Source organism: Nuphar pumila, chromosome 2, assembly GCF_984573655.1.
Source record: "Nuphar pumila chromosome 2, dmNupPumi1.hap1.1, whole genome shotgun sequence".
Classification (NCBI taxonomy): domain Eukaryota; kingdom Viridiplantae; phylum Streptophyta; class Magnoliopsida; order Nymphaeales; family Nymphaeaceae; genus Nuphar; species Nuphar pumila.
The window spans coordinates 66,644,745-66,778,792 of record NC_143250.1 but is presented as its reverse complement, the minus strand read 5'-3'; the positions used below and the strand labels follow the sequence as shown (position 1 = coordinate 66,778,792).

The following is a 134,048-nucleotide window of genomic DNA, read 5'->3' as shown; positions in this document are numbered from 1 at the left end:
GTAATAAAGTCTTTGAACTTCTTCATGCAGATGTATGGGGTCCTAGTAAGATTCCTACTAGGACTCAGTGTCGATACTATCTAGTTATTGTTGATGATTTCTCTAAGTTATCATGGGTTTTTTTAATAAAGGAACGATCTGATGTTCCAAATATTATCAAATCTTTAATTCTTGAAATAAAAACTCAGTTTGAATAGAGTGTCAAGATTGTTCGCACTGATAATGCTCTCGAGTTTAAATCAAAAAGTCTGTTACAATTTTACCATGATAGTGGCATCCAACCCCAAACTTTCTGTGCCTATTCATCTCAACAAAATGGGGTGGCTGAGCGAAAACATCGTCACCTACTTGATATTGCCAGGACCATTATGATCCAATCAAATGTTCCTGCGTTATACTGGGGAGATGCAATTACAACAGCTTGCTATCTGATCAACCACATGCCTTCCTCTTCTGTGGGTGATCAAATTCCAATTCATATCCTAAAACCAAATACCCCTCTATTCTCCCTCTCGCCCAAAGTGTTTGGATGTGTTTGTTTTGTACACAAACTTGGCCCTGACCGTGATAAATTAGCTGCTCAAGCTACAAAGTGCATATTTATAGGTTATCCCAAAAATCAAAAAGGATATCGATGTTATGATCCTACTTCTCGCCGAGAGTATGTCAGTGCAGATGTGTCTTTCTTGGAATCCACTCCATATTACTCTAATACTGGTTCCCCGCTACAGGCTGATCCAGCTGAGTCTTGTCCATTACCTATACCTCCTTTTCCCTTGGAATCCGTGCCCTCATTCCCGAACCACACTTCATCCTCTTCCAGATTTCATAATCCTCCATTGGTATATGTGCGTAGAGATCCACCTCCGCAAGTGCCTCCATCTTCTTCTTCCCCTGAGGTAAGTTCTACTGACAATAATGATCTTCATGATGATGATAACAGGCCGATTGCTCTACGAAAGGGGACACGACAATGTACTTTATATCTCATGTCTCGTTTTGTCTCCGAAGCCAGAATTGGAAATCAGATGAAATCTTTTATTTCAGCTTTATCTGCTGAAGTTATTTCTCTGAACTATCAGTAGGCCGAGCTTCATACTCGCTGGAAGAGGGCTATGCAAGAAGAAATGAATGCCTTAATATCTCAGCATACTTGGGATCTAGTTGATTCCCCTGCAGATGCTGACATTGTTGGATGCAAATGGGTATATACGATAAAGTACAAATCTGATGGTTCAATTGAACGGTACAAGGCCAGATTAGTAGCAAAAGGGTATACTCAGACATATGGTATTGATTTCTTTGAAACTTTTTCTCCTGTTGCACGAATGGGTACCATTCGTCTTGTTCTCTCACTAGTTGTGCAGCATGGTTGGAGCCTGTCCCAATTAGATGTGAAAAATGCATTTCTATATGGGGACCTATCTGAAACTGTTTACATGCAACAACCTCCAGGATTCGAGGTTGAGGGGGAGTGTCAGAAGGTGTGTAGATTGAAAAAGGCAATTTATGGCTTGAAACAAAGTCCTCGTGCATGGTTTCAGAAGTTGTTTGAAGTAATGTCAGTTTTTGGCTTTAATAGGTCAGCAGCAGATCATACACTATTCATAAAGAAAACTAGCTCTGGCATAGTTGTTATGGTGGTATATGTGGATGACATCATTCTTACAGGTGATGATGTGAAAGCTATTGAAGCCACAAAGGCTCATCTTCAAAAACACTTTGTTACAAAAGACCTTGGTTCACTCAGGTATTTTCTGGGTATAGAAGTTGCCAGGAGCCGTGAAGGGATGGTTTTGTCTCAACGGAAGTATGTTCTTGACTTATTAAAGGAAACAGGAATGTTGGGAGCTAAACCAGCAAATATTCCCATGGACCATAAAGTTCAGTTGTTTGAAGATGGGTCAAAACTGGTTGATAGCAAAAGCTATCGCTCCCTAGTTGGGAAACTACTGTATGTAACTGTGACCAGGCCGGATATTGCTTTAGCAGTGAGTAAAGTCAGTCAGTTTATGGACAAACCAACTGAGGTACACTGGAATGCAGCTATTATGATTCTCAGATATCTAAAATCTTCTCCTGGAAAGGGGTTATTGTTCAAGAAAGGTGAAACTCTGGATATAGTGGCCTATTCTGATGCTGACTATGCAGGATCTGTAGTAGATAGAAAATCTACCACAGGATTTTGTGTGTTCTTGGGAGACAACTTGATCTCTTGGAGAAGTAAGAAGCAAAATGTGGTTTCTAGGTCGAGTGCAGAATCAGAATATCGGGCTATGGCCCAAACAGCTGCTGAATTGATGTGGGTTCGTACTGTTCTTCTTGATCTCCAGGTGAAGGTTTCCTCTCCCATGACCATGATGTGCGATAACAAAGCTGCAACATATATAGCGAACAATCCTGTATTTCATGAGAGAACAAAGCACATTGAGGTTGATTGCCACTATGTAAGGGATATGGTTCAAGCGGGTCATATCACTACCCAATATCTAAAGTCGGAAGACCAAGTTGCAGATATGTTCACAAAACCTCTTGCCAGACCAAATTTTTCAAAATGTTGTGACAAGCTGAGCATGATCGATATCTATGCTCCAGCTTGAGGGGGAGTGTTGAGAATAGGTGGTTTTAAGTAGAGTTATTTTACATTAAGATGCTTTTTGTAATTTAGTTCTTTATAATAGGGCTGTATTGTAATTAGGTCTTTAAGCCTCTCTCTATTTAACATACAGAGAGGCCCTAATATCGATGAAGGTTCTGAGGTTTTTCTTTGCAGCCGTCTCTCTCTCTCTCTTCTCTCTCTCTAGGGCCCAGTTCACCGGTTCATCTTCTACAGAGTTCATCTAACTCTAAGCCTGCAATATTAATATGAGCAACATTCAACTGACTGAAATGACCATAAAAGCAATTGGTATTCTCAAAATTAGACATGCTTTTTGTGATAAAAAAAATCACATTCACTTTGCAATTCGAATTATTATACACCTTGTTGCTTTTAAAAAATTTTGTTTCTCTCCAAAACCAAAGATTCAATCTACCCCAAAAAGTAATTATGTATTTTAAAAAATGCTATTCATTTTAAGGGTATTTTGGTTCTTTCCTGCACACACACACATATGGTCATTGGTTCCCAACTTCCTTCTTTCACCTTATGGTGTGGACGAAGAATGGATGGTCTTAGTTTTCAGTCTTACAGACGAGAAATGCCACTTGTGGGTCAGCTCATAAAGGACTCTTTCTAACCTGTAAAATAGGCTCAGCAAGCTGAACATGAACAATAAGTGTTCGACGCAGCTCTTATAGGCTCATTAAGTAGTAACTGATATGTTTTGAATATATTTTACATCACAGTGTAGTGTGGAATAAATGGTTGAAGTATTTAGCTTGTATAGGCTCACTAAGTAGTAACTGATATGTTTTAAATATATTTTATATCACAAAGTGTAGTGTGGAATAAATGGTTGAAGTATTTAGCTTGCAAGCAATATGTTTAGAGATAAAATCTTATTGCTTCCAAGTTTGGAACAGTGCATTTTTTTGGTAATGAGCCAGCTCGAGCTCAGGTTGATAGATCTACAGTTTAAATCCTGTTGCTTCCTGCTTTGAAACAATGCATGCTTTTTTTGGAAATAAGTCAGCTTGAGCTCTTCTTGTTTAGCTTGAGCTTGTTATAAGCTCGAGTTTGGCTTGGTTTGCCACAAGAGCAAGCCAAGCTTGAGCACCTCTGTCTCGGGTCCTTCGTCTAGTTTAGCAGCCCTAGTTGCAGGTTGGTTTTTCTTGATCTGAATCTCCAGATGTGTTTATCATTGCTTGTTTAACATAAAACAAGGCTTGGATAAGATTATTTCAATTAGAAAATGCAAGCTTTTTTTATTATAAAATTTAGATGTGATAGGATCCGTTGACACACAGAAAACAAGGCTTTGATAAGTTCAAATATTTTTAATATTTTCCTGACACGTCATGTGCTGGTCAAAAACTGACTGATTCAGCTTGATTTGGTTCAGAAGTGGAATCCGCTGATGCCTAAATCGATTCAGGGTCTAACAAGATTATGACAACATTGATTTTTAGCCTGATTTCAATGTGTCTGTGAAGTGGGAAAGATTTTATAAAAGTGATACAAAATGAGAAATCCATACAATTTGTTCAACCCTTTCAAAAGAGATAATTTCTCTCCCAGAGAGTTTTTCTAAACAGTACACTTTTTGATAGGAAATATTCCTCTACAGTAGATGAATGTTTCTTACAAAAAGAAAATGGTGAGGTGGACTCTCCACCACCCATCTCACCACCACCACCCATAACCATCACCACCATTTATCTTATCACCATCACCCTCCTCTCGAAAAACCTGCCCACCCCACGATGATTATCTACTATCCATCACCACCATCCATCTCACCACTATCACCCACTGTCACCCACCTCTCAAAAAATGGTGTCGGAGAAGCTCCACCTTTACCACCCCCTATGATGATTTTTCATCATCACCATCATCCATCTCACCACCACCCACCATCACCAACCTCTTGGAAAACCACCATTCCCACCATCAATCACTACCACCCACATCCCAAAAAATTGCTACTCCCACCACCCATCATCCACATTTCGAAAAGCGATGCTGGAGAAGCTCCTCCTCCACCACATCGTGGTGAATTTTCACCACCACCTTCCATCTCACCATTACCCACCTCTCGAAAAGTCATGTTGGAAAAGCTCCACCATCACCCCCTCCTCATCTTTCACATTTTTTAAAGATTTTTCTTTTTGTTTTTCTCATGCTATCCAAACAAGTGAAAAATTTTCATTTTAGAAAAAAAATATCATATCAAAACTTTTTATAGGCAAAATTTTCTTTTCTTGTGAGAGTTTTTCTTGCTTCCAAACGTGCTTATTGTGAGATTCACATGAAAATGAAAGGAATTGATTGAGGAAAAAATGTTTTTCAAAAGTATGCATCTACAGGATTTTTGGAGAAAAATGTTGAAGGGTTTGGTATTCCTTCTCTAGTGCTTTTCTAAAGTATGCATTAAGAGGAATTTTTGTAGGGTCCTAGCTAGGGAGTTTTTCCCGTGGGGGGTCCATTTATGATCTACCTACGAAAAAATGACCATATTGTATGATCAAAATGACACGTTGCTTGATAAGCCTTAAAAAATTTCAAATTTGTCTGTTGTCCAAAATCGTAAATACTATTATTTTTATGACTTTTTTAGCCTTCACACCTATTGTTGTGTGTGAAGTAACTCGGGTATTTGCGCAGTTTGTCGGCTCGAGTTTGAAAAAAAAAATACATATTTTTATGTGCTTTTTTGAAATTTTTGATGTGACGTAACTCAAGTATTTGTGAGGTTTTAAAGTTTGAGTTTAAAAGAAAATTTTTAGTTTTTTTATGCGATGTTATTACATGTTTTCTGCAAAGTAACTTAGGTATTTGTGCAATTTGTTGGTTTGAATTAAAAAAAAATTGTTAATTTTTATGTGAATTTAGAAATTTTTTGTGCCATGTAACTTAGGTATTTGTGATGTTTGGATGTCCAAGTTTAAAAGTTTTAAAGTTCATCAAACAAATTTGGATTAAATATTTTTATAGGAATTTTCAATGCCCTAGGTGGACGTGCACAAGGATAAAAGGTCGATCGGTCGACCTTCTCTCTTTAATGCCCTAATCAAAATTAGGGTTGAACCTCTTGGGACTTTGTAATTTCATTTACAAAATATTTTGTAATTTGCGAAGCTTTTATGGAGCCTCCCTTGGCCTATAAAAAGAGGCTTTCTATTGTTAGCATGAGATAAGAAATCAAAACAATTTTAATGCTCGTTGCTCTCTCTCTCTCTCTCTATAGTTGGATGTTACCTGTATGTAAGTTTGTAAGGAGGATGACACAGGAGGCTACCATGTGTTTAAGTAAAGGGTGGTAGTCAAACACTGGGAGTGATGCCCTTGTGAGGTGTTATTGTCACCTTTGAACTTGCATCAACAAGTTTAGGAGAAGTTAAGTGTGTGTTGTCCTATGACTCTTTTCATACATAGGTTGATTTTCACAACGCGTTAGAGCGAATACTCCTTCAATTTTCATAGCGAGTTGGTTTGAACTGTGTAAACAGTTTGCGATGAAATAAAAAAAAGAAAAAAGTTAACAAAAGTATCAACACATTGCAGGCAAAGGGTTGGTTTGATCTGTTAGCTTCATTACAACTATTCTCAAACCAGGCCTTTGTCTGGAATGTGTTGGTGCTTTTTGGTTAACCTTTTTCTTTCATCGCAAACCGTTTACACAGTTAAAGCAACTCACTTTGAAAATTGGAGTATTTGATGCTAAAACACTATAGAACTCAGACTTTGTATGAGAAGAGTTACACGACATTGCAGGCTTAGCTTCCCCTAAACTTGTCGATGCAAGTTCAAAGAAGGCAACATCACCTCACTGGGTCATTGGAATGAATGATTGTTTGAGCATGTTCATTTGCTAATGAATAAAATCAATTTGATTAATTGTAAATTTGATTCATTGACAAATTAATGTAATGAATGATTGTATGAGCAGGTTCATTTATTAATGAATGGAATCAATTTGATTCATTGTAAATTTGATTCACTATGAATTTTTTGATTCATTGTAAATTTGATTCATTGTTAATTCAATCCATTTGTAAATTGGATTCACTGTCATTTTTTTATTCGCATAAACTATTAAAAGGTAAAAATTGCAAACCTATGAAGTTTGTGTAAACTTCGCGAATACGCGATTTACTTCATGAATAAAATTTGCATAAAAAATGTGCAAACTTGCATAAAAACATAGTGAACTTTCTTTTAAACTCGAACTTCAAAACTTTACAAATACTTGAGTTAGTTCGCATAAACAATTTGTGAATATTTTTTTAAACCCAAACCTTGAAACATCTTAAATACCTAAGTTACTTTGCATAAAAAATTGCTAAATTCACATAATAAATATGTGAATTTTCTTTTAAACTTGAACCGACAAACTGCCCAAATACCTGAGTTACTTTGCATAAAAAATATAACATCATATAAAAAATTTGTGAAATGTCTTTGAAACTTGAACCTTCAAACTACCCGAATACATGTGTTACTTTGCATAAAAAATTCAGAAATGTTCTTAAAAAAACTATTAAATTTCTTTTAAACTCGAACCTCTAAACCTCACAAATAGTTGAGTTACCTCGCATAAAAAATATATGCAATTCGCATAAAAGGTATTTGAATTGCCTTTTAAACTCGAATCGACTCTTGGGCTCCTCTGTGATATATAAATAGTAGTGGTCAAGACATTGCATATTCTAGGGCTCACATTCTAGCGCTATTCTCGCATAATCTAGGGTTTTCATTGTGGTCCTTACCAAAATAATTCAGTAGCAATTTTTGGCTTTTCGGTGACTTTTTTTTTACACTATAGTGACTAAGAACCCTATGTTTGTGCGTGAAGTATGTGAACGTCTTGAACCTTAGAGAGAAGGGGCCACACCCCACTCTTTTTGCTTCAATAGTGGTCGAAACAAAGGTTTTTAGATGTTTGCTACAGAAAATGCACGTTGAAATTTTTGTCACTCCGTAAAAAGCAATCGCAAACACCAGTCGAAAAAATGGATGATGGGGTAGCTGTCACAATGATGTCTCCTATTCCTAAAGCATCTAAGGAGAGGGGATGTAGAGGGGAACTCAGCCATAAAGCTTTTGTTTGAGTCATGCACTTACTAGAAGGTTGTTGGAGATATACTTGAGCTACTTTCTCTCATTGTTGCAAATGTGGATGATAGAAGAATAGATGATGAACCTCATCAAGGGGATGATCGAGTTGCACAATGGTTGAATGCTTCTCAGCCAGAGTTGGAGGCAGCCAAAGTTGGAGGCAATTGTGCAACAAGACACTTCTCAATAAGGGGAGAAAGCAACTTATCAAGGGGAGGATCGAGTTGCACAAAGGTCGGATGCTTCTCAGCTAGGGTTGGAGGCAGTTGTGCAACAGGAGGACGCTTCTCAAAAAAGAGAGAAGGCAACTCAACAAGGGCCCGGGGCTAATGCCGAGAAGAAAGTGCAAGCTTTGAGGATTTCCTCGAAGAGTGGAAGAAGGTTCAATGCTCCTAAATAGAAGCCACAAGCCGATCGCTTACACCACTTTTATTGGTTCTAAGTACGATAATAGTTCCAAACTTATTTAGCGGTTATGAAGGAAATGTCTGATGATATGCATTTATGAAGTTTCTTCGAGATCTCACCATGGAAGATCAGTCTCCTCCTCTTAGAGGCTGTGGTGAAGTTTTGGGATCCAAAAACCAATATCTTTTTTATGCTAAGTAACTCAAGTATTTGTGAAGTTTCTATGTTCAAGTTTGAAAGAAAGTTAGCACATTTTTTTATGCAAATTTCATACTTTTTTTATGCGAAGTAACTCAACTATTTGCGATGTTTTTAGGTTCGAGTTTAAAAGAAACTTCGCAGTTTTTTTTTGTGCTAAGTTATTACATTTTTTATGTGGAGTAATTCAAGTATTTGTGAGGTTTTAGTCTAAAAGAAATTTCACAGTTTTTTTTTTGTGAAGTTATTATATTTTTTATGCGAAGTAACTCAAGTATTTGCGGAGTTTTGAGGTTTGAGGTTGAAGAAAGTTCACACATTTTTTATGTAAATTTTACTATTTTTTTAATGCAAAGTAACTCAAATATTTGCGAGGTTTTGAGGTTCGAGTCTAAAAGATTTTTTTTCAGATTTATCATAAAATCTGTCAAATTTAAATTTAAAACATCATCCATAAATTAAATAACATTCATGCATTCATCTCAATATCTTCATTTGAAAATATTATCAAATTCGCCCCACAATTTGTCATTATCTTGTTCAGTTGTTAGCTTTTTTTCTCAAATTAATGTTGTCGCATTCTTTTGTGTGAATGCTATTATCAGAGTATCGATTTGTACTTCATTTTCCTTTGCCGACCGCGGAGCTTTCACTCGCATTGCCTTTGTCACCAGCGAAGTGTGTTCTTTTAGCGATGTCAATAGTCCTTCCTTTATCGTAGGTTGCACTATTATGGTTTTATGTATTACATTAGTGTTTGATCCCACTGGTTGCGCTATTGTGGTTCCTGCTGCCTTTTCTGATTCGGCTACCTTTGCCAACTCAAATTTCCTAACTTGCTTGTAGTAAGCGATTATTTGTTTTCTGTCGTTCATGATATCAGCCTAACAAAAGAGTTTATGTTCATTATAAAAACAACTACAAGTCGATACTCATCACAAACAAAAACACTTAAACACTTTTTTGGGTGAAATTCTCCCATGCTCCTTGCCCCAAGAGTGATATGTAGGCAATCATAAAAAGACTACAGGTTTTTCCTGTAACAATCATAATACAAGTCAACATGTAAAAAAAAACAATTGAACAAACATATAAGCAAAATACTTGTTATATTGCCGAGGGATATCATCTGCAAGTATAACTGTCCAATCAGTGAAACAGTCGTAGCCCATATATCCTGGAAAAAAAACATCATGCGATAAAACATTAAACATACTGAGTACGAGAAAGCAATCTTATTATTGTTAACTAGGTAACAATAACTTATTATGATGATAACATTATCAATTGCGCAAGTTGTGGTGTGAAGTGAATTGTACAACGTAAAGTCCTTCGCCTTCAGGTCCATTTGCCAAAGAATTCATTGATTATTGTTCCAGTTGGTAGGAAATAAGAGCTGCAAAATAAATCGAGATTAAAAACCAACTTGAGCACCCAAAATTTCAGTTTGGAGATAACTTGTCAGCTTCAAGCCAAATGTAAGGCAATGATTCATCGTCCAAGCATGTAACTGCCCTCTCTTCATGCCTGGGAGTTGTGAGCAATTGTTGTGACCAGTCAACGTATACAAGTTAGTTTTTTTATTTTCAGTAGTAATACAACAAAAACAAAAGGTTGTGCTTACTTACAAAGAAACAAGGCTTTAGGTAAATTGTATTTGACATATTTTCTCCCTTTCTCATGAGGCGATTGTATTTTACTTAAAGTCTTTTTAGGAGGATCTCATGAGACGATTGTATTTTACTTGAAGTCTTTTTATGAATCCTCTTAAATGCTACATATGTAGTAGATGCATGTTATATTCGAATGAGTACACATACAAAAGAACAAACAAAAGAATATACCAACTTCACACTTACATCACTTGCCATCCAAGTTTTTTCATCAAAATCAAATTCTTTTTTCTTCCTGCTAATCTCCTGCACATCCTTTACCTCAGACACAACTAGCATTGGGGATGGAGATTTGTAGGGTTGACGTCTGCCATGTCTCTTTTTCCCTTTTATTGTCATTGTACTTATTGTAAACTACCTAAGATATACATACAACACATAAGACACTAGAATTGGGGTGCCCAAGTGGTTCAACATCATCTCTAGTGATTCTTTGTTGACGTACAACCTCAATTGTTTGTGGAAGTTCTTCGTTGTCTGCAGATCCAACATCTATATTCTTAATAGGTTCGGGTAATCACATGTTCTTCACTTGTACAACATTACTATCATTTATTATTTGGGAGAGTTACATGTTTTGTTCGTCAACATCATTCACTGCTTGGGATAGTTTGATGTTCGACCACACACTGACCTCGATAGATTGTTCTACATCCCTTTCAACTGCTTCTTGTTGCACTATGTGAAACATTAAGTAAACGTTGTCACTAAATAACATCTCTTCTACGTCATCGTTGTAAAAAATATCTACTTAGTCTGGTTCATCACGTATGGATAACAAATATGTATATTGGAGGTTGATCAACTATTCACTCAGTCATGTTTTTCGAGACAACCTAGCCACTAATTCATTAAAGTGAATGTTTTTTGGGACCACTAAAGATCTTCAACTGTGATCATCAGTGACACAGTAGTGCGCTTTAGCAGATACTGAAGTCATCTTAACTACTTACATCAACCACATGAAATATACATTTATTGAGAATAAAATACATACAACAACCAATCTACAAAACCAACTACTCACATTAACACCTTGTGCATGGTCAACCCAAGCCTCATTACACATGCATAGAAAATAAAAAATCATATAATAATGGACAAGCATCTTCAAAGAAACAAAAACATTATTTTTTTATGCGATAAAACATCTTAAAAGCCAACATAGATCTTCAAAAAAAACATATTATATTCTTTAAAAAAAATTTGTAAACTATATGTGCGAAGGGGATTTTGAGGTCCATGGAAAGAGAAGTCGATGGAAAGAATGTTTCAGCCTCGTCGAAACCACCCAAAAAGTTGTCGGAGAAAAATTCAAAAATTATGCGGAGAGAATTTTGGGGATTGCAGGTTGGGGACCACGAAGAACCTTAGAGTTTTGTTCTTAAAAAGAAGCAAAAATTTTGAGATGTTGGAATCGAGTAAAAAATAGCCCTGATCCAGACCCAGTACTAATATCTCAAACACAGAAAAAAGGCGCGCTTTTTAAAATTTAAAAGATATTTGCAGTTTTTTTACGCGACATTATTTCATTTTTTATGCAAAGTAACTCAGGTATTTGCGTAGTTTCTTAGTTTGAATTAAAAAAAAATCACAGATTTTTTATGAAATTTAAGATTTTTTTGTGAGAAGTAACTCAAGTATTTGTGATGTTGGAGGTTCGAGTTTAAAAGAAAGTTCGTTCACACATATTTTATGCAATGTTATTATATCTCTTATGTGAAGTAACTAAAGTATTTGCGATGTCTGATGGTTCGAGTTAAAAAAAGTTTTTTTATGTAACGTTTGTTATACTTTTTATGTGAGGTAACTCAATTATTTTTTATGTTTGTCGGTTAGAGTTAAAAAGAATTATATATTTTTTTTGCGATATTATATTTTTTATGCGAAGTAAATCAAGTATTTGTGATGTTTTTCGATTAAAGTGAAAAAAGAATTACAGTTTTTTGTGACATTATTATTATTTTTATACGAGATAGCTCAAGTATTTGCTATGTTTGTTTGTTTGAGTTAAAAAAAATTACAAATTTTTTATGTGAGGTAACTAAAGTATTTATGATATTTGTCGGTTCGAGTTAAAAAAAATATGTAGATTTTTATGCGAATTTAGAAATTTTTTATGCGAAGTAACTCAAGTATTTGTTTGTCACTCACATTTATTTTATGTGAATTTGGTAAATTTTTAATGTCCAATAACTTAGATATTTGTGTTGTTGGAGTTTTTGGTGGAGACGGAGGAAATTTGCGTATGAAGAAAATTTGCATCGAAAATGATAGGTGTGATGGCTAAAAAGGTCATAAAAATAACAATATTTGTGATTTTGTTCCGTAGACGGATTTGAATTTTTTTAAGGCTTTTCAAGAAACATGTCCTTTTTATCATACATTACTATCATTTTTCGATCCACCTATTCTCAGGCCTTGGGTCTCTCTGTGTAACTAAATAAAAATAAGGCATTTTTGGAGAAAAACATTCACTATGAAAGATTTGGACTTCTTTTCTCTAAAAAAAAGTTAATGTTTTTGGAAAAAATCATCCACCAAGCATTTCCCATGTTTTCCAAGACTTGTTGAAAGTTGTAGGTTCCGTGTGCTTGGAAAAACCTTTTGCCATTTCAATCGATGTGCCTCTAAAGTAAATGAAAAGTATGCCTCTTTTCTTAAAAGTGAGTCGTGCCTTTTAAATTTTGTACATGGCAACCATTGGCTTTTTCAATCAAAACAAATAGACGTTGAGGTATTTTACAGGTTTTATTGTTTTAGGACTCTCTCTCTCTCCACACACACACACACATGTGTGTGTGTGTGTGTGTGTGGATGAAAAATATTAACAATCATCGCAGCTAATGTATTCTTTGGTACAAACTGCTCATTCCTTGCATTTTCTTGGCTTTCTTTGTGTAAATCAAGCCCTATAGATATCACGAAAAAACCTGTACATGGGTCACACTCCAGCAATCCAAAAGCCACCAGCAAAAACATATACATCACATCTACATAGAATGTGGTAAAAAAAATGTGGGGTTTGATAAGTGATTGTATTTACAATTGGCTGTGGAAAACATGAACAGCTTTACTGTCACTTGTACAGTATTTGGAACTACCGGAAAATTTGAAAAATATATAAGAGTGAGAAGCATGAATAAATTTATAGGCAGAATAGAAAAACTGCAAAGGCTGGTGGTTAATGGGGACCTGGGTTTTTTACACCAAGTTGGCCAAATCAACATTAGAGTAGTACAGAATGGAGAACACAACAATAGGGATGTAAGCAGTTCGGGTTCAAGTGGGATGTGGCCGATACTAGATCCAACTAATCGGATATTGGCTAAACAGTTTGTATTCAAATTCAGAAAGATCATACTAAATCAGATTTTTGACATGTAATCCGATTCAGATATCTGTCAGATTCAGTGACAAAAAAGTAGAATGTCTGCATCCGATTACAATTGGATACGGTTTTGGCTTGCCAACTCTAACTAAACAGAGACAGATTTTATTTGATCCATTGACATCCCTGCATGGCAAAAGAAATTCACAGTGCAGGGTTTACATCATTGTTATATAAGAATCGTTGCAAATCTGCCTGGTAATCAGCTCAAAATCAATTTTACAGAGGGAAAATTTCAGTTTAATATTTTTAAGGTGGTTTAAATAATTTTTTAATATTTATTGGTTTTTATTTTTTAATGGCTTGTGTCATCTGATGGTAAAAAATTGACCGGTTCTGATCAGTTTTTATTTGATTCTGAAAGTGACCTGGGATGCAATTAGGGTTGCAAACAGTTCAAATTCAGGATGGGGTTTTGCAAATTTTAGCTGTTCTGGATTTGGATCCAACTCAATGTATTTTTTTATCTTAAATTTGAACCCTTTGCATCCCAAGATGCAATTGCTTATTAGTTGGATTTTAGTTACGTCTTTCTGTTTTACTTTAGCCCTACATCACAAATATGGCTGATATTTTGCATGAATGCCCCAAAAAATGCGATATTTGCAAAATATCTCTTATTTTGAGAAAAAACTTAAATTTTTTCATACTAACATGATAGACTTTTTTGTGTCATTTGCATTTTTATATATTTGCTTTCTTATATATGCTAGTATTTTTTCAAGGTTTTCTCTAAGAAAATTTATTTTTTTGTTAATATTGTGAGATTTTGCCTCAGATATTTTCTTAAGAATGATATTTATGACATTGCTCCAGATGTCCTTTTAGTAAGGTACAATCATAAACATTTTATGTCATTTTTGTTAAACGTCATTGGCTCATCCCACTTATCGTGGATATTGTTGGACTCATTCCACGATAATTGGATATTGTTGGGCTTGTTCGATTCATCCCACTTATCGTGGAGATTATTGGAATCATTCCACGATAAGTGGATATTGTTATCCTCATATCATGATCGTGTTCTATATTGTATGGGTAGTTGTTACATTTGTGTTGTAGCAACTGCCATTGTGATGATTATTGAGATTTTAGGATTTGTCTTGTAACTTTTCCTTTTTTATAGGAGATAGTCTAACTTTGTAACATGTGTATAAGGAACACATGAATGTACAATGAATGAAAACAATCAATTCTCTCTCATGTGTTCTCATGTGTTCTCACGCTTCTCTTAATATCAGAGCAAGGTTTATAACCATTTTTTATGACCTTTTCATCATGGTGGATGGAGGTGCTCGATCAATTCAGAGTAGTGGATTTGGTGGGCATAAACCATAATCATCTATCTGTGAGTTGAATGATAATCCATATTTTTTACATCATTCGGATAATTCGCGATAAATATTGGTTACCAGCCCTCTCACAGGTGATAACTATGTGTCATGGAGTCGAGCCATGACTGTAGCCCTGTTTGCCAAAAATAAATTGTGTTTCGTTGATGGCTCTGTTGTGAAACCGAACATATCTTCACCCACATTTATCTAATGGACTAGATGCAACAACATGGTTCTCTCATGGGTATTGAATTTGTTATCAAGGAATTTGTCAGAGAGTGTGATTTATGGAGAAACAACAGCTGAGATATGGAAAGAACTTCATGAACGTTTTTTCTCAAACCAATGAATCATGAATTTTTCAGATTTGTCGCTCCATTGTGACCCTTCATCAAGAAAATCTATCTATATCTAATTATTATACAAAGATGAAAACTCTACGGGACAAGTTGTCAACACAACTGGCTATCCCTACATGTGTTTGCAGAGCTTTCAAATCTCTCTCGAACTTACTTCAACAAGAGAGAATTACAATTTTTTTAATAGGTCTCAATGAATTTTATGTTCTCATAAGGAGTCAAATTTTAATCATGGATCCATTGCCAAATGTTAATAAAGCCTACAACTTGTTATTACAAGAAGAAAAACAACAATAACTTAGAATAATGCCAATAGTCGAGAATAAATTTCTACCAAATAACCTCTGCTCCAAGAGTAAAGGGTAAAGAGAACGATCAAAATGTGATCATTGTGAAAAGTTGGGGCACACTAAGGATTGTTGCTATCACATTCATGGGTTTTCAATAAAACCTGCCAGCTTCAATAATCAACGTGTTGGGACCTCAAATGCAGAAAGTCGCCACTCTCAAACCTTTGCAGTGCAAGTTCAATCCGAACTACTCAACCAATAGCCTTGCCCCTCAACTCACCATGAATCAATACAACAAATTCGTATCTCTCATATCAGAAGGTAAAGAACCAATGGTGAACACAACAGGTAATGACTTTACCAACTTAACTTATTCCTTTTCTAGTGTGCGGATTCTTGATTCTAGAGTAAGCCATCATATGTGTTGCTCACTAAACACATTGTCTTTTGTCCTCCCATTGTTCATAACCCGTTAGACTTTCAAATAGTACACTTTCTTATGTGACCCATATTGGAAAAGCTATCATTTCTCAAGACATTGTATTAGATTTTGTCCTTCACGTACCATCTTTTAAATTCAATTTAATATCTGTTAGTAAGCTTATTGAATCCTTAAATTGTGAGGTTTATTTCTTTTCTACTCATTGTGAAATCCATGACCATCAATCAAAGGGGATGGTTGGTATGGGTAAAGTGCATGTAGGACTATACTACCTAGAGATGGAGCTTTGTCATACTGTTGCAACCTCCACTGACCAGATAGAATCCTTTGACCTGTGGCATTGGCGATTAGGTCATCCATCATCTTAACGCCAGAGGCATTTATCTCAACACAATGAATTGATTCCCTCTAACAATTGCTAATGCAATATATACATGTTAGCAAAACAAACTCGTTTACCTTTCTCTGAAAGTGACTCACGTTCTTCTTTGTTTGGTTTGATTTAATTCACGTTGATATTTAGGGAGGATACCATATTCCTTCAATTACTAGTGCACATTATTTTCTCACTATTGTGGATGATTTTTTATGTGTCACTTGGCTATTTTTGATGTGTTTTAAATCTCAAACTAAGGAATTACTTCAGACATTTATTAGTATGATTACAATGCAGTTTAACTTATAAGTTAAATGCATTAGGTCTGATAATGGTTTTGAGTTTTTTTTTCTCATGATATACGTGATTTTCTTTACACCAATGGCATTTTGCAACAATATTTTTGTGTTTCAACACCCCAACAAAATGGAGTAGTTGAACGCAAACATAGACACCTATGGGAAGTTGCAAGAGCTTTAAGATTTCAAGCAAACTTACCTATCAAATTTTGGAGTGAATGTATTCTTACGATAACTTATTTAATAAACAAATTACCCACTTCAGGATTGGATAAAGAGTTTTGTAAAACGTTGTATGAGATGTTATACAAATCTAAACCAAAATATTAACATTTAAAAGTTTTTTGGTTATTTGTGTATTGCACACAATACCAATTATAAACACAAATTTGATGCATGCGCGCACAAGTGTATTTTTGTTGGATATCCTCATTGGTAAAAGGGATACAAAGTTTTCAATCTTAATAAAAAAAAAAAGAAACCTTGTGAGTCATGATGTCATCTTTCATGAGGAAGTATTTCTCTTTCATTCACACATTGAGAAAACCCTTAGTAATCACGTCTTACCCTTTCCTATTTTAGATGACCAACATGAAGATCCAAAAACCATCTTGTCTAATACAATTGATCCTGCACACTTACCTGAAACCGTCCCCCTCACAGTACCTATTGACCCACCGGATCAATGCAGGAGATCTACCAGACCCAAAAGTAGACTTGTGTAAAGAAGTTATATTTTCTACTTTCACACTAGTCTTTTTTCAGTTTTCTAAATAACATGTAGCTTTCTTGGTTTCTATATCTTGTCATGATGAATTAAAAAATTACCATGCTTCCATGAAAGATAAGAAATAGTGTGAGACCATGAGAATTGAGGTCAAGGCGTTGGAAGAAAACAATACTTTTTTCCCTTACTACCTTGCCCCCAGGAAAGAAGACGATTGAAAATAAGTGGACTTTCAAGATCAAGTATAATTTTAATGGCTCCATTGAAAGGTACACGGCATATTTGGTAGCAAAGGGGTACACAAGAAGGTCTGGACTACCATGATACCTTCGCCCCAATTGCCAAACTTGTCACAATGAGGTGCTTATTATGAGTCGCAGTTATTTCACATTGGCTCTTATACCAACTAAACGTCAAAATGTCTTTTTACATGGAGACTTGAAGGAAGAAATATACATGAAGTTGTCATCCATATATACCACAAAGGGGGAAAAACTGGTTTGTCGTCTCAATAAGTGTCTTTATGGACTTAAACAGGCATACCGTCAATGGTTCGCTAAATTTTCTCAAGCTCTCAAGCACGCAGGTTTCAAGTAATTTTTGGCTGATTATTCCTTATTTTCTTCAATAATGGGAACCAAAATGATATTTGTTCTTGTCTATGTGGATGATGTCATCATTATTAGGAATGATGATTTTCTCATTTTTAAAGTGAAGGCCTTACTTTATAAGCAATTTCACATTAAAAGACTTAGAAAAAATAAAATATTTTCTCGGCATTTAGGTTGCTCGCTCCCAACATGGGATTTTTTTGAACCAACGAAAATATGTTTTGGACCTATTGAAAGATGGGTATCTTGGATCCAAACCCAGTGGCATTCTGATGGATCAACACTTAAAGTTGGATCATAGTTAAAAAATACTTAAAGATCCAACTACATACCGATGACTTGTGGGAAGGCTCATATATTTAACTATTACAGGGCCTGACATCACATATTATGTTCATATTCTTAGCCATTTTATACATGAACCTTGCCAACCTCATTGGGATGCAGTCATGAAACTGCTTAGATATTTGAAGAAAAACTCTGACAAAGGAATTCTATTACGTGCTAAAAGCCATGTGCTATATAGATTCAGATTGGGCTGGTTGTCCTATTACAAGGTGTTCAACCAACAGATATTGTACTTTCTTGGGTGACAATCCTATCTCTTGAAAAACCAGGAAACAAAACACCTTGTCTCGTTCATCTGTTGAGGCCAAATACAGATCCATGGCCATGGCCATTAGTGAAATCATTTGGTTAAGATGTTTACTTCTTGGTTTTCCCCGTGATGCCTCTACTATTGTATAATGCGACAATTACACATTGCGGCAAATCCAATTTTTCATGAGCATACCAAGTACATTAAGCTCAATTGTTATTTTATCAGAGAAAAACTTCAGCAATGCATCACCATGCTGACATTTTCACCAAGGCACTTGGCCGAGATCAACTTCGTTATTTACTTGGCAAGTTGGGCGTGATTGACCCTCATGCGCCAACTCGAGGGAGAGTGTTAAACTTCATTGGCTCATCCCACTCACTGTGGATATTGTTGGACTCATTCCACGATAAGTGGATCTTGTTGGGCTCGTTGGATTCATCGCACTTATCTTGGAGATTGTTGGAATCCTTCTACGATAAGTGGATATTGTTATCCTCTTATCGTGATCGTGCTCTATATTGTATGGGCAGTTGCTTTTGTTGTAGCAGCTGCCATTGTGATGATTATTGATATTTCAGGATTGTGTTCATCTCTTTGGCAAAGATATCGCAGAGTATGTTTTACTGTTGTAACTTTTCCTTTTTCATAGGAGATAGTCTAACTTTGTAATATGTATATAAGGAACACATGAATATACAATTGCATGAATGAAAATATCAATTCGCTCACGCTTCTCTTAATAATTTTCATGAGTGAGGAGTCGTTTAATTACTTTGAGAAAATTGTTAAAACGAAAACATTGTTCAAAAGCGCCTTAGACCTGTTTTTTTTTTCAGATCCTAACATAGATAAATTTATTTATGTAATAAAGTGTTTTTTTTTTGTCAAGGCCAAGGAAAACCCTATCACTTGTGAAGCATATTTTCTAACACCCCCAGCTTCAACCTTGCGGCAAGGGATGCTTCTTGTAGATTTTGAACATGCGGTGTTCACAAGTAGGGCTGATAAACAAGCCGAGCTTAGCATGTTCAGGCTCTAGACGAGTCGAGATATATATATGTATATATATATAATAGGTTGGTGCTAAACCGCATGCTAAATAGGTTTTTTTGGGCTTTTTCATTTTATTTTTAAATTCTGACTGTATAGATGTGATCCATGTACTTGATTTTATAGGGCTCAGCTCTTGAAGTGTTTGATTCCAATACATGGGTGGGTTTTTATAAAGTTTGAAAAATCAATGGTCCAAAATCTTGTAAATTTTCAAGGCTTCAAACATCATTTTTTTTTATCGAAGACACATGATTTAGGTGTGGATTCTTAGTAAATCGATCATACCTAACACATTTATAGGACCAGAACAGTATAAAAAGCACCGAAGATGCTGAAAAACCCATTTAGCACACAGTTTAGCACGAACCCATTACACTATATACATATATATATATATATGTGTGTGTTTATTGCGACATTGAAAATTGAACCTCTCTCTTACACATCATATAATCTAACCAATTGAGCAAAGCCACTTTTTATGCTAAATATTGCACTTAATTTCTATTTATGAGCTTACACGAGTCAAAACTAAGCCGAGCACCTCTTGTTCGTGCTTGGCTCGTCTGCTATATGAACCGAGCACTAACTAGTTCAACCATGTGCTGGTCGTCTCGTTTCACTGCCCTATTCACAAGTTGCTCCTCACAGATGAGCCGTGCCCTTATGGATTTTCTCTAGTAAAGAAGTCATTTTAAACTTTTTTTTTCTTTTTTTGAGAAAAGGTGATCCCATCTAGAAGGCAAAAAAAAACTCTCTCTATGAGTGTGTGTTTTTAAACGAAAAATCAACATTATCCAAAAATAATGTTAAACCACCACCAGGCTTCCTAACTAATTAATTCTCCAATAGAGGCCGATAATAGACAATGTATGTCAAGGTGAGTCAGCATAATCAGGTCATAATACCTGATGACATAAATAAAAACTTTCTATCCAAAAAATATGTCCAAGAGATGAACTAACTCGTGGATAAAACAAAAAATGATTGTACTGTTCTATATAAAAATATGGTGTATTTTTTCAAAACCCATAAATATATTGAAATCCTCGCATGTTCAAAATCAGTTATTGTAGACTTTTTAAGGCCATTTTACCCTTTGCAACAAATATTTGTGTTGACCTACAAATATGTTGAGATTCAAAATATATTTGTGCGGATTTCTTGACGTTTACGCAAACATGCTCGTTAATATGGTTAAAATCATAAAAAGGATTCATAATAAGTTTGCAGGAACTTTCTTACATTCACACAAATATGTTGCAGCAAACCTTTGAATATAATTAAAATTATTAAAAAGGTTCATAATGTATTTGTGTGAACGTTTGCACAAATTTGTTATGGTTAAAATTGCCGATGAAATTTGCAATGTATTTGTATACACTTTCTCACGTTCACTCAAAAAAAGTTGTGAACCTCTTAATATAGTAGTTAAAATCACTGAGAAGATTCACCTTCTCACATTCACATAAATATGTCAAGAGAAGTGAAAATTTAAAATCATAGATATTCACATGACTCTTTTTTGGGCTCCCTCAAAAGCATTTCTGTGAGAGTGCTCACATCAAAATATCACTGGAAGATGGTGCCATTTCACGTGTTTGATGTAACTTTATCACTGTGTGCCACAGTATTGGAAGGAGGGGATTGTACTGAGAGTACATAATTGTGCAGGAATATCCAATATTCCTTTACTGTGGTTTTTCAATGCAGTAGTATTTTGAGCTGGTCCTGGTATTCTCAAAATATCATGGGATTTGAATTTATCGTATAATAATATCGTGGTGTTTACATTCTTAAGGCTTAGAAAAAAAGTTAATTTTCTTATTTTCTCATACTTCTCTTTTTTTTGTCCTAAATTTTGATGAGGTTTTCCAATGAGAAGGTTTGGGAATTGCGGTGTCAAACGATTTGGTCGTTACTTTTCCACTGATTTGGAGAAAAGTGGGGAATGCAGTTAGGTGACACACTGATCGGATATTAACCAGTTCATACCAGATCCATATCTAAGTCCGAAATGCAAATAGTAGGTCAGAATCAGATCTGATGAGGTAGAGTTTAATCACAATTCAAAATATATGTAACCATGCTGGATCATAAAAATAAAGGATTAAAAACAAGCTCTTGCATGTGCAAAATTCAATAGGATCGGATTTTGATCCAATTCCAAACTAGATCCAACTTAAAACACCATTCTAAATCCGAAAACAATTCTATTTAACAAACCTGAATGCCTTCCGAATGCACATTTTTATCTGACTTTAGGGACCCGAATACAGAGATAATGTTGAAATTGGGTTGGATAATCCAACCACATCCGATCTGTTTGTACCTCTATTTTCTAGTGTTGCTGATTTTGCCCATATCCAAGCAGACTAAAAGGGGTAGTCATGAACATGGTAGGTGTTTGTTTGTCAATGCATGGGACAATGGTTTGGTAACATTAATCCCATGTTTACAGCATTGTTCTCATGCTTCATAGTCATTTTTTTTACTCCGTGAAACCACCCCAGGATCATAGACATAGTCGCTTTGGCTCTCCCTGCTGTTCCAATTGCTGTCCTGACAGGATCATTAGCTTCAACCACCACTTAAGAAAATAAAAATGCCAATAAAGAATGGCCTATGTACAAACCCATGCAAACTTAGATGAAGACAAAAAACTGTAAAAAGTATGCTTTTTTCAAGGCAATTTTCACTGCAGCAAATATTCAAGTGAAGCAGAAATAAAAATAAAAACTACCAAAATATTGGAACATACAAAAGAAAATTAGATTATACCATGACTTAAAAGAATCTTGGCTTAAATAAAAATAAGAAATGCACAGAATTAAGAACACTAGCCCTCTGGCCACGACAAACCCACAAAATGAAAGGAAAATTAAAAAACAAAACAATAAAGATAATAGCAAAAAATAAAAAACAATTTCCTTCTATAAAAATGGGTGATAAAATATCAATAAATTGAAGAATCATGAACTCTCCCAAATGAATACCTTAAAAATAGGTTTCTTTCTAACTCCACATCATTTTGGAAGACAAAATTTGAAAGAAAAACAAAAGAAAAGAAAATATCATGGTACCTATTTTTTTGGCCGTTTTATGAGAAATTTATAGGTTCTAAAGCAAATGGTGATATCGCTATAAGTAGCCTATATTGTTACCATGATAAGGACCCCCCTAGTTGAAACTCATGGGGATATTGTTTTAACCAAATCTTAACTCATGGACATGTTCAAAATGGTCAAAATAACAAAAATCAACCCTTGGATGCAGAGCCGGACCTGTCAAGAGGCCAATGAGACTTGGGCCTCAGGGCCCCTGGGCCAAAAAAAAATTTAGGGGCCCATTTTTAATAGGGATTCCATTTTTAATGGAGACTAAAAACAAAAAAAAAAAAATTTAGGGGCCCCAAAAAAATTGGAGGTGCCTCGAACTCCTACTATTAATAAGGGGCTCAAAAAATTCTGAGGCGCTGCCCCCAAACTCCTACTATTAATAGGGGGGCTATTTTTAAGAAGCCCATTTTTAATAGGGGCTCAAAAAATTTCGAGGCTCTGCCCCAGAACTCTTGTTATTAATAAGGGGCCCATTTTTTCCCTCCGCCTCAGGCCCCATAAAACACGGTACGACCCTGCTTGGATGATAGTTTTTTTACATAAAATTTTGTTTTTTTTAGCATGTTGATTTCTTAACCCTCATGAAATCTGACATACACATTAGAAAAACATGATCCAAATATCAGTTTGTACTGAACTTAATATATATATATATATATATATATATATATATATATATATATATATATATATATATATATATATATATATATATATATATATATATATATATATATATATATATATATATATATATATATATATATATATATATATCACATCAGACAGATGTGAAAAAATAAAACTGAAAAAAATAAAAATATTATAATTTTTCACTAAAGGAGATTTTTTTACCTATGAGGGTAGCAAACATTATCCTATATATATATATATATATATATATATATATAATTGTATGCTGGGATAAATCATAAATGGAATAGCTGGCTGATAGGACCAATGCATCTTTTGCCAAAGGATCTTGACATGAAGCATATACTTCGACAACCAAGAAAAAAAACTTAAGCTTTAGTATCTGTTTAAAAAAAATATATAGGACACTCATTTCAAGCATCGATCGTCCTTCTACATGAGATGGTAGAGTAGGGGTAGGTTTTTCGATCTTTGAAGCTCAAAGCTGACCGTCAAAATAGTTCAGTCACGAAATAAGATATGCAATAAAAACCAAATGTGTATTAACACTTACGAAACAAATTAAATGTAAAAAATAAAAGAGATGAATAAAAAATCAGATCAATCAGAAAATCACCTTTTTCAGACATTGAATTTCTCTTATCCTTTATGCTACAACCAACTTTTTTCGTTTGCAACACCTCCACGTAGGGTAAGGCGATTCGAGAGATAGAGGGGCAAAGGGTAAGACTTGTTCTCTCTAAGACTAGCACTTAGGGAATTTCTTGATCCTCAAGACACTAAGGGTCAACCCTTATTTATAGGAATATAGAACGAGCATGAGTTTTTAAGATATGAATCCAATCCAAATCCAAATCCAAATCCAAATCCAAATGGATTCATGTTTATCCCAATGAAAAATAAGGCTGATCCTTGCAGGGAGAGGTTTGAGTTTGACTGAAACACATGTAAATGGTTAGGAGGATATAATCCCTCAATTCGGGGTACTGGATGGCAGAGTGATTTATCGTCCCGTGAACAGGCAACAAAGACACATTACCGTCCCAATTTATGAAAGAGGAACATAGGATGGGACGTCAAACATAGTTTGTCATCCCATATCGGATAGCAAACCAGGTTTGTCATCCTCACATTGGACAACAAGGTTTGTCATCCCAACCATGGATCGCAAACTTGGTTTGTTGTCCCAAACTTGAAGGCTGAGGTTGGACAGCAAACCTGACAAATCGTCGATTTTGGATTTTATTTTATTTTGGGTGTTTTTTTGATATTTTGATGGTATTTTTCCTAAAATTTTATGGATAACACCTAACTTTTTAGCATCCACGCCATCAGCACTAGACTCTCACACACAAACTCGTTGAAAAGAATGTGCACATCTGCCACCACATAAGGGACAAGCCAACAAAAGGGGACCATGATTATAAAAAAAAAAAAGTGGTAAAATACCAAGTTCGAGAACAACCTAGCATGAAAGCAACCAAAATTGATATAATTAAGTTTAGTAGTTGTCGCATTCTTCACCTCTTTCATTCACAAGATTCACGTGATCTGCTTGATGTTTACTTGCTGCCCCCACCCAGCCAAGGAGATAACCCCTCTCAAACCACCCTAGGTGGTATGCCATCTGGTAAGCGGGCTCCTGTGTCAAGCTTAAGGCTCAGGATCGAATCCCTCTGCCACATGGGCCGGCTGTTGTTCTGTTAGGGGTCCACCTAACCCCAACTTGCCTTTCAAAAAACAAAAACAAAAAACAAAAGCAAAAGCAAAAGCAAACCCTTTCAACGGGTCTCGGAGGTAGGGATGGCAGTGGAGCGGGGGAAAACGGAGCCCCGCTCCACCTCGCCCCATTTGGACCGGAGATGAAGGACATGAAATGGGATGGAGGTTAAAATCAAAACCCATGTGGGGATGGACTTACGCTTTTCCCTGCCCCGCCCCATCCCCATCTTCGTCTTCAATCTCTGTCTTGCCCCGTCCCCATCTTTGTCTTCAATCTCTGTCTTGCCCCGTCCCCCAATCCTTCTTTAGTGATGGCAGTAGATCCAAGAGAAATGGGCCCCTACCCCGCCTCACCCCGTTTGGACAGAGGATGAATTAGGACATGAAACGGGGATGGAGGTTAAAATCAAAACCTGTGCGAGAATGGAGGCAGGGATGGATGACAGGATTTTGAGATGGGTGAAGACCTTGTCCCTGCTCTAGTCCACTGCCATCCTTGTTTGGAGGCAAGGCAAATTCAAAAACGTGGAGACTCCTTCCACATGCAAAGCTTAATTAATCAATTTCTTTATGTGGAAGTAACCCACTGCATTGGCATTGGCATTGGCATTGAGATTAGGGATCAAACGTATTAGTACTGCAACAGCGGAGACTGGAAGTACTATTGGGGGTACGGTGGACCTCAGGGCTTTGGTTGGTGGAGGCCTGCACTAGACCCAGCTGGGTTCACACTCTTCCTAGCAGCAGCGGCTAGGGATTTAAACAGTTTGGATTTGGATTCAGATTTGGATGGTGAAAACTCATACCAAATCTGATTCTTTGCATGAAATAATCAGTTTTGTGTATTCGTCAAATCCAGATATCGCCCGGGTTCATTAGTAAAATATCAAAAACCATATCAGCATCGGATTATAATGGGATATAGTTTTCACTAAACAAACTCGGCTAAGCGAAGTCGGATTTGGTTGGATATCGAATAGAATCCGATCCATTGACATTCCTAGTTTCTTTTGATTAGAACCGGGTTTTCCTTGGCTTAGCCAACAAAGAAACAAAGATAAAATTATATTAACTATTAAATAAATCAAAATATCTGCATCAATTGGTGCACTTTCACACACTTCTTTCAGTTATGTGCCTCTCAATTCCGGGTCAAAATCAACATGGACCCTCCATGCAGATCCGTGAGAAGTGTGACCGGCCCCACAAGCATCTTCATATGGAGAGAAGTGATCTTGTGGTTGCCAACTTATGGAGGGTAACCTGCTGGTGCAGAGGTTTAGATTAGAAGGTCATTTTCAGAAAATAATGACTTGGATTAGTGCAGGTGGACTGCTACACCTACAAAAGAAAAAGATGAGCTTGGCTTCTTTGTAGCACATGAGACTTTTGCATTCGTACCAATATCATAAGCATTTGGAGACTATATGGATGATATTACAATTTTGACATAGTCCAACATCAAAGAAAAATTTGGTGTTAGGAGATTCTCACATAAATGGAGAGAGTGCCACGTGGCACATGATTTGATGCTCAAGGGTAAGGTCATGAGACAGAGTGTGCGAATAGATTATTATGTACTGAGTAGCTATTTAAGCATTCTTGGCCCAATAACATGGTTATGTCATTCTCTTGTTTAGCTATAACATAGACTTAAGGTCTTGACCAAGGCTTTAGCCAGACAATATTGAGACATGAAGCTTGACTAAATGGCCTGGGCTCAATCTAACTTGCCATTGTGCTCAGCATGGTTGTTGGGGGTGGGATTGCAGTTGCTACGACAAGGTCATGTGTAGGGATGATAGTGGGAGGGGTGGGGGACAAGGTCTATACCCCCTGCTCCGTCTCAAAATTCTGCCCTTCATCCTTGCTTTCATCTTTGCACGGGTTTTGATTTTAACCTCTATTCCTGCCTCCATCATTATTTCATGTCCTCCATATCCTGTCCAAATGGCACAAGGCGGGGCGGGGCCTCAATTTCTCACTCCACTGTCATTCTTAAAGAGTATTTTAGCATTTTACTAACCGAGGCGAGGCAGGGCGGGGCAAGGCAAGGCAAGGCGGGAAAAAGCACAAGCCCATCCCCTGTAGGGATTTTGAATTTAACCTCTATCCTCACCTCCATCCCCGTTTCATGTCCTTCATCCCGGTCCAAACGGAGCGAGATGGGGCAGGGTCCATTTTCCCCCGGTCCACTGCCATCCCTAGTGACAGTGTGAACTAGAGAAGGTTCACTTCACCCCCATTAATATACAAAATTTAGTAGATCAAGTGGTTGAAAAGGTATAAATTGTCTATTATAGTTAGTCAGTTAAGGTCATTAAGAAGCAAGTTGATAGTAATAACAATAGTTGTTTATTGTAGGGCTTGTGAATCTTGGAACTCGTACATAAACTAGATTCGAAGTGGGGATTAGGACATCATGGTAGCATGCCCTCCTTTTCACACATCACTGTCCCTCAACTTACAATGTGGGTTCCAACTTCCAACATCATGATCCTAAGTTGAATCCAGCATGAATCAGAAGTAAGGCTGTCGAACGGGTCGAGTTTAGTTCGGACTCGGGTGAAACCAGACCTGGACCTGATTTTTGGATATGGTATCGAGTTCAGACCTGGGTCTAATCAAACCCACTATAAGTGAAACCTTACCCAGAAACAATAAAAACTACATGAACCAGACCCCGTAAAATAGCATTTTTTATCATTTTTACATTGAAAAATTGCAGGTTTTAATCAGAACTCGGGTTGGGCCTGTGTCTGGTATAAAATTTCACAAACTATGCTCGGCTCAATGTATTAATCAGACCCTTTGGGTCTGGACCTGGGTCTTCATATTTATCACCATACCTGAACCCTATAGGGTTTGGTATGGGTCGAGTATGGTAAACCAGAGTTGACACCCCTAATCAGAATCATTTACCTTACCAAGCAATCACACTTTGACAAACACAATGTAGTCTTATAGATTAGGAAAGTGTATTGTCATGTGGCCAAAATTTCTCCTCCTAACAACACTACCGGCTCCCTTCCATAATAAAATTTGGTAATGCCGTCCCGGGTAGAAACTCTCCCAAAAGGCTGCTACTATCTACTGCTCATAATAATAATAATAATATTTCTTATAGTTATAGTTATAATAACAATAATAATACGATGGACATATTATTAGGGAATAGAAGTAGAATATTGTGATAGATCCGGCATCATCATGGGAGTTTCTAAAATTCTAGACAGACCACTTGTTTATCTAATAGTATATGCCTCTATGGTAGTCTGGGTTCAAGCAAATAAGATGCTAGGGACCAATATTCATCAATTTGGTTGGATTCCATGGGAACAGTGACACCTATTGCATCAAGTAGGATCAAGAAAGCCCAAGACTTCCCCTAGCTGCTTGAATCAAGAAAGCCTCGTAACCAATTGGACTCATAGCCTAACAAACCAAGGTTTAGTACATTATTTTTTGGTTGTATTTGCTTACAAATATAAGTCGGCTTCATATGGTCAAATTGCCCGGGCTAGCATACAAGAGCAAGATAGTTAGAGATCCAAACATAGATTAATATCTCCATCTTAATCACTTTTTGTCTCTCTTAAGCCCCTCTTGATCACTTCTAAATCAAGAGATTAAAATAATCAAATCGAGACCAATAACAAGTGATATATATATATATATATATATATATAGCACAAAATTCAGCAATCGGTGTTTTCAAGATCGTTCAAAGAGCTGAAAAGACTAATTAGATATAGAATGAGGTCAAAGAAAGCACCTAAAGGAATCTAGGAGGAGAAGAAAGATACTCCCAACCCCATTTTTTCAATACTTGAGGAGAGAGAGAGAGAGAGAGAGAGCTGCTTGCCTCCACACTTCTTTGGGGACTTGACAGTAAGCAAGCCACAAAGAGAGAGAGAGAGAGAGAGAGAGCGCTCTGCTTTCCTTCCTCTGTTACTCCCCTGTTTCCTTTTTCTTGCTTCCCACTCGAAAGAAAACGACGATGGTTGTCCTCCAAAGGAGGCAAAGATCGAGATTTTCTACGATTTTTCAGTGAGAAGGACGAAAAGGACTGCGACCAACATGGGTATTCAATCCGAAGACGACGTGGTTCTCATCAGAAACGGCTGCAAGGAAGGAGATCCCACCATCATCACCGTCAATTGCCCAGATAAAACTGGGCTTGGTTGCGATCTCTGTCGAATAATTCTGCAGTTTGGCTTAACCATTACTCGAGGAGGTAACACTTCTATTCGTTCTTTTCTTGGTTTTCTCTTTCTGGGTATCGTTCAGTTGATCGTTTTCTCAGAAAAGGAATTTGTGGGTGTTGTTCTTTAGACGTTTCTACGGACGGGAAATGGTGTTACTTGGTTTTCTGGGTGGTTCCTCGGCCGCTTGGCCGGCCCACAAGGTGGAGCAATCTGAAGAAGCGCCTCTTGTCTGTGTGCCCATCGTGTTTTTCGGCGGCTTCTTTGTATCTCCGGCAGGAGATTCCGGCAAAACCGTCGGAAGTTTACATGCTGAAACTGTGTTCCTTGGATCGGAGGGGTCTTCTGCACGGTAATTTTGTCCCTTCTTCTTTGTTGGTTTTTGTTTTCTCAGTTTTAGCTTTTGTTCACTCTTTTGTTTCAATACAAAAGCAGATGTGACTGAGGCTTTGTGTGAACTTGAGCTCACCATCAGAAAAGTGAAGGTCTCAACAACTCCAGATGGGAAGGTTATGGATCTCTTCTTTGTAACAGACACCAGGTTTGGCCTCTTTTACATTCCATGAACATTATCTCTTCTTTTAGCCATATTTTTTCTCTGACTCTTTAGGAAAGATATCTCATTATGTTTCTCAACTTAAGTTTGGCCTCTTTCTTTTACATTCCATGAACATTATCTCTTCTTTTAGCCATGTTTTTATCTGACTCTTTAGGAAAGAGATCTCATTATGTTTCTCAACTTAAGTTGAGTCACAGATGATGTTTCCGTCGCATTTGTACTGTCAGATCTATATCCAAATTGAATATTAAGAGTTTGATGTACAGTACAAATGACCTTTTTTATATGTGCATTTGGAGGAATTGGTAGGTCCTAACCAGTTTACCCTCCTAACGTCCCAACCATTTTCCAAAATTCATAGTTGCAGACTTGCAGTGCTATTTTTGCTTTTGAACCTGCAGATGTACTCCATGTAGTTTGTTTAATGGAAAACATGTATAGAATTAAGTATTTTTCATGTTTAGATTAAATTCTAGAGACAAAAAAAAACAAAGGCTCTTATTTCACTAAACTTTTACAATAAAAGATGTTTTTCATTAGTTTAATTTGTTTTGAAGTATTCTTTTTATTAAATAAGCACCCAAAGATTCAGCCCGAAGGGGTTTGGTGCAGTGGAGGGGGCCTTGGCCACTAGACGGGTGGTCAAGGTTCCACTCCCATGAGTGTCAAACCCCTTGCATTAATGAGGGCAAGGGATAAGCCCTTGCTCAGCCGGGAGACTCCCTGGGGGCAAGGGGTGTGCCACGGGTTTACACCATTGGGAGCCAGCGCGGCTAGGTCTCTAATCCCGAAGGTGTCATACAAAAAAAAAGCACCTACAGGTTCAGATTAAGTAAAAGGCACCTGAAACTATGCTTCTTGGAAATGGTTAAGTGGGTCGGAAGGATAAACTGGTTAGGACAATTCCCTTAGGTATATTGACCTCTTAGAAAAGTGATCTTAATACCATCCTTCTGAATTCATGTCACCTAGAATGCTAAATTTACCATGGTGTTAATTTTTTCTGGTTTTGATTGTATTTGTTCAAATTTGATTTCCAAAAGAATTGTTGGTACTTGTTTATACGCACGCATGCATGCGGGCACCATGTGATTAGAGTAATGAAATTAAGATTGTTTTTATATTTTGGAAAGGGAGGAACTCCACATGGAAAGTAGGAGAGCTGAAACATGTGAGCATCTAAGAAGGGTTTTGGGAGGATCCATGATAAGCTGTGGGTTGGAATTGGTTGGTCCAGAAATGGGAATTTTCCAACAAGCCTCCTCTTCATCTGTTCGTTCATCTCTATTTACTGAAGAAACATTCAGTAGAAATCAGAATGCAGACACTAAGATCTCGGTTACAATCAATAACTCGCTTAGCCCATCTCACACTGTTGTCCAGATCCTCTGTTTTGATCATAAAGGTCTTATGTATGACACTATGAGAACTCTGAAGGAGTACCATATACAAGTCTGTTATGGAAAGTTTACTTCAAAGGATAATGGCAGTTGTGAGGCAGAGTTGTTTATAGTGCAAGCAGATGGAAAGAAGATGATTGATTCCGAGAAACAGAATGCCTTGTGTTCCAGGTTGCGAAAGGAACTGCTTCAACCTCTGCAAGTGAAGGTGGTGAGTCGAGATCCAGATATGGAGCTTCTAGTTGCTAACCTGGTTGAACTATCTGGCAGGGGTCGGCCATTGGTTTTCTATGACATCACCCTTGCTCTCAAAAAGCTCAATATATGCATCTTCTTAGTATGTCTTCTTCCCTCCCACTTTTCTTTCTCTTTTGGTGAAGATGTCAGCAGACACTCATTTGGAGCATTTTATTGTGGCTGCACCTTAGCATAAGGACTACCAATTTCCTCACTGTATGCATTTTAGTTAACGGGATTGGAGTCCTTGTATGCCATTTTGTGCATGGTATTTTGTGAATGTGCCATTTTTTAAGCAATGATACATTACTTGTCTTTTGAATAAAATGGCATACAATACCATCCTATCGGTGCTTAAAAGAAAATTGTGCTACCGCCAATGGACATTTAAACTGTGTAAGACAAATGAGGTAGAGAATGTGCCCTGTTTTACTTGTCATCTTATGCTCTCTATTATAATTAATCCTAGTAAGTTTTACAATCTTCTAATGCATCATGACAGGCTGAAATAGGGAGGCATGTGATCGGTGATAGGGAGTGGGAGATCTACAGAATTCTCCTCTTGGATGATGACCATGGCTTGTTTAGTGTGAGAAACAAGATTGAGGAAGAGGTGAGAAAGATGTTAATGGGGTGGGATTAGCTGAGTCTCAGGAACACAAGCCTAACTATGGTGGAAGGAGCCATATAGGTCTGTGGAAGTTTTATGTACATAGTGGCGTGTCATATTCACTTTATGCACAGAGAACTGTAATGCTTGAGCCTGTTTACAGTGCCATATGTGTTTAGCTTCAACAACTGACTTCATTGTAGAATTACAACCGCCAGTACAGGGGGACCAACAACTGTAATTTATAGCTCATCGTCTCTGAAATCTCGCATATAATACACATTGGCTACTGTTATTGCTGAGATTTCCATTTTGTTGGCTGTGCAACTTTGTAAAAGAAGACACACGAGGGCTACAACCCCCGGTTGATTTGGGCTTTGGCATGTACCGCGAACTTCATGAAAGATGTGTAGAAATATCTTCTTGAAGAGCTTTTAGGCCACGTATGGAAATGAAAAAAATCTCATATGAAAAGAAAATTTTACATGCAAGTTCTCATATGAAAAGTTTCAGAGAAAGAGAGAGAGAGCCGAACGTTTTTGCATTCAACAAAACAAAACACAGCGTGGGAGGTCAACAGAATATTGAACCCTCTCCCCGCAGACATCAGCTTACAAGTAACAGCAGCAACATCATAACAGAAAAAATAAAGTATAAACAGCAGTAGTAGTCAGTGAGGAACGGTTCAGGAATCTAACTCCATATATTGTGGCACCACCTCCGGAACTGGCAAATCTTTGATGCATATGCACAGAATTGCATATACATCACTCAAAACCTTATGAACCAGATTAATAAGTCTGAAAGAGAGCAGCTTGTCCTATAAAAAAAATCTTGGTCTCCAGAGATGAGGAAATTTTCACATGGAAAGTTTAGTTTTTTAGAAAAAACTTCATGTGAAAATTTCTCTTGTTTGGAACAATTGGAAAAACTGTACCCTTTTCTCTTGCACTTACATTTATCCTTTTCACTTTCCCATTTCCTTAGTGCATCTCATGTGTTTAGTTTGGTGTACCTTATTACAAGACCATTTTTTTTTTTGAAAGGCAAGCTGGGGTTAGAAGAACCCCTACCAGAACAACAGCCGCCCCATGTGGCAGAGAGATTCGATCCTGGGCCTTCAGCTTGACACAGGACCCTGCTTACCACGTGGGATTACAAGGCGAACCTTATATGTAAGGTATCTGTATTCCTATCTACCAACCGGGCTCCGCTTATCTGGTAGGAGCAGCTAGTGCACGTCACCTTGTGTTGGGACTTTGCAGGTTCAAAACCCAATGGTATAGTTGTATTACTGGTAGGAGTCCGCCCAACCCCAGCTTGCCTTCCCAAAAAAAACTGCATTCCTTTCCATGTGATGTGACATAGGTTAAAATTCAAGCCGAGTCCAATTCAGTTGCTGTTGGCACAAAGAGATCATACATGGGCAGCAAACTTGACCGAGAAGAAGGCTAGGTGATTGAGTGGACTTGATCACGGACTTGGAGCTAGGCCCACAAAGAAACTCTTGGTGTGACCTCTAACCCAATCTCCACATGGCTCAAGCCCCACATCCTTGTTGGTCACTCCCTTTGTTCATATTTGACAACATTGTAGGACTTACCCTTGTCTAAGACCTGCCCTTCACTCCCATAACAAGTATGGCCACCAAAAAAATCTCTACGCTAGCATTACAACCATGACCAGTCTTTACTAGTGGAGCAAACATGGATTCTGACAATGTAATTAGTGTAGTTGGATCCTCATATCGATCCAAGTGAATCAATCTTCCCACGAAGGGTGGATGAAACTTTGTAAGTGAAACGAGCCAGGTTGGGATCGGATAAGTTAGCTGAATTGGTTGGAGCTAGTCCCACTATGTTAACCAACTGGCTATCAAGAAACAATTGGTCTAGTCCCGAACCAGGGCTACTCAGCTTGGCTCAGCTGGTGCAGGTTCGTTAAACATATATCTGCCATATCTAGTGTATTCATTATGAACTGAAACACTACCAATTTTTTTTTGAAATAATTCAGCTCCGCTTTGCATGAGCTAGTGGCCACCCAAGTTGACTGTTGAGTGCAAAAAGTCCTAGCACAAATAAGGGACTCATGTGTGTGCGCGTACACTGTACCAATTTTCTATTTGAAGTTCACAGTGCAAGCTTTATATGATCAACCTGAACCCATAGATGTTCAATACAGTTTATCAATTGAACTCTGGATCTAGGGATGGCAGTGGACCCAGGGGAAACGGCGCCCGCCCTGCCTCACCCCGTTTGGACCGGGTATGGAGGACATGAAAAGAAGGAATAGTGTGTATTTTTCGTTGGGGATTTCCTGGAAGAAATCGTCACATCTTTGTTCGGTTCTGTATAAGAGATATTTGTTGGATCAAAATGGAAGTTAAAGAGGGTCTTTTTCCTCACGGTGTCCTTTATATGGAAATCAGAGCCCCGGGAGACATTCCATTGACACGTACCAATGAGAATTTAACTCCACGAGAAATTGAACAAAAAGCTGCAGAATCGGCCTATTTTTTGTGCCTATTTTGAAACGAAACAAAGAAATCGAGGAAGCGGGGATGGACTTACGCTTTCTCCCGCCCCGTCACTATCCTAATCCCCGCCTTGCCCCACCCCGCCCCGTCCACAATCCTTCTTTAGGGATGGCAATGGACCGAGGGAAAATGGGGCCCCGCCTCGTCCTGTTTGGACCGGAGATGGGGGACATGAAACCGGGATGGAGGCGGGGATGGAGGTCAATCACATGACATGTTTCCCGTGACATGTGTTCCTGTTGAGCCAGGATCAGGTGCCATCACATGGCACACTTCGAAATGTGCCGCGCTGCACCTGATGCCCTTCATCTTTGGCTGACAGTTCGATTGTGGGGCCCAAAAGCAGATGGAGGGCAGCCAGGTGCAGAGGCACACTCAAAGTGTGCCATGTGATGGCACTTGATCCTGTCAAGTTCCCGTTAAGGGTGCAAATTGATTGGATTCAGGACAGGCCAACCCAGATCTGAATCGAAATCCAAAATAGGAACGGTAGACCTGAATCTGATGAGGTAAGGTTGAACCTGGATCTGAGCCATATGTGGTAATGCTGGATCCAGTAAAATGAAAGCTATTTACATGTAAAAGATGCAAACAGGCCAGTTTTTTATCAGAATCCAAATTAGTTCCGGCATACAGTATTGATTAGAACATTTCTTAAAAAAACAAAAAACATTTATTGGAATATGTTCAAAATTAAAAAATAATCTGACTTACAGCTCCGAATCCGATTGCACATTCTTCAAGGATCTGAATCCGAAAATAATATGTTGGTCTCAGATCTGATATCTAACCGTGATGAACTCAGATCCCATGTTGGCCTCATGCTAAGCCCCCATGTTTGGATCTTAAACCTGTTTCTTATGAGTGAATCTCCATTCTGCATACCCTGACTCTTTATTTATGTGGAGGTTATGACATTCTTTCATTGTTTTCATGCACCCTATTAGGGCTGCAAAAGGTTCGGTTATGGTCGGATATCCGATCCAAGTTTGACATGCTATTTCCGGATATGGGTTCTTTAAGTAAAATCCAAATGTGCATTCAGACCAGATTCAAATCTGTTCAATCAGATTACTTTTCGATTATGGTTGCATTCGGATCAGCATTTTAAGTTAGATTTGGAGTTTATTTGAATCAAAATCTTATCCGATTGCAAATTTTACATGTAAACAGCTTGTTTTTGTTCTATTTTATCTGGATCCAGTATTACCACATGTATTTTGGATTTGGATTCAATCTTACTTTCTTGGATCTGATTCAGATCTACTGCTTACATTTTGGATTCAGATTCAGATCTGAAACGATCCAGCCCGATTCTGACAGGTTTGCACCCCCTACACCCTATTGCCTGTTAGGGCTTCTGCGTCTCCCTGTGTTGCATTACTTGGAGTTAATATCATTTCTCTAGTTTACCATCGAGCGTCGACATATCTATGTGCTCTCGATCTTTATTAAGTTTATATAGTATTATATAAATTATTATGTGCTTAATTAACTCAACCAGCACCAGTGGTCTAGTGGTAGAATAGTACCCTGCCACGGTACAGACCCGGGTTCGATTCCAGGCTGGTGCACACATCCTTTTAAATTTTTTTTTTTTGTTTATAAGTCTATTTAAAAAGGGCATTTCAATCTACTATTTTTGTCAGAGAGTGGATAGGCCCGAGAAAGAGAAAGGTTGTCCTATTGCTGGTGTACCTTCCGTATGACAGTAGTAACATTTTTATACTACATCCTTCATTTGAGAGTTCGATTGGTTTAAGCATGCTTGGTCATCCTCTGGCTTGGCCTAGTCAACTCAGACCGGGCATTTGGTGGGTCAAGATTGAAGGATAACTTGGCTTTTGACCAATGATGTCAGTATCGGCCGGAAGGCCTGAATCGGCCGATATGTGTTGCCAGAAAATCGATATGATACTGACCTGAATCAGCTATTTTCATAAAATGTAAAAATATCTTAAAATTGTATTTTTTAAATATTATTTTAATGACTTTAACATGCATGTGTCATGTTCTGATTGACTTTAACACGTGTCACATAACGAGGTGGTATCCCATGTGGTAAGCGGGGTCCTGTGTCAAACTGAAGGCCCAGGATCCAACCCCGCTGTCACGTGGGGCTGTTGTTGCTTTTGCATGGTTGCGGCACGTAAAGCTGGGTGGCCGTGTCCCCCCAACCTGGTGTTTTACCTTGCAGGGAGGCAGGGCCTGTTAGTAACACGTGTCACATACCGACGTGGTATCCCATGTGGGCCCCGCCCCGCCCCACTTCATCCCCGTTCGGACCCAGGCCCCGCCCCAGTCCATTGCCATCCCTAGCTGGTATTAAGAAGCATAGCATTCATCATTTCTACAAGTGTTCTGTTTTTCCTTTCTGCTACTCCATTTTGTTCAGGAGTTCTAGGTGCTGAAGTTTGATAGATAATGCCATTATCTCTACAAAATTTATCAAATTCTTCTCCTAAGTATTCACCTCCTCTATCTGTTCTTAAATGTACAATATTTGTTTTAAACCTATTTTGTACTTCAGCAAGATAAAGAAGAAATTTGGAAAATGCTTCAGATTTATGTTTCATCAAATAAACATAACAAAATTTTGAGTAATCATCTATAAAGGTAATGAAGTACCTATTGCCACCCCGACTTAAAACATTATCCATCGTACACACATCAGAATGCACTAATTCAAGCAATTTATAATTCTTTTCTACACTAGGAAACATGAGTCTAGTTAACTTAGTTTGAATGCATGTCTCACACTTATGTTTATGTTCTATTCTAACATGACAAAGAAGAAGACCAAAGTTATTCATATTATGAATGCAACGAGAATTTATATGTCCTAATCTTGAATGCCAAAGAAAATAAGAGTCAACCATATAAACTGAAGTAGTAGCTTCATTTATGCTCATCTTGAACATACCACTAGTGGCAAACCTTTTTCCTACAAAGATTTTCCCTTTGGTCACAGTTACAATCCCAGACTCAATAACAATCTTAAAACCATTTCGTGACAGGAGATCTGCAGAGATTAAATTTTTCCGAACTTCTGGAGCATAGTGGACATTCTCAAGTGTTAGGACTTTCCCGGAGGTGAACTTAATTTCCACACTTCCTTTTCCCAGCACTTTAGTTGAAGAAGAGTTTTCCATAAAGAGATTGCATCCCTCCCTCACTACTTCATACGACTTGAACAAGTTCCTGTCGTTTGCCACATGAACTGTGCTTCCAGTATCTAGGTACCAGTCCTTATTTGCAGCCACCATAAAGGTTTCAGAGATTACAGCAACAAGCCTCTCATCTGACTCATTTGGCTTAGGACCAGTCCTCTTCCGTTCTCTGCATTCTCTAGCAAAATGGCCAAACTTGCCACAAACATAGCAACTAATTTTCTTTTTATCAGTTGGTTTTTTCCCTTTCACAAAATTCTTTTTGATTTTCTGGGTTTTCATGATTTTTCCACCCTTGTTACTAACAAAATTCACTTTAGGATAACCTTCTTTAGGACTCGAATTCTTTTTGTCACGAAGACGAGTCTCTTCCTCAATTCGGATGTCCTTAAGAAGGCCATCTAAAGTGATTTTCTCATTTTTATGTTTTAGGTGATTCCTATATTCTTTCCAGGAATCTGGCAGCTTCTCAATGATGACAGCAACTTGGAAGTCATCATCAAGATACATACCTTCTCCTTTGATCTTATAGATCAGTATTTGCATCTCATGAATTTGAGCAAGTATCGACTTATCATCAACAATAGAAAAATTAACATACTGATCTACGATAAACCTTTTGTTACCAGCATCTTCTGCATTGTACTTGATCTTGAGAGCATTCCACAACTCTCTAGCCGACTCCAATGGTGAATACAGGTCAAATAGTGAATCGGCTAAAGTGTTCAGGATATGCCCTTTGCATCTGTAGTTGTCAGTATGTCACTTCTCTCGCTCTTTCTTCTGTCCTTCTGTCTTAACTTCTCCAGCAACGACAGTGGGACAGGACTTTTTGAGGACATAGTCGATATGCAGCTCGGACAGCAAGAAAGATACCTTTGATTGCCACCGCTTGAAGTTTGACCCATCAAATCGATCGAGTTTTTCAAGGTTACGGCTAAGCAGATTGATGGAGTTGGATGTCGAACCAGAGGCCATAATTGAAGTTCTAAAATTGTTATACCAACCTGGTGAAAATTGGATTTCAGAAAAGAGATTTCAAGCCTAGAGGCACGTTCTTAAGATCGCTATCTTTAGAACTTCAATCGCCCCACTCCGGAAATTCTGAAGATGCGAAAAAGGGTTTTGTTACGACTGAGTTCCCAGGATACAACTAGGCTTGAACCTCAAGAGAGTCACTGCTTCGTAAGAACAGATGACCTCTCCCACACATGAACTCTGCAAGCCAAACCGAGAAGAAAGAAAGGAGAAAACTGGAGAGTCAGAGATTCTGATGTGTTTCAAAAGACGAAATTAGAAGAATTTATAGACTTTTAGAGAGGCCAAAACGTTTTGCGATAAATAAGATTAATGGCCATAAATCTGACGGTTTGAAAATAGGACGAAAAGGTACCTGAACGGTCACCCACCTTTGAATGTTAATCAAAGGCCTCCAAAACCGTCCAACAGTCACAAAGCGCCTTAAACTCAATATAAATGATATTAAAACTTTTCAAACGACCAGATATGTCAAAACCAAAAAATCAAAACGGATATTTGCGCCTCATATGCACCTCGTACCGCTGCGAGCGTGCGAAGTGCAAAGTGCGCCATCAAAACGCCACATTGCGCCTCAAGCGCCCTTGCGCACGCACGCGCGTGCGTGTGTGTGCGCGAACGGTGCGTCCGTTGCTGCACGATGCGCAGCAACGTCCGCAATCCACCTAAAGAATCAAGGCTTACCAAAGTAAAGAATAGATAACAAACTCTCTATTTAAACCTCTTGAAAAACTTTTCTCTCTTAGATATGGGACTAAACTTTTTCAAAACTCTTTTGGTAGAAATCATTAATATTTTAAAACTTTCCTAACAGTTTGATCTGTAAATCGGGTTTGATTTAAGGCAGCTAGGACAAATTAGCATGATTTTTTGAAGATTTTAGGGTTGTTTAACCACCAGGATGAATTTTTGAAAGCAGGAAGAAAAATTTTAACCACACTGTCCACACAACTACCAAGCTGTCAGACTATCATTCAACTCTTGGTGACAGACAAAAATGTTTTGAGAGAACATGAATCAACTTGAATCATGTGGATTCAAGGTAAATCATTGTTGTGTCTGATCTAACTCCACTGATGATAAAAAAAACTCCACTGATGATAAAAATTTGACTTAGCTGAATAGGGTATGTTTTAAAAAATAAATACGAGTGTCGAATCAAACCTGAACCAAAATCACGAAGGATGCATGCCCGTGCTGCATTTCAAAGGCAATTGGCTAGACGACCTGACTTCCGAAAATGCTGCTATGATATCACTGTTAGGACCCGAACTTCCATGAAAGAACAATCTGGGCCCATGAAGGGTCAGGTCGGGTCGGCTTCGCCCATTACACCGACCAGCCTGTTGCCCACCCCTACCTGCAGGGATGGCCAATATGCATTCGGCTGCTTATTCAGACTGCAGACTCCTTAGCATAGCGTTCAAAAGCAAAGAGCTTAAATCCCAACGTAGCTTTGCTTAACACGTGTGCCAAATCCAATTGTTTGTTAATGCTACTAATCCACGTTGAGCGAAGCAGGTTATATGTTCCCCTCCTCCCGAACAGGGGAGTTAGCTACATCTCATGTTCGGGGGTCTCAAAGAGCACCACGTATGTAAGCATGTGCGTCTCGTATCCCCATGTTTATCAGCATTAATTAGCGTTGGAGTTTGATGTGATTGCAAAGACTTAAGTACCCTCTCCTCCATTGGTGCCAAAAAAAATGACGATTCTTGAAAAGGAGTGGTTGTAAAGACTTAAGTGCCCCGAAGATGATTATTTAAGACCCAGTCTCTGCACTGCAGGATTATCTGAGAAAGAAATCTCCCCTGGAGGAGGCCATGAACATCAACCCTCTCACTCTCTCTCTCTCCCTTCTATTTCTGCTTCTATGCACATCCAACAGAAGATCTTACATTGCTCCATCAAGCACCGACTGACCTGCACATTGACTGTTGTGGAGTCTGATTCAGAGTTTTTACCCTTACAGGAGGAGGGTTTGGGGGCTCATCCCAGCGTGTGTAGCATCATTCAACTAAATGAGTTGTAGATCCTGATTCGGAGTTTTTACCCTTACAGGAGAGGGGTCTGGGGGCTCCTCCCAACGTGGGTAGCATCATTCAACTTGAAGAGTTGTAGAGTCTGATTCAAAGTTTTTACCTTTACAGAAAAGGGGGTCTGAGGGCTCCTCCCAGCGTTGGTAGCATCATTCAACTTAAAGAGTTGTGGAGTCTGATTCAGAGTTTTTACCCTTACAGAAAGGAGGTCTTAGGGCTCCTCCCAGCGTGGGTAGCATCATTCAACTTGATGAGTTGTGGAGTCTGATTCAGAGTTTTTACCCTTATAGGATGAGGGTTTGGGGGCTCCTCCCAACGTGGATAGCATCGTTCAACTTGATTCGTTGTGGAGCCCGATTCAGAGTTTTTGCTCTTACAAGAGAAGGGTTTGGGGGCTCCTCCCAGCGTGGGTAGCATCGTTCAACTTGATTCGTTGTGGAGCCTGATTTAGAGTTTTTGCCCTTATAGGAGAGGGGTCCGGGGGCTCCCCCCGGCACGGGTCCCGGGTGTCGTGGTCAAAAAATGCACAGGGTGTCGTGGTGAGAAAGACATATGTTTGTTCTAAGCAAGGTTGGAAGAAATCAATGGAAAATCCAATAGGGAGCATGCCAGAATCAAGATGTGGATGTCAAGCGAGAATGGTGTTGTGCAACTCAAATAACACAAAATAATAAGGGTATGGTTTTTAGTTAAAATGGGGAATGAAATGACAATAGAAATTGCTTAAAATTTACAGAAATAAACTAGACTCAATAACGAAGACACCATTTTTTACGGATTTGGAACATGACCTCCGGTTAGAGAGATATAGCCTTGACAAGTTGGTCCTAATTCGGGTAGCGATTTACAGCGATTTGCTTACTGAATAACACTATAAATCGCTATAGCGATTTGCGGAAGACACTACAAATCGCTATAGTGAGATTCAAAAACACTATAAATAGCTATAGCGATTTGCAAAAGACACTACAAATTGCTATAGTGAGATCCAAAAACACTATAAATCGCTATAGCGTTTTGCGGAAGACACTACAAATCGCTGTTGAAAAGCTGGATAACACTATAAATCATTGTGGGGCTCGTTGGAGACCCGAAAATACTACAAATCGCTGTAGAAAAGCCCGATAACACTACAAATCGTTGTTGGAAGGCCCCAAAAAAATTTGGTCTGGAGGGCGCTGCCCCCCGAGCCCCCCGCCAGGGGCGGCCCCCCTTGGACCCCCGCTAGGGGGGAGCCCCCAAACCCCCCTCATGTAAGAGCAAAAAGTCTAAATTAGGCTCCACAACGAATCAAGTTGAACGATACTACCCACGCTGGGAGGAGCCCCTAAACCCTTCTCCTGTAAGGGCAAAAACTCTGAATCAGACTCCACAACTCTTCAAGTTGAACGATGCTACAGTCAGTGTGCATGTCAGTCGGTGTTTGATAGAGCAATGTAGGATCGTCTGTTGGATGTGCACAGAAGTAGAGAGAGAAGGGAGAGAGAGTGAGAGGGTTGATGTTCATGACCGTCTCCAGGGAGAACTCTTTGCCTCCCTTGATTTCTTCTCTAGAGAGAGAGAGAGGGTTTTACAGTGTTTTACGGAGAAAGAAGAAGAAGACTTTGAAGAGTCAACATCATCCTCGACTTTCTGGATGGAGGACATGTTTGTCCTTTTTTTGAACGGAGAAAGAAGAAGAAAACTTTGAAGAGTCAACATTATCCTCGACTTTCTGGATGGAGGACATGTTTGTCTTTTTTTTGAACTGTTTGTTTTTTCTTTTTTGAATGAAGGGCATTTTTGTCATTTTCTCAAACCATCACTTTATGAGAAGAATAGCAAGAAAGGGTACTTAAGTCTTTGCAACAACACCAGAGTCCGATGCAAAGTTATGTCAACATACACGGGAATACGAGCCCCATGTGCTTGTATACGTGGTGCTCATTCAAAGCCCCGAACATAGACGTGGGATTCAGTGAATCATCCGGGGGGAACATACACCACCCTCTCCACGTTGAGCCTCTAAAAATAATAGAATTGTCTTCTAAACCCGCTTTACTGGAGAGCCTCAAAAAAGGGCCCACCTTGGGCAGGGTTCTGGTCTGGGTTTTAGGCCCTAACCCATTAAATCCAGCCCATTTAGTCATGTCTTAGATGAATAAGGATGTGGATCAGCCTTCGCAACACCACATTCATTGGCCTGCCTGGAGTTCAAGACATTGAAGTCTCTTAAATCCTAATGCATTCCAAACTATTTTGATTATAACAATTAAATCTTGTAGTTAAATATAAACTGAAAGCTCTTAAATCGTGATGCATTCCAAACAATACTATGAGTATACTTTTAAGTCATTTGGAGAAGCTAGCCTAGGTGGGATCTGAGGAGCCCTTGGGCGATTTGGTCTGCTGCTCGGGTTGATTTCAGGTATGTCCTCATTTTTAATATATTGATAAGTGGGTTCTGCATAGGGATGGCAGTGGATCGGGGCGAGGTTGAGGGACAAGGTTTTCTCACCCTTACCCCCTCTCAAAAATCGAACCTCCATCCCTGATCCAAACTGGGCAAGGCGAGGCAAGGCAGGGATTGGGTTGGGGACAAGGCAGGGCGGAGAAAAGAGTAAGTTCATCTCTGCCTCCATCCTCGGTACAAACGGGGCGAGGTGGGGCAGGGCCCCATTTTTCACCCCGCCCCCCCCTCCCCCCAACACCCCCATTCACTGCCATCCCTTGTTCTGCAAGAGGAATATCAAAGTTCATTTAAGATAAATGCCTAACCTTTTAAGAAATTGCTCAGATGACAGCCTAAGTTCATAATCTTGAAGTAGTTTTCCTCACAAAAAAAAAAATCTTACAATAGTTGAAGAGTTTTTTTATTTTTTTGAAAACTACTGAAAAATTCTTATGTTCATACTGCGAAAGAAAAAAACAATGAAAAACATGTAAAAATACTCATAATCATTATATATAACAAATAGGTGTTGAAGGCCCCGTTTGGAAACTAGGAGCTAATGCATTTGGCAAAAACTTGGTCAAAATATCTTGTGGTGGTCGTTTGAAAACTGGTAGCTGGGATTGGTGTTTATGCATTTGGGATGGTGAGAGTAGGTCGTGCTCATACATGCGCGCTCTCTCTCCCTCTCTCCGAAGATTGTATAGTCCGATGAAGAAACGAAGAAAAGAGGGTTGGTCATTCCTCGAGACGGGAATGGTAGAATGGAAGAAAGAGAAGTTTTCCCCACTCAACTATTTTCCCTGGGTGGGGGCAGATCGCACCGCTCATTCAATGAGCAAACCTTCGATGTCCAATAGCAAGAAAACCCAATTCTGTTTGCAGAACGAGCAAAGCCCTCGGGGCAAAGCGAGTGCTTTAGGGTACGAGCAAAGCCTGTAGCAAAGCGAGGCGCCATGGATTATGAGAAAAAATGGTTGTTGTAGTGTGCGGCCGAAGAGTCAGCCGCCATTTACACTAAAGAATGGAGAGGTGGTAAGCGTAGTGACAAACCTTAAAAATGACAAAATCTCATTTTTCAAAAAGTTGTGAGAAATTGAATTTTTTTTTATAAATCTCACATTTTTTTGGCAAGATCTCGGCAATAAAAAATAAATTAAAAAATTAAAGAATCTTTTTTATAATAAAATATTAATAAAAATTATTTAAAAATAAAATACATGATTTTTCACAATAAATAGCCATTTAAAATGTAAATATCGTGCTTAAATCACCGTGTTTATGTTTTTTCATAAGTCTCATGATATTTTGAAAATTCCATTTTAAACTTTCAGGCAATTTCTCCCAATATTATTGTGAGATTTTCATAAATCTCATGATATTTGTCACTATGGTGGTAAGCTGCCAAATCCAGGATTTAGCAGTTTACATTTCGTCAAATGGCACTTCCTATCCCGCTATTAGTTTTCAAACAGAGCCTTAATTTTACAAGAATTTTCACAGTATGTGAATTTTTTATTATAAAAATCAAGGATTACCTAAAAATATTTTCAATGTTTATGATTGTCAAAACCAAGTAATTTACTAAAAATTATGTTTTCACATAATAATATATTAGATTACAAAAACCATTTTATGATGCATGATAAATTGCATATGTGAGCACTCTTTTCATGTAATCATGTTATAGGAATTAGAAATGCAAGTGATCATCTTACTTGGTGATCATCTTTAAGAAATGCAAGGATGAAACGGGCCTCGCTCCACCTCGCCTCGCCCCATTTGGATTGGGGATGGAAGACATGAAAGAGGGATGAACTTATGCTTTCTCTTGCCCGATCCCCGCCTTGCCCCGCTCTACCGGGTCCACTGCCATCCCTAAGTAAGACGGCGAAAAGGTAATATTTTTAAGAAATGCTCTAATCAATATTACATTCTTAGTTGCTGAAAAGGTAATATTTTTGTACTAACCCAATATAGGTTATCAATAACTGTAATTAATTTGCAAAAAGTTTGTTTTTTATTTATATAAATAAAATTTTAATGCTTTTTAAAAAAATTAAAATGTTAGGTGCATTTTTAATTATGTCAAAAAGTTGGGTGCTACTTTGAAGATTTCTTTTTTTATGAGATCACGATGGGACATTAAGCAGTATAGGGAATTTACTTGTCTTCCGCCACGAAAGGCTTGTTGTTTCACAAATAGTATTGCATTTAAGTACCCCAAGTTATCGATACCAGCTACCTGCTTTGATTTTATTGAATTATTGTTCAAGTGTCACTTATTAGGTATGGCAACTTGTCATCCTATGTCATGGGCTAGTCATGCATATATTATATACTTCAACAAGATTGGTATACTGGGGTGGAACCATGGCTGCTAAATGGGCAGTCAAGGTTCAATTCTCATGGACGTGCACAAGCCAATGCATAGCATAACGACTGTAGTTATGGCAGATTGAGCCAGTGTGACTAGGGATGGCAGTGGACCGGGTTGGGGGCGGTGGCAGTGGACCGGGTTGGGGGCAGGGGCGGACCTGTTTCAAAATCCAAACCTTCGTCCTCGCCTCCATCTTTGCATGTGGATGGATTTTAACCTCTATCCCTGTTTCATGTCCTCCATCCCCGGTTCAAACGGGGGCGAGGTGGGGCGGAGCCCCGTTTCTCTTTAATCTATAGTCATCCCTTAAAGGATTAGGGATGGAGCGGGGAGGGGTTAGGTGGAGATTGGGATGGGGGTGGGGCGGGAAAAAGAGTAAGTTCATCCCTGCCTCTATCTCTGCAGGGAGATAGATTTTAACCTTCATCTCTGTTTCATACCCAATTCATCTCGGGTCCAGACGAGGTGAGGTGGGGGCGGAGCCCCGTTGTCCCCCGATCTAGTGCCATCCCTAAGCGTGACCAGGTCTTCGGTGCAATTTCTTTGAGTTATAAAATAAAAAAATCCATATATTATATGAAATATTATATAAAAAATATGGTTTTATATGTATTAATAAAATTATATATTAAATATATTATAAAAAATATTATCTAATATATTAGTAAAATATAGATAGTATATATTTTAGCATCACCAGCCTGAGTCACCGAGTTGACCCGTGTTCACTGGGTTTTAAAACTATGTCTAGAGATTTGAGGTTCAATCAATTTGGTACAAAGTGAAACAGACATAAAACCCCCTGAAAAAGCGGTTGTTCGATGTTGTACATGACAAGTGAAAGGGGGGTGTTCGTTGTTATTGTCACCCGAGTGGCAGAGGGTTTGGGGGGAGAAGGTGCTGACCAATGTTGTCGGTATCGGTATCGGCCCTGAATGTTTGGCCACCGATTCAGCCGTATCTGCAGATAACGATACTCAACAGAATCGTCCTGCATCGATATAAAAATACTAAAAAAACTATTACTTATCAATCAGACACATGTTAAAACCATTAAAATAATTTTTAAAAATAGTTGTTGGTATTTTTTTTACATTTATTAAAAATTAGCCGATTCAGGCTTGTAGCGTATCGATTTTCTGCCGATACGATGATACTGATAACATTGGTGCGGACACCTTCGTTCCATGTTCGACTCCTACTGGGTCTGGGTGTGTGTGCCTTTAACTGGTGAGTTATTCAAGTGTCGGTGGGTGGGTGGGGGGGCCCATTGAGTGATCCATTTTTTTGTGAGGGTTCCTCATCATCATAAAGAAAAAAAAGGAAGGAAGGAAGGAAGGTCCCCGCTACTTTACTTGTCCAAGGAGGTAGCCCTTGATGCAACGAAGGATCGGATTCGTATCATCCAGACGCTTCCCACATTGGATAACGATTCGCTTCCCATATTGGATAACGATTGATCTTCCCCTCCCTCCAAATGGTCAGATAAGAATGTTAGGTGTGAGAGAGAAGCCAGGCAACATACAATAAATAAGAAGATGAGAAGTCTACATCATGGCTTAATTTATGTGTGCAACTAAGCATTTCTCTTAAATAATGTCAAGTAAAGATTAATCAATAAAATACATAGCATGATTGCTCTGCTCACCCGTAATCACCAATCCTTTATGCAAGGGCAGCTCATATGTTGGAGGTGTCAACGGGTCGGGTTTGGTTTGGATCCAGGTGAAACCAGACTTGAACCTGATTTTTGGGTATGGTATTGGGTTTAGATCCAAGTTTAATTGGGTCTACTGTAATAAAACCATACTCAGACCTGATAAAAACAATATGAACCAGACCCGGACCATATTCTTTTATCATTTTTAATTTAAAAACTGTGGGTCTTAATCAAAACTCGGATCGGATCCGGGTCTGGTATAAAATTTCACAAACTATACCATGTATTAATGACCTTCGGGTTCGGACCCGTGTCTTAATCAAGTCTTCTTATTTATCACCATACCCAGACCCTATAGGCATAGTGACAAAAGTTTTATAGGCAAAATCTCATTTTTCAAAAACTTGCAAGAAATTGAAATTTTTTCATAAATCTTGTGTTTTTTTTGGCAAAATCTCAGCAATAAAAAATAAATTAAAAATATAAAACATATTTTTTATAAGAAAATATTAATAAAGTTAATTTAAAAATAAAAATACATGGGTTTTCATGATAAATAGTCATTTAAAACATAAATATCATGTTTAAATCATGGTATTGATGTTTTTTTATAATTCTTGCGATATTTTGAAAATCTTGGGAGAAATTATCGTTTTAAACTTTCAGGCAATTTCTTGCGATACTATAGCAAGATTTTTATAAATCTAGCAATATTTATCGCTATGCTATAGAGTTTGGTTCGGGTCGGGTCCCCCGGTAAAACCGACGGGTTGACACCCGTAGTCATATGCAAAGTAGGAACAAATAGTTGGGTAACTTCTTGTTTCCACTCCATTAGAAAAAGATGAGAACATTTGATGGTAAGACAACTCATGCATTCATGATACATGATGAATTTTTACTCCTTTCTTTCTGCCTTTGGTTTGATAATCTACAGTGGGTCTAGTCCAGAAAAATTTAATTTGAAAATGAAATTTAGTAATCAAGTATGAAGATTAATTGATTAATTTATATCGTAGTCATGCAAATCTAAAGCTTAGGTCTTTTCTTTTTTCTTTTTTCTTTTTTCTTTTTCCTTTTTTTTTTTTGAGAGAGAGAAAAGAAGCAAATTCAAGCTAAGTATTAGGAATCTAGTTACTGATGTCAACTGGACCAATTAAAATTGATGGGCTTGTTAAACAGCCTTTTGGTGTCAATACTTTGTCTCTCCTTCAAAACAATGAAATCTAAACCATGGATGCGTGCAAAACCGGCAGTATTTTGTCCCCTCTAAAAAAAAATCTCAAACCCCAATTCTCCATAAGCCAACTCTCTCTTCCCACCCTCACTTAAAATTTTCAAGGCTGCAAGAGAGAAATCTCTCTCTCTCTCTCTCAAAATTCTCAGGCTATTATAGAGGGAAATCTCTCTCTCTCTCTCTCTCTAACAAAACACAAAATTACAGGGACTCTTGCCACCCTTGCTCTGCACAAAATTCTCAACACCCAACACCAAAAACCTCCCACACACCTCTCCCCACTACAAAAATTGGCAGCACCCAACACCTCCCAGTTTCTCAATGACAGGCAGGGTGCTGCTCACTGTACCAGTGATAGCCACCACCTATGTCCAACAGAAGCAACAGCACCCAGAAGCGCCCTCCCCACCACCTCTCCGCAACGGAACCAACAACGCCACCTCCCCCAATCCCCACAACCAGCCCACCCCGGGCTTCAATTCCTCCATGGGCGTCACCATCTTAGTCCTCCTGTCCGCCCTCGCCTTGATGGGATTCTTCTCCGTCTACGTCCGCCGCTTCTCCGAGGAGAATTCCGCCGACTCCGCTACCCGCCGTCGCAGGCGGGCCGGAGCCCGGCTGACCAGCGCCGCTCCCTCCTTGTCCCAGGGGCTCGATCCGGGCCTCGTCGGCTCGCTGCCTACCTTCCCTTACAAGAGGGCCTCGCCGAAGGACGAAACCCTCTGCGCGGTGTGCCTCAGCGAGTTCGAGCAAGGGGAGACAGCGAAGCTATTGCCCGTCTGCGGCCACTTGTTTCACGCCGACTGCATCGACGAGTGGCTATCCTCCCACACCTCCTGCCCTCTCTGCCGCGCCGCTCTAGTCCCTCCTTCCCCGCCTCCAAAGGAGCGGCAGGGGGAAGCGGAAGAGAGGAGCAGGGAGGCGGCAATCGCTCCGGTGGAGGCTGGTGAGTTGCCGGAAAATGGGATGATGAGAAGTTTTCCGGTGGCCGGAGACTTGGAGTCTGGGCTTTGGAGGTGCGGGAGCGGGTGTAGCTTGTCGCGTAGACTTGAGGTGGAGGAGGGACAGCCAAGAAGGAGCTGTAGTTTTTGAGACAGCTGAGTCCCCCTGTTTCTGTGGATTAATGCAGAGGATTTTTTTTTTTTTTTGAAGAAACAAAGGTTTTGTTTTCTTGTAAATACAATTCATAGGTTTTATCATTCAATTGCAGTGTTGTATATAAGGTTCGTTTTTGTTTTAGTTGCATTTAATTTGTTGGACTTCCATAGATTCTCAAGTTGCAGCATTTTGATGCTCATTCATAAGGATGTCAATGAATCGGACATTAGCCTATCTCCTACCGAATTCGATTCCGTTTAGTTGCATTTGGTCTGATTATAAGAGGATGTGAATATGGTTTTTGATGTTTTGCTTCCGAATCTGACAAATATTTGAATTTTGCTAATACCCAAATTAGTTTATATGTAAAAAAGCAGATCTTGTATGAGTTTTTCACCATCCCAATCTGTAAGGAAGGCAGTGGACCTGGGAAACGGGGCCTGCCCTGCCTCCCCCCATTTGAACCAGAGATGGAGGACATGAAACGGAGATGGAGGTTAAAATTAAAATCCGTGCAGGGATGGAGGCGGAGATGCACTTCCGCTTTCCCTCGCCCCGCCTTGCCCCGATCTTCATTAGTAAAATGCTAAAAATACTCTTTAGGGATGGCAGTGGATAGAAGGAAAACAGGGCATGCCCCGCCTCGCCCCGTTTGGACCGGGGATGAAGGTTAAAATTAAAACCCGTGTGGGGATGGAGTGCAAAATTTTAAGATGGGGCTGGGGTGAAGACCTTGTCCCTTGACCCGGGACACTGCCATCCCTACCAATATGTTTAGGCAACATCGGATTAGTCAAGTATGGCATTGGCTACATCTGATCTGAATATGAACCCTTTACATCCCCATTGTTAAGGGGTTAGCCAAGGTCAGTAAAGGTGCTTAATTGGAACCCAACTGGGTCATGAGTTGGGTCGACTGTATGACTTTGCATGGATTTGGTTGGCTGACTTTCCTTTGGTCGGAGTGACTGTTGTTTTTAGGGTTTGTTTGGTGTTCTCTTGGTTTGATTGATTTGGGTTGAGTTGCTTCATGGGTGATCCTATTTAATAGTTGGCTTGATTCTATGTAAGAGTTGGTTCGGGCTGTTATTGGTTGGGTGGTAACAGGCCGAGTTTTGGTCCGGTTCTTAGCGGACTCGAGTTTGAAGAGCAGCTCATGGCCCGGCCTATTGGCAAAATAGGGCCAATGTGAAGTGGATCGGGTCTGACCCAACCCTACTCAAATATATTTGTAAATAGTAATAATTAACAAGTTCTCAACTTCTTATGCACTTAATTAATTATTTTTTAGTTTTCATAAAATTAATATAACTAATTAAGTAAATAATAACAGTTACCAAGTTACTATATAATGGTTAATTTTTAAAAAATTTATATTATAAAAAAAATTAATAAATAACTCAAGTCCATCCGACCGGCCCGATAACCCACGGGCCAGCCCAAAACCGACCCACATATATAACACAGGCTGGTGGACTGGAGACGATGTGGCCGGGTGACTTATTCAAGGGTATACCACCTGCTGGAATCAAGTCCCCACTGCCTGTCTGACAGCCAAAGCCGGCTACAACTACACAAACCCCTTTGGGGTTCGGCACTCTAATACTTCACTGACCAAAATATATAGTGATTCAGTATTTTTGCAAAAAAAAAAAAAACATAATAAATGTTAGATTTTAAGCAAATTTACTGATAGATGTCCCACCACTAATAACATTAACAAATTTTTTTTTTAAAGGCAAGCTGGGGTTAGGCAGACCCCACCAGTTATTATTCAACATACCATTGGGTTTTGAACCTGCAACGTTACCTCTAAGTCCAACGTTTACTTTTTGTTCTCAATTCCACCACAAAATCGCAGGAGTCATGGTTGTCATCCAAGCAAAACTTGATCTCCAACTATGTCACAATTATGGAAATATTGTAATTTTGTCACGATATTTTCATAGGCTGATACTATCTAAAAACAAGGATATTTTCAAAATACCTCTTTTTTTAGAATTATTGCATTTGTTATCTCGATGCTAACATGATACAAATAATTTTTAAAAATATTATTATATATATTGAAAAATCATAAAATTTTAATTCTTCACAAGATTTTCCTCACTGAGATTTTCCCGAGGATGACATTTTGGACATTGTTTCCAAGTTGTCCCGCATGGTTGATGACGATGCCATTACAATGTTGAGAATAGTCTTCAACCACTCAAATTACTTTTTTTTTTTTTTTTACTCGGAGAAACCGTTCCAGGCACAAAGACCTAGCCGCACTGGCGCAGCCTGCCCGTCTCTTTTTATGTCTGAGGGCTTACCCCTCGACTCCAGGGAGTCGCCAAGCTTCAACTTACGCAAGGAGATGGCACCCATAGGATTTGAACCTAGACTCTCTGTCTAGGGCCCATCCCACTAGGTCTAACCCCTTGGGTCTAACCCCTCAAATTACTTATCTATGAGGACCTTTATACTTAGAATGGAAATGAATGACCTTTTATATTTAGAAAATAAATACATGTCATGTCAGCAAAATAGTTGAGGAAAATAGTAGAAACTGTATCATAGATTCATGAGAAAAATTCCATTTTTCTTATAATGAGTATATATGCGGTAACAGAGTTTTCTAATGTGACCATAAGAGCTCCCCTCATCTTGTAGGGGCGACTTGTGAATGTCCTTAAGTTGACAGGACGTCACAAGTTTGAAACCCATGGGTAGCGTCCCTTATTGCAAGGTCAAAGCTGGGTGTACTTTTCGTTGGGCAGTTTACCTATTGGAGGTAATCTCCAATGTGCAGTTTTGGAGGCTTAAATTATCCCAAAAAAAAAAAAATGCTCTCTAATGTTAAGAGAGAGTTTGAATGCCTTGGATTTTGGATATGAAGATTGTATTACACAAACGGGGATCTCTAATCTTAAGATTTGAGATTCTATGATGGTCTTAGATACGTTTTATTGGGAAGGATATACTTGTACAAGTTAGCTTGTACTATCACTTATGGGGGTTTATTATGGGTATGTAGGGGTGGACTAGGGTTTGGGTACCCCCACATGAGATGGGTCAGTTTGGACTTTCACAACGCCTAACCTGGTCTAATTAGTAAACAGGTCAGTTATAGAGTGGGGTAAAATAGTTTCTTAGGGGGGCATTTGTTACACTCTCACTCAAGGAAAGCCTCTTTTCTTTGAAAGAGTAGCTTTGGAAAGAAAGTGCATATCCAAGGAGGGAGGTATGAACTCATTGATAAGAAAGCTTATTTTTTGTATCTATTAGGTGGGTCTCTTCCTATATTTTTCATAGACATGTTTGCTTTTAACTTTTGAATGAAAGAAACTCTATTTTCTCTTTACAGGAAAAGGCATGAAACAATCACCCTCTTAATGAAGCCTCAGCCCAGCCTGACCTGGTAACAATTGGGTTTCAAAGAGCTTGACCCAACATGAACCTGACACAATTTGATTGTTTCTTTGATGCAAATCGAATCCTCAATTCTTCCTATATAAGCAAATACTAAAATCAATATTCCAAATCAACTCTACCATCTACAAACATCCTTCATATATAACATATATAAATAAATGATGTTTTTCCTAAATCTAATCCAAGTACAAAAAAATGATCCAAATATAAAAGAGTCAAATGATAAAAATATATAAAATATAAATTACATTCAAAATAGATCCTTATAAACCCGAGTCTTTTGCTCGGCTTCTGCATCATCCTTGCTTAAAAATACTATTACCCAGACAATGGGATATACAACACCTTGTTTGGCAATAGAAAACAGGGAGCGTCGAACTGAAGCCTTAAACTAGATAGTTTCCAAAGTCAACACTAACGCAATATTTATTGGGAAACCTTTTCCAAACCTTGTTCCATGATCCACACTTTCCATAGGTTAGGTGGCACCCTTGGACCGTGATCCTTTATCTAAAGTTTCTTCTCATAGTTATTGCCACTAATTTAATTAATTAGAATTGGGTGGCTTAAAATAAGGGCCAAATGTCTTTTTTCTAACCTGCGGTGCAGTTAATCGCCTCAAGACCAAAGTTAGGTGTACTTGTTGGACATAACGGATTTGAGTCCAACCCATTGGATGACCCGGTTTGACTCCATTAGTGGGCCACATAATGGAGTGTTAGTAAGTGGGAGTTACACTTCTTCCCCCCATTATATAAGGGAGCTAGGCTGCCATGAAAATGATGAGAGATGCATAGTTATTAGCCTACCTCCTATACCACATAAGGTTTATAAATGGTCCTGCTCACCGTCAACCTTAGGCTTGGGCTCATCATGGCGTTGACCCGCTGAGGAGAATGCCAAACACCCACACTCGCACACCATGACGTCTTCAGGTACGCTTCTGTATTTGATTTTACAGATATGCCAACATTGGGTTATGGGCCCACAACGCACATTTCTACTGCATGTGTGTCCAGAGTTTTTTTGGCGTATTTGCGTGCTTGGGCCTGTTGGCCTTCATTGCGACTGTCATTGTGGGGCGGCGTAAGTTGCAGGTTGATGACGATAGTCACTATGAGGTGACTATTTTTTTTGACAGTCTATCGTCGTGAGGCGACTGCTAAAGATTGAGACTGTCGTTGTGGGGCAATAGTGTTTTTCGGCAAACAGTCGCCTGTAGGTGGCATCTGCTATTTTTTCTGGCAAAAAAAAATTTGTCGATTGTTTGTTGCCCAGATGGCATATGAAAGCCAGTGGTCGCCAGTGATTTTGTTGGTGCCACTGAATGCAGGTAGTGACAACAGACTGCAGTTGCCAGTCGCAGGCGACTGTCGCCGTGGGGCGACAACGTTTCCTGGCATCACATCCAAAAAAAAAATACAGTGGATCGCATTTTACCTGCACCGTCAGGTTACAGGATGGTCTGTCGGCATCGGGGTTGCCGCGGGATGTCGTCGGGGGGAGGAGGAGGAGAGTGCTTTTATCGTCCAGCGACAAGCAACATCTGAAATCCCCCTTTTTTATACCTGTGGTTGTCGGGCTGCAAGGGGTTTCGCCCGAAAGAGGGGTGTAGGTAGTTGTTAGTTGTCATCCTCATCGAAATTGTTGGATTCGCCGGGGGTCACCGCCTCTCCAGCTGCATCATCGACGATGTCCCCTGTCACCAGATGCGCCAATCAGGGATTTCAGAACCCTTTACCTTTCGTCGGTGAGGTTAGGAAAAGGGGATGATGGCCATCGAGTTCTTATCGGGATGCATCATCGGAGACTGTTGGTTATCGTCGTCATCGTCGTTTGCTTTTGGCTGGCCACCAGGGCCAGCAACCACTGGTCGTCGTTTTGGCGATGTGAGTAGTGGTCATTCAGTTTCTGAGCAACTGAATGCATTCAATTTCTCAGAAACCTAATGTGCGCCCTTTTTATTTAGGGATTTTTAATTCTGGGTAACCCGGGTTGGACCGGGCATTCTGACCTAGTGACAATCTTGATCCAAACCCATTTTAGGTGGATCGGGTGCACCAAAAATTTGGTTGTACTTTTTGTAATAGTATTTTTAAAAGATATTTTTCACTAAAAGATTTGGAAAATCGTCAACCAAAAATATAAAAACCGACTTTCCACAAATGTGGCGAGTACGGGTCGAATCCTCAAGGAATGAGAGAATATTCAAATTAAATCTAAAAATTCTAATTTATTAATATCATAAATGTTTTCAACTAAGTACAGAATAAAAAAATTAAGTAAAATAAATCCTAAAATAAGTTGATCATGCTTCTCCAGATTGTAGGGGCATTTTTGTTATTTCATACATTTGCATTCGCACTTTCAGAATGGATACACCTTTTGACCAGTCGTAAGCTTATCAACCTAAAACAACAGAGAATAAGAGTCAGTGATGAAAATACTACAATTAATGTCAAAATTACAATTAAGTCTAATTCTAAAATTTATTACTAAACTAAATTATAATTAAAATAAAAATAAACTAAAATGCAATATCTAATTAAATTAACTAATTAATTTAAATCTAACTAAGCTAACTACTACAAACACACTAACTAATATGCAGAAAAATAGGAAAAACTATCGAAAACTAACTAATTAACAAAATAATTGTTTTGCCCTCAATGAAATGCACGACTGACAGGTTTTCAAAAACAGAGAGTTTGAAAGCCCAAACGAAGTCCGAATCAGATGATTTTTGTTTTTTTGGATTCCTAACATGTGTAGAAGTTTGTCAGATATTATGGATCTCAAAAACTCATCTGAGAGCTTCGAATACAAGCATTTCAAAACCAATAAAATTCTGGAACAAACCTGTCCCAAAATTTAAAATCTCAAAAAACCCATTTTTGAAAAACGCTTTAAACCTCGACCAAATCAACTCTGATTGAGCTGATTTTTGGTCTGTAGGCAGTCAACACATCAATGAAGAGAATAAAATCGATTTTTCAGAAAAACTTTGAAAAGGTTTACATGAAATAATGACTGCCAAAAATAGCAAATTAGGGTTTCAAACTTTAATTCAAGTCAATTCAAAGGCATGTGATTCACGCACTATTGAACTTAGGCTTTTACAAAACAGACCTACTACCAAGCTAGATAACAGTAAATAAAAATTAAATAAACTAAAGAAATTAAATCTACAATTAAAACCTAAATTACTTTCTAGAACTACGAATTAAGTCTAAAACAACAAGTAAAACACTAAATGAACTACAATGATAATCTAATGCTAATGTAAGTAACTTAAGATAAGTAACTAACTTAACTTAAATTTATAACTAATTTAACTTAAAGCTAAGAAAAAAATTAAAACTAAATAATCTTACTTAGACAAATTAAAGCTACTTAAAATTAACTAAATCTAATTAGGGCACAGAGAGGGCGGTTTATGAATGGGATTGTGTTTAGATGCTCACGCCCCTAAGTGGGCCCCACTAAGGCTAATTATACTTACTTAAAACAAAAACTATCAATTTAAACTAAAGTTAAAGAAGCAATTCAACAAATGCTAAAATTAAATCATCTGAAAATAAAGAAAGGCATTTAAACTTAGAATTGAAAGAAAGACCTAAACGTCCAACTTAATTAACACTTTCCTAACTTAACACTCCTACACGAATTTGAGAAATCCTATTCACTAACCCTAATTAATACTAATCAAATAAAATATAAAAAAAAGTATAAAATTCAACTACCAAATCTAGCCTAAGAATGAAAAAATGGAAATTACACTAAGGCCTAATAACTAGACTTACTTAGAGCAATTCAATTAAAATCAGGAAATTTATGCTAAGCAATTCAAAAAGGATCTATTTTAAGACTAAAGAATGAAAACTAAATTAATCTAAGGGAAAGAAAACACTTCACTTGCCAACATAGCACCTCACGAATTTTAAAAATCTAATGCAAAATCAATGCTTACTAAAAATGAAATGTATAACTACCCTAATTACTAAGATGTATCTACCAAAGAAAGTTAAACTTCCTAAAAATTGAAACAAGGAATCATCATTTACTGACTAACCTATCACTTCAAAATGTAAATTTTATCTAAGACCAAAGGAAGCAACTAATTAAAGTTTCCTAAATTGCATCACATGAACTTCCTAAAACCCTAGCTAAAAGTCAAATTTTACTAAAAAAATAAAATACACTGCTTTATAGACCCACTTAATTAGGCTAATCAATCAAGTTTGGAAAAGAATTTTAAAATGACAATTCGAAACCTAAACTAACTTACATAGCACTCCACATGAATTTTAAAATGACCCTAAGCAAAAGTCAACATTTACTAAAAAAAATAAATGACATGCAAAAATTACCTATTCTAACTACCAAAAGTTATTATTTACCATAATTAACACACGGATTCAAAAGCTACTAGTTAACATAACAATTCACGTATAAAATTTACCTAAAATGAATAAAGCAATTCAAAAGACTACCTAAAACATCTACATGGTTTTTCAAAATACCCATAAAAAGTCAACACCTACTAAATAAAATGAATGACAAAGAATAAAATACTAACCTAATTGAATCTATCAAGTAAAGTCTGGAACATATTTAAATCATGAAATATTACCTAAACCAACCAAAACAAACAAGGACCTACCTAAAATGTAATTCACGATTTCTTTAAAATCCTAAGCAAAGGTCAATTTTTGCTAAAATAATACAATGCAATGAAAATGGACATGCTAACATTACCTTAAGTCTAATTACTAACCTAATTCTGATCTCCTACTAATCAATGTCACAATAAAATTATTAAGAAAAACTATAGCAATCGGCTATTTAGAAACTAAGAACTATATGATTAGAATGCTACTATGGTTAATCTAAATAAGTAAAAACAACATACACCCTAATTATCTAATGTCAACCCACTGTGAAATCAGAATAAAATTAGAACTAATATGAATGTTGCATATAAAAGTTATGCTAATATAATCTAACCTAATCGGGTAACATTATTCCTAGTTGAATAAGCTAATTCATAACACTAACCTCATCAACTGTTGTAGATCAGACCTAGTTTCCAACTTCTAGAAAATTACTAATTAAGAGAATTATAAATAAAAAATAAAAAAATGAATAATTTACATTTTTTACATTATCTACATTAAGCAGCTGATTGCATCTTTTACTTAAAATCACGGGATGCGATCTAATCTGCTAATAAAAAAAACCATGATTGGTTCTTGCTCATGCAAGAACTCGATCAAAAGGTGACTTTAAACAGCAAATCAAACATTTTTTATACTGATAAAATCAGCTAACACGACAGACCCATAGTTGGACTTAGGAAGACATGACCCAACTTAACTCAATGCTAACTAAAAGATCAAGGGAGAGAAGACGCACCTTACAGCTTGTTCGACGAATGGAGGGAGAACACGAGTGGTTCTTGAGAGTTTGGAAAAAAATGTCTCCCCCTAGTCCCTTCTCTCTCCCCCTTCCACTTTCTCACCTCTTCACCTTTTTCTTTTTCTTTTCATCTTATTTTTCTTTTCCCTCCTCAGGCAGAATTTATTGCTTTATACGAGACTTCGTCACAGGTCATTTAGATAAGAAACTTCATTATAGGTCTTAGTATTATGAACTCTATTGAGAGACTACTAAAGATCTTTTGTGATAATGAAGCAGCAGTGTCCTTTTTAAATAACAATAAGAGCTTAACCTCGTGTCAACACATGAAGTTTGTTGTTAAATAAATGACTGAGAATCATCTGGGATGTATTGATGCAATTAGGATAAAGGAAATCACTGTAGATCTCCTTACTAAAGGGCTAGCACCGGGATTGTATTTCCAACATGTAAAGGGGATGAGATGTATGACTACATTATGTGATCACATTTGTGTATATGAATTTGATTCTCTATAATTTTATATAATGTTGATTTTGCATAAAGGATCTCTCATATGGGTTAGAAAGAATAGCAAAATAACAATATTAAAGGACCAATAGAATAGGTAAGAGACCAACCTATTTATAAAAGTAATTTCAACATGCTAAAGCACTGAAGGTAAATTATAGTGTAGTACATGAAAATATGACATTTCATAAAGGAGTGTTCATCTCCATGACTTATATGATTCATTTTTGTGATAAAGTGTAGCATGTGAACTCACATAAAGAATTAAATCGAGATAACAATATAAACCTCAATTTAGTGCACTTTTGGTGTCAATGGGTCAAGTGAAAGAATGTTGGACATAACGGATTTAGGTTCAACCCATTGGGTGACCCGATTTGATACCATTAGTGGGCCACAAAATGGAGTGTTAGTGGGTGAAAGTTACGTGAATATGGAGAGACCACATTTACGTAACTGTTTCTTCCCCCGATTATATAAGGGGGTAGGCTGCCATGAAAATAATGAGAGATTCATAGCTATTAGCCTACCCCATATACCACATAAGGTTTACGTGGTACAGGGTCCCTCTCACCGTCGATCTTAGGCCTGGGCTCATCATGAGCATCGACCCACTGAGAGGAACGCCGAACACCTGCACTCGCATGCCATGGCATCTTCAGGTACGCTTGTGTTTGATTATACAAATACGCCAAGAGTACTCCCTAGTAGACAACAAGGAGAACCTTCATTTTACACTGATGGACACTACAAATGCACAACTCAACTAACTGTACCTTACATTTATATGTGCAGAGAAAATTTGTCAAGAGCTCTTAGCAGTGGCTGGGCTGAAAAAATATTGGATCAAGTGTTGTGCAAGTCGCCAATATGGAAGACCATTTTAAATATTTTAGGCTGAAAATGGTCTTGATTAAGCTCATGAACAAAATCAAATCAAGCTCAAGCAATGTAGACACTCAATTTTTTTTACGATTTCAAAAAGTGTTTTTTCAGGGTCTCCGGTGAAAATTACAAAATCTTGAGTCATTTTGCTTACTCTAGCTTAGGAAAAGCCTAAAAGATATGACAACATTGTTGCTCAACATACCAGATTTTACCAGATTTTCTAAGAGCCAGGCTGAAATGGACGCCTTCGTCGGCCCGTCACCTCGTGATCTTCGACGAAGCCTTTTCCAATCCGATTCTTCTCCTTCCCAGGAACAGCACCAGCTTTCCTGTCATCTTGTATTCCATGATTGGCATTAGTCTTGCTACCTTAACCACCAACATTGCCACCAATGTTGGCACCCCCACGAACGTGATCGTCAATCATAGCCCCCAGAGATTTAGTTTCAGAGGTGGAGCTCCAGTTACTTCTGTAATTGGGGTGTTGGTCCAGCCATGGAGGATGTTTCAGTCCAGTGAGACCAATGTGGACACTTGGTTGGTTGGATACTCACCGTTGTTGGGGCAACAACATCGTCGCCGATTACTGGGTGCTCCAGCGAGGTGTTCTGGATGTTGGTGACCTGAATTCTGTGAGTCTAGTCAGTCCTTATTGGTACAACAGAGGATTCAATCTTGTGGCAATTGCAGCACTGGTAGTTGCATTTTTGCCTGTGATTTTTGGTTTTCTTTATGAGGTGGGAATTCTGAAGGTTGTTTCTGCTGCATTTGTCGTGATTTATGATGATGTCTGGTTCATCACTGCAACAATCAAGGTTGTAAGTATCGTATGGTTACTCGTATAGGTTGGGCCCAAAGTAACACTATTTCTCATAAATTTTTAATAATAAATTTTTTAAAATTTTAAAAAATAAAAAATAAAAAAAATAGCAAAAATTTAAAAAAAATCAGATCACATGAAACAATGATGAATTGCACAAAATACAACCATAAAATTACATATGAAGCATTTATGTTTCTATGAACGGCAAACATCAACTAATATAGAATCATGGATAATATTGCTTGCATATCTCACACGAACAATGCAAAATATTAAATATTTTACAATAAAGAACATGGCACAAGACTCCTACTTTTATATTACATAAACAAAAATATTATAGCAATAGTTGCATTAGATTTTCAATCGATAGATTTTCAATCGTTTTCATTCATCACTTGAGTGCATCATTGCTATGTTGGAACTCATTTCTACCTTAATATAAATTTGTATTCATAATATTTTTTTTTACCTTAAACTATTTTTTTGAGTGAAAAAATGATAAAATACACTTTTTTTTACCTTAACTCACTTCTTTAGGTAAAAAAAATGGTAGAAATGCACTTGTAATGACCTCTAAACAAATAAAAAAGTCGACCCTAAAAAAGTATTTAAAACTCAAAATGAAAAAAGTAACTTTTGAACTTTTTAAAGTGCGCTCGTACAATACAATACAATACAATAATGTATCGTATAATACACCTGATACTAATATGCTACACTTGTACCACTACAAGAAATGTGTTAATTAGCGATGAAAATTTGCGACGGATTTTTTTCGTCGCTAATTAGCGACAGATTAGCTAGAGAAACCTTTCTTCATGAATATGTCGTTAATTCGCGACGAATTAGCGATGAAACAACTTTCATCGCTAATCCGTCGCTAATTAGCGACATATTAACGACAACATTTTTTTGTCGCTAATTCTTAATACAAGAAAACCATTTTAGCGAAGGATTTAGAGAGGAAATTTTGTCGTCGTTAATCCGTCGCTAATTAGCGACGGATTCAGCGACATAATATATTCCGTCGCTATTTTGGTATTTTGATTTACGACGGCTTAGCGACGGAATTATTCTGTCGCTAAATGTCGTGTAAATCCCTAATCTCATCCCTCTTTCTCTTTTCCTGTTTCGCTGTCTTGTTTCCGCCGCCCTTTCCCTCCCGTCGCCCGTCGGCCTCTATCTGGCCCCCACCGTCCACCGCTCGCCAGCCGTCGCTCCTTGTCAGCCTCCCGCCACTGCCCGGCGACGCGCAGGTAATCGCTTCTGTCGGCAGGGGGTCGACCCCCCCCCCCCCCCCGCGTTTCCGGAAGGGGGTCGACCCCCTTACATTTCCGGCAGGCAGGGGGTCGCCCCCCTGCGTTTTCGGCAGAGGGTCGACCCCCCTGCATTTCCGGCAGCAGGGGGTCGCCCCCCTGCATTTTCGATAGGGGGTCGACCCCTTGCGTTTCCGGCAGCAAGGCGCAGGGGGTCGCTCCCCCTGCGTTTCCAGCAGGGGGTCGACCCCCTGCGTTTCCGGCAGCAGGGGGTCGCATCGCCCCCCTGCGTTTCCGACAGGGGGTCGCCCCCCTGCGTTTTCGGCAGCACGTCACAGGGGGTCGGCCCCCCTGCATTTCCGGTAGGGGGTCGCCCCCTGCGTTTCCGGCAGGCAGGGGGTCGCCCCTCTGCGTTTTCGGCAAAGGAGTCGCCCCCTGCATTCTGTGAAATTGCATCTGCCTCTTGTTTTTTTTTTTGGCAGGTGGTGACTTCATTTTAACACAGTGTTTTTTGCAGATTTCTTAACGGAACTCGCTTGTGCCCCGCCACCCGTGGTAAGTAAGTGACAAAAACAATGCAAATTGAGTAAATACCCGTGGTGAGTAAGTGATGTAAGCGCATCACATGTTATTTAATTTATTGGATGTAGCACTTTATTGTTCACACACTCACTTAGTTGTTGATATCTAGGACTGCTTTGTTGGAGTTCGAAGATCATGCTGAGCATGATTTTAATGTATGAGAATAGAAGTGTTCTTATTTTTGGAGTACGGATTCCATGCTAGGCATGGTAGTAGTTAGCGGGATATTGAAGTGTGTTTGTTGCAGGTACATGTTTGACATTTGTTTGATAGAAATGATTTCGATGTATTGCAATGTTTGATGTGATTGTATCCATGCTTGCATGTAGTTACTTTCAATTTGATTATGTCTTCCATGTGAAATTGTATAATGAAAGTATGCTTCAAATGAATGTATCGTGTCATGAATAATTTGCACTTGAAAATATTAAGTTATCAATGCATGCATCATAATTCTTGTGATTGTATGACATCATATATTGATGATAAATTTGATATTTTCTTCATCATAGCATTCTGATGGTTCTTTTGTAACTGGTTAGGATACTATTCGTAACATCATACGACAAAATGACTGCAAACCGTGAATGGATGTACCGTAGGATAGTGGACAATGAGTTATCGCATGAATATATGGATGGTGTTGACAGTTTTATTGAATTTGCAACGGCAAGTGTCAATACAGTGGATCCCACAGGTCGGATTAGGTGTCCATGCAAGATTTGTAAGAATAATCTATTTGTAGAACCTCATGGCGTTAGACATCACCTATCAGATGTAAAGAATCTCGAGGACTCTGTCATCACCACTGTTTGTCAGTTAGAAAAGATATTTCCGCCAGCATTTTTCGATGTTAAGATTTGTAAGAATAATCTATTTGTAGAACCTCATGGCGTTAGACATCACCTATCAGATGTAAAGAATCTCGAGGACTCTGTCATCACCACTGTTTGTCAGTTAGAAAAGATATTTCCGCCAGCATTTTTCGATGTTATGGAACATTTGATCATACATCTGCCATATGAACTAAGGGTTGGTGGCCCTGTGCAATATCGATGGATGTACCCATTTGAAAGGTATATGTTGTTTTATATTTGTCTCTTTAATGACAGATATTTAAAATTTGAAATGTATATTCTTGTCAAATGCATGTTTGACCTAAAAAAAAAGGTTCGTAATAAAGCAAGAGTCGAAGGCTCTATTTGTGAGGCATACATTTTAGAAGAGATTTCAAATTTCTCATCTATGTACTTCGAACCTCATATTCCAACACGTTACACATGCCCGCCCCGTAACGATGATGGAGAACAAGTAACTGTAGCTGACAAGCTGTCGATATTTCAACCACTTGGGCATACATTTGGTAGTTGCAGATCAAGGCTATTGATAGATCAAGAGCAAGATGCAGCACACATCTATATTCTTTTTAATTGCTCAGCGATCGACCCATACATCGAGTAAGTATATGTATATGCAACTCAATTATAAATCCTTTTATGTTCTATATGTGGATACATGGCTCGGTAATATAAGTATTTGTGGTTTGCAGACAATTTGATCTGGAGTTGCAAAGCGAAGTTTCACATCTCACTGATGCAGAAGTACAAAAAGAACGTGAAACTAAGTTTGTGGAGTGGTTGAAACAGTTGGTAAAGAAGCTAACATAAATTTTGTACTTATAAACAACACTAAGTTAATTGATCGTGATCACAATCATTGTTTATGTATGTGCGTAGGTTCGCCATGGTGATGTTAAAGATCAAGGAATATGTGATTTAGAAAATGGTCCAACCAAAGTTGTGCAATGCTACAACGGGTATATTGTAAATGGTTATCGATTCCATACAAAAGATTACGGTATAAACAAATCAACGATAAATAGTGGCGTGTGTGTCAAGGGTAGCAGCTACGGTGAAAATGAATATGATTACTACGGTGTTATAGAGGAAATAATGAAGTTGACTTACTTAGGCATGAATAACAGGGTAACTTTATTCAAGTGTCATTGGTTTGATCCAACTGCAACAAGACTCGACAAAGCTTCAGGCATTGTGGAGGTGAATCATAAATCCAGGTTTGGAATATATGAACCATTCATATTAGCCTCGCAAGCTCAACAAGTTTATTATACTTCATATCCGAGTATAAAAAAGTTAGATAGAAATGAATGGTGTGCAGTTTGCAAGGTGAAGTCCAAACTATACCCCGAGTATGATTAGTTATAGGAAGATGAGTTAGTTGAAGACAACGATTACTATCAATCAGATGATGTCTATGACTTCGCTTATGGTCAAGATGTTGTGCATGATATGCATGTCATATCTCCATTGGCCGATGAAACATTCATAGAGGAATGTGATCCAAATGATGTACCAAGTGGATAGGCAAACAATGAAGAAGAAGAAGAAAAAAAAAAGTCAAACTAGTGACGAGAAAGAATTCTCAAGCTAGTGAGCAAAATCTTATACTACAAACCTCTATTTAAATGCATTGCATTACTTGATGTGAGTTGTATTGCAATACTTGGTGTGAATGATTAAAAATTTTATTTGAATGTATTGTAATACTTGATACAAATGATTCGAATGCATTGCAATACTTGATGTGAATGATTTGAATTATTTGAATATATTGTAATACTTGATGCGAATGCATGAGTTGTATTACAACACTTGATGTGAATGATTAAAAATTTTATTTGAATGTATTGTGATACTTGATACGAATTATTTGAATGCATTGTAATACTTGATGTGAATGATTTGCATTATTTGAATCTATTGTAATACTTGATACGAATGATTCGAATGCATTGCAATACTTGATGTGAATGATTTCAATTATTTGAATGTATTATAATTTATGCAACGAATGATTTGAATTATTGCAATACTTGATGTGAATGATTTGAATTATTTGAATGCATTGTAATACTTGATGCGAATGATTTGAATGCACTGCAATGCTTGATGTGAATGACTTGAATGCATTGCAGTACTTGATATGAATGATTTGAATTATTGTAATACTTGATGCGAATGACTTGAATGTATTGTAATACTTAATGTGAATTATTTGAATGTATTGTATGACATATGTTATTTGTTAGAATATGGTTCGTGGAGGTTACAGTGGTCGCTCATCCAGTAGTAGCCAAGCCCAACCTTCATCTTCACGGGCTCCTGTGATAGGTATATTGATTAACTAATTGGATGCTTGATTAGTTCAAATGCGCATTCTGAGAACTTCTAACGTATTTTTTTACAGATGATGTTTCGCCTATAGACGACCCACCTACACCAGTTGATCTCACAAGTCAGGAGCCAACACAGGAAGCAGAGTCTTCTCAGTCTGGCACAAGAAGACTCATTCGAATAATGTATATCGATAATCGACCGTAAGTATTTTGTTTTCAATTATTGTATATCTTATAAATATTTTATATTGATATTTACTGTGTAACAATTCATGTGCATCACGAGGTTTGAACCACAAGAAGTAGTACGGGAGATTAGGAATTCACTTCTTCAACATCTACTAGGACCGGTTGCTCAATGGAAAGAGTACCCAAATGAGGTGTTAGACAGATTGTGGTCCTCATTCACGGTATACAGTTGTTCCTCATAGTTAATGTGTTTCATATTTAATTTATTTAAGTAATGTTTACTAACTTTCTGAAAATATTTGTAGGCTTCGAATCGCTTCGCAACTACGGTAAAAGAAAATGATGCAAGGAAGGTGTGGCAGAAGGTGGCTGCCAATCGATTTGCAGACATGTTGCACACTATGAAGACTGCAGCAAAAAAAGCATCTGACGTAGTAGATGATCCATTACTGTGGAAGGGTCATGGCCCTATTACTATCAGGAGAGATTACTGGGATGAAATGTGCGATAAGTGGGCGGGAGATGCATTTAGAAATCGCTCTGCGAAGGCTGTACAAAATCGATCAAAGATGCCCGAAGCTCATCTACACACAGGTGAATCTAAGATATTTGGGAGCCACCTGAAGAAAATGGTAACTCATCAATATATAATATTAATTTCATAAGTATTGTTGCAAACTTGTGTACTAAATCTTTTGTCATTTAACTTCGCAGGAAGCAGAAAAAGGATGCAGTGTACCATATAAGGATGTGTTTGTTGAAACACATAAACGGAAGACCACGGGAGTCTTCGTATCAGAGAAGGCGAGAACGACAACGGTATGTATTTATTCTATTAATAATCATTGCAATATATATGCAAGTTATCATAATGTTATCATTAATTATTAATGAATACTTTAAACATTATTTTGTAGGAGGCATATGAGCAACAGATGGTAGAGCGATATGGCGATGACGCTATTCAGCATCCATCATTTGATCCTACAGCATGGGTGACTGCAACAGGTGAACCCAAAAAAGGTCGCGTGTTCGGGTTTGGGAGTAATATGAACACTTCACCAGCTATTGCTTCTTCCAGTTACGGTTCACCGGCTTCTTGCACCGACATAAGCTCCAAGCAGCAGACTATTCTTTCCGGTGATGATGTACGCCAGATTGTTACGGAATCACTGAATAACTACTTCAATGACACCGTCGCCCCCTTTCTCCGAAATGAGATCAACAATCTTGTTCTGAACAGGGGATCTTCGATTCCAGGTCCCTCTCAGGTATAATCACATATTCAGTTTTTTGTCTGCCTTAGAACACATATGAGCATAATTGAATTACATATATAACTTTTTGCCTGCCTTAGAGCACATATGAGCATGATAGAATCACATATAGAGTTTTTTGCCTGCCTTAGAGCACATATGAGCATGCTATAATAACATATAAAAAAATTTTATTGCCTTAGAGCACATATGAGCATGCTATAATCACATATAAATTTTTTGTCTGCCTTAGAGCACATATGAGCATGCTATAATCACATATTCAGTTTTTTTTTACTGTCTAAGAACACATATGAGCATGATAGAATTACATATAAAGTTTTTTTGACTGCCTTAGAACACATATGAGCATGCTATAATCACATATTCAGTTTTTTGACTGCCTAAGAATACATATGAGCATGTTATAATCACATATTCAGTTTTTTGACTGCCTTAGCACACATATGAGCATGATAGAATCACATATAGAGTTTTTTGATTGCCTTAGAGCACATATGAGCATGTTATAATCACATATAAAGTTTTTTTGCCTGCCTTAGAGCATATATGAGCATGCTATAATCACATATTCACTTTTTTGACTGCCTAAGAACACATTTGAGCATGTTATAATCACATATTCAGTTTTTTGACTACCTTAAAACACATATGAGCATGCACAAATCACATATAGAGTTTTTTTACTGTCTTAGAACATATATCATTTATGATAGAATCACATATAATTTTTTTTGCTTTGCCTGCCTTAGAGCACATATGAGCATGCTATAATCACATATTCAAATTTTTGACTGCCTTAGCACACATACGAGCATGATCGAATCACATATATAGTTTTTTGCCTGCCTTAAAGCACATCTGAGCATGGTAGAATCACATATAAAGTTTTTCTAGCTGCCTTAGAACACATATGAACATGCTTTAATCACATATTCAATTTTTTGACTGCCTTAGCACACATATGAGCATGATAGAATCATATATATAACTTTTTACCTGTCTTAGCACACACATGAGCACATGATAGAATCACATATAGTGTGTAATTTATTTCATTATATTTTATTTATCAATATTGACTGTTCTTTTCTTGTGTAGGTTGCTAGCGATAATCAGCGTAGCGGAGCTGAAGGGACAGATAAAGGCAATGAACAAGAAGACGTACAAAATCTTGGTGATGATTAGAGAACTGTGTTGAAGAAGTTCTATTTTTTTATGTTTCCTAATTGTAATTGTTGAATTGTAAATAATTAAACTTGTTAATTTTAAGGTGAAACGATTAATTATTGTAGATTCTTTTTATATGGAATTTTTTGTGTGCTTTATTTTTTATTTACAGGAAATATAAATTGTACAGGAAATATAAATTGTACCGTTCTCGGTATTTAATTTTCAAAAAAAAAAATTATTTTTTTCGTGTTTGCGACGGATTAGCGACGGAACCATCCATCGCTATTCATATAAATCTAGCGACTGCATAGCGACGGACGTAAATCCGTCGCCAAGCCGTGGTCGCCGTTTAATATCGGCGGATTGGCGACGGAATACAGCGCTCGTTAGTCCGTCGCAATTAGCGATGGACTTGGCGACGGAATAAATCCGTTACCAGTTAGCGTCGAAAAATTCGCGACGTAAGCATACCGTCGCCTAGTCGTCGTTAATCCGTCGCTACGCCTGTTAGCGATGGATTAGCGCCGGAATGTGGTTGTCGCTAATCTACTGCTTTGTTGTAGTGTACCATGATACGAGTGTGTATCATATCACAAAACCCAAAAATAATGTACTGTAGCATACAGTACAATACTAGCAACACTGGCATGAACCACTCTTGCCCAATTCTTTTCAATAGAATGTTATTTTGGTTGGGTGTGAACGTTATAGAAGAAGAGTTGAGAAATCCAAACCGAGGGAAATTGGATTGGGAGATCCCAAGATTGGCTGTCAAGAATTTACACACTCTGTTCACGGAACAATTTGTAGGAAAAAGAGGAAGATTCAGTTTATGAGAGTTTGTAATCTTTCTGCATATTCCACAAATAGAATTGGTAAAGAATCTGTTTTCTTCTCACATTGGAGATATTTTCACGTGAGAATAGTACAAACTGGTGATACAAATCCCCCATGGAGCATGCCTCTGTCCTTTCCAAATAGTTCAACTCTAATATGTTACATACATCAATGATTGAACATGGGGACCTATTCACATGCTGGTCTCAATGAATGCAGGAGAACAAGGAGATAGAAAGAGCAGGGTCATGAATATGCTGTGAATGATAAAAGGTGCTGACTGAAATTGAGTGATTGACATATGTATGCAGAGTTGATTATCATATTGGCTGTTGCATATTATTGCTTCTGCAAAATTCTACAATGCCTCAATTAACTTAGGAAACGGTGGTAAACATTTGCATGTATGCATAAATTTCCTATTGTGATATGATATCTGTGCTGAATTGCTATTATTCAATGGATCCTGTAACGGGTCAAGGCCTAAAACCCTGAATTGGATATACTAACAGGGCCAATTCGGCCTTTTTAGCTCTTAGACTACTCTCATCCAAATCAAGATGGGCATCATACATGAAGAAAAAGTATTAGCATTCCACAAGCATGTGGAGTTGCAGATAGTCTGGCCGTGGATCCTAGAGAGAGAGAGAATCATTTTTAACGGCAAGTAAGATATTTTGGAGGGCAAAAGTTGTAATTTTGCAGTGAAAACAAAAAGTATCGTATGCATCGAACCGACCAATTTCTCAAAAAGGGAGAAATAAGCCAATGTTAGGCTCCTCTACGTAAATTACCTTAATTTTAACACATTTTTGTTATTTTTTATTTTCTCAAATTTTTTATTTATTTACTTTAGAAAATTAAAGAGTTGGATTTCTCATGAGAATTCGAAATATGTTTGATTTGTTATTTTTATACTTTTTGACGCACTATGGTATAATGTGCAGTTGATCTCCTTGATAAGAATTCTTATATGGGAACTTGTTCTCTATTGTAAATCTTCTTCTGTTTTTTTTTAGGGCAAATTCCATTCAGGCGTTAGCCCTTTTTCCGTAATTCTTTAAAAGCCTTTAGGTTTCTGAAATTCTTGATATGAGCCTTTGTTTTACTAGAAACTGCGATCCACTCTTGTCATTGACCATCAACTCAAGTAAATCTCAGATAAATAGAGTCAAAGCATAATAAGACATACAAATAACTAAAATACCTACCCTTCTCTCTTATATGAGGGTAATAAGCATGTTTCAACTCCAAAGAGCAATATAAAAAACTCAAAAGAACGATGTTTTCCAAGATCATGAAGGGTAACCTGAGGTCTCTGCTGAACAGTTTTTTTTAAGAGGAAACAAGTATCAGAAAACTCAGAAAAGTGAGGCTTTCTTTTGAGATTAGGGTAAAAGGTTACCTCTGAAATGAAATTTTGCCTTTTTTTTTTAACATAATTGATGAGTTGACCGTACCATAAAATACTCTCCACCTGTGGTTGAAAAGAAGGGTCATTTCTTTCATCTCATCCTTATTGACGGTTACCCCCACTGCCCACAAAGCCGTTGTCATAAGTAGATGGTCATCCTTTGATTGCTTCTCTCTCTCTCTCTCTCTCTCCGAGGAAGAAAAAGAATGGAATCCAAATGCCTCCATGGATTGTCCCATCTCAAGCCCCTTCTCCTCCTAATCCCACAACACAAAACCAGACAAACCCTCCATCGCTCCATCTCCACCACCTTCGTGCAACTCCACCACCATCACAGAGCACCACCACCAGCACCATTTTCTCTGAAGATGGTTGCAAGAGCAACCAATGACAGAACCTCCCCGACGTTTGAGCCCGACCCATCACTCATCAACGACGATCTCAGACCCACCACCTCCAGCCAGCGCACCTTCACCGGCTGGGAGATGGCCAGCCTCTGGGTGGGCCTCGTCGTCGGCGTCCCCACCTACTACCTCGCCGGCAGCCTCGTCGAGCTCGGCATGGCCTGGTGGCAAGGAATTGCTACGGTGGTCGCCGCCAATTTGATCCTTCTCTTCCCCCTCGTCCTCACCGGCCACCCCGGCACCCGCTACGGCGTCTCCTTCCCCGTCCTCGCGAGGTCGGCCTTCGGCATCCATGGCGCCCACTTACCCACCCTCCTCCGCGCCCTCGTCGCCTGCGGCTGGTTCGGCATCGAGACCTGGATCGGCGGCCAGGCGATCTTCGCCCTCGTCCCCGAACCCGCGAAGCAGGCCTCGCTCACCGGGACCGTCCCCTGGCTCGGCACCTCCGTTCTCGAATTCGCCTGTTTCATCGCTTTCTGGATCGCCCAGATGGGCGTTATATGGAAAGGAATGGATGGCGTTCGAGATTTGGAGAAGTACTCTGCTCCCATCCTGATCGCCTGCACTGTTTTGCTCCTCTGCTGGGCCTATTCCAATGCCGGCGGGTTCGGCAGAATGCTCTCTGCTTCTTCTTCGCTTACAACTGGTGAATTCTGGCAGCTCTTCTTCCCGTCGCTGACGGCGAACATCAGTTTCTGGGCGACATTGGCGCTGAACATCCCGGACTTCACCCGGTTCGCAAAGACGCAGGCCGATCAGGTTCTCGGCCAAGCCGGGCTTCCGATCTTCATGGGCGCCTTCACACTGGTCGGCCTTGCAGTCACTTCCTCTACTGAAGTCATATTTGGTCATGTGATCTCCAGCCCAATTCAGCTTCTGTCCAGAATTGGTGGCACATTGCCTGTGATCCTCTCCATAGTCGGAATCAGCCTTGCCACTTTCACCACCAATATAGCCGCCAATGTAGTCGCCCCTGCCAATGCGCTCGTGAATCTCAGCCCATCGAGGTTCAGCTTCAGAGGAGGAGCATTGCTCACTGCCATCCTTGGGATTCTGTTCCAGCCATGGCGGCTTCTTCAATCCAGCAAGAGCTTCGTTTACACTTGGCTTGTTGGGTACTCGGCACTACTGGGACCAATTGGAGGAATCATCCTTGTGGATTACTATCTTCTCCGGCGTACTGTATTGGATGTAGATGCTCTGTATTCCACAAATCCATTAGGCCCATATTGGTACTTTGGAGGATACAATCTCACGGCATTAACGGCGTTAATAGCCGGGATTTTGCCTATCATCCCGGGGTTTCTTCATAAGGTTGGATTGCTGAAAACCATTTCAAGGGAGCTAGTAATTGCTTATAACAATGCCTGGTTCATCAGCTTCTTTTCAGCTGGCCTTGTTTATTGGTGCCTTTCAAGACTTAATGGAAGAGTAAAAAAGGAGTGATTGAAACAGTGCAGTTCTCTCGCACATTTTCAGTAGTGGCATATTGCAATCATGCAGCTTAAAATTGCAGGATTGTTCATTTTCTATCTGGTTGTGTTATTGTATTCTTTCTATAACAATCACAAGAGTTGAGATATCAGAAAGGAAGAAGAAATACAGTAAGTCCTGCTAGCTCGATTCAGCTGGAAAATGCTGTAAATTGATATCAGAAGATCGGCATGAGAAAGACAGTTTATAAATGGGGGCACTCCATTGTGGGGTTCGGAATTTGTTCTTCAAAATAAACACCAGTCACCTTTCAGAGATTAGAATTAGATTCCAGCATATCCTGCTCAGGCTAGCTGATAGTGAAGTTTCATTGTTTTCCAAAACAGAAAAGTTACTCTTATTAGAAAGGTATTCTTTGACTTGCATAGATCTGAGGCCCCTTAACAGAGGTTTTGTTAATGGACTCTCTTTGTTTGGTAAAATCATTCTCTGTGATTTCTTATATTATTTATTTGTAATTGAGATAATACCAAGTTGTGAAATGGACCGTGAATGTTGCTTTCCAGCACATGGCAGTTGAAATGGCCAGAGGAAATCCCAGGTGTGAGCTGGATTCTCTTTGTAGACTAGTCATTTCTATAGTTTCTCTTGAAAAAATATTTACACATTTTTTGAAATAGTTGATACATTGCAGTGAGTTGATGCATGATCCTCTTAGAAGTTAGCCCATAGCTGGGCTTAAACAGTAATAATCATTCCTTCCAGGAAAGAAAACAATATTAAATTAATGATGCAAATTTTCATTTGTAATGATTTGTAAGAAAATAATATTAAATTAACAATGCAATTTTTTATTTGTAATGATTGGTAAGAAAAGAATATTAAATTAATTATGTACTTTTTTTTGTGGTGATTGATACTGCAAAGTGCCTTTTGCAAAAATCCATACCCCGTAGGATGGCCGTTCGAAGAAGTGGAGCCACTAACTGGGATATTTTGTTCAGATTTGTTAATTTTCCTGCACAATTATATAATATCAAGAATAATTTACAAAAAGATGCCTGTCTTATCAATTATTTAACAAAAACGCCAAGCAATTTTGGTTATTGCATTTAGCTGCCTTCTTTTGTAATTTATGTTTCAAAAACATGTTTGGTCCTAAAATCATTGAGTTGACCTTTGTTTAGTAAAAAAAGTGACCAAAATGCACCTAATTGTTTATTTAGTCAACAAAAGACCATAACATGAAATAAAATGACTTCTGTTATAGGAAAATGATGAAACGTAATTTTATACTTTAGGCAGGTGTTTGAAAGAAATTCAGATAAAGCAGGCTGTTGAATGTAATAAAATATGTTGGGTTGCCATTGGTAAATAGCTGATAAGTGAATCAACTTTTTGTAAATTACTCTGATATGGGCGTAGATATATATAACTCGAGCAAATAATAGTGAAATGGGACGAGTGAGGATCAGGTCCAAGGACCTTGGACATACAGTTGTGCCGTCCATCATAAAGATGATGGACACCCAAAACCCAACAAAAATAGTTGTCCCCATCTAGATGGACCCCACAAGAATTTTTAATATCATTCACCTTCTAGATGAACGGCATCAACCATTTAGAAGTGAATGGTTGAAATTTGTTCTAAACAAGAAGCATGTCAGAGGTTTTGGTGCAGTTCATCCGGACGATGGACGGTAACCAAGGTGCCTTGGACAGTTTTTTATCCATGGTTCTTTGGACCTGATCCTCTCTCAAATGGGATGTGGATCCTTCTCCCACTGGAAGGGTGGGCGGCGGGGCCGGGCGCATGTAGGGCCAAAATACGATTTCAGTGGAATCCGGGCCAACCCACCTTGGCGTCGCCAGATGGCAACTAGGCCCAGCCCAAGCCCGATAGAATTTGGGCCACCTAGGTCCGGCTTGGGCCTGACAGGCCTCAACAGGCCTTGGCTGACCATATGCCCACCTTTGGTCCATATTCATTCTTTTCTTTATCTAACAATATATTATCTTTAAAGAATAAATAAGATAAATAAATGTTACAATACAGACACAGTCTCAACCGTTTTCTCTTACTTGTCTCCAAACAGTAAGGTAACGTAGAATCCCGAAGCTAGAATATGATCCATTTTGACTTGTAGCATAAGATAATATTGGCAAAATAGCTACAAACAAAACCCATAAAGTATAAGATAGATCCAATGAAGTAGGTCCATTGGATCTGGTAAAAGTGCGTTGAAAGATGAAAACAGTGTGTAAATTGAATGGACTCGATCTGGCCCAAGCAAAAATTAGACAAAATACGTGGTTCTGAGTTTAAAAAGACTCCAATCGTACAAGTCTCAATAGTCAATCCTACCTAAAAATACATTTGGCCTAAAAAGGAGCAAGGCGACCAATTAAGAAAATAACAATTGAGGGAGCAAAGTGACCGAAAGAGTGATAGCGATAAAGATTAAACTCAATAGGAAGCTGCCATACGTCACCCATACTCTCTCACCAATACAATACCTTTGACCCTTTTCAAAAGAAGTAGCTAAGTACAACAAGAAAGCACTCTTTGTTAACCTAAGGGAGAAAGAAAAGATATATCTTAATAGATTGGTCTTTTCTTACTCCCTACCAATAACAATAACAAAAGACTTTGTCAGCACCAAAACAAAGAAGCAAGAAGAGGAGAAATGGCAGATCCAATTGCATCATCGGATGTGTAAGCTCAGTCCAAAATGATGGATTCAATCAACTGGGCTGAGCACCCCATATATTGCCAAGTCACCAAACTATGGGGAGACTGTATCTACAATTCTCTGTCTGGTCATGGACTTTCTGTAAAAAACAAGAGGTTTTGCCTGATTCCAAATTTTGCAAAAAATATTGGATAGTTCAGCCATTTTCAGGTTTACCACTTTCACTGACATATACACTAGACGAGATTACCAATCCCATTTTAGTGGTAAAAAAAGGCATCTTATAGGTGCCCAATCAAGATTGGCATCAGGGCCATCATAATCAAGATTCAGCCACTTCTTTGTCCATCATTCATTTGCTTGGCTCTGCTCAGGATGTTCCATAATCCGATCTGTATCCTACACGTCGATAATCCACCAGCCTAAGAATCCATGGTTGAAAGATAGCTCCTGCTGGATTCAAACCCAGGGACCCTTTGTTGTTTCATAGTGCAGCCTAACCGTCCAGCTATCTCATTCGACTCCTGGTTTGTCAGATGAAACACGTCTTTCCATACAAACTTTGAAGCACTAGAGCAGGTTTACTTAAGACATGGCGAACATCTCACACAGTTCAACCATTGCCACAACAAACAAAAGAACACAACTCAGAACATTGGCAGCTCACATGCTGAGAATTGATAAGGGTCTGACAAACTTGAGAAACTAAAAAGTGAAAGCTCAAATAGAAGTTTCAGAATGTGGCGAAGACAAAGATACAGGTACGATCAAACTAAACTCAATGACCAAAGATGAAAATATCACATACCTGTGAAGGCACCTAACCCATCAAGACAAAAAACAATTGTTGGAATGGAATGAACAACTTCCAAAAGAAACAAAGTGCAAAATAGCTTTTTATTAACATTGAAAACATTTCCTCTGCACAAATATGATAGACTCGACTCTGCAATCTCAACCCAAGCCACATGAAACCAAGCAGAGAGGCAGAAAAGAGGAAAAGAGAAGCTAAAAACAGAAAACGCAAAGGTGGGGAAGATAAATTAGGCTCTTAAACCTCAGCTTGATCTGCAAGTGGTCCTTACATGAGAAGCCACAGCAAATGGAGAGCCAGGAGGAGCAATAAGCCCAAGGCGGCGCATTATCCTCAGCTTCCGTACTTTCTTCACAGATTTTGGTGAGAGAATCATCTCCTACACGAAGCCAAAAACATGATTTTGAGAGTTTCAGAAAGAACAATTAAGCAAATGGCAAAGAAAAACGCACATCAAAATGAATTTTTGGCCTGTGCTTCCTTTTGCCCCTTCCTCTTTCATGGTCATTGTCCTCGCACCTGCTTGAACAAGATGCATTTCCCGAAGCTACATCTGATACATCAATAAGGGAAGCCAATATAAGAAAACCAGTTTCCTAGTAGTGTTCAGGCAATGCCGCTTGAGTAGATTTGAAATTATAGCATTCTAGTGCAAGCACCATAGAGTATCTTAGGGAGACAATGACATGGAATAGTGGCTTTCGAGTTGGAGTTTAGAAATATAAGAGAAAAAATCAAACTTAAAGATACACACCAGATGATTCACAGAATTGGACTGGAATCCTTAGCGCATCACTTGTTTTATCCCGAAGTAAGAATGAGTTGACAGATCCATTTCCACACAAAGCCTGGACATCATTGTTGCTATTGGTTCCATGGGGTCCCTTCTCTGGAGTAGAATCAAATGTTTCAGATGAGAAATCAGCATCAAAATTCTCACAGAAACCTTGTGCTTTTGATCTGTACACAATAAATGTCACCAAATAATGTCTTAGGTCATTGGACAAACTAATGGATGAAAGAGAAATGAATGACTTCATGCGGTTTTTTAATTAACCAAAACATAAAACTATAGAACCATAATGATCAAGGTTGTGGGTTACAGATTCAGCAGTCAATAGGTGCCCAAGCAACAAAACTTGAAGGACTTTGAAGTAGGAACAACTGAACTGTAGAACCTGTGGTTCACCCATTAAAACCAGTCACGTATTGCAGTTGCAACCAGACCATAAAATGATCAAGCAGCAAAATGCAATATGCACCACTGGGTCTTAAAAACAAGATCAAGAACTCATTTTGTACAGATCACACCTTTCCATGAATATTTAAAGTCCAACACATGGTATTGTATTATTTCACATCACAAAATCAGAAATGACAACTTCAACACTTGAAAAATGAAAAAACATACGAGTCTTGTAAAAATTTATAAAATTTCAAAATTAAAAATAATAATTATTTGGTTGTAAGCAATAATAAGCAATACAAACAAAGGACTAGAAACAGTCAAATGGAAAATAGTACAAAACTGTCACAAATTAATGTAAAAAAAGATATGCCTGCTGACATAGACCTAGTTCAGGAATACTATGAAGCTCTATATGCAGCAAAAATGGATCACATGGTTTTCAATTGCCATAAAATTGTCATCGTCCATGAATTTGATCCTCTCATAATCTCAAAAGAAAAACGTGTTCATGATTACAATAAAGCCCTAGGCACATAAGTTTCAAGGTGCTTCAGTTATTAGCTTGGTAACTAAAGATTTTGTCACAATGAAAGCTAGCTACAGCTTGGCATTGCTACAATACAATAGGGAGCATTTTTCTTTTCCTTGAATATTAGTACAATTTTCTTTAATGACCTAGAAAATCATAATTTGTAACATCTGTTTACTACATGAAAAGACAAGACAAAGAAAAATTAAGCATGAAATAAGTTGCAACAAAAAGCTTCCAACAAAAGGAAATGTAAATGCCTTAAAAATGCAAATTGTAATTCCCAAACACTAGCCATTTATATATGGTACTCAATATTGAGGCATGTCATTGGCAGTTATCCTGTACACATTAGATCAGCTGATAATAAAGATAACAGAATAATTCTGATGAAAAAAGCAGCTTGCAGGAACGGGCATCCATATATTTCAATAGTAATAACTGCAACATAAGATGTCTACAAGGTATATGTGTAGTCAAGAATGAAACAAACCCATTATCAAAGGTACCCAAAGATGTCTCCTGAGAAACGGATTCAACTTCAGCAAAATGAGGGTCTAATGGATTTGGGAATGGTAGACTTTGTTGTTCATCCCCCAAAACACAATTAATTGGAGAAATTTTATGGATTTGCTTCATAGATCCTTGACCAGGATGATAAATTCCTTGACCTGTGCTAGTAGTTCTGGTGGTGGATATGTCATCTTTGCAAATCGAGAAGTCAAGGGAAGAACCTGTTGCAGGAAATGCATAAACATATTATTATTGAAAATAAATAAATAAATGGATAACTTTTGAGAATCAATGCCTGTTAGCAGTGTGTGTGTGTGTGTGTGTGTGTGGCTATATATATATAGGTGTTTGCTTAATCTAAACATACAGATGTATTTTATATGATTTTCTAAATAAAAAACATGCTTTAGATGAGGCACTTTTCATGTTCTTTTAAAGCAAAAAAAATCAGCGACCCCTGTCACACTGAAAGTTGGTGATTAAAAAAATTAAATCCTTTAGTTAAATTGATTTTATCCAGATTCCAAAGCATGATTTTTAGTAAAAAAAATAATGACAAACATATCTGATTTTTTGAAGTGTTTAGGACATGTAGGAGATAAAACTGAATAGAAGGTACTAAATTTCATACATTTGAATATTTTACATACACACATATAATGGCCATAATGAAGGACAATCTTGTACGAAAAAACAGTCTGATTACTTGATGGAATGAGGCATATGGGAATATGTCAGATACCTGTGACTCGATTGGTGAAATAGTATCTCTCTCCAAAAAATCATGGCAGCCAATGAATATTCCAGAAAAACTGGAAAAGGAAAAAGAAAACTAAACTGACTAATTAGAATATTAAACAAAAAGACTTAGATACCACTTAGAAAAGATGCTCCATCAATGACCTATCCATTTCTTAGACACACTTCTGCTCAGAAGGGTTATCTCAGACTACAACAAAAGGAAATCGCTGTACAACATGAAGTTAGTGTACGAAGAGTTGCAATTCATGCTGGTTTAGACCAAACAAGCCAACATCGTCATGACTCATTCCTTGGACTCCAAGACGCTAACTTCAAATATGAAACTCAGCCAGCACCCACTGTCCTGGCTGGCTTGATCCCAAATAAATACAGCCAATCAGATTCAGAGCAATCCAGTTAGTTTTCTTTATTGCCAACACATAAGAAATCACTCTGTTGAGTAGCTGTATGATCTACAGACCTCAATGCATCTATTCCACCAGTGCCAGATGTCTGCAGAGCTAGTTTATAAGATTCGAGATGCTTCTGAGGCCAAGGATTCCCTATGGTCGGCAATGTACTGCTAAAGAAAATGAGATCCAAAAGCAAGCAACATCATGTGCTGGTGTATCCAATCTACCAGGTGGCAGGAGCCTCCAGAGAAGAAGAAGAAGAATTCAATTGATAAACCTACAATGTTGGTGGAACTATTAACAGGACAACAAGGAACAGGCTCAAGTTCTATATCCAGTTGAAAACCAAATTATCTTCAGAGAACTAATCCTTCTAGGAAAGACTAGAAGATTTCCCACGTAAAGTCTTCATCGACAAAAGCATTCCTTGCTTATGTGAAGAATATGATTGTGCAACAGCACTTTGCGCTTATGTTTAGAATGCCAATAATAAGAGAAAACATATCTTACTGGTGAGTAAAAACCACACTATAAGAAGATGCAGAAAGATGGCAAAAATCCAACAAGCATTTTAGGCAACAATGAAGAGCATGAAGATGATCACAATTCACAAACATGAAAAATTAATGATGATACAAACAGCATATAAAATCAATGGATGAAGAATAAATTACAATGCAACAAATTGGTATCAAAGATTTCCTGAATTAAATAACAAAATAGGAAAAAAAAAAACTCCCCCATAAGACGGTGAATTGATAACATTAGGAAAACCCATCTTTACAAAAAAAGCAACAATCGCACGCATAAAAAGAAAAACACCCAACAAAAATCAAACAAGCTGTGCTATGCCCCAGAATATCAAAACAAAGGGATTCTTCAATTTTGAGGCGGCAATAGAGAGGAATGGAGAGAGTAAGGACACAAGGGGGGAAGAAGAATGAACCAGAGGAAGACCAGACGGAATCGGTGAAATCGGTTCGAGGCTTGGTTCCGCCCCTTCTGGGTTGTTGGCAGCACTTGGGTAATTTGAATTGACGAGCTTCTTGAAGTATCTTCTTCATCTTCTTTTGAGAGAGAGAGAGAGAGATTGATGGGAGGACGTGGGCGGTGTGTGTGGGTATGAAACTACGAGCAAGTTAAGAGAGCAGACCAGGTCAAAGAGAGAGAGGGTCGGTTTCAATGTAAAAAGATGTATGTGAGAACAGTCTTTTAAGGATGATAGTGGAAGGAGAGCGTGTCCTTGTACTCTCTCTCTCTCTCTCTCTGCACCAAACCAATAGATCAAGTTACCCGTACCATTCTGTATATATGAGTCACCTCCTTGCAAAATCAATAAAACAGACTCCCAATAAGGCACGAGAGAGAGAGAGCTTTGTTTTGTAATTTCTGCAGGGGATATGGAGCTAGAGGCGAGCTACTCATGTACCTGGTCGGATTCGTTTCGTCGTTGGAACAAGGAAAACTAGATAACCCAAGGTGGTCACATTTTCCCACGATATGGAAATAAAAATAGATTCGAGTGTCCCTGAGAAGATGTAGGCCTGCCTGGTTCACGTTCTCTGGTCCTACGTCAGGATAAAATTGTTATACATAGTTTAGGCATCTATTTATAAGTTATACAAGTCACGAGTACCGGAAATATGAGAACTAATGTGAACCATGATTTTCACGAGTTTTTTGTTTTTTTTTTATCTAACTGTACGGATGCGATCTCCATGATTGGTTTTATAAGAACCCGCTCTTGAATCATCCGATTTTGATGCACAAATGAGATTTTTTAAGGCTTTAAAATAAATGACTCATAATCTTCATACATATTCAAACATTCAAAAATTACAATTTTTCATAAAAAATACACGGTCTAATGGTTGATTCCTAGAAAATTCACCATGCCAAGCACATCCATGAGGTTGGATTTGCAAAAACAAATGTTGAAATACCCATATTTTTCGTTCTCATATTCTAGTGAATATTAGTTATACTTGTCTTTTTGTTTAGAGTGGCGTTTGTGTAAGAGCTGTATGTGCACGTCTCATTGTGGTAGGACATTGCAGGTTCAAAACCCAATGGTATACGTTGAGTAATAAGTGGCAGGGGTCTTGCCTAACCCCAGCTTTCTTCGTCAAAAAAAAAAAAACTTCTTGGGCAGACGTGTTTGGGACACTGGTATGAGAGTGAGTTAGGGTGAAGTTTTGTTTTGGATATACTTACATGGCATATGCTTGCGTAAGTATAAGAAAATGAGGGTTGAGAAAATGCTTCCTCAGAAGGGAATCAGAGGCCTAATCAATCCAGGAGAGAATATTCTTGTGGGTACCATTTTTTTGTCAATTGTGGGGCCTGTACTCATTGATGAGATTGGTTAATCATGTGGCTCTTGTGTTATCATATTTTTATAAGAGAAAAAAAGGTCATTTCATAGAAAAATTAGGGCCCCCATATTTGAAGCTTTTTTAGGGTTCCTAACTTCGATTACTGATGATTGAGGACCAATGGAGATGCCTAGCTCTCCAAAGTAACAAATAGTTGACCAGTCGAGTGTACCATCACCCTCTCCAAGGTGATCCTGAGTTTGAATGTGTCATTAGGTGTAAATTAATATTAAACTCATAAATTAATTTCAGTGCTCTTAGCACACGGGCTCCTTAGCCCATGCTCCGCTCAATGATGCCTCCATAACACAAGATCATTTCTTAACTCATTCAAATTGCTCGCAGTACAAACTTCATCTTTGGATAACTTTGAGCACGGCCTCCTTGAGGTAATTATGTGATTATATGCATGTCCTTTTAAGTATTTTATTTTCTTGGTGTTTCAGAAGAACCTGTGCATCCCACCGAACCCAAGCTCACTCATGAGCCATACATACACCATATTATATGCACACATGCTTACATAAAGGTTGCATACATAATTTATTCAAGATTATGCTCATTTAACAAAATCACATGTGCATTCATTTCTTTCTCAATAATCATGCATCATTATGCATAATGCACATTATCATATATATATAACATGAATTCTTAACATTCATAATTCAACACAAAGAACATTTAGTTAACATACATATCATATCACAAATCATGTTTTAAGCATCACTCATCATGTTTAGCAATGTAGGAATTGACTAGGCATTAATACATGTAATTCAAGAAATTTGTATCCATGTTTATTTGATTTTAAAAAAGTCATCAAAAGTCACAAAGAATAGTTTTGACTTAAAAAATTTAACTGGAGTTGTCCTAACATGTCTGGAATACAACTCAAGAAACAGAATTTCAAAATCATTTGTAACAAAATTATAAAAATTTTGTAACTGAACTCTATTCTGAAAACTATAGGACATATTTTGTAAACTATAAAAAAAATTCCAGCTTAGAGAATTTTTTGAGATTTACTGTGAACTCTTTTGACAAAATTCCTTTTATAGAGTCTTCGTCTATGTATTGGCTTCTACTCAATTTTTTCATAAATTATTTTAATTAGTTTTGAATAGGTTTTTATAATTTTTAAAATAACAGGTCGAAACAGTGCTGCAACCAAGACAAAAAAATTGTGTTATATTACAATAGTCATTTTGCCCTCAATATTGACTCAAACAGGACCAAATAAAATTCTAAAATCAAGCTTCAAATGTGTAGATCATCTCAATATTTTTATTATTTTTTTTATTCAGAATTTGGGAGAAACTGGTTATATTAAAAATGAGAACAACATAATAGTATCCAATAAATAAGATTAGAAAATCATATAACCATAAATTCTGATATTTAATCACATTGATAATACACTGAAATCATGGTTCTTTCATGTATTCATTCTAAAAGCATAGACTTAACCAACAAACAATCTTGAATTCAATCAAAGCATGATCATCATTCTTTTGCAGAGGTATTAATATGATGATTTACGTTATTAACATAAATCTAACTCATTAACATGTTAATTTGAATCTAATCTAACAATAAGATATAAAATCTCACATCGATTTTGCCTAAATCCTTTTATTAACATTTTACTTTATTTAAACCAAGATTCAAGCCCAAAAAAAATTAAAACTTATAAATTACACTTGCATCATATAAACCCCTCATTTATACATTAAATATACTGAAAATACTTGAAATCCAACTCTTAATCATATATTTAATCCTCTCCAAAATTGATTTTTGCTTAAAGGCTTCAAAACTTATTTTTTTTGTCAAACCGGTTTTCAAAAATCGAATATGATGATATGGTTTCACCAAAACTGATTTTTAAAACCAAAATCAAATCTATTTTGATTGTTTCAAGGTTTAATCCACTCTTAGTTTAGATTTTGGAATAACTCCTACTCATATCCCATGTGTTTAGATTGACCCATGCCTACATGTTTAATGCACCTACCTCACATGTATTTCTGAATCAGCGAAACCCTTCTTCTCTCATCTTGGACTCGAAAAAATACCTCCAAATTTCAAGTATTATCCTTTAAAGTGCAGCCTCAATGGTTGTTGGACCAACCCCTTGTTGGAGAAGGAAGAAGAAAGAAAGAAAAGAAGAAGATTTGAGGAGGGAGAGAGATTGGGAGCATAAGAGAGAGAAAGGGATGGGATTTGGAAATAAGAGAGAGAGAGAAGGGTAGGAATACCCCCCTTGTTTTCTCTTTCTTGAGTTTCCAAAAACCCCTTCTAAAATTTCTTTTTTTTTTAAATTACTTCTTTGACTTTCTTGCTTTCTTTTAATGTTTTTTTTATAAGTTTTGATTTTTTTTTCTTTATGTGATTTGAAAAGAGGGTGTGGGCCCACCTAGGGGGGTGTCCCACCCTCTTGGATTAACTTACTTAATTAGTTAATTTATTAGGTTTTAGTGAATTTACTAAATTCCTTAATTTTCAATTTAGATTTTAGATTTATTTTAAATCTTGAATTTTATACCTAAACCTAATCCAAATCCAAATCCAAATCCATCAAACTTAATTTGGATCTAATTCCACATACTAAGTCCAAATTTATTTGTAATTAAATTCAATTCCAATTCCAATTCCAAATCCAAATTCCATTTAAATTCTAATTTGCATGAGTTTAACCCCGAGTTAAATTTAAGTCTCAATATAACTCTAGTTAAAATTCTCATTCAATGAAATAAACTTTTAAATTAATATACTCAGTTAATTATAATCCCAATGCATAATGGAATGAATAAAAATCATTAAATGAGACATAAAAATTATCTTTATTTATTAAAATAATTATTGGAAATTTTATGGGTATTACAAAAGGCACTTAGCATAATATCTAGCAATTGCTCAAAGTTCTAGTTTTATCTTGAGTACTTTTGTTCATGATGTTCTTATTCATCACTGATATTTCATAATTCTCTGATCCCTTTCCATTTTCCCCATATTTAATTCTCATGATTTCAATGTCTCAGCTTTGAACCTGTCACTTACCTATTTGTTATTATTTTTGCGCTTCATTTTGATAAGCTGAATCATCTGTTATGATTTCTTCCATATTTTCAATTTATACCATGCTAATGTGACACATTTCTGATGTCTAAAATTTTGATTTTTATACAGAAAATATAGGTCTGGTGAGTGTGTGTGTGTGTGTGTATGTGCACGCACACATGTGCGTTATCTATATACTAACTTATCTATGGGTAGGCTACAGTAAGGCCATAGTGCTTGTCTTTTGCAGGAGTATCAGTCTATTTACCATGTTACTGCGAGAATCTCTACAGATAAATCTTGTGATGAATTAAATTTCCTTTTGGAAAAATCCCAGGAAAAATCAGCATATGTAAAAAATTGAAAATATGAATGTAAAAACTGTAAAGAAAGCTATAAAATCATAAAAATATAGACACATTTATATTATGTTAATATCATGATAAAAATGCGATATCTTAAAATCTAGTATTTTTTTTAAATGATCTCTTTTTGGGAACTTATTGGTTTTTCAAAATATCACCAATGATTATTGCATATTCGATATAAGCTATATCACAGGGATACACCAGTGACACGACCAGTCATGCTATGATATGTTATATGATAAGTTGAATTTGCAATACAATGTGGCAACTATTTGAATTGATTTTAATCGGAAAGCAATTAGTTGCATGCAGTACTAATAATTTCTTAACCTGCCTATATAGGATAAAAATGGTTTGTTGTGAATTGCAGATGACATAAGTAATCCCTCCTGGAGCTGTAAAAACCATGACTGCTCTCAACCATGTTCAGGTGCAGGCAATGCTCTTGTTCTCCCTAATTTTTTAATCCTTGTTATCATTCTTCTTCTTGTCAAGGATTAAATGAGCATATCTTATTTTTTCATGTTGCCAAGAAGCGGATTCTGTAAAACCCATGAATATTAAAGAATTTTCAATGAAATAAAAATGTGTGTTTACGTGAGATAATATGGTTTATGAGATATTCAATGTGATTTTGAGGCTTGCGGGCCAGTCGAGCGAACCCAATAACGAATACTGGAAAGGGTACTTGGATCCGGACTTTGACGAGATCCAATGATCTGACCCGGTTCACGAGGCCAAGTAAGGAAACCCGATGGTTTCGGGATGACAGCGTGAGATCCAAAGCACATTTAAAGTAAGCGAGCGCAAGTTTAAAACCAACGGGTGAAAAATCCACTTGAAAATGAAAGAAATCCATCAACAAGGAAAAACGTCCCAATATGACATAAAAAGAATATTTTTGCAAAAGTAAACACCAAGTGATGGTGTGGTGTTGTGGTAGGACACACGGTGTGTGATACCACCACCCAAGTTCAAAACCCCTTGTGCATAAATTATTTTTTTTCAAAAAAGTGATGATTTCTACCTTTGGTGAAAAGGGTAAAAACGTGGGATTATGTTACGCCTAAATTTTTGGCTTTTTCATCTAGCTCTACCAAGGATTGAGGAGAATCCCAGGCGACATGGAAGAGGGATACCCATAAAGCAAATAGTGAGGGAAGTTAGAGGAAATCATGCCAAAGAGAGGAGAGGGCATTGTTGGAAATAGACATCACCCACCAAAAACGTGAGATTTGGGTGAAGATTTAATGCTTTGAAAATTTAGTAACTTCCCTCTAGATAGAGGACTTAAATGAGAGATTTTTGGTAAGGAGTTACATTAGACGTCTCTCTCTCTCTCTCTCTCTCTCTCTCTCTCTCTCTCTCTCTCTCTCTCTCTCTCTCTCTCTCTCTTTCTCTCTCTCTCTCTCTCACGGTGGTGGTCGACCTCCATTGTTGGACTGTGTGGACCTCCTTTGCTGAACGCGTGAATATCCATTATCGACGTGGGGTGCCGCTCTAACGAAGAGAAGGGGTTGCAGCCTTGCCGTCGTGAGACTCCAAAGAGGTAAGGAGCATTGCTATTTGTATGTAAGTGGTTGATGCCTTGTTGCACATCTATGTTGCAATATCATGGAGTTTACGTGACAAGGACCACCTATATGTAGGAATGTTTAGGGCCTCGAAACCCAGGTGGCATGAGCTGAAACACCTACTCGCCAATAGGTCAATATGTAGTGGTTCAGCCGATGGTTCTCACCCATGGCCAACGTTGGGGCACTGGGGTGTTCTTTGTAAGGGCATTATGTTCCTATGTGTGTGCCTGGTGATATGTAGTACTCATATCAAAACCTACAGTTCGAATCTATGTAGGAAAATGCATATATTTTTGGTGTGGGTGTTAGTCATGACGGATTCAAGATCAAAACAAAAATAAAGTAGGCAAATGGCGTGGAACCTTAAGTATCTCGGATTATTATTCATGAAATTATTGTTTAGTTGTATTTTCTTGTTCAATACACTTTTCATACTTTGTAGATTGAATGATCTTAATCAAGTCTGAAGTTATGTATACGTGATTGCAATATTACATCATAGAAAAATAAAGATATATCATTCCTATAGGGTAATTCGATTGGATTTGATGTTTTTGAATGTGGAACACACCTATATTTATAGTTGAAAGATTCCATACATTGAGAATGAAAGGAGTGGCAAAATAGTCCATGTAGAATAATCAAAATGTTTGAAAAATAAAAAGATACGCCCTTTTAAAAGTTACAGAAAAATGGCAAAATTAGTCGACTGGAATAATAGTTAGTCGACTGATAATATGTTCAGTCGACTGATAAAACCTTCAGTCGACTGCTGCTAAAATTTCCAGGAAACAGACACTTTGTTCAGTCAACTGATAAAACCTTCAGTCGACTGATGCTAAAATTTTTCCAGAAAACAGACATTCTGTTCAGTCGACTGATAAAACCTTCAGTCGACCGATGCTAAAATTTTCTATATAACAGACATTCTGTTCAGTCGACTGATAAAACCTTCAGTCGACTGATGCTAAATTTTTTCCAGAAAACAGATATTCTGATCAGTCGACTGATAAAACCTTCAGTCGACTGATGCTAAAATTTCCAAAAAATTGATATATGTTCAGTCGACTGATAAAACCTTTAGTCGACTGCTGCTAAATATTTCCAGAAAACAGACATTCTGTCTGGTCGACTAATAAAACTTTCGGTCGACTAATTTTATGATCAGTTGACTGATAAAACCTTCAGTCGACTGCTGCTAAATTTTTTCAGAAGACAGACATTCTGTCCGGTCGACTGATAAATTCTTCGGTCGACTAATTTTACAAAAAAATAACGTTTTGCTTAGAAGATTTGAAGCAAAAAGGTTGGTCGACTGGTGAGTCTATTGGTCGACTAATAAACATGAAAAATTAAGTAAAGAGTTTTCTAAAATGATTTTCATGAAGGGTTCTTTTAGAAAAGTTCCCCTAAAGACTTTTTAGGTGAAATGAAATTGAAATATCTACGAAGAAAATAGTTTTGATGGTAAACTAAATATGTGATTCACATATGGACCTTAGGATTATGTCCAATACATGGAACACACATGATACAGATATTTACACAACGAAGATCATTTCTTGTTCAGGATAATATAAGAGTTCAAAAATGAACATGTGGTTTTGCAAAATATTGGGAGTGCCAGATAAGCACTTAATAAATGATAAACTTGGATAATGACATGTTGCGGCGTAACCAATGGGGGTACGAAACGTACACTCGAGCTAATAAACAAAAATTTAAAATGCCGAATGTATAAGTACTCGACACAAAGTTGAACCAAAATTCTGAGAAATGATGGTTGCCGTCTATTGGGCTTCTAGTGAGTAATTTGCATACACTAAGATCACCCCAAATGTGGGTTGGGATTTCGGAAAACCCCTATGGTGTAATGACTCGCACTAAGAATTTAACAAAATACAAAATATGCATTACATAACCTAAATATGGGATTCTGGGTATACCTGAAAGATGGTATATGTTACTGGTTTCCTAGGGTTCTGGGTACATCTGAAAGACGATGTATGTTACTGGATCCAAACAAAACAAGAATGAAAATTATGCACATATATAATAATTATGGGATTCTAGGTATACCTGAAAGACGGTATATGTTACTGGTTTCCCGGGATACTGGGTATACCTAAAAACGGTATATGTTACTGGTTTCCCAGGGCTCTGGGTTCTCCTGAAAGATGGTGTATGTTACTGGACCCCTTATAGTGCGATAGCTCGCACTTGGTTATAAAGAAAATATAAAATGAAATATAAAACCTTCGAGACTCTGGGTATACTTGAAAGACGGTATATGTTACCGGATTCTTCGGGCTCTGGGTACACCTGAAAGATGGTGTATGTTACTGGACCCATGGTCTACCTTGGAGAGGGTAGGTGGTACAAACTTCATGGGCGTTCGTGTTTTCGTGAGAGCTAGGCGTCTCATCGTATGGTCTTGGTCCGCTACGAGGTCTATGCCTGTGCGTACCCACAGGGTAAGAGTAAGTTAAGCATTAGATAATTTAAGTTGACTAAAAACTTGTCTCTGAAGAATTATATACTGTTGATTTGGCTTTAGTGAAACTTGTGGAATCTACAACTTGTATTAATGTAGATAAATATACTTTTAGTTCAATCATCTTTTGCACTGTATCATGAATTAGAAATCATAATTATCTTCTTAGAATGATATAAACTTCCATGCTAGTTATATCTGCAGTTGTTGCACATATTTGTACACAGGACACTAAGCACCACATATAAATACATTGCTTCTTACGCAGACAGGGGAGTCTGACCCTTCTGCTTTAAATGTTTTTCAGGCAACGCATAAATGAAGCATCGTGGCATCGCATTTGGAAGTAGTCAAGAGATCTCAGTTTTTCAGTGTTTTCTGTTTGAACTCTGATTTGTAGATTTACATTTCTGTTATGGGATGTAATTAATGACATTAATGTTTCAATTAATGAATGGTATCTCTAGTACTTCTCTGTTTTACCCTGTAATGCACCCGACTTGTGTTTTTCGCACTTCCGCTATTTCAAAAAAAAAAAATTTTACTCCAAAATTTTCACTATAAAAAGTTGGGGCGTTACAGATTCGGTGTTGCATGTTGTTGTGTCAAAGTTGTTAATATATAGTTTTAGGTGCAGTCAATTTCAGAAAATGGGATTCAGATGGTACAGCCTTGCACTCTAGAAAACCTGAAGAATGTGCAGAATGATTTTAGGTCATTGGAGAACAAGCATGTCTAACAATAGCCATTGTAGAACTTGCGCTTTTGGAGTCCTCAGTGGATGAATTGATTCAATTTTTAGCATCATTATTTGATATAAATATCATTATGGCCAGTGTAGTTTGATATTCAATGTATGGATTTTGCTACTTCTTTTATGCTCTGTTTGGGAGCCTTGAATTGGAGTTATGTTGTGGTTTCCATCAGTGCTCTCATGTCCTTTGCTGTTTGGGTGCAGTATTGCTGTCAAAACACTGCATCTGGAACGATGTAGTTGGCAGCCCCAACACCACACTACAACACCATTCGCAAGAGGATGTTTTTGGCAACTCTATCCTCAACACTGTATCTTTTTACAAAACCATATTGGAGCTATGCATGGCAACACAAGATGATCTTACACCCCAAAAGCAAAAAACTGAAAATAGTAGCCTTTTTCATCATAACAATGCACATTTTCATTTCAATATATCTAGGTTGGATCAAGGTTGATCCTGGCTTTGCCGGGATTGGATACTTTCATCACAATCTTCTTGTTTAATGAATCTTGTCATGCTTAACCAGTAATATTTGGGATTTACAGATTTCAAAGGAATAAGTGCTTGTGACTTGGATATGATCATAATCAAATTCATACATTTCCAGATTGGTAACTTGACAAGCTAATAGCTTATCCAAAAAAAATATGACAAGCAAATAACTTGATAAACAAGCATCAAATGTGATCTGGATGTATGTGCACAAACATATCTTAATGGCAATCTAATTTTTAGCATTATGCCAAACACCATAGTCTCAGAAATTGCTGCCTCACGTGATAGTCATACAAATTACAATCTATGTAGCTGCACGAACATGCACGTCCATCTGCACAGAGATGGTTTACTACAGGCAACATAAGTGCATGTCCACTTTTATAAGTACCCATTTCATCCTTGTATCGCTTCTGATCAGCCAATGTCATGGGCTCATACCACTCTTCCTCTTCAGTCGCATGCACCCATAACATTATCAACAGAGGTTAAGCTTTTTTCCTTGTTATCATCATAGGTTAAGCATTGGTCACAGAGTGATACTTTGTGTGCATGAAATGTTGAGACTTCCCTGAACCAGACACTCTTTGTAAAGGCTTGTAATTACAGGATTTTCAAAAGGATCAACAACCAATACCTGAGAAATGTCATCAAACTTTTAAGTCAGCTTACCTTGTCCACTTGAATTCCCTTCAAAAGGTAATAATTTGCAGATTATGCACAAAAATCTGGTCTGTAATATATACACTAAATATGTCTAAAGGGTCTTATACATGCAAGAGTAAATATGAGAATTTTGCATTAGGACATGTTGCTATGTTACTGAGGCATCAAGTCAGAGTTCATCAACACAAGATAGATGATGTTATAAGTCACCACTCGAATGAGCAATAAAAAATTAAGACTTCAACAAATTCTATCACAAAAATCATAAACCCAAAGAACAAGTTTGTTATAAGTCAACACTAGAAACACACATTAATCCCCTTCATATGTAACCCTCACAACCCTCAATACTAGAAACACATATTAATCCCCTTCATGCGTAACCCACACAACCCTCAACACTAGAAACGCACCCCCAAAATTCAATCTCCATCGCAAGATGCAGAAACCCAAAATCAAACAGAAACATAGTCGGATCCAAAATCGACAGTCAGATTGAAAAATAAACAGAAACAGAAAATCAATAGAGCAAGATGCAGAAACCCAAAATGAACGGAGAGAGGACAAAGGGCATACTCGGTGATGTTGGTCCGATTGTTGCAAAGAGGTCAAACCAGACAAATGAAGCCCAAAATATCAATTACCGCCAACAATAGAACCCAAAAACATCCTCAATTCTCAGCCAAAACTCCAAAAAAATGGCCAAGATTAATACCAAAAGCTTAGTAAAAAATGACCCTATTGCAATTGATCCAATCCATCAATAGCCCTTGATGAGATCAGAATCAACATATTTCAACAATCTGGACACTGTTCATCATCAAATCTAGAAAATACCAAAAAAAAACATAGAAAATTCAAATCTCAACCGATCTTCATGTTATGTCAAATCTGCAGCTACTTTATCCCTTTAAACATTAAGAACCTATACCATTCGATATTAAACCATTTGAAATTCTGCAAAACATATAAATCATCATAATAGAACAAGAAATAAAAAATAAAAAATAGAACTAAAGATCAAATTTGTACCTTTTGCATCAAAGAGAAGAGTTTCAACTCACTTTTGGGAACTCCATGTACCAAGTAAGCGTGCAACAATCCCAAAAAATAAAAAATAGAACAAGAACTAAAATTCATCTAGTAGTTCTATAATCAGATTGGAAAAATATACCTGGAAATGCTTTTGCAAATCCATCAGCCTTTTCGATCAACTCATCAACAGAAAGTGCAGTAATTGAAGCATCCTTGTCATGTCCAAGCAATGAAGAGGAAGGGTACATGTTGGTCCCCATTCAAAGCCCCCTCCCTGTCTCCATAGAAATAGCCAGTTGATCATCTGGAAGGGTAACAAGTACATGAGCAAGAAAGAAAGTTGACGTGAAAGGAGCAAAAGAGTAGCAACTCCCCAAGACAATCTGGTCTCAAATTTGTGGTATTGAACTTGGACCCATAGCGAAGCTATCAGATTTTGAGTTTGGATGACAAAAAACTAGGAGAAAAACTTAAATCTTAGACCACAAATGTCGCTCAGGTTTATGTATATCAATTGAAATCTTTCAACTGAGCACATCTTTCATCATTAAAAGAAAAAAAGAACAAACTTCCATGTCGAAAGTTTTCTCTTCCCGTTGATAACTGTGGTCAAGTTTTAATAAATCAGATATACCAGTTATTATCTTCACATTCACACCAAGATTGAGAGCTCTAAGGATGGTTTATGCACTATCATGCCTCGGTGGATCAAACAATGGCAACAACCCTACAAATTGCCATGGTCCACCAGAACTCTCCGTTTTCTCAAGAATCCCCTGATGCAAATTAATAAATCATATAAGCAGCATTTTATTAAGAAATTTTCATTCAATAAGCGAAATAAGGATAGGTTGACATACCTGTCTTGCCACAGCCAAAGATCGAAGTCCACATTCAGCAAACTTATCAATCACAGCATGAACCCTTTTCCTAACATCTTCCTTGGCATTGCAAAGATTCAGCATCTGCTCAGTAAGCACAATACCATAATAAAGAAATTTATCATCTCCATGGTTAATTATAGAATATTTTTGCAATACTTTAATTTGCAGGGAATTTGAAAATCAATATCAATTGCTGGTTACCTGCTCAGGAGCACCTTTGCTAGCACAATGCCCGGTTCCATCTGCTTCGATGTATGTGAGAGATGTTCGCCTGTCCACAGGGTTGAATGGCAGGAAGTGAACCTCTCTTATACCTTCTCAGGCCTGCACAAACAATGAGTTGCCTTGACTTAAAATTCAGTACTTATTAAATGATAAAGAACATCCTTTGATTTCCATGACTACCTCCTTTGGGTCTGTCGATATTTCAACCATTGCAGCATTAATAGCATCCTGGTTTTCAGTTCTTGTCGATACCTTTTGCAAACACCTAAAGTTGTCAAAGCATGTTAAAATTGTTGTTCGAACCTTATGAAAAATGGATTTCAGAAAAGAGATCTCAAGCCTAGAGGCACGTTCTTAAGATCGCTATCTTTAGAACTTCAATCGCCCCACTCCGGGAATTCCGAAGATGCGAAAAAGGGTTTTGTTACGACTGAGTTTCCAGGATACAACTAGGCTTAAACCTCAAGAGAGTCACTGTTTCACAAGAACAGATGATCTCTCCCACACATGAACTCTGCAAGCCAAACTGAGAAGAAAGAAAGGAGAAAATTGGAGAGTCAGAAATTCTGATAGATCAAAAGACCGAAAAGGAAGAGATTTATAGACTTGTGAGAAAGGCCAAAACGTTTTGAGATAAATGAGATTAATGGCCATAACCCAGACGGTTTGAAAATAAGACGAAAAGGTCCTTGAACGGTCACCCACCTTTGATTGTCAATCAAAGGCCTTCAAAACCGTCCAACATTCACAAAGCGCCATAAACCCAATATAAATGCTATTAAAATCTTTCAAACGACCAAATATCTCAAAACCGAAAATCCAAAACGGACATTTGCACCTCGCACCGCTGCGAGCGTGCAAAGTGCAAAGTGCGCCATCAAAATGCCACATTGCGCCTCAAGCGCCCTTGCGCACACACACGCGCGCGTGCGCGCGAACGGCGCGTCTGTTGCTGCATGATGCGCAGCAACGTTCGCAATCTACTTAAAGACTCAAGGCTTACCAAAGTAAAGAATAGATAACAAACTCTCTATTTAAACCTCTTGAAAAACTTTTCTCTCTTAGATATGGGACTAAACTTTTTCAAAACACTTTTGGTAGTGAACAAAAACATCAAGATTTAATATTTTAAAACTTTCCTAACAATCCCCTACTAGTTTTAAAATATATTTGGCTTGCATAGAAACTTATGCATCAGTGAGAGTGTCTGCAGGACTTGAACCCCCACTATTTGAAAGAAAACCTAAATTAACCAAGGTGCTAAGTGAACTTACCTTGAACTTAGCTCCTTATATTGTTAACGGAGTTTTTCAATCATACATAGGTTTCCAAAAGTTCAATTGTGTGGATTTCATGTTGGCACATTTAGAGCCTTGTGCTTCCCTGGATTCATGAGTGCTCTAGAGAATTGTCAATTCTTATAAGAAATGGCTCACACTTCTACACTCATATAGGTGAGTCTGTCTAGGTGTACTGTAACACACACCTTAGCCTTAAGGCCTACAAACTCATTAAGAGCTATTAGCTCAACCCTCACATTAGTTACAGCTCATGAGCACACATCAGTAATGGGCTTACATAAATATGCTCAATATCTGTCATTCACCAATTCGTTTCCCATTGAACCTATGCATGTGGGATCTCCAACGCTCTAGGTTGGGTATCCTTAGGTGATGACTTAATTGGCTTAATTCTCATTCCCCTCGATGTTTTATTGATGACATCTCTCGAAAGGCCTTTCGTAAATGGGTCTGCCAAATTTTGACATGACTTCACATATTTCAATGATATAATATTGTCATCAATCATTTGTCTTATAAAACTGTGTCTTAGACTAATATGTTTAGACTTCCCATTGTATTTCATATTCCCTGCTTTACATATAGCTGATTGGCTATCACAAAACATTGATATAGCAGGTATAGGCTTCTCACCTAGTGGAATATCCACTAGCATATTCTTAAGTCATTCAGCTTCTCTACAAGCAGATGCCAAAGAAATAAACTCAGATTCCATTGTAGAATGAGTTATATAGGTCTGTTTCTTAGACCCCCATGCAACTGCTCCTCCACCAAGGGTAAAAACCCAACCACTCATAGACTTGGAATCTTCAAAGTCGGTATTCCAACTTGCATCACTATACCCTTCAATAATAGCAGGAAACTCGGTATAGTGAATTCCATAGTCTAAAGTATGCTTAAGATATCTAAGAATCTTGTTCACTGCATTCCAGTGTTGATGACCAAGATTATTAGTGTATCTACACACTTTACTCATTGCATAGGCAATATCAGGCCTTGTGCAGTTCATTGCATACATAAGGCTACCTACAACACTGGCATATTTTAATTGTTGAACACTTGCCCCAACATTAGGAGTCAATTTCATATTTGGATCATATGGGGTGCATGTTGGTGAACTATTAAGATATTCATACTTTGTAAGAATTTTCTCAATATAATGTGATTGACATAATACAATGCCATTATTATTTCTTATAATTTTGATTCCTAAAATAACATCTGCCACACCCAAATCTTTCATACAAAACACTGAAGATAAAAATCTTTTTGTTTGATTTATGCATTCACTATTGAAACCCAAAATAAGCATATCATCAACATATAAACAAATAATGATAATTGAGTTACAATCTACTTTACTGTAAACACATTTGTCAGCATCATGAATTTTAAAACCATTATGTACCAGAGCATTATCAAATTTTTCATGTCATTGCTTAGGGGCTTGCTTTAATCCATATAAGGATTTCTCAAGTTTGCAAACTTTGCGCTCTTGCCCTAGCACTACAAAACCTTCAGGTTGCTCCATATATATCTCTTCATCTAATTTTCCATCCAAAAAGGTTGTTTTCACGTCCATTTGATGGATTTGAAGCTTATATATGGAAACCATGGCAATCAGAATTCTAATAATAGATATTCTGGTTACAGGAGCAAAAGTATCAAAATAATCAATACCTTCTTTTTGTTTAAAACCTTTTGCAACCAAACGAGCTTTAAATTTATCAATTGTACCATCAGCTTTTAATTTCTTTTTGAAAATCTATTTGCAGCCAATAGTTTTGCAACCAACAGGTAAATCCACTAATTTTCAAAATTGTTAGACATAATTGATTCTATTTCATCATTAATAGCTTCTCTCCAAAAGGCAACATCTTGAGAAGACATTGCTTCTTGAAAAGACACAGGATCATTCTCAATTAGAAATGTATAAAAGTCAGAACCAAAGTTAGTTGGTTTTCTAATGCGTTTACTGTGTCTAACTTCAGTTTCTGGTTCATCAGCACAATCATTAGAATATTCAATCATGACATTAAAAGGATGTTCATCTACTGTAATGTGATTGCCATCAAGAAGAGAACCAAATGCATTTTTATGTTCTATGAAAGATGCATCTCTAGATTCTATAATAACATTATTAACAATGTCTAGAAATTTATATGCTTTACTATGTTCAGCATACCCAACAAAAGCACATTTAAATGCTTTAGGTCCAATCTTCTTCCTTTTATTTTCTAGAATTTTAACATATGCTAAACAACCCCAAACACGAAAATAACTAAGATTAGGTTTCTTACCAAAACACAATTCATAAGGTGATTTTTCAGATTTGGAATAAGGAACTCGGTTAAGAATATAACAAGCAGAAAGTATAGCCTCTCCCCACAAGTTGGAATGCAAACCTGTATTAAGAAGCATAGCATTCATCATTTCTACAAGTGTTCTATTTTTCCTTTCTGCTACTTCATTCTGTTCAGGAGTTCTAGGAGCTGATGTTTGATGGATAATACCATTATCTCCACAGAATTTATCAAATTCTCCACCTAAGTATTCACCTCCTCTATTTGTTCTTAAATGTACAATCTTTGTTTTAAACCTATTTTGTACTTCAGCAAGATAAAGAAGAAATTTAGAAAATGCTTCAGATTTATATTTCAACAAATAAACATAACAGAATTTCGAGTAATCATCTATAAAGGTAATAAAGTACCTATTGCCACTACGACTCAAAACATTATCCATCGTACACACATCAGAATGCACTAATTCAAGCAATTTATAATTCTTTTCTACACTAGGAAACGGAAGTCTAGTTAGCTTAGTTTGAATGCATGTCTCACACTTATGTTTATGTTTTATTCTAACATGACAAGGAAGAAGACCAAAGTTATTCATATTATGAATGCAACGAGAATTTATATGTCCTAATCGTGAGTGCCAAAGAAAATAGGAGTCAACCATATAAACAGAAGTAGTAGCTTCATTTATGCTCATCTTGAACATACCACCAGTGGCAAACCATTTTCCTACAAAGATTTTTCCTTTGGTCACAGTTACAATCCCAGACTCAATAACAATCTTAAAACCATTTCGTGACAGGAGATCTGTAGAGATTAAATTTTTTCGAACTTCTGGAGCATAGTGAACATTCTCAAGTGTTAGGACTTTCCCGGAGGTGAACTTAATTTCCACACTCCATTTTCCCAGCACTTTAGTTGAGGAAGAGTTTCCCATAAAGAAATTGCATCCCTCCCCCACTACTTCATACAACTTGAACAAGTTCCTGTCGTTTGCCACATGAACAGTGCTTCCAGTATCCAGGTACCAGTTCTTATTTGCAGCCACCATAAAGGTTTCAGAGATTACAACAACAAGCCTCTCTTCTGACTCATTTGGCTTAGGATCAATCCTCTTCCGTTCTCTGCATTCTCTAGCAAAATGGTCAAACTTGCCACAAACATATCAACTAATTTTCTTTTTATCAGTTGGCTTTTTTCCTTTCACGAAATTCTTTTTTATTTTCTGGGTTTTCATGATTTTGCCACCCTTGTTACTAACAAAATTCACTTTAGGATAACTTTCTTTAGGACTCGAATTCTTTTTGTCACGAAGACGAGTCTCTTCCTCAATTCGGATGTCCTTAAGAAGACCATCTAAAGTGATTTTCTCATTTTTATGTTTTAGGTGATTCTTATATTCTTTCCAGGAATCCAGTAGTTTTCCAATGATGACAGCAACTTGGAAGTCATCATCAAGATACATACATTCTCATTTGATCTTATAGGCCAGTATTTGCATCTCATGAATTTGAGCAAGTATAGGCTTATCATCAACAATAGAAAAATTAACATATTGATCTACGATAAACCTTTTGTTACCAACATCTTCTGCATTGTACTTGATCTCGAGAGCATTCCACAACTCTCTAGCCGACTCCAATGGTGAAAACAGGTCAAAGAGAGAATCAACTAAAGTGTTCAAGATGTGCCCTTTGCATCTGTAGTTGTCAGTATGCCACTTCTCTCGCTCTTTCTTTTGTTCTTCTGTCTCAACTTCTCCAACAACGACAGTGAGATAGGGCTTTTTGAGAACATAGTCAATATGCAGCTCGGACAGCAAGAAAGAGACCTTTGATTGTCACCGCTTGAAGTTTGACCCATCAAATCGATCGAGTTTTTCAAGGTCACGGCTAAGCAGATTGATGGAGTTGGATGTTGAACCAGAGGCCATATTGAAGTTCTAAAATTGTTGTTCGAACCTTGTGAAAAATGGATTTCAGAAAAGAGATCTCAAGCCTAGAGGCACGTTCTTAAGATCGCTATCTTTAGAACTTCAATCGCCCCACTCCGGGAATTCTGAAGATGCGAAAAAGGGTTTTGTTACGACTGAGTTCCCAGGATACAACTAGGCTTGAACGTCAAGAGAGTCACTGCTTCGCAAGAACAGATGACCTCTCCCACACATGAACTCTGCAAGCCAAACTGAGAAGAAAGAAAGGAGAAAACTGGAGAGTCAGAAATTTTGATAGATCAAAAGACCGAAAAGGAAGAGATTTATAGACTTGTGAGAAAGGCCAAAACGTTTTGAGATAAATGAGATTAATGTCCATAACCCAGACGATTTGAAAATAGGATGAAAAGGTCCTTGAACGGTCACCCACCTTTGACTGTCAATCAAAAGCCTTCAAAATTGTCCAAAGTGCAAAGTGTGTCATCAAAACACTACATTGTGCCTCAAGCGCCCTTGCGCACACACGCGCGTGCGCGCGTGTGAACGGCGCATCCGTTGCTGCACGTCCGCAATCCACTTAAAGACTCAAAGCTTACCAAAGTAAAGAATAGATAACAAACTCTCTATTTAAACCTCTTGAAAAACTTTTCGCTCTTAGATATGGGACTAAACTTTTTCAAAACACTTTTGGTAGTGAACAAAAACATCAAGATTTAATATTTTAAAACTTTCCTAACAAAAACAATGAATCAACCTGAACAAAAGAAGGTTGAAAGAAAGGTTAAGATCCAATAAATCGAAACTTCAACGAAAACTTACTTTAAGAAAAAAAAAACCTTTTCACAGAAATTACAGCATAAGAAGGAATGAACACAAGGGATTTCCAGATCCAACCTTCTGAACAAGCTTTCTGCCTCATTCGGAGCCACCTGCCAACAGAATACCACCGCCCCTACCCCTCCCGACGGTCACCGCAGAAAACATCAACCAAAAAGAAAGATAAAACGAGAAAAAACAAAACTTTGAGCAAGGAACCAACAGGAAAAACCAGTGATTGTGAAAAAAAAAAACAGAGAAAGTCAGAAGAAGAATGGACTAAATGCAGAAGCGACGCGGAACGAGAACTCGCGGGTGAAGTGAGGATTCCTCTGTTCGGGTTGTCCCTCCTCCCATCGTCGGAGCGGCCAGTGGGATCACCTACGACCCCCCACCGCTCCGACGCCGATCATCCTTCCGATCGTCCTCATCATCCCTACTCCAATCATTCTGATCGCTCAGGACAGAGTTGGGGAAGAGGGAAGGCATGAAAAAGCGGGAGGGAAAAAATTTGTTTTCCCCCCAAAACTTTTATAAGATTTACTGGCGTAATCTAACGTTGCGACAGAGAAATTCATTCGGTTTTTACTGACGCAAACTGCATTACGCCAACGAAAGAATTTTCGGTGGTGCAATTCATTTCTGCGCCAAGAAATGCGACTTACTAGATTTTCTAGATTTTCAGAATTCCTCGCACTTAGAGAGAACATAAGAATTCTTAGACTTTCTGGGAAGTTTGAAAATCAAGAAATCATGGATATATTTTGCTAGCCTGAAGGAAGTGGACAATCTGTCAACAAGATGTCATCTTTGTCACTGTTCTGAGTTGTAAATAGATTACTCGGTTAAGTCTTATCAGATTGATTGAGAACACTCATGATCTGGCTGTTGGTCTTGACTTTCGATTCTGCGCTCACCTTGACCAAGGTGTCCAGTCTCTTGAAGGCTTGCAGCCCTAAATAACTAGGTAACTTTGTTACAGTGACACGCCATTTAATTAGAGTGCATGACACGTTGACATGGTATGCACACTGACGCAACTCTGACATGTATGAACATTATTTTAATAATATATATATATATAAAAATATTAAAAAATAATGTTGTTACTGATTAAAAAATTAAAATTATCTTCCCACGTGTCTTATTTTGCAAAAAGAAAATAAAAAAGTCTTTGCTCTGGGTTGCTAAGGATGGCAGTGGACTGGAGAAAAATGTCTCACCTTGTTTGCACTGAGGATGGAGAACATGAAACAGGGAGGGAGGTGGGGATGAAAGTTAAAATAAAAACCAGTAGGGGGATGAACTTACGCTTCCCCTACCCCATCCCTAATCACCATTAGTAAAATGCTAAAATACTCATTAGGGATGACAGTAGACCAAGGGAAAATGGGTCCCACCCTGCCTCATCCTATTTGGACCCAGGATGGAGGACATGAAACAGAGATGGAGGTTAAAATCAAAATGCCTGTGGGGATGGAGGGAATGCCTGTGGGGATGAAGGCGGGGATGGAGGGAGAAATGTTGAGACGGGATGAGTGTGGAGACCTTGTCCCCCCCACCCCCTGACCGGTCCATTGCCATCCGTATGGGTCACTCATATCTCATATCTTTCTGATATACCACTTGAGGGGTGCAGGTAAATGTTTCAATCGTCCACGGGTCAGAAACCTAACCACGTTCTACCTGCCCTACTTACTTACTGTTGCTATCCTGACAATGTAAAAACTATGTGAGCTTACCCTTCAACCATTGAAATTTTCAATGGCTGCCTTAAGTTTGTTAGCTTGCGAATGCATGGTGTCAATTGAAAATAATTATTTTGATTGTCATGTTGTTGAATTGAAACAATCAACTAGAACAGCATGAATGCTTATTTGGTAAAACCTGGTTTAAACAAGGTTTTGGAAAAAACAGGTAACCCTCGTTTTTACGGCTATATTTTTTTAAAAAAACATTCTTTTGTTTTTGAGTCATTTTTTATGTAATGTGTAAGACCTGTAAATTTTCAATAAAAAATTTGAATAAATTCATGAGGTATTTTATGTGAAAATAGACGAATCGATTTCAATGGACCAGTTATACTTAGGATATACATATCCTTACGAATATATGTTCAAACAGTTAGGAAGTCATAACTTTCTTAGTAAAATTAAGAGATTTGTACGAGCCAACTTTGCATAATTTTTAGTGTCCTGTCGCACCTGATCACCCTCCATCTGTGAGGCCCAAGCAACGCAGCAGTACACTAAAAGTCTGCAATTACATTGGACCTGATCCTCCGCGATCGTAGTGAACTTTTAACTTGAAAAAGGTTTCGAAGGCGATTAGATGGAGTTACAATGGTGGTTCAAGCTCTGAAATTGTCCATGAAGACCAACAATACTCGCATAATAGGAGAAGTGTTGCTGAACTGCACCCACCTGAGATCTTTTGGAGCGACCAACAAAAGTTGGCTTGGGTGGATTAAAGCCCTAAGAGATGTCAGAAGGCAAAAGTTGGCTTGATGAACAATATTCAGAAACGGGTATTCTCTATGAATGGTCCTTGTGCTCAAACTTGCAAAGCTTTTGTTACATAACGTACAGGACGGGGGGGTTTGATTTTTGTGTCCCTTTGGGGTGTAAATTTTGTAGTCTTTTTTATCAATGAAAGGAAGGGGGGCACATCCCCCATCTGAATCTTATTCGGAAAAAAAGTTTGTTCTTCCTATGCCATTTTGTTTGTTAATATGTCCATGATTGATGCTTCTGTCCGGTTAATTACTCGCATAATAGATCTTTGTTCTGTTGGTCTACCTGGGTGTATTCTCCTTTTATTACTGATTAGAAGTTGAATGAATCCCAACTAGAATGACTATTTGATAAAAGCTGCATAATAATCATTTAACTGTAAAAGTGCATTGTCCTACGGTTGTCTCCCATAAGAGCATCTTCTTGTTGGGTTCTCATACCTCTGCTGTATGATCCTATTTAATCTTATTTGTCAAGTGCTTAACCATGACACTTTTTTAGCATGTTTTCATCTGTTGAGGGTTCGGTTTTGAGTAGTTAGGCCTGATGAAAAAGTACATGTTATCTGTTTTATCCAATAAATATGGGTGTCAACCTATTGTGATGCCACTTTAAATTTAGGCTTAGAAAACTTTTAAGAAGAAAATACCACCACCCTCTTTTGTAGGGGAAAAAGGCTATTTGACAAATAAGCGACTTGGGCACACTGGCAAGCAAGACAGTAGATCACTGCCCCAGAAAAAGTGGTTGAGATTTGCTTCCTCGAGACCAAGAGTGGAGAGAACTTTCACAGGCATATTTTCTCACCTGTGAAAATTTTAAAATAACATGATTTTTTCAGGTCGTTTTGCTTGACAAAATGAATCGCATGTTTGCAAAGCTCCAAAGGACTTTCTCGCCTGACAAAGAAATTTGGCCTACTTTCTTTCTTTTTGTAAGGGGATAGAACAACCGAAAAAAAATGAAACTTAAAGCAGGCCTGCATTGTTGGAACAGTTCACAGTAAGATGCAGGGCATTTCAGGAGAGAATTGGTCTTTATACGTAGCACAGTATGGTAAAAAAATGTTATCTTATTCTTCAAACTCAACAGGTGAGCCAGGGAAAGCATTTCATAACAGCGTCACTGTAAGTGGTATGTGGAGCATATGCAGCAGCCTAGTCTCCTTTAAACATTCTCTGTGCAGTTTGTACATTTTAACATGTACTATATGACAGCTTGAGGTGGATATGCGATCGCTAGCAACCCTCCTGGTCCTCCCGTACTGACTGTTGAGTGACATCTTTCAGACAACAGATGCTTACATTTACATGGAAATTTTACATCAATAGATGAGCTTCAATAAGTAATTGACAAAAAAAGATGGAACATATCAGAACAAAAAATTTATGAGAACTGGGGTTGATTCATGAGAAGCAGGTCATAATTTGGTCATCCATGTTCCAGTGAAATGCAAAACACACCACTGAATACTTTGGACTGGGTTAAGAAACACCCAGAGATTTGAGGGAAAACTTTTCAAATTCCAAGAAGTTCCATCTGTAAACTACTTGGAAAAACATGAGGATTAGATTCTGACATTCATTGTGTAAGACAATGACATTCCAATGTCAAAAATCACGGGAGATGTATCAATGTGAAGACGGATGTAAGCAATCATGGTTGCTTACGTGCATGCTTCATGCACGGCCGCATGCACACACACCCATCTGATCCTCGTTTCCAGGTAGATGTAATAATTTCATTATGATTTGGGCTTAATATAGAACACTGTTTTCATACAAGCAGCAAAAAGCAAGCACCTTCTACCAAGAAAAACATGACATGACATTGGCAGCCACAGCTTCAAGCTCAAGCAAGGACTCTGGTTGTTTCACCATCAAACGATGAATCTCAATAAAGGAAAGGATGGAAATATTGCAATTCAATATAGAAGAAATCAAGTACAATAGCATTCATCAGTTGATTATGGTACAAGAAACAACATAAACAAGCAGCCTGGTGCCACTGGTGCCACTGCCGCCCCAAAACATAACAAGAGCACCCACTATAGAAATTGGAGGGTATACTCATATTTCTCCGGTACCAAGAGGTTGCCGTGAATTGTCACCGGAGCTCCATGCTTCATAGTCCTTGACAAGCTAAGGAACACATCAAATAAATTAATGCAATCATGTGATATGAAAATAAATTTTTAACTGTACATGTTCTACCGAAGTGATTCTGGCATAAACATGTTTTAGTTGCAAGATTCTGCATGCGTCAATGACTTAGGGTAAAAAACTGAAAAATCCCGTGTAGACAAGAAAAAAATAAAAGCTATTCAGGAGATGAACTTTTTGAATCATCTTTTCTTTTTCATAGTAAATTTCCATTGAATGAACTTTCTGAATCATCTCTTCATTTTAATAGTGATTCTTTAATATCTTCTTCCTTGCAACTGGATCCATCAAGTTTCTCTGCAATTATGGTGCAGAGTTTATAATGTGATTACTACAACTTCAGTGAACCTCTCATTGGAACTCTTATTGGTGATGATGCTTTAAGCAGAACTCTTTTCCAATGATTTCGTACCAGATTAAAAAAACATCGTTACCAAAACTTTGGTGCTTCTGCCACTTCTTCCATACAAATTTTTCAATTACAAATTCTCAAACACTTGCAAATTCAGATATTTTTTAAAAGGTGGCAAGCAAGGAAGCTTTACATGGCATATTGTATTCAAGATCTCCTCATCAGTCATCACATAGGGATGTTGACATCTATCACTCTCTAATCCTTATGAAATGATCAGACATCCTAAACCCAAGTTGTTGAGTGAATGACAAAGGCAGAAAAGAATCTGTTCCAGAAAGACACCTGCCTCCTCTGACACTAATCTTGTATCTCTAATTGGGGACATCTTGTTATAAGGTAGGTTTTATTCTGCATATCTTGTCATGTTGAGCATTTGTTTTTTACAACTGTACGTCGTGCTTCTAAACATGATCATGAATCTCACTTTTTGTTGAGCAGACAACATGAATATGTTGTCTGCCTTTATCCATTCAATTGAGGTTTTTTAATCATAATAGTAGCCTCTTTGTTGAGTCAGATGCTTGTATAATAGCATTACCAGACATTCACGCAACAAAAAATAGTAATAGCATTAGCATTGCCTTAAAACATAGCAGAAATGGCTAATAGTAACAGAATGGCAGTTCCAATGTAATACCTAGCACAAAAGAGAAGAACAAGTGTTATGCATCCTGCAGTTCTGATGAACTCAAAATTGCAAACTACATGTTTTGCCGAATTAAACAACCATGGTTACTCAAAACAATGTAAAAACTGCTTGATTAACCTGTGCCAGAAATCGTGGTACCATAATCCTCAAGATCTGCTCCATGACTTTATTTCCACTAGACTCTATCAATCCTACAGGAATTGCACCAAATGCAAAAGGAATATCTATGATGACCTGAAGAGATCCATTACTGAGTCAGACCAAGATAAAAGGTAATCAAAACACATTCTTTTCAATATGAATAACATTTCTAGTATAACTAGTTAACTGTTAAAAACAGTCACCTCAATTTCAGTATCTGATATAAGTTGCTGCAACGTTGAGCCATTATTGTTGATATTGCAAGATATTCTATTCACCATAGAAGCTGCATTCCATAGTAAATAGCATCAAAGAACTCCTCTGAAGGTGTTAGCACATGCCAAAGCAAAGATATTAGTCATCTCAATTGAGAGGTAGAACTGAAATAAAAAGAATCTATATGACCTAAAGGAATTTTTCAGGACTCAACACAGGTAGATTGTTCTTCCCTTTTTCCTTTTTTTTTATTTTGGACAGGGGGGGGGGTGTAAAAATGTCTTCAAAAAGACAAAATGCATACAAGCACTAATACTTCACAAGAGACGTGCACAAGAGCGCCCAAAGAACACTTAAATAATTATGCACAAAGGCATAGAATAGCACACACATGCACAAAGGCATAAAAAATATCTTTATATTGAAAAAGTAAAAGGAGCTTGAGCTCTCAAGCTTGAGGAAATACAAGGGAAGTCCCCTATTTATACAACACAACAGGAGCCACATAGGGGGCTCCCAAAGGAGTCGTTGGGAGCCCCCAACGACTCTTTTGGGGAGCCTTCCCTAGGTGGCACAAACCACAAAAAAGAAATAAGAAAAGAAAAGAAAAATAAAAGAATAAAAAAAATACAATCATATTCCAAATGGAATATGCGTAAAATAGGAAATTACAGAAATACCTTTTTCGGGTTATTATGAGCAAAAAACAAATATATATATATATATATAGAGAGAGAGAGAGAGAGAGAGAGAGAGAAATGTATACATATATACATAGTATATATGTATATGTATCTCTCTCTATATATATACGAATATATATGTACATCCAACGAGATTAAGGATTACATTTTAACACCCCTCCTCAAACTTACGGTGCGATAACCGCAAGTTTGCCAAGAAGAAAATTAAATCTAGGCGAACAAAGAGCCTTAGTGAAGAAATCAGTCAGTTCGTACTCAGAAGTCACATACGGGAGATCAATGACCTTCTTCAAGTATTCTTCCCTGACATAGTGACAATCCATCTTTATATGCTTCGTGCGTTCATGAAAAATATGATTCTTGGCAATATATATTGCACTTTTATTGTCGCAGCATAACTTTGTTGGCTCTTTAATATAGACTCTCATGTCTTCTAGAAGACGCTGAATCCATACAATTTTCATGGTTGTTGATGACATGGCTCGATATTCGGCTTCGGTGGAGGACAAAGAGACCTTTTGTTGCTTCTTCCACCACCAAGAGACCAACGATTCACCTAAGAAAACACAAAAACCAGTGGTGGAGTGACAGTTATTGGGGTCACCTCCCCAATCAGAATCAGTATATGTAATTAACTTTAATTCAGAAGATGAAGACAAAAATACTCCCTTATTTGCAGTTTCCTTTAAGTATCTGATGATACAAAGAATGACACTCATGTGAACTGTTGTGGGAGCATGTTGAAACTGACTGGCAATATGGATCGCATGTGATAAATCAGGTCGATTGATGCTAAGATACATTAGCGAGCCTACCAGTTGTCTGTAAGGAGTAAGATCGGTCAAAGGAATCCCGTCATCGATTTTCATTTTTTAGCTCACTATTTCAGGAGTTTCGCAAATTTTGTCATCTGAGATTCCTGACCTGTCAATAATCTCACAAGCAAGTTTAGTTTGAGATAGAAAATAACCACGTTGGGAGTAAGCAACCTCAATTCCCAAGAAATATGTCAGAAACCCTAAGTCTGACATTTCAAATTTCGAAGTCAAGACGGATTTGATATCCTTGACTCCTTTGACATCATCACATGTTATTAACATATCATCAACATATAACAATAATATCACAATACTTGCATCAGATTTTTTGATAAATAATGCAGTATCTGTGTAATAGGAAGAGAATCCATTTTCTAACATAACATTGTTAAATCTGTCATACCAGGCTTTGGGTGCCTATTTCAAACCATAGAGAGCTTTTCGAAGACGGAGAACTTTATCTTTAGGAACTTTCATACCTGGTGGGGCATCCATATAAACTTTTTCATTAAGATCACTATTTAAAAAAAGCATTTTTAACATCCATTTGAAAAATATTTCATTTTTTAATAAACGCAATAGTGATGAGACATCTGACTATAACCATCCACGCTACGGGTGCAAATGTCTCTTCATAGTCAATTCCATATTCTTGACCATACCCTTTCTTGAATAAGCGAGCTTTATACCTCTCTAGAGATCCATCGCTCTTAGTCTTAACTTTAAACACCCAACGACAACCTATAGTTTTCTTTCCAAAAGGTAGAGTTTGAAATTCCCATGTGTTAGCTTTCCTGAGAGCTTTGAGTTCATTTTCCATAGCTTCTTGCCATTCTACACATTTTTTGGTTTCCTCAAAATTTCTTGGTTCAAAATAAGAATGAATGGCACTAAGGCAAGCTCTATACTTAGGTGAGAATGAGTCAAAAGAGACAAATCTTGTTGGAGGCTTCTTATTTCTTTCAGATCGTCTGGGATGTGTGGGAATAGAATCACTATATTGCTCAATTGCACTTCTGAAAGTATTTCTATCTCTACGAGAATAGGTTATTGGGTCATTTGATGTTCTATCTTCTTGAATACTGGGTGAGTTGAAGTCATTAGTGTCTACTTCATTATCACTATCATGGTTTGATGATATTGCATCATCACTAGATATATCATCATTACTAGATAATAGGTCAAATAAGAAAAAATAATCAACATTTTCATGGTGAGAATCATTTTTTTCAAAGCCACTCTCATTTTTCAAAAACGTCACATTTCTTAAAACACATAACTTATCATTTTTAAAATCGTAAGAGTGAAATCCTTTTTGAGTCTCAAAATATCCAAGAAAGGGACATGGAATAGCTTTAGATGAAAGTTTGTCATTCTTATCTGTAAGAACAAAATATTTGCAATCAAAAATTCACAATCTGTTATAATCAGGTTCCCTTTTATATAGTGTTTCAAAAGGAGAGATTTTACCCAAACTTCTAGATGGTAAACAATTGATAAGGTAAACAGATGCAAGAGCCACTTCGGCCCAAAAAAAATTGAAATATTTTGAGCTATGAGAAGAGTTTGAGTGGTTTCAATGATATGCCTATGTTTTCTTTTGGCCAACCCATTTTGTTGAGGAGTTTTAGGGCATGACCTTTGATGAACAATACCACTATCTTCAAGATACTTCTTGAATTCATTTGAGAGATACTCTCATATGGAATCTGCTTTAAATATTTTTAAGTCACTATTAAATTGATTTTTAATCATCACATAATATGATTTAAAGCATGAAAAAACTTCATGCTTATGTTTAAGAAAATATATCTAAGAATACCTAGAAAAATCATCCACAAAAATCACATAATAGGCAAACCCTCCTTTTGAAACAACAGGTGCCGGTCCCCAAACATCCGAATGAACAATTTCGAAAGGTTTAGAAGTAAACATGGATCTTTGTTCAAAAGGCATACTTCTCATTTTTCAAAGAATACAATCATTACATGAGAAAGTATCTTTACAAAGATTTTTAACAAAATGCAAATAAGATAACTTGGTGATATTGAGATGACCAAGTCTTTTGTGCCAAACATTTATATCCTTATATTGGACAACATTACAAAAACAATTTTTAGGAACTTGAAGAGAGTCCATATAATATAAGTCCCCCATATTAGAGCCTTCCCCAATCAATTTTCCGGACCGACGATCTTGTATTAAACATTTATCAGAGGAAAATTTAATATTACATCCATGGTCCGAGAGTTGAGAAACGGAGAGAAGGTTCAAGTTTAATTTTGGTATAAATCTAATTTTGGGGATGAAAAAGTTTTGAGTTTCAAAATTTCCAACACCTTTAATTTCAAGAGAAGTCCCATCCGCAATAGAAACAAAAGATGGAAAAATATTTTTTAAATATTCGAAAAGAGAATACATGTTTGGGGGACATATGAAAAGACGCACTCGAATCCAAAAGCCAAGATGTTTTACCTGGAGGAGAGAAAGTAGATACGGCGGCTCCCGAGATGGCTCCCTTGAGGAGAGGTTGAAGTGCCTCCACAATTTGATTTAGTGAAAGGGATCCACTTGAAGAAGTCTCCTCCTTTTGCGGCTGAGAGGTGGTGGTCATGGTTAACAACTTCTTCCACTTGGGACAAACGGGTTTGATATGCCCTGATTCTTTACAAAAAATGGCAAACAATTTTGCTATAATCTTTTTTTCCACCTTGTCCACCATTTCCTTCTTGATTTTAATTTTTAAAATGAGGGGGATGATAGGCTCTTAAATTGTTTTCGGGCCTAGACACCACATTGACCCCATCATTCTCTTCGAAATTGGATGAAACAGTAAGTACATTTGACCCTTGCTTACTTATACTCATACGGGTTTCTTCCCCACTTAATTTGGTGAGAACATCCTCAAGAGAAGGAGGAGTGAAAGATAACAAAAGAGAAGACCTTATTTGCTCAAATTCGAGCCTTAGCCCATTCAAAAAATTGAAGAATCGATCTTCTTCTAATTGTTTGTGGCAAAGTTTAATCGCCTCTCCACTCTATTTTGGTTCGAGCATAGCAAGTTCGTCCTAAATGAAAGAAAGTTTGGCAAAATATTCCCTAATGGTCATTTCGCCTTGAAGAAGAATTAGAGCCTTCTTTTGAAGGTAATATTTATGGGACAAGTTCCTTGAGGTATACATTTTCTCAAGATACTCCCATGCTTGAGAAACTTTTTTGAATTTGATAATATTCTCGTTGATTTTTGTCTCAATGGAAGAAAAAATCTAAGACAAAATTTTGAAATTCTTCATTTCCCATTCATCATGCTTCTTCGAATATTCATCAAGGGCTTTGGTTCTTTCCTCCCCTTCAAGGATCTTAATTTCACCTTTCTCCATCAAGGTGATTTTTTGTTCCGATTCGGGGATTGTGCCTTGCACGTAACCCCAAAGACCTTTTTCCTTTTATGTGAGACTCCATGTTTCCGGCCCAAACGTGATAGTTGGAGCCGTTGAGTTTAAATCCAAGAGAGAAATGAGACTCTTTTTCACCCATTAGAGAGGAAAGATGAAAGAAGAAATACGTACCACAATAAGACTTTTAAGTCTTACTTGTCGAAATGCCCTTCTAAAATATTAAAGGAAGAGAAGCCCCCACTCCAATCTCTAAGAAGCCAAAGGCACGTTTTTTTAGGCACTCAAAAAACGAAGAATCACACGATCTTCAATCTTTAACCAAGCCCTGATACCATGTAAAAATGTCTTCAAAAAGACAAAATGCATACAAGCACTAATACTTCACAAGAGACGTGAAAAAGGTGCAGGATCCGACCCGATCCATGTCACCGTCCATGTAAAGATCATGTATTTTGTTATCGGGTCTGGATATACCAGACCCTGACCCATAGTGTAATGTAAACTTAAATACACATTTAGGTCACGATTTGCCGCAATCGATCTCTCCCTCTCTCTCTCTCTTCTCTTTCTCAATACAGGAGCAAGAAGGAAAACTTACATGGTATCAGAGCATAGATCCAGCTAAGGGTTGAAGAGGATTTCGAAGGTGCGGCAAATCAAGGTTTGAGGTTTCGTCCATTCTTTCTTTCTTTCCTTTAGATTTTTTTTCTCTACCTCCATTCCCAATCTCCCCCTCTCGTTTTCCCCTTTCTGTTTTCCTAGCCTTTTCTTTTCTTTCTTTAGTGGATTCACATCTCACGTGAATCCCTAAATTGTTCACGCAGGATACACGTGAATCTTGGTTCACGTGAACACTGTACATCAAAAAGGTCGTGAATTTCACAAGAATCTTCTTTCTTTATTCAAATCTCCCTTCTTGCGTATCCCTTCTTTATTTTGGGCAGACGTGCGACATATAATCTGGGACACGTGAATCTCCTTTTTTATTCAATTTTTTTTTTGAATCTCCTGTTTTTGTTTTTGTTTTTGTTTCTGTTTCACGTGAATCTTCTTCACGTGAATCTTCTTTCTTTATTCAAATCTCTTTCCTGCGTATCCCTTCTTCATTTTGGGCAGACGTGCGACATATAATCTAGGATTCTAAAATCTGACATAAAAAAAATTTGTTGTCCAGCCTGTTGTGCGACAGAAAATCTGTTCATTTCTTTGTTCTCATCTGTCTTTTCTCGTATCATATTTGTTTTGACTGTTACGAGTGGGATTCACATTGAAAACTCAGTCCTTCCTCTGACAGCTTCTGGTCGTCAATCTTTGAGTTACTCAGTGCAAAAAAAAAAAGGAAGACAATCAGAAAACCTCTCTGACTGCAGACTGAGCACTCTGTGAATACTTCAAAAAAAACAAACAAAAGGGGTTCTTCTTCTTGTTAAAACTTCTTTTTCATGGATCTTCATTCCTCTTCATCCAATCTTTCTTCAAGTTTTCTCACTCAACTCGTTTATGAAAAGTTAACTACCTCAAACTTCTTGATTTGGAAGAGACAAATCATTCCTTTTATAAGGAGTCAAGGTCTCTTAGGTCACCTTGATGGAACCACTCCCGCCCCACTCGAATTTGTTACGAGAGAAGAAAAAGACGACAAAGGAGTAAGTTCAATTGTGTATGTCAAGAATGTTGAGTACCTCAACTAGGAAAGGAAAGATCAGTCAATGGTTGCATACATCACTTCCACCTTGTCCCAAGAGGTCCTTGTTGCAATTCCCGACAACTGTACTGTTCTGCAACTTTGGGAAAAATTGGTTCAAATATATTCACAAGTTTCGCAGGCGAGAATGGTTTTTCTCAAAAGGGAATTTCAGATATTGAGAAAAGATTCCATGACCATCATGGAATATCTGAACAAGATGAAGACTATCACAGACCAACTTGCAGTTATAGGATGCGCAGTGAGTGACAGCGATATGGTACAACAGACTCTGAGTGGATTGGGATCCGACTACAACATGATCGTCACTTCCCTATTGTGTCTCCCTGCCCTTCCTACCTTTGATGAGTTGCGAGCAAAATTAATTCAGTATGAGATGACTCTGAAAGGGTTCTCTGAGGAATCTCACGTTCACACAAATTCTCAGGAAGTTTTTGCCACAGGGGTGTCTTATGGTAGAGGACGAGGACGAGGAGGACAAGGGCGAAGTGGACACGGAGGGCGTGGTCTACTTCCCACTCCAAATATGTTAGCTCATGCGCAGGAGTCAAGATCCATTCCTACCTGCTTCCTTTGTAACAAAAAGGGGCATATCAAGGCGAATTGTTGGCATAATCTAGAGAATAAAGGAAAGGGTCCACAAACAAAAAACAAAAAGAAGTTCTCAAGTAGTGGAGAGATTAAAGATCTGCTGATATCTGTCTTATCAGAGTTGAAATTGAAGCAGAGTGATGAAGGCACCTGGTTTGTCGACTCAGGGGCAGCGACTCATGTAACAGGTGATGCAGGTAAGATTTCTAATCTCATTCCTTATTTTGGAAAAAGTAAGATTGTCACTGGAGATGGATCCCACCATCATGTTTCTCATGTTGGAAAAACTGTCATTCCCATGTCACATTCCACTCTTACTCTTTTTGACGTTCTTCATGCTCCTGACATTAAGAAAAATATTGTCTCTGTTTCCAAACTTATTGATGATAATAATGCTTCAGTTGAATTCACTCCCTTCTCTGTGCAGGTCAAGGACCTACGCACGAGGAAAACATTTGCTGAAGGAAAGAGACGAGGCAATATGTATGTCTTTGAAGAAGCTCCTTGTCATGTTGTTCGTCCTGTCCACCTGAATTCAAAGCCTTCATTAAAGTCGTGTTCATTCTCTTCTGCTAATGTTTTTAGTATTTCTGAATGTAATAAGTCATTCTTATGGCATAGTCGATTAGGACATTGTGGGGGTCATTTCATTGAGAAACTTGTATCTAATAATCTCATTCCAAAAGAAAGTCTAAATAGGGATGAGAACAGTCACAAATGTTCCAGTTGTCTTTCCTGCAAGAGTCATGTATTGCCTTTTCATTCCATTAATAAGAGAGCTTCAAAACCTTTTGAGATAATCTGTTCTGATGTATTGGGACCCGCCCCAGTTGCCTCTGGATCTGGGAGCAAATACTATTTAATCTTTGTTGATAGCTATACTCGATACACTTGGATATATTTCATAAAAAATAAGTCGGAAGTCTTCTCTTTGTTTCAAAATTTTCTTTCCCTTGTCAAAAATCAATTTTCTGAGTCCATTCAATTTTTCCAATGTGATGGAGGTGGGGAATTCTCATCCCGTGATTTTATCTCTTTTCTTCAAAATAACGGAATAGGAAGAAGGGTGTCCTGTCCTCATACCCCTCAACAAAATGGAATTGTTGAACGAAAACACAGGCATATCGTTGAAAGTGCCATGAGTATGCTTCATGACAGCAATCTTCCCATCAACCTATGGACAGAAGCTTTCCATTTTGCCGTGCATGTGATAAATAGACTGCCTATGGTTATTCTGGAAAATAAGTCTTCTTATCACTGTCTTTTTGGAACTTATCCTAGTTATTATGATCTGCGTGTTTTTGGATGTGTTTGCTATATGCATATTGATCAGTCCCTGAGAAACAAGTTTCAAGACAAGGCCCAAAAGTGCAGATTTGTGGGATATACAGATAACTACAAAGGATATAGGTGTTATGATCCCACCAACAAACGTATCAGAACCTCAAGAAATGTTGTCTTTGATGAACAAAATTTTAATCACGGAGCTGACACAACGAATATGTCAACTGAAATTTACTATCCTTGGCTAAGCTCAAGACTTTTTGCTGGCTCTAATGAAACATGTTCCTCAGATTGCGTGCAACAAGAAGAAGAGGTATTTGAGAACACTGGGACGTCGGGGTCACAGAATGCAGAGGAAGTACCGGGCAGATACAAAGGCATTGTCTATTCCAAACAGAGACCGACAACATCAAGCCATTCAGATCATGTCTCAGTCGCTAATCCTACTCCTTCTCATACCCTTGCAGTCAGAAAATCAAACCGCATACGACATCCTATTGACAGGTGGGTTAGTTATAACAACTTCTCCTTGGATTTTCAACTGTTTTTAACTGCCATCAATAAGGACGAAGAGCCCATCATGTATTATCAGGCAGCAGCTTCTATGAAATGGGTAGAAGCCATGAATGATGAAATGCAAGCCTTGCATGAATGTGGAACATGGGAAGTTGTTCCCAGACCACCTGACAAAAATGTTGTCGGATGCAAATGGGTCTACAAAATCAAGTATAAGTCAGATGAAACCATTGAACGATATAAAGCAAGGCTTGTAGCACAAGGATTCACTCAAGAAGCAGGGCAAGACTATGATGAGACTTTTAGTCCGGTTGTAAAAATGGGGAACGATTCGAATTATCATTTCCCTGGCTGTTGAACATGGATGGAAGTTGAGTCAGCTTGATGTAAAAAATGCATTCTTACATGGGGATTTGAAGGAGGAGGTATACATGGAATAACCCCTTGGATATCAAGAACAAAATTGTAAAACCCATGTATGCAGGCTAAAAAAAGCCATCTACGGCCTGAAGCAAGCATCTCGCTCTTGGTTTGATAGCTTCTCATCAGAGATTCAGAAACATGGATTTTCACGTTCCATGCTGAACCACTCATTGTTTATCTTTAAAAGCCAGTCTGTGACCACTCTATTATTAATTTATGTCGATGATATTATTATCACAGGAAACTCTGCGGACCACATCCAAGAAATAAAAGACTTATTAGGTCAAAGGTTCAAAATGAAAGACCTTGGAGTTCTACGCTATTTCCTAGGTGTAGAGTTGATAACCAGGCTCATGGATTGACACTCACTCAACACAAGTACACCGTAGATGTTCTCAGCAAGGCAGGCATGAAAGACTGCAAACCTCTAGGAACTCCGAGTGTACTTCATCAAAAACTTAGCGCTCATGATGGAGATCTGTGTGATGACCGCACCAGGTATCGCAGCATAATAGAAATGTTACAATACCTCACATTCACTAGACCTGATATTGTTTATTCAGTCAATCAAGTGTCTCAATTTATGCATGTGTCACGCACTGGACATATGGAAGCGGTCAAGAGCTATGTCACAGGGATTCGGCTAGCAGGGTGCCGCACCCGCGTCGACGCAACTCGACGCGGGTGCGGGTGCGAGTGGGGCACCGGGTGCGGTCAACCCGATCCTGGGTGCGTTGACCGCACCCAGGATCATTAAGGTCCATTTTTTTTTGGATTTTTTTTTTAAATTTGCCCAAATGGGTTGTGAAATTTTTTTTAAAAAAAATTATACTGACAGCTGCTGACAACAGCTGTCTGTCAGCTGCAGCAGTTGTTCTGTCAGCTGCTGACAGCTGCAAAATTTGAAAAAAAAAACCGGCATGTTCCCCCGACCCCCTTTATATATATATATATATATATATATATATATATATATATATATATATATATATATATATATATATATTACATTTTTTCCCCTGCCGCACCCCCGCACCCGGGTTTTTTGGAAGTGCCGAATCCCTGCACCCGCACCCATGTGACATAGGTCAAGAGGATCCTTAGATATCTGAAAGGGACTATTGGGGATGGATTGATATATTTACCACAGTCCTATGGCCAAAACGAGCATAAAATTACTGTATATTGTGATGCAGACTGGGCAGGAGATCCCGACGAAAGAAGATCTACATCAGGATATTATGCCTTCATTGGAAGAAATTTAGTCTCTTGGAGCAGTAGAAAACAAAAAGATATCGCTAGATCAAGCACTGAGGCTGAATATAGATCCATGGTTGCTGCCACTGCCGAAGTCACATGGATCAGGCATCTTCTAACTGAAGTAGGAGAAAAGATCTCCCACACTACCTTGCTATGTGACAATCAAAGTGTTATCAATATGTCATTCAATCCAGTACATCACAGTCGTGTCAAGCACATTGAGATCGACCAACACTTTGTGAGACAGAAGGTTGAAGAAAAAGAGATTGAGCCTGAGTTTGTCAATACTGAAAGACAGGTTGCAGACATATTTACCAAAGGGTTAACCCATGGTTGCCAGTTGAGGAAGCGGGAGCGGGAAGCGATACGGGAAGCGGGAGCGGGAAGCGAGGCACTTTCAAAATTTTAGGAAGCGAAGAAGCGTGGGACCACTTAGGACCGATTCGGGAAGCGTCTCGGAAGCGACCTAGGAAGCGTCTCGGAAGCGAGGGGGAAGCGAAAAAATAAAAATAAAAAATAAAAAAAAAATTGAAAAAACAGGGGAAGCGTGGGGGAAGCGAGGGGAAAGCGTGATGGGAAGTGCGCTTCCCATTAAAGGGAAGTGCGTCCCCCATTAAAGGGAAATGTGTCCCCCATTAAAGGGAAGCGCGCTTCCCAAAAAAGGGGGACGCTTCCCCCCACGCTTCGAAAGCGCGACGTTTCGCGCTTCGGGGAAGCGCGCTTCAGGGAAGCGCGCTTCGGGGAAGCGCGCTTCAGGGAAGCGCGCTTCGGGGAAGCGCGCTTCAGGGAAGCGCGCTTCGGGGAAGCACGCTTCCCCTTTTAGCTAGGCGCTTCCGATAACCCTGGGTTAACCAAGGATCGCTTTTGGATGCTTAAAAGCAAGTTGTTCATGGTCCAAAACCATGATCAACTTGAGGGGGGGTGAAAAAGGTGCAGGATCCGACCCGATCCATGTCACTATCCATGTAAAGATCATGTATTTTGTTATCGGGTCTGGATATACCAGACCCGGACCCATAGTGTAATGTAAACTTAAATACACATTTAGGTCACAATTTCTTTTACAGAAATCGTGACAGCCGCAATCGATCTCTCTCTCCCTCTCTCTCTCTCTCTCTTCTCTTTCTCAATACAAGAGCAAGAAGGAAAACTTACAAGACGTGCACAAGAGCGCCCAAAGAACACTTGAATAATTATGCACAAAGGCATAGAATAGCACACACATGCACAAAGGCATAAAAAATATCTTTATATTGAAAAAGTAAAGGAGCTTGAGCTCTCAAGCTTGAGGAAATACAAGGGGAAGTCCCCTATTTATACAACACAACAAGAGCCACATAGGGGGCTCCCAAAGGAGTCGTTGGGAGCCCCCAACGGGCTCCCCAACGACTCTTTTGGGGAGCCTTCCCTAGGTGGCACAAACCACAAAAAAGAAATAAGAAAAAAAAGAAAAAAATACAATCATATTCCAAATGAAATATGCGTAAAATAGAAAATTACAGAAATACCCTTTTGGGTTATTATGAGCAATATATATATATATATATAGAGAGAGAGAGAGATGTATACATATATACATAGTATATATGTATATGTATCTCTCTCTATATATATACATACAACGAGATTAAGGATTACATTTTAACCGGGGGGGGGGGGGGGGGGTTGGCGTGTTGGGGAAAGAAAGGTAAGCTTTCAATTAAAATGAATAAAGATGCCTTGAAGCCATCAATAATGAGAGACAAAGAAAACAAAATTTACATCTGAGCAGAACAAGAAGAGTCAGCCCTACACAGCAACAATATCCCTTGCTTTCACAACATATCCTAGGCTGTCCACTCCAACTAATATCTGAAACACTCTAGAACTTATACGACCTATCCTAGGCTGGAAATCCATATCTGAATCGCTCCAGAACTAACACAAGCATCAACTTAGAGGGAGCTTTGAAGTTTTGAACTCTCAAATGAATCATTAAAGGACTGCATGCTGATTCTTCAAACTTCCCTTATTGTGTTCCAACCATGTATACCTCATACCCATTGTGCTCCACCATTTCCAGATTAGGATCCACATCCTCCCATTATGCCTCACCCAACCAGCCGGCAAAGCCTGTCTCAGAAGTGTCTGTAACCAAATCTGGCCATGCAGATTGTTCTGGAAAATGGTGAGAGTCCGAGAAAAAGAAGAAGAGAGGATTCTCCTCTTTGGACCAGCAGACAGAACACCGACTTGCCATCTAGAAGCCTGTTCTCTTGAGGTTTACACAAGTAACTGCTCTACCTAAGGAGCGGATCCCCCAAAAGGTCCTCTTCGGAAATGGATAAACATCAGTGTCAAAAGAAAGGAATACCCACATTTTACAGAAAATACCTGGTTCTGTGTAACTCCATCTAATATTGCCAACTTCCTCACATGTGTATCTGCTGCCCGAGCATCTACCTTTCATTTATTTTACTGTCAACAACATTTATTCTGAAGGTAATATCCCAAACCTCCATATTCCTATATCAGTCTGCTACTGCCACCTCCTTGCTTCTAACAATAGAGGAAATATTAGAAACGCACTCAACTAGTGGACATTATTAGTCTATTGGTCTGTCAATGACATAATACTGGATCCATCACCTAATTTCAGAGCTATTCTATATTTAAATTTGTCTAAGACTTCCAACAAGCAAACCCAACCCACATCCCGGGGGAGGCTGCCCCGCTCCCTGATCAAGATCTCCATGTTGAATTTGGCTTCCAGTTACATGACAGGCCTTCAATACCATATTTATATCTGAGCAACAGTACCCACTATTTATCTCCTGAACAGCTACCATCACCATTTAATCTACCAAATGTAGTCCATACACACCTGAGAAGCTTTTCAAGGAATATGGTAAACATCTGAGCTAGACGCTACTCCACCCTTTCTGGTTTTGAAACTGTGAATGTAAACAGAAAGGAAAACCTGACATGATATGTTTTATTAGGGAAAATCTACCTGCAAGAGAAAATTACATTGCAAACCATGACTGGATCTCCCTACATACACAATCTTCCATCACGGACCAGTATGTGCCTCTGACACCCTTATATGTAGTGGCACACTCAATTTGACTCTCATTCAAATACTCATCAAAAAGCATCACATAGGAAAATGTACAGCAGTGTTATCAAAAACGCGCCTTGAGGCGCAAAAGGCATGCCTTGCCTTGAGGCGCGGCCCTCTGTGCCTCAAGGCGCAAGCCTGAGGTGCAAAAAAAAATAAAAAATTTATAACAAGATGTTTGAGACATAATCAACAAAGTTTTTGTAGGTTGATCTCATATATTTTCCAGTTATTTCAGTTATGTAATAAGTTTCTTAGTATATTACTATATTTTAACTTTTGTTGGTTAACCTCGTATATTTTTCAGTTATTTCAGTCATGTAATTAGTTTCTTAATATATTTTAACTTTTGTTGGTTAATCTCATATATTTTTCAGTTATGTAATCAGTTTTTTAGTTACTTTTATATGTTAATCTCATATTTTTTTAGAATAATTTCATATATTTTAACTTTTGTAGGTTAATCTCATATATTTTTCAGTTATTTCAGTTATGTAATCAGTTTCTTAGTATATTTTAATTTTTGTTGGTTAATCTCATATATTTTCCAGTTATGTAATCAGCTTTTAGTTACTTTTATATGTTAATCTCACATTTTTTAGAATAATCTCATATATTTTAATTTTTATAGGTTAATCTTATATATTTTCCAGTTATTTCAGTTATGTAATCGGTTTCTTAGTATATTTTAACTTTTTTGGTTAATCTCATATATTTTCCAGTTATGTAATCAGTTTTTTAGTTACTTTTATATGTTAATCGCATATTTTTTAGAATAATCTCATATATTTTAACTTTTGTTGGTTAATCTCATATATTTTCCAGTTATGTAATCGGTTTGTTAGTATATTTTATCTTTTGTTGGTTAATCTCATATATTTTTCAGTTATGTAATCATTTTTTTAGTTACTTTTATATGTTAATCTCATATTTTTTAGAATAATCTCATATATTTTAACTTTTGTAGGTTAATCTCATATATTTTCCAGTTATTTCAGTTATGTAATCAGTTTCTTAGTATATTTTAACTTTTTTTTGTTAATCTCATATATTTTCCAGTTATATAATCAGTTTTTAGTTACTTTTATATGTTAATCGCATATTTTTTAGTACTTATTTGAGATTTTCTATTTCTTATTGGTTGTTATTTCATCAATAAAGCATTTCTTTATTTATTTGTATTTTTAGATATTTTTTTATAATTTTTTTAAAGTTTTCAAAAAAAAAATTTGAGGCTTACGCTTTACGCCTCGCCTCGTTTTTTGGTGGAGCGCCTCGCTACGCCTCAACGCTTTTCACAACACTAATGTACAGGCATATAGCTTTAGGTATGCATGAAATAGAAGAATGAAAATATAGAGAAAGTTCAGAAAAGATGTGAATGTGTGTGTGTATCTGTGTGTGTGTGAGAGAGAGAGAAAGAGAGAGAGGTGGGGCACACACTCGAACTGCATCTTTATAAGTATAGCTACCTAGAAACTGATTTATAATGGCAAGAAACCATTCCATACAACTCTTTCCATCAAGCCTATTCCCAATGGCTAACTCGTTCCTGTCATTTCGATATTTTAGATATGTTCTTATAACAACTTAAACAAGGCATGCTGTGCCAAATTGTAGCTAGTTTGCTCGCAACTTCTTGCATCATGTGCACTACACCTGAGATTTTTTGTCATCGACATCAAGAGGGATACTCCCAGTGGCATGCAAACCGTGTTTTCCACTTAACATAGTCCCCGATAATTGTGGGAGCCTCACTTTCCAGATATTATTTTCTACACTTCTGAAAATAATGAGAACCTTGATATGTAAGCCAGGCAAAACTTGATTCTCTAAATCGTTGAAACATGGTTCTGAAAATTTGGTTAGTGTTTTCCTTGACTTTTCCATTATTATCCCTTCAGTTATATGCTACATCATATAATGGAACATTATTATCAAAGAAACACACCATAAGTACCCTAAAGCATATGAAATTTATTTCTAGCAATTAGCATATAAGGTTGAATTCTGAAAAAAAAAAAGACATTGGTTTTGTTAACAGATTAAGAAGTACATCTCGTTGAAAAAAAATGTTCAAATTCATATCCACATGAAAATTGTCATAGCTAACAAAGAATACTATATAGATTATACAAGCATTAAAGAAGAGCTAAAATCGAATGGGTAACAATCAAGAACACCAAAACGAAGTTCATCTCATTCAGGTTCATGTCCAAACGTTCAACTTCAAATCTCAAGTGGGGAAAGAGAAAAGTTCACCAAAAGTTTAGAATTAGTATACAGAAGCTAAAACAAGAGCTAAAATAAAGAGGGCATGAACAAATTCGCCATGCAACAGCAATAGAAAAAAATAAGCATGGTATTGTACCTGAGAATTTCTCATTCTGCTCTACAACGATTGGAGAACCTTCCAACTACCACCCACCACGTGAAATAGGGATTATCAGCACAAAACCCACCAACCATAAAAACCGAAATCGAAGAACCGAAAAAAGGAAATCCAATTGGCCTATAAGTGAAAATGACCACAGATTCAAAGAAGCACCAGCATACCTTACATGACATGAGGCGAATGCAGCAACCATTAGGCACTTGTTCGACCTGGACCAGCAGAACAGGGCACACTTCGAAGTTGAAGAACTTGAATCTGTAGACGTAGCACAGGAACGTGTTGTCGTCGACGCGCTCGATGCGTTCGGCGTCCAAAACCGAGTACTGGCTAGCGGGTAACCTCATGTATTCATCTACACAAGAATTGGGTGGTGGTTTCTTACGCTGAAAAGGCAACGAAAAAAACAAATAGAAGAGAATGGGACAAGTGGGTATTGCTCATACCAAGTGAGCGTTGGAGGTTCTGGATGACGGTGGCCGATTCAGTGCGTCTGGCGAAGAGGCGAGCGCGGGGAGAAGACTCTCGGATGAGAGGATCTAGAGCAGCCTGAGCAAACCCCACTCTTCGCTTGGCGTTTCTGAGTGGGATTTTGGTGGGGAAGCGAGGGAGGTAGGAGTTGAGAGGGGAGAGTTCGCGTATCATGGATGACGATGAGGACAGTAATGATGAAGGGGTCATCATCACAATCATCTTCTTCTTCTTCTTTCCCCAACTGCCCGTAGGGGGCAAAAAATGCGTTTCGGAATGCTTTGTTTGATCGTGCTGTGTCAGTATATTTGTTTATAGATAAAACGGCAAGCGAGTCTCTCTCTCTCTCTCAACCTGGACCGTGCGTTCATCAACAATGGGCCACATATCCTTGAGTGATGCAGAAGTTGAACCCAGCAGAGTGACAGGTGAAGGGAACGGCCAATCCTAGTCCTGCAGGTTAAGTCTGTCGTACTTACAGTCGCATTCCGGTGGTGTAAACCCTTGGCGCACCCTTTGACCTCAACGAGTCGCCTTGCCCTTGCCCATTCTTATATGCAAGGGGCTGAAATCAGCAAAAATAGATCCCTTTGGTGTACGTTAAACCAGAGATGATTTTCATGTGACTCCAATTACTTGTTTCTTAGCAAACGTAGCAATGAGAAAATAATTCTCATTTGTTTTGTAAATGAAAGTCTATGCTCCATTTGCCACCAGAATTGGAATCACATCTGCTCTCTTATGATTCTGATTCATAAAAATTACAAATCACATTTGATTCCAATCAGATGTAAGGGACCGAAGCAAACAAGAGGTTTTGGATGGATGGACTTCAAAAAGGTATGGCTTCAAGTCTTTTTAGTCTTTAATTGTGAAGTGATATGGGCTTGAACACCAAGTCATGATTATGTGGTCTGTGTTTTTTAATAAGTTACCTTTGTGAAGCTGATCAGTTAAAACTTTAAACGAATGAACCGGCACAAAGATTGAATATATATTCAGGTAGGATTTTTCCTTAGCTGTTGGAGAAAAATAAGGCAATCGAATTAAACCAGGGATATCTGCAAAAAGATACCTAGTGTTTCTCCATAATGCAAATTCATGCCCAATAAATTATATAAATCAAAATCTTACCCGATTTTTCTTATGGTTAACCATTAACCAAGACAGTTGTCGAGGTATGTTACGGTCAAGTATAGGTTTTTCTCTCATAAACAGCTAGGCTTACTTTTGAAATGATTGAAAAGCATGGGGTTACATTAAATTTATTTTCCATACATATAGATTTTCCTGTACTTGTCCAAATGCATGCTTGAGAGAGAGAGAGAGGTGGGGGAGAGACTAGAGAGAGAGAGAGAGAGAGAGAGGTGTGTAAAATGGCAAATTTATTAAACAACGTTGAAATTATGACAATTATGGTTTTATGCTTAGATATGTAAAAAAAAACCGTGAATGCATCTGAACGGTACCATGAGAGTTCTGTAGTAAAAAATCAACAAGAAAAAGAGAGTAAGATAACTAGGTACATCTCTGAATTATGGGATTCATTGGGCATCTATTTCAATTAGTAAAGACACTACGTACGTTAAGGCAAATCACCCATTAATAAAGGGGAATTCAAATGGCGAGGCATCGGGTCCCAATCACATGTGGGCTATCACCCGTTCAAGCAAACAAAAAAAAAACACAAAAATAGAAATTAAACCAAGTTGATTTTGCTGGTTCATGACTCGTATGACTAGAGCAATTGGATCCTTCAACAGGAAAAGTATGAATTCGGTGCCCCATCTGACCCGTACCATACCAATATCCAGTCAAGGGAAATCAAAACTCAAAAGGTGGTAACAGGTGTCATCCCTCATCCAAAAGAAATGATTACACACCGACCCAAAACCATATTTAAATAGTTTTCAATAGAAACGCATTGACAATGATAAACGTTATAAACCCTCTGTTCTCTCCAAGCTCAAAATAAATAAATAAATAAAGTTCATAAAGATCGGAGCCGAGTGAAGCCGTTTCCCATGCAAACCCATATGGTGTTTGAATCAGAAACTGAAAACCCGAACTACGTCTCAAACCAGAAGAAAACGCCAATTTCACCAGACCTACAACTAGCACGTTTAAGCTAATGAACCCCCACATTATAACATCAACATCCATCGACTCTTACCGCCTTTAATCATCACCCGCTGTGCATTACGCACTCAGTCAAACAATCGAAGATCAGATGATGCACAATCTTATCATCAAATAAGAGCACCACCACTACATAGATCATCTTCTTCTTCATCGTCACCACCAGCACTAGCACATCACCAAACCAGACATGAATGGAAGCATACGCAACCAGAGTTGAACACACACACACACACACAGACTAAACTGAACAAGATTCATTCAAAAGCTATATGAACAGTTTCATTCAATTCACACGGACCACAATTCGCTATTCATCCCCAAAAACCCACTTTTCCACCGATATCACCACCCAAAAAAGAGGAAGCAGGAAACCAAAACCCCAAAAAAAAGAAAAAAGATCCCGTCCCCACCGATCTTCAATAGCTGGTGAACTTGGTGACGGCCTTGGTGCCCTCGGAGACAGCATGCTTGGCGAGCTCACCAGGAAGGACGAGGCGGACGGAGGTCTGGATCTCGCGGGAGGTGATGGTGGGCCTCCGGGTGTAGCGGGCGAGGCAGGAGGCTTCCTGAGCAAGCTTCTCGAAGATGTCGTTGATGAAGGAGTTCATGATGCCCGTGGCCTTGCTGGATATCCCCATGTCGGGGTGAACCTGCTTTAGCACCTTGAAGATGTATATCTTGTACGTCTCGATGCACTTCTTCTTCTTCTTCTTCTTCTTTTTCTCCGTCGACCCTCATAGGGCAAAGCAGGTTATATGTTCCCCCCCGAACAGGGCAGTTAGCTACATCTTATGATCGGGGGTTCCAAAGAGCACCACGTATGTAAGCATGTGTGTCTCGTATCCCCATGTTTGTCAGCATTAATTAGCGTTGGAGTTTGATGCGATTGCAAAGACTTAAGTACCCTCTCCTCCATTGGTGCAAAAAAAAATGACGGTTCTTGAAAAGGAGTGGTTGTAAAGACTTAAGTGCCCCGAAGATGATTATTTAAGACCCAGTCTCTGCACTGCAGGATTATCCGAGAAAGAAATCTCCCCTGGAGGAGGCCATGAACATCAACCCTCTCACTCTCTCTCTCCCTTCTATTTCTGCTTCTGTGCACATCCATTAGAAGATCATACATTGCTCCATCAAACACCGACTGACCTCTACATTAACTCTTGTGGAGCCTGATTTAGAGTTTTTACCCTTACAGGAGGAGGGTTTGGGGGCTCCTCCCAGCGTGGGTATCATCATTCAACTAAATGAGTTGTAGATCCTGATTCAGAGTTTTTACCCTTACAAGAGAGAGGTAAAACCTCATCTCACTCTCTCTCCCTTCTCTCCCTACTTCTGTGCACATCCAACAAACGATCCAACATTTCTCCATCAAACACCGACTGACCTGCACACTAACTGTAGCATCATTCAACTTGAAAAGTTGTGGAGTCTGATTCAAAGTTTTTACCCTTACAGAAAAGGAGGGTCTGAGGGCTCCTCCCAGCGTGGGTAGCATCATTCAACTTGATGAGTTGTGGAGTCTGATTCAAAGTTTTTACCCATTCATATTTTAAGGCATTAGATCTCATCTTTGAACATCCACGCATGTGCAGTTTGCTTTCATCATGTTCAGTTGCTTTCTAGATTATACTTTGAATTCTAGTGCATTTTAGATCTATCAATTTGTATGTAACCAGAGCTCATTTTAATCTGAATTTTTTACTGCAACTTTATGCATATGTCTTAATGCTCTCCACCAAAAATCAAATCATTTTGAGTTTGTTTGACTCACTTTAAAAATCGAGATTCAAAACCTATTATTTTGCACCGTCAGGATTTTAGCAGAATCAAGACCAACTTGCGAGAGTGATTTCTCCCTAACCAGAGATGATTTTTTCAATCCATAAAATAGGTTGTTTTCTAAATTGAATCTAGTTTGTTCATATCAAATTTCAGCGATTTATATGGTGTTTTTATACCAGTTTCGGGTAAAAAACCATAACTCTATCACTCTGTGTCATTTTAACGGCTCAGATTTTGATCCATTTTGTTTGAATTTTATTTTCCTAATGGGAGATCATTTTTCAATTTTGTAAAACAGGTTCTCTTTGTTTATGTGTCTAGTTCATCCCTGTAAATTTTCAGAATTTTTCATGGTCAATTATTATTTTATTTTGATTAAATACCAGAACCTTGTATCCAGATTTTATAAATGTTCTGATTTTGGCCCCCATATCATGACTGTTGTAGCACTTCTTCAACAAATCGTTATTTGATTGACAATATTCTTCAGCAAATTGTTGTTATGATTTTTTTGAGTCTCTAATGAGTCTCTACTATAATTTGTAGTATTTTTGGGTCTCCAACGAGCCTCACAATGATTTATAGTGTTGTCCGGTCTTTTAACTATGATTTATAGTGCTTTGGGGTCTTCAACGAGCCCCACAACGATTTGTAGTGTTTTCCGGTCTTTTAACTATGATTTATAGTGTTTTCGGGTCTCTAACGAGACCCACAGCGATTTATAATGTTGCTGAACCTCGCTATAGCGATTTGTAGTGTTTCTCGCTAAACACTATAGCGATTTGTGATACAAATCGATGTCCGAATCAGGACCAACTTGTCAGGGTCATATCTCTCTAACCAGAAATTGGATTTCAAATCCGTAAAAAGTGGTGTATTCGTTAAGAAGTCTAGTTTATTCCTATAAATTTTCAATGATTTCTATGGTCATTTGATACCCCATTTGGATCTAAAACCAGACCCCTATCAGTCTGCCTTATTGGAGTGACATAGGTTTTTATTTCATTTTGTAAGAGTCATATCTCCCCAACGAAAGATCATTTTCCAAATTCGTAAAAAGGGTTTTTTTCCTCTATGTGTCAAGTTTATATCTGGAAAGTTTTATAACTTTTTATGCTCATTTGATATTTCAAACTTGTTAAAAACCAAAACATGTTATAAAATGTTATAAAACTTAAAAAGTTTGAAACTTCCTCTATGTGTCTCGGTTTTTAACAGGTTTGAAATATCAAATAAGCATAAAATGTTATAAAACTTAAAAAGTTTGAAACTTTCTCTATGTGTCTCGGTTTTTAACAGGTTTGAAATATCAAATGAGCACCTTCAACTACGAGGACACATAGAGGAAGTTTCAAACTTTTTAAGTTTTATAACATAGAGGAAGTTTCAAACTGTTAAAAACCGAGACACATAGAGGAAGTTTCAAACTTTTTAAGTTTTATAACATTTTATAACATGTCTCGGTTTTTAACAGGTTTGAAATATCAAATGAGCATAAAAAGTTATAAAACTTTCCAGATATAAACTAGACACATAGAGGAAGAAAACCCTTTTTACGGATTTGAAAAAGGATCTTCCGTTGGGGAGATATGACTCTTAAAAAATGAAAAAAAACCTATGTCACTCAAATAAGGCAGACTGATAGGGGTCTGGTTTTAGATCCAAATGAGGTATCAAATGACCATAGAAATCACTTAAAATTTACAAGAATAAACTAGACTTCATAACGAAGACACCACTTTTTACGGATTTAAAATCCGATCTCTGGTTAGGGAGATATGACCCTGACAAGTTGGTCCTGATTCGGACAGCGATTTGTATCACAAATCGCTGTAGTGTTTAGCGAGAAACACTACAAATCGCTATAGCGAGGTCCAGCAACATTATAAATCGCTGTGGGTCTCGTTAGAGACCCAAAAATACTATAAATCATAGTTAAAAGACCGAAAACACTACAAATCGTTGTGGGGCTCGTTGGAGACCCCAAAGCACTATAAATCATAGTTAAAAGACCGGACAACACTATAAATCATTGTGAGGCTCGTTAGAGACCCAAAAATACTACAAATTATAGTAGGGACTCATTAGAGACTCAAAAAAATCATAACAACAATTTGCTGAAGAATATTGTCAATCAAATAACGATTTGTTGAAGAAATGCTACAACAGTCATGATATGGGGGCCAAAATCAGAACATTTATAAAATCTGGATACAAGATTCTGGTATTTAATCAAAATAAAATAATAATTGACCATGAAAAATTCTGAAAATTTACAGGAATGAACTAGACACATAAACGAAGAGAACCCGTTTTACAGAATTGAAAAATGATCTCCCATTAGGAAAATAAAATTCAAACAAAATGGATCAAAATCTGAGCCGTTAAAATGACACAGAGTGATAGAGTTATGGTTTTTTACCCGAAACTGGTATAAAAACACCATATAAATCACTGAAATTTGATATGAACAAACTAAATTCAATTTAAAAAACAACCCTTTTTACGGATTGGAAAGATCATCTCTGGTTAGGGAGAAATCACTCTCGCAAGTTGGTCCTGATTCTGCTAAAATCATGACGGTGCAAAATAACAGGTTTTGAATCTCGATTTTTAAAGTGAGTCAAACAAACTCAGAATGATCTGATTTTTGGTGGAGAGCATTAAGACATATGCATAAAGTTGCAGTAAAAAATTCAGATTAAAATGAGCGTTGGTTACATACAAATCGATAGATCTAAAATGCACTAGAATTCAAAGTATAATCTAGAAAACAACTGAACATGATGAAAGCAAACTGCACATACGTGGATGTTCAAAGATGAGATCTAATGCCTTAAAATATGAATGGGTAAAAACTTTGAAACAGACTCCACAACTCATCAAGTTGAATGATGCTACCCACGTTGGGAGGAGCCCTCAGACCCCCCTTTTCTGTAAGGGTAAAAACTTTGAATCAGACTCCACAACTTTTCAAATTAAATGATGCTACCCACGTTGGGAGGAGCCCCCAGACCTCTCTCCTATAAGGGTAAAAACTCTGAATCAGGATCTACAACTCATTTAGTTGAATGATGCTACCCTCGCTGGGATGAACCCCCGGACCCCCCTCCTGTAAGGGCAAAAACTCTAAATCAGGCACATAAGTAGAGAGAGAAGGGAGAGAGAGTGAGAGGGTTGGTGTTCATGGCCTTCTCCAGGAGGAACCCTTTACCTCCCTTGATTTTTTCTCTAGAGAGAGAGAGAGGGTTTTACAGTGTTTTACGAAGAAGGAAGAAGAAGAAGATGACGATGGAGCAATGTATGTGCACAGAAGTAGAGAGAGAAGGGAGAGAGAGTGAGAGGGTTGATGTTCATGGCCTTCTCCAGGAAGAACTCTTTGTTTCCCTTGATTTCTTCTCTAGAGAGAGAGGGTTTTACAGTGTTTTACGGAGAAAAAAAAAGAAGACATGTTTGTTCTTTTTTTGAACAGAAAAAGAAGAAGACTTTGAAGAGTCAACATCATCCTCGACTTTCTGGATGGAGGACATGTTTGTCCTTTTTTTGAACTGTTTGTTTTTTCTTTTTTGAATGAAGGGCATTTTTGTCATTTTCTCAAACCATCACTTTATGAGAAGAATAGCAAGAAAGGGTACTTAAGTCTTTGCAACAACACTAGAGTCCGATGCAAAGTTATGTCAACATACACGGGAATACGAGCCTCATGTGCTTGTATACGTGGTGCTCATTCAAAGCCCCGAACACAGACATGGGATTCAGTGAATCATCGGGGGCGAACATACACCACCCTCTCCTCATAGGGTCCTGAATCTGCGCACTGATTAGATAGCTCTTGGAGACATGAATGGAGAAGGAGGGCCGTTGATTGTCGTGTCGTTTTACGGTAAAGATTCTTTTCTCCTCCCGGTTTCTGTGGGGTCCTTATCAGATCTTGGCCCTTAACTCGTAAGGATGCAGATGGGTCGGAGATCCTACCTGGTTACGAACTATATCTGACTCATATTTCCGGATCCGGATAGTATATCCAACTCCGGGTCAAATGTTAGACTGGTGTATGGTCAGAATCAGGTAAGTAGATATGTCTAGAATTGGGCTATATACCAGGTCTAATCCACTCAGTTTTGCCTTTTCTACATGAAAGTCAACATCTTTGACATGCTTTCAAATGACCCAGTACCCCAACATCTCAAAGTATTGGGCATCCTCTCTTAGGGGTGTCAACTGGCCGGACCCCTGCTAAAATGGCTGGGTCCAAACCCTGATCTGACTAAGAGATGCAGGTATCGGATTCAGATCTGACTAAAAATTTTACAAAAAATATACCCAAACCCAATAAGAATTACACAAACAAAACCTGGTCCATACCCAGTAAAATAATATTTTTTAAGGTTTTTACATTAAAATTCACAGATCATAATCGAAACTCGGGTCAGACTTGAGTTTGGTATAAATTTCATAAACAGCATACGATCAATTTAATAATCCAACCTCATGAGTCCAACCCAGGTAGTTAATTGGACCCCTTCATTTGTAACCAAACCTTTACCCTATAGGATCCGATACAATACGGGATCAGGTCATATCCGATCCTTTCACACCTCTATCCTGACCCTTAACTTGGCCCACTCTTTGATCTAGTGTCAAGACAATCATGAACCGACCTTTATCTGACCCGAGTTTCGATTATCATCTGTGAATTTTAATGTAAAAACCTTAAAAATATTATTTTACTGGGTATGGACCTCAGATCCAATTCAAATCCGAATTTGTTGGTGCCAACTGTCTCCCGAAGGAAAACCTGGAGGGAAACCCCTAGAGGATTTGAATTTAGAATAATTAAAAAAAATATATATAAAGCCACTTACATCCTTCTTTTCCCACTGCAAGTGAGCTTCTTGGGGGATTCGAACTCGAGTTTTGGCGGATGCAATCAATATGTGTAATTACTTAGATCGACAAAAGTCAACAACGATGCGAAAATAAAGGCAGTTCGGATGCAGTTAGTTTGATCGGCAAATGGTAAGCGACAAACGCCTCTGAATTTGGACCCTCGATCACGCCAAGTACATCCCGGAAAAGGTTCCGGCTCCACTTATGCAATACTGTGAGCGGACCGGATTCATTTAATTATTCACCTTATTTTTCTCCTTTGGATTGAGATAAGAGGTAACCAAGGACGAAAACGCAAAAATTAAAAAGGGACTGTATTCATGATCAACAATAAGAGTAATTTCGAGTGTATCGATCACTACATTCATCATCCTTTCCACAACCTATTCACAGGTCACAACAAAGGCAGCACCTACTCCAAACCTAACGAAAAAAGAGATGAAAACCACAAAATCCAGAAACGAGATCGAGATTAGGAGCTGGTGAACTTAGTGACGGCCTTGGTGCCTTCCGAGACGGCGTGCTTGGCGAGCTCACCGGGAAGAACGAGACGGACGGAGGTCTGGATCTCACGGGAGCTGATGGTGAGCTTCCGGTTGTAGCGGGAGAGGCGGGAAGCTTCCTGCGCAAGCTTCTCGAAGATGTCATTGACAAAGGAGTTCATGATGACCATGGCCTTGCTGGATATCCCGATGTCGGGGTGAACCTGCTTCAACACCTTGAATATATATATTTTGTACGTCTCGATGCTCTTCTTCTTCATCTTCTTCTTCTTCTCCGACGACCCCTCCTTGCCGGGCAGCCTCTTCTCCGCCTTCGGCTTCTTCCCGGCCGCCGAAGCCTTCTCCGCCACCGGCTTCTTCTCCGCGGGCTTCTTCTCTGCCTTGGGCGCCATCGTCGCTAGAAAGATCGAAAGGGTATAGTGATTCTGCTACAGAGCTTTCAGCAATCGCTTGAAAGAGATGGGAAGAAATATGAGGAAGAGCTTGGTATTTATAGAGGGAGGGAAGCGCGCGCTGATTGGTTGGGTTCTGATGCACGCGGATTGATGAAGATGGAACGTCGGATCGTCGGTAGGAGGACTAACGGATGAGATTTTTCCCTGGTTTTAGGGTATTGTGGTCCGCCTACCGTCGCTATTGTCTATTGAACTTGATGAACGGGTCGGGGCAGATTTTTCGGATTCGTTTAGATTTGAGTAACCGACTCTGCTATCGGGTCGGACTGGACTCCTTGTGGTCCGATCCGTGGACAAATCAAACGACTTGAAAAGTTTTGGGGAGATACCCGTGTTACGCTTTTAGTTTTTTTTGTTATTTTATATTTTAGAGATGTCCTGGATCCCAGTGAGTGATTATTAGTCCTTGATTCATAGGTCTGGACCAGCTGGTCATGTTAAGTAGGGATGTCAACGGGTTGGATTTGGTTTGGACCCAGGTGGGTTCCAACTTAAATCTGACTCTGAAGTACGGGTACCAAGTCCAATCCTGGGTCTGATTGGGTCCACCATGAGGAAAACCATACTCGGGTCCTATAAGGATTACATGAACCAGACCTTATCCATACCATATAAAATAATATCTTGTAATCTCCTTTGACAAATTACGGATCTTAATTGAAACTCGGGGCAAACCTGGGACACTTACGAAATTTCACAAACCATACCCGACTTCATATATTAATTGCACCCTTCGGGTTCATCTCTGATTCTAATTAGATCTTCGTATTTATCACCAAACCCTGATTCGGGTTGAATCCGGGTCAAATCCAACCCGTTGACACTCCTAATGGTGAGTCCACGTAGTATTTGTATTATAAAATAATGTCTTACATGTGATTGACCTTTGGATCACTATATATTATATCATATAAATAAGAAAGTTAGGCTTGATAATTCTGTTTTGCCTTTAAAAGTAAGTAACCTGAATTGCGATATCAAAATCAGAGTAATTTTTAAATTATTATTTTTTTTATATAACTTGAAGAAACTGCACCCGCCATGCATACCTACAGTAGTCGTGCTGGCAACTTAAAACGACTCCCACCATGCTACTCATTGACACCCATGAGAATGAAACCTTGACTGTTCGTCTAGCAGCCAAAGGCTCCACCCCACTATGCCAACCCTCATTGAGGCCAAAAGCCTAGTAAATGCATATACAAATTCATGATCACTATTTTCAAGTGCTACTGGTTAAGGGCCGTTAATCTAATAGCAGGTTTCAAAGTACCTATTTAACATGTATATATATATATATATAGATAGATAGATAGATATAGAGAGAGTATGGGTATCTGCTAAACCCATTTGGTGTTAAACCACGTGCTAAATGGGTTTTTCAGCTTTTTCGGTGCTTTTTATGTGGTTTAGGCCCTATAAATGTGTCGAGCATGGTCGATTTATTAAATATCCACACTTGGATCATGTGTTTTCTATGAAAAAAAATAATGTTTGGAGCCTAAAAAATTTACAAAGATTTTGGACCTATGATTTTTCAAACTTTATAAAAACCCACCCATATGTTGGAATCAAACTCTTCAAGAGCTGATCCCTATAAAATCAAGTATATAGATCACATCTTTATGGTCAAAATTTAAAAAAAAAAAACTATCTACCTGATTTGTTAAGTGAATAACATATTTTGAATCATGCAATTGCATCATGTAATTGTGTTTTCAAGTGCATAAAAGATCAACCGCTCATAACGTGCTGAAATTTCCTGACTCAACAAAACATGTTTTCACCTCGAAATGATACACTTCTAGATGCATTAGCTCCTAACAAGGTTGTTAAATGCGATGAGCCGAAGCATGGCGTTGAGCTTGTTATGAAGCAAGGTGTAAGCCTCGAGGCATTGAAGTGTAAGCTTCATGATCAAAATAATAAAATATA

The 134,048-nt window shown here is 38.0% G+C and overlaps 7 protein-coding genes, 1 non-coding gene and 1 pseudogene across 9 annotated transcripts; 4 read left to right on the top strand and 5 right to left on the bottom strand.

Annotated features, from left to right (window-relative positions):
• The first annotated feature begins 28,770 nt into the window (after positions 1-28,770).
• LOC149845646 (ACT domain-containing protein ACR10-like) lies at positions 28,771-32,290 on the top strand. Of its 2 annotated transcripts, XM_089997691.1 has the most exons (6): positions 28,771-29,214; positions 29,313-29,534; positions 29,618-29,723; positions 30,875-31,478; positions 31,881-32,069; positions 32,192-32,290. In XM_089997691.1, the coding sequence occupies exons 1-5, from the start codon at positions 29,058-29,060 to the stop codon at positions 32,019-32,021; spliced, it is 1,230 nt and encodes a 409-aa protein (XP_089853817.1). In that variant the 5' UTR covers positions 28,771-29,057; the 3' UTR covers positions 32,022-32,069; positions 32,192-32,290. The 2 variants fall into 2 exon arrangements, with proteins under 2 accessions (XP_089853817.1, XP_089853818.1); XM_089997692.1 differs by having other exon boundaries at positions 28,911-29,214; positions 31,881-32,290.
• A 3,740-nt stretch (positions 32,291-36,030) lies between these two features.
• TRNAG-GCC (transfer RNA glycine (anticodon GCC)) lies at positions 36,031-36,101 on the top strand. The gene has a single exon. It is a non-coding gene; the product is annotated as a tRNA-Gly (tRNA).
• A 12,535-nt stretch (positions 36,102-48,636) lies between these two features.
• LOC149845644 (RING-H2 finger protein ATL57-like) lies at positions 48,637-49,574 on the top strand. Its single transcript, XM_089997690.1, has one exon. The coding sequence runs from the start codon at positions 48,804-48,806 to the stop codon at positions 49,572-49,574; it is 771 nt and encodes a 256-aa protein (XP_089853816.1). The 5' UTR covers positions 48,637-48,803.
• A 21,006-nt stretch (positions 49,575-70,580) lies between these two features.
• Positions 70,581-73,000, top strand: LOC149845643 (purine-uracil permease NCS1-like). Its single transcript, XM_089997688.1, has one exon. It carries the CDS (start codon positions 70,770-70,772, stop codon positions 72,411-72,413), a length of 1,644 nt encoding a protein of 547 aa, XP_089853814.1. The 5' UTR covers positions 70,581-70,769; the 3' UTR covers positions 72,414-73,000.
• A 2,895-nt stretch (positions 73,001-75,895) lies between these two features.
• LOC149845642 (uncharacterized) lies at positions 75,896-80,625 on the bottom strand. The gene is made up of 5 exons (XM_089997686.1): positions 80,240-80,625; positions 78,120-78,360; positions 76,663-76,868; positions 76,361-76,461; positions 75,896-76,287 (listed from the first exon to the last, which is right to left on the bottom strand). Exons 1-5 carry the CDS (start codon positions 80,355-80,357, stop codon positions 76,153-76,155), a joined length of 801 nt encoding a protein of 266 aa, XP_089853812.1. The 5' UTR covers positions 80,358-80,625; the 3' UTR covers positions 75,896-76,152.
• A 10,040-nt stretch (positions 80,626-90,665) lies between these two features.
• Positions 90,666-101,802, bottom strand: LOC149845641 (plasma membrane ATPase-like; annotated as a pseudogene).
• A 2,200-nt stretch (positions 101,803-104,002) lies between these two features.
• Positions 104,003-122,865, bottom strand: LOC149845640 (uncharacterized). The gene is made up of 6 exons (XM_089995886.1): positions 122,317-122,865; positions 122,035-122,225; positions 121,850-121,895; positions 105,667-105,749; positions 105,440-105,556; positions 104,003-104,237 (listed from the first exon to the last, which is right to left on the bottom strand). The coding sequence occupies exons 1-6, from the start codon at positions 122,561-122,563 to the stop codon at positions 104,166-104,168; spliced, it is 756 nt and encodes a 251-aa protein (XP_089852012.1). The 5' UTR covers positions 122,564-122,865; the 3' UTR covers positions 104,003-104,165.
• Positions 122,866-124,834: 1,969 nt separating this feature from the next.
• On the bottom strand, positions 124,835-126,483 carry LOC149845639 (histone H2B.11-like). The gene is made up of 2 exons (XM_089988815.1): positions 126,474-126,483; positions 124,835-125,216 (listed from the first exon to the last, which is right to left on the bottom strand). Exons 1-2 carry the CDS (start codon positions 126,481-126,483, stop codon positions 124,900-124,902), a joined length of 327 nt encoding a protein of 108 aa, XP_089844941.1. The 3' UTR covers positions 124,835-124,899.
• A 4,973-nt stretch (positions 126,484-131,456) lies between these two features.
• LOC149845638 (histone H2B.4-like) lies at positions 131,457-132,113 on the bottom strand. The gene has a single exon (XM_089997685.1). It carries the CDS (start codon positions 132,048-132,050, stop codon positions 131,628-131,630), a length of 423 nt encoding a protein of 140 aa, XP_089853811.1. The 5' UTR covers positions 132,051-132,113; the 3' UTR covers positions 131,457-131,627.
• Between the last annotated feature and the right edge of the window lie 1,935 nt (positions 132,114-134,048).

Bases quoted from the DNA above. Each gene is read 5' to 3' on its own strand.
- LOC149845646 (XM_089997691.1), top strand. From the start codon at position 29,058: ATGGGTATTCAATCCGAAGACGACGTGGTTCTCATCAGAAACGGCTGC. The intron at 29,535-29,617 runs GTAATTTTGTCC...ATACAAAAGCAG, and splicing joins TCGGAGGGGTCTTCTGCACG to ATGTGACTGAGGCTTTGTGT. The intron at 29,724-30,874 runs GTTTGGCCTCTT...TATTTTGGAAAG, and splicing joins TTCTTTGTAACAGACACCAG to GGAGGAACTCCACATGGAAA.
- LOC149845644 (XM_089997690.1), top strand. From the start codon at position 48,804: ATGACAGGCAGGGTGCTGCTCACTGTACCAGTGATAGCCACCACCTAT.
- LOC149845638 (XM_089997685.1), bottom strand. From the start codon at position 132,050: ATGGCGCCCAAGGCAGAGAAGAAGCCCGCGGAGAAGAAGCCGGTGGCG.
- LOC149845642 (XM_089997686.1), bottom strand. From the start codon at position 80,357: ATGAAGAAGATACTTCAAGAAGCTCGTCAATTCAAATTACCCAAGTGC. The intron at 78,361-80,239 runs GTTCATTCTTCT...TTCCTGCAACAG, and splicing joins TTCCGTCTGGTCTTCCTCTG to GTTCTTCCCTTGACTTCTCG. The intron at 76,288-76,360 runs GTGCGTTTTTCT...GGCTTCGTGTAG, and splicing joins GGCCAAAAATTCATTTTGAT to GAGATGATTCTCTCACCAAA.
- LOC149845640 (XM_089995886.1), bottom strand. From the start codon at position 122,563: ATGATTGTGATGATGACCCCTTCATCATTACTGTCCTCATCGTCATCC. The intron at 105,750-121,849 runs GTACAATACCAT...TATGGAATGCAG, and splicing joins GCAGAATGAGAAATTCTCAG to CTTCTATGGTGAATAGAATA. The intron at 105,557-105,666 runs GTGACTGTTTTT...GGATCTCTTCAG, and splicing joins TATCAGATACTGAAATTGAG to GTCATCATAGATATTCCTTT.
- LOC149845643 (XM_089997688.1), top strand. From the start codon at position 70,770: ATGGAATCCAAATGCCTCCATGGATTGTCCCATCTCAAGCCCCTTCTC.